The following is a 134,736-nucleotide window of genomic DNA, read 5'->3' as shown; positions in this document are numbered from 1 at the left end:
TAGAGGTGAAGTTACATGTTGCAGCTGAATGCTCCTCATTTCACCCTCCCCTTCCAAACATGAGAGAGAACCTGTAGTGAACTTCAGTTGTCATGAAAAGTCCAAAGGTTTCAGTTTGTCCAGTTTGGAAGACAGTAAAAAACACAGAGGACCCCCTCCATGTAAATATAAAGTTTTTAGATATAAGGAGCCATTATATGGTAAAGAAAACAACAATTCAGGTGAAACACACGGGTCACCTTAATCTTACAGACTGGACCTTTAAGTAAATGGTGAACAGTTCTTCAAAATGCCTCCATACTGCTCCTGTGGTGTCATCCAAGTGTCCGTAAGCCCCGACATTTAAATTCGACACAAACATGCATCATTTATACAGGGTTTCACACACCGCACAAGCTTGCACGTCGTGCCCACGGGGAACATGACGATATCAGCGATACTTGCGAGTTCTAGCTGATGTCATCACGTGCCCCTCAATCGTCCTCCCCTCCAACAGCTTAGTGATGATTAGGTTATAGGTGAATTTTCATTTTTGGGTGAACCATCCCTTTAAATAAAAAAAAGACTTTAACTTGTAACAGAGTATTTTACAGAGTGAGTATATCTGAGTACTTCCACATATGCAAAAACCAGTATGTTTATGCAATATGAAAAGTAAAAGTAGGCAATTAATAAAGTAACATAGCAGATGATGCAGAAGAGACGAGGGAAACATTTAAAGATTGTCATGCTGCTGCTTAAGCTGCTGAAATATCAAATTCATTCTCGATCCTTCAGTATTCTCTTGATACTCTGTAATAACCACTCACTGTGTTTCCCTTATTCAAAGTCTAAAAATAACTAATTAGACATGAGTTATATTTTAGTGAAGCCTACATACATGCTAACTATTAAGATGGTTACCGTGGTAAATACAATGATCATAGTGTAATCGATAATTTTAGCATATTAGCAAAGTGACACCAGCATTTAGCTTGAAGTGCTGCACTCTTAAAAATGTTTCTAAAATTTCCAAACATCTATCAATTACAAAATTAAGCACAACATGGAGGCTTGGAGGTTGTGTGTTCTTTCACTCAGTGTGTTTGTGATACTTTTCCTAATTGGACAAATCCCCTGACGCAGACATTAGATTGTACTGACTGTAAAGACTCTAACTACAAATACAGAACATCTAACATGCGTCAGTTCTCTTCTAGATCCTTTATGCTTCACTCACATTTAATACAGCAGCAAAAGTGTGCAGCTCACTTCAGGGGGAAAGAGCATGCAATGCAGGGTCTGTCTGAAAGAAGATCAATCAACTCCCCCTGGTGGTCACTGAGGGTGATTTAGCCTTCGTAGCCTCGTACTAACAACTCTCATAAACATGCAAGATGGCTACGACTAACAATAAACAACTTTTCTGGATTTCACCTCACTATGTCAGAATTCACTTTGTTGACTCACAGGCTTTGAGAGTGTTTTCTTCCTGTCTCTATAAACAGCACAGTCACATGACTAATATTCACACTGACAGGTTTTAGCTGCTGTAGTTTGGCCCCAGGAAGATTGATTCCTATAAGGAAGTTATGATGTTGGCCATAGAAGAAGTGGATGGGACATAATTGAAGTTCAACAAAGAGAATATGAGGCGTCAGCTGTCTGCGTTAGTCACGTCAATAAAGAAGGATTTATATCCCTCCACAGTGAGCAAATACTTCATGACTATAATATTGTAAGGTCTCAAGATTACTATGTAAAGTCCCTTTGGATGATGTATGTTGTGATTTGGTTGCTATATGAATCAAATTGAAATGAAATCTTTAATATCTCCAAAAGTCACAGCTTGTTTTATTTAGAACTCCCTTTTACCATTATAAATCAAGTTGAACATATTCACTGGGTTTCTTTAAAAACAGGCTGAATGGCTCTAGCTTCATATAGATTATTTAAATATAAAAAATATATTCTAGGGTAAAGAAAACAAATTCATACAATTTAGATGAAACATCACTAGGATTATTTTATGTACAATTTCTGCCGATTTCTGCCCTTTCACCTAAATCTTATACACTGGACCTTTGAGACTTGAAATCATGTGAAACCATCATTCAATCTAATGTCTTAGTGCGTTCTTGCAGGTTTAAGGTTGGATCAGGTCAAGTTTTTCTTTTTAAATTTGATGGAGGTCAGAGGTCACATTATTGATGATCTCCAGAGTATGTGAGATCTTGTTCACATGGTTAGAGTGTTTAAGAAGCGACCAATCATGCTTCAAACAAGGATATTCTACCTGGCAGCCTCTCACATCATATTTTGACCAGCTTACCAGATTAAGTAATAAATAAATGAGAAAATATTCAATATAAATACAAAAAAGATCAAATACATAAATAGAATAGAAACAATGTATAGAGTGTTAAAAGAATATATACAGTGAGAGCAGAATATCTTGTGTGTAACTCCTCTGCAGGCTCCTGAGCTGGCCAGCAGAGGGCATGAGAAGTACAGCTGGCAACATACAACCTGAGCTTTGGGGTGTTTTAAAATGTACAACTTTGTATTGTTGACCACTGTGTGAAACAAATGAGGACGCTCGAATGTTGAGGGAAGTAAGAAAAGACAACAAAGAGAAGATTTTCGTAAAGACAATGTGTCTTTTTCCTCCAGGCGACAAAGGCATCGGCTTGAGATCACAACAAAAAAAAATGTGGTGAAGAAAACAGTAAAAACAAAAGGGTGATTAATATCCCCCATGAATCATACAGCAACTGTTGGAGGCAAAGTTAGCGAGAATACAAATTTCACTATAGGAGACGATAATATAAATAAGACAAAGCAGCTGGGTGGTAAATCAAATCAACAATGAACAGGAAACAAAGCAATTTATTAAATATGGAACATTGGAAACAATGAAATGAACGTGTGGTATCAAATTGTCTTATATACATAAATGTGTAAAAGGATATTTCTGGAAGACAAAAAAAGATGCCTAATGCCCTCTCTCTTTCTGTTTACCAGGGAGCTGGATTTCATTCTTTCCTGCTTGCAAGATTGTGTGGCTTACCCTGTTATGACATAAGCAGGCCTTTGTTTCCCTAAATCTCAATCATGCATGGCTGAACTGAATCCGTCTTACTCACACGCACTCCCACGCGCACACACACACTCCCACACGGTGCAGACTGCTTATGTTCCACTTTGATGCATGAAGGAGGCTTTCACACTTGTTTGTGTGCGCATGTGTTGGTTCATACATGTATATGGGTGCACACATACATGAGGTCTAAGGTCATGAGGCTGTCGCATGCACTTGTGCATTAAAGAGCAGGTGTCAGTTTTCTCAATTCACCTGGTGGAGGGGAGAAGAAACATGGAACACGTATCTGTTCACGTATCCCATGTTGCCCCAAGGTAGCAGGTTTATTATGCTGCAATTGGCATAAATGCACATTTGTTTGGGAATAAGCAAAACTAAAGAACAATAAAAACAAAATATTAATCATAGAACGGTTTTATTTTTTATAATTTTTTGGGTAAGATTGCATTTAAGCATAGGAGTGCTGCTGTTTTGAATTCTTAAAGCAAAACATTATTATAGGAATATTTTTGTAGCCCTTGCCAAGGAACTTTACAAAAAGAGATTAATAGATAAATAAAGTGACCATGTGCAGCTGCTGGAGACATTATCATCGATGGGATATTTACAGCACACACAGCAGGAACTGGAGGAACAATACAGGGGCCAATAAGAACTTAAATCAGACCCTAAGTACTGTAACAGTTTCACTGCATGACACTTCATGTTTATCGAAATGAGAGGTGCAAACACCAGCTTTCTCATCTGGGATATTTTAGCTTCATTTCTGAATAGTGGCAGGAGGTGGAGACATGCCTTCTAACTTTATGTACAGTCTGCGATCAAAACCATTATAGCTAAAAAGCTGCGATGAGGTTGACTTTAATCTTTTGGAAAAGGTGATTTTTATTCTTGCGGCGTCAGAGATTTCAGACAGCCCTTTGCTGAAACATATCATTTCATTTCCATTGAATATTTATAAAATGGGTTTGGGTTCGATTCCCTTGCACCTATGTGACATGAACCTTAATTTTGAAGGGGAAAAGTGAGTTTTTTCCCCCAGACCAATAACCCTCTCTTATCCAACAATCAGACAGGACCTGTTGGCTGACTCCTTACGTCTCCCACACTTATATATTAGACTGAGCATCATCATGTATCGACAGGAGCCCATCAGTAAGGTGTGACACTTTATCACATGATAAGAAATGCAATTTTCTTTTAACTGAAAACATGGAGACACCTGGAAGACTGAAGCTTTAAGTTTCCATTCACATGTAATTTCCACAAAACGCGAGAGTTGTTTATCAGTGTCAGGGGGGAGCAGATACGAGGCAATATCTCAGTCCCAGTGTTTGGCTCACAACCCTGCCAGACAGCATGTTCAGGACTGATATCGACACGCGTGATGCTGCTATCTGTCGTCCGTGTATATTTGTTTCTATTCTTAAACAAACTTTTGACAACAAAGAATTTTCACCTGCAAAGAAACAGATAAATATTTCTCTTTTAGTCTGAAAAATATCTGATGGAAGACGTCAGAGAGAAATCAAGAAATGACACAAAGCTCATTTTTTATTCCCCCTTTAGTATCACAGGCAGGGGGCGGGTGACGTAACTGATGAATCAGTATTATCTGGGGCAAATGGTTAGTCCTTCACTTTGGCCCAGTCTGACAAAATTCAACAGTTGGATGAAGGGCAATTTAAATGTAGCAGAGACATTTGTGGTCCCCAGAGGATGAATCATCGCTTCTTACCTTCGGCAAAGAGGTTATGTGTTCGTTATTTGTTTGTTCGTCTCTTTCACAAAAACACAAATAGTTTTTTTCACAAAAACTATTGGACGGATTACGCAGGAAACTTGGTGGAAGGATGCGTCTAGTCTGGGGAAAGGAAGAACCCATTAAAATGTGATGCAGATCTGGATCAGGGGGTGGATCTAGAAATGTCTTCACCTTCTGAACATTGTGCTAAAGGGCGTTTGTACAAAGGTTTTTTTTTGCTTTCTTAGAGAATTAGTCATGGATCTTTAAGAAAAAGAGTTTAGTTGACTGATATTTATGAGTATGTGCATTTTGGTGTAGATCCAAATAAAATCCTGATCTGGTTTTTTAAATTTTGTTTCAGAAAGTGTCTGTTGTATGGCATGCACTTCCTTCTAGTTTCAGAAACAGTTATTTAAAATGCTCTAACTCCGATTGTTTCACCATTATCAGAGCAACTGTGCGGAGAGAGAAACAAGAGGTGGCAGTGTGTACTACACTGTGTACTATAATCAGAGAGTATACACCACAGACACTCCACAGTGAGGCATTTTCCCCCAAAAGCGTTTTTGAGAAATCACAGTTGCTGAAGTTTTGGCAAATTCTGCTCCACTAAAAGCTAATGCATGTAACATCCATGCAGGGAGGACACAATGAGGGGAAGCATCAGGTTTGTTGGAGCCTAATGAAGCTTCATCACCAGTACTTAATGGCTTCTGCTAGTCAGCTTGGCCTCTCAGGGCTAAATGCAAAGCAACAGGACCTCTGAAGTGGCCCGCACAGATGCAAATTCACCCAGAAGCTGAATAACCCCCCCCCATGCACATGCACATGCATCTAAGAGGCAGGATGTCGTTTTAATGAGCGTTCAATAAAAATGTAACTGCATATTGGCTCAATATAGGAAGCATAATGAAAAGTGGGTTTTGATTTGAAGTGTGTGTTAGTGATATTTGACCATGGTGCATAAAACTGCTCCAATCTGCTGTAATGGAAAACACTTTGGCCCTGGGAATAATAATGAGTACATTCACCAGGCACATATAGTAGGTGACTTGTGTGACATATGATTAATATATATTCCATCCAGGGAGCCTCAGAACCCGGTGAGTGGTTTCTACATCCTGTACTCCAGCGGATGTGCATTTATCCGCCCATCCAATGTCAGAATTCAACTTGAGGATAAAAGGTAATTTAGTCTGACATTCAAGTGTCTCTTAAGTGTCTCTCTTGTCCAGATTCTCAAAGTCAGATGTCAATTAAAGGTCAATCACGTGATTGAACAATCAATACAAGGTTTTGGGTTTTTTACCCACGAGTGTTTGTCCTTGATGACTTTTTGTCAAATCAAGGAATATGACTCACACACTCGCCACAGGCTTGAAAGGTAGCTCTGAAAAGTTTGTAGCTAGCGCTTTAATAGATGACTGGAAGCTGCAATCAGCTTGATACCACATCCAATGGCAACCCTGGGTTAAAACCAAACAAACAAACAAAATCAAAATGTCCTCGTTATATTTCAACCCTCTATCAGGGCATCGTGACTATTGACCTTAAGATGAAGAACTCTATAAAGAACTCTATAAAGCTTCTGGATAATTTTCTTTTTGCCTTCTACAAATACTCAAAATCATTTTCCATGCTCAGATTGTTCAAGTTTATATATAAACCAGGACACATAGCTTCTCTTAAAGACATTATTATTTCTGCACTTGAATGGACTGACCTTTTCAGCAGCCTGAGGCGTCTGCAGACCTCAGGGGCCAAGCTCCGGCGGGTGGAGGACGAGCGCTCCGCGTCCTTGACTCTCAGAAAAGTCTGCTGATGCATCTTCAAACTTTTCAACAATCAAGTAATTCATTCATTTCAATTGAATGTTAGTTAATTAGTTTTCCATACACATAAAACAAGCAAATTAGGCTTTATGGATGCGGAAATATAGTTTTTAAAAACAAGACGCAGTCGTAATTATAATTTCTATTTTGTGTGATGGGATAAATTATGCTTCACTGGCTTTATAACCAACAACTGATGTTCAATTTGTCATGATACTCATTTTGAGTATTATGGTCTAATTTAGATTTTGCAGTTTATCGTTCACATTCTCTATTAACCTCTGGATACAGAAAACACAATTTTTCATAAACTGCACAGGGATTATTTGGAGTTCTCCCTCTTAGCTGGTAGGCGTCCTACTTTAACCTCCCAAAAAAATCCTAACAAGCCACCGTGCCAAGCTGAAGGCTCCAGGGTTTGTTAGGACTACGTCACACGAGGCAGGTGTGGAAGCAGAACGCTGTATAAATCACTGCAGGTAGTAACATGAGTTCACTTCACAACATTTGTTATCAGGCATTCAGGCAGATACGATGGGAACATTGACCTAACCTAAACACACACACATCCACCACCATGTCTTTATAGACTCCACTCCTGTCATCTATATATTCTCCTCATAGATTCACTCCAGCTGCTCTGGTTTCTTCCCACAGGCTTTATCCTGCACTTGAACTGGAAACTCTCTCCCTATGACTGGAGGGTATAAAGTCTCTCCACTGCATCAGGCTCAGGTCTTATCTTGGTGGTGGCACCAGAAACTTTCTGGACATCGTCCATGCTTGCAAACAGTCGACCTCATATTACACCTCTCTCTCCAATGAATCTCTTCTGCTGTTATTTCTACCATCGATGATATTATCCCAGCTCTTAGGTGTCCTCCTTTTTTGCTTTGATAATGTTTGGGGATATTTTTTGTCTTATAACTAATTAGAGAGGATTTGTGTACCTGTGAATAGCTGTAAGGGAATTTTGGGAAAGTGTTCTGAAGCCTAAAAGCAATGCCATTACTGTAAGTAATGACATTAAAGTCTGCTTTGACCTTTGACCCCTGTACTTACTCTAATTGTAAATATGTGAAAGAGGAGCAAAAAATATTGTCATTCTTTTATCAGATTTTCTGTTTTCTAATGGCCCCACAACAAAGAGCCAGTGTTCCATTGAAAAAGTGATCAATGTAGTTGTTGCAATGAGCAGTTACAATTCCAGGTATTGACGATATCACATGATCATCATCCGATGAACTTTCCCCACATGTCTTTTACTTTCAGATATATACATTTGACATCAAAATATCATTGTGGTCTTTGTTATTTTAACATATTGAGCTTCAGTAAGTGTCTTTTTTCCTCAGACAGAAAATTAAGATTCAAGATAACACAGAAAAAGTCCTTCAATAAAAAATGCTCCACTGGTTTCAAACTATCGATATCTGCTTGTTTTTTCTTCTTCTTACAAATATGTTCACGTCATGGATCAGTTGTTTAATGATCAGCAGCATGTTGTCTGTGCAGCAGTTTTACCAGAGAGGGAAGATGACCTCTGATTTATGTTGCTTCAGCCTTTACTGGCATCAGCTGTGTGCGTGTGTGTGTGTGTGTGTGTGTGTGTATTGACTTGTCCATCCTTGCACTCGTCACAACCACGCAATTGGCCGGGTGAGGGAGGGGGGGGGGGGGGGGGGATGAGGAGGAGGATGGATGGAGGGTGGGGGTCCACGGTGGGTGACAGCAGCGACCATGTCAGCGGCTCCTCTCAGAAGTTGCTCCTATAAAAAGCGGCGCTGCGTCGCGGTGCAGCTCAGACTCTTCTCCGCTGCAGGTGCGCCACTTCCACACTGAGATGCGCGTCATGGAGCGCACTTTCCGAGAGCAGCTCTTCTTCCTGGTGCTGTGTCTGTCGGTGCTGACGGGAGACTCCCGGTACATCGAGGTAAGAGTGCGAGCACCGACACTCTGAAACATACTTTATCAAGTTTAAAGTTTGGTGTGTTTAAAGTTGCATCTTCAACTTTACGCACGCGCTTTTTCATTCTCGCCTGCAGAACAACGACATCTCCAAAGATGAATTATTTTCATTTTTCAACCCGGAACTCAAAAGAGAAACACCTGAGGAGTTACTGTATCGCCGACCTTTACGTAAGTCATATAAAACATTGTATACAGACTATACTGTAGTTGTTGTACAGTTATATAGTTATGTATTGTTTAGAGGGAGAAAAAGACAGATTTACATTATTCATCCCTCACAAACAAAGTCGTTTATCTAAATTTAATTATTCTATAAAAGATAACATTTAAAAATCAAAATAAAAAGACTCAACTCACTCTCAATCTTTAGTTTGTTACAATTTCAGGTGGCTTTACTGACATAACGTGAAAATCATTCATTGATAGCTGGACAGATAGATAGATAGGTAGATAGATGGATAGATGGATGGGTGGATGGGTGGATGGATCAATAGATGATAGATAGATAGATAGATAGGTAGATGGATGATAGATAGATAGATAGATAGATGGATAGATGGATGGGTGGATGGGTGGATGGATCAATAGATGATAGATAGATAGATAGATAGGTAGATGGATGATAGATAGATAGATAGATAGATAGATAGATAGATAGATAGATAGATAGATAGATAGATAGATAGATAGATAGATGGATGGATAGATGGATAGATACGAATATAGAATATGCTTAAAGTAAGATTTAAATTAAAACACGTAGTTTTCTTTAGGACATGTGTCCCCTACATTCACATGTGAACGTGTGTGTGTCTCAGGTTGTCTGGACATGATTGCAGTGGAGGGTCAGTTCACCTTCACAGCGGAGCACCCTCAGCTCAGCTGCGCTGCCTTCTTCATGGCAGAGCCCACCGAAGTGATCAGTGTGGATTATGACAATGTGGACATCGACTGCAGGGGGGGGGACTTCATCACGGTAAACCAGCAAAGCCTCTGCCACTGAGAAGCAGAAACAGAGTCTGTTTCACATATCTGCTCAGATGTTGTATGTTCGAGTTGTAAAATCCTTATCTCCTGTTGCATGGTAACTTCTTAGATCTATATAACTATAATGTGTGTTTATTTATACACATACAATATTGGTGATGGAATGTGAGTTTGTATTTTTATTTTTCTGGTACAGCCTGTGCTTATTAAGCTGCCTGCTTAGACAAAAGCCCTTTAAACATACAAGGCACTTACATAAACCTACTTACTTTAGGTGACCTGGCCTCTTCTGTGTTTTTACTGTTGCTCTCCACATACTGAACAAGACACAAACCTATAGTTCAGTGTCTCTCCCTCAGAGAAAGATCAACCTTGCTTCCACATACAGCTCATTGAACACTCGAAACAGCCATTGACTGAATCTGAAATCCTGCCTCTCCCTCTCACTGTGTCCCACGAAGGTGTTTGACGGCTGGGTGATGAAAGGAGAGAAGTTCCCCAGCTCCCAGGATCACCCGCTGCCTCTGCACGAGCGCTACGTGGATTACTGTGACTCGGGATCACTGAAGAGAAGCGTGCGCTCCTCTCAGAATGTGGCCATGGTCTTCTTCCGCATTCACAACGCCGGCAGCAGCTTCACCCTGACAGTCAGGAAACACATCAACCCCTTCCGTGAGTAGAAAGACTAAATTATAATTACATGTGTGTGCATTTGGTGACATCACAAGCCTGTGACGGGGGGTCAAAGTCATCAAGTGCACCGACAGGGGACAGTTTACCATCACTTAGTTTCTGGATCTGGAACATGACCTTTCTGAATGATGCTCTGCAGTAAGATGTGAGGGAGAAGCAAATCGAATCACCATCATGATCAGCAGATTGATTGTTCTTTCTAAAATTTACATAGATTCAATTCAAAATACCAGACTTGGATTCTGTAAATTAATTCCTGTCATGTTCTCCGACGCCAACACTAATTGGATTTTCACAAATCAAGATGAACAAAGAGAAGAGCTGCTTTTAAGTGGGTTTGATGTTCTTGACCTTATGTTGTTAAACTCTTTATATGTGTGTGACTGTGCCCACCCTCGTAACATCCCTCCTTGTCTCTTTGCAGCGTGTAATGTCATCTCCCAGTCACCAGAGGGCAGTTTCACAATGGTGATCCCGCAGCAGCACAGAAACTGCAGCTTCTCCATCATTTATCCAGTGGAGATCGACATCTCTGAGTTCAGCCTGGGACACAACGTCAACTTCCCCAAGGTGAACCAAAGCGTGCTGATTTAGTATCTGCTCAGGTATCAGCTCGTGATTCTTCTCCTCGGCATTTGGCGAAGGGTTTTTCTCACGGTTTTCGATAAACTCACCTGGTTTGTTCAGGATCATCAATGGAGAAAAAAATGACATGAGGAAAACACAACAACAAAATCAGTGATACAGGGAACAACTCCTCAGTTGCATACTAATATTCACAGACAGTAAAAAGTGATTTGTGGTTTGAGTGGACTGACCCTTTAAAACTCTGATTCTAAGTACAGTTGGTGGTTTGATCCCAGCCACCTCCAGTCTGATTGTGTCCAAGATATTGAACTCCAAATTGCCCCTTCATTTAGTGTATTCACTATTAATGTGGGAGAAGCACAATTTAATTACAGTTAATTCACCCTCAGCTCTGCCAGTAATCTAATTTTATGATATATTTTTTATTCATAGGTTTAACTAAATTATATAATTCTATTTATACATGGAATGTAAACCAAGCAGCAAAAACTTCTCATATCCGTCCTAAAATGGAGAATTCTATATTAACAATGGATTAAATGACCGTGTGAAATGAGCAGTAAACTATCACCAGTTCTCCTCAGCTCTCCGAAGCATTTGAGCTCATTGTTTTGGCTCATGAGTGTTGTTTCCAGGTGCAGCGGGCAGATTCTTTCAGTGAGATTTGTTCTGATAAACCCGCTGTACTCTACCTGCTCAGCACCAGACTGCAGACAGCTGGTGAACACAGCAGCTTATGAGACAGATGTTCGCTTCAGGAGCTGGTGAACAGCAAAAACCAGAGCAGAGAACATTTACATTCACTAGAGTAGGCTTTTTGTTATATCAATTTAAAATCTGATATGTCATTATTGTGTTTAAGATCTACAATCTCTGGTCCTCTCCTCCAGTACACTTTTCATGGTCTACCAAAACTTGAAGCTACATGTATGTGAAAATAAGTGTAGGTTATATCTCTTTCAACACATGACCACACAGGCTGTAATCTGGCGGTGCAAGCAGTGTAAAGAAGGGTTGTTGCAAAGGCTATGGATACAGACACACAGTTTCATTGACAGTGTTGTGAATATGTCAATAATTAGTATTTAGTTTTTTATTTGAGTTTATTTGTAAAGCACATTTCAACAAGGCAATTCAAGGTGCTTTACATAACATATAAAAGGCATTATGACAAATTGTAAAAGCAACACAAGAAAATACAAAAAATAAGCATCTTAATGATAAATAAAAAAGAGTTGCATCAAGTGTAATGAAATAAAATGTAATCAGATATAAAAGATGAAGGCATTCATCAGCATTTATTAAAAAGAACAGAGTTGCAGCAGTTGCTTCTCCATGTTTAGTTTTGAATCAGGGGACAGAGAGCAGACTCTCCAAGACAACCTGCGGGGTCTGGATGCTTAATCATAAAGTAATGGATCAAAAATGTATTTTGGCCGGATAATTATCATTAATGTTGTTATCATTATCATTATTATCTTTATTTTCCATGATTTAAAGAGCCATGTGTTGGTCTCCACAGAGATCCATGCCTAGATGTGCAGAAGCCGGAGATTTTGTGCAGTTACTCGGGGGAAGTGGCATTGACACATCGAAGCTTCTGCCCATCACAGACTTCTGCATCTCCTTCTCTGGTTCCAGTGAGTATAGTGCACGCTGATCTTCCTCCTTCATTTCCCATCAGACAAAGCTGCCTGTTGAACAGAGAGGTCACTGTTTCTTCTCCACTCTCCTGCAGCTCACATGAAGGTCGGCTGCGACAACACAGTGGTGAGGATGGTGTCCAGCGGCCAGTTTGTCAACCGCGTGTCTTTCAGTTACCGGCTTCTGGACAGCCAGGAGCTTCAGACCATCAAACTCAACAACGTGGAAGATTTCTGTTTCAACAACTGATCCCAGCAGGATTGGAAAGTGACAAATGTATCATTTGACTGCACATTTTTTTTAAACAATTTTATTTAACGCAACAGATCCGACTGGTCATCCCCTCTTTTTAGACAGCACTGACATAAACCAGTATGAAATATAGATATATGATATATTCAGTCACATTACTCAAATATTCAGTCACATTACTCAAATGCAACAATTCACTGGACTGCTTTTCTTTCTTTTTCCATCTTTTTATTTATTGTTGCTAAATAAATCTTGATGAAGTGTCCTTTTGTGTTCGGTGGATCTGCAGTTATTTATATCTTTGTCTCGTCTTCATTAAGATGATATTGTTTTTATGTTGTGTATGAATTAATGGTCAGCATTCTTGAAAAAGAATGGTGCTAAAATGAATGTTGCCTTCTGATTATTTTGCTGTATGATACACGGCGGGTAACCGTTCGGTTTATCAAATGCAAGTATTTATTGTCAGTATGCAGTTAAATTTGTATAAAGCCTTTTTTAATAAAAATTATACTGCATGACAAAGCACTCAACTGTGGTTTTGTTCTTGTTTTTTGTTTAACTTGTGAGAAATAAAAATGTGTACTGCAGCACTGCGCCTATATAAAAATAAGTACGTAAATAAGACTTCCTTTAATGATACTCTTATCTACCATCCTTGTCACAACAGACACAGACAAGGTAAAGCTGGTAAAGTACAAATATTACACAAAATTGTCTGCACTCTACAAAAGCTATATGTCCCTTTAACAGAGTTAAGTTTCATGCTGTAAATAATATTATATATAATTTATTTACTTTTATATTCATGGTCTTTTCTATTTGTCAAATAAAGACACCCTTTGTTTGTTAAATAAGTATTTTCTATAAATGTATATTTATATGTCAGATATTCACTGCCCTCCTCGCTCAGGAAATTCCTTTGTCTATTCCTGTCTCCTCTGTGCACAGCTCCATTAAATTACTTTCAATTCATTAGTTCCAGTGGAGGAACACATACAGGAGGTATTTACTGCTCCACCTTCACAGACAGCACTGTTCTGGTTTCTTCAATAGTGTAATGAAATGGGGCTGATGAAGAACTTTAAAAGGCGAATGGTTTGAAACGCAGCCACTGCCATTGTTTTTGTAACGTTTTAATATATTGGCAGTAAAAGGTGTCTTTCACCTTGTTATTCTGATCCTGATCCACAACATAGATGAAGCCCAGGTTAGTTCAGTATCTCCACCAGCTGCCCTCCTCTGATTCCTGTATTTTCAAACACACACCGTCACGACACTATAGGTATTATTCAAATGATCTGCAAAAACACTGTACATTAATAAGCATCCATTTACTAGTAAATGTTTATTAGATACATGTTCTCTACAATGAACCAGATGAATGCAGAACTCACAGGTTCCAGTGGGCTAAACAACCATGAAGCTATATTCAGAAGCACATGGCGCTTTATCATCCCTTTGGATGTGGAATGACGACTCTCTCTGGTATAAAACAGCCGTCACTGTCACTATGGGGAGAGCAGCAGGCGATATCTCTGCAAATTATGGTTTGAATGGCACAAACCAATGGGGCGACATGTGATTAAAGGCCTGCAGGTGTATTATCGTCAACAGACACCTGCAGCCATAGCTGGCGATGAACAAGGACATGGTGATGCGACACTGGTCTAAAGGGAGAAAAAAACTGGCATAATTACACCACACTTTTTTTTCTACCACCTTGAAATCCAAAACTAGCAATGTATCCTAATATATTTAAAATTCACCAGTTTGTGACTTTCTGCAAGTCTATTTATCCCCAAAATATATCCATTGATTTGTTTGTATGATTTGATTGTAGGGGTCTTTTTTTTAACAGCGGATTGATCCACAATCAGAGCGTGAGTGAGTATGAGCAGCAGCAGGACTCTGTGTCAGGTTGTGTCAAGCTCCAGTGCTGAAGTTAAACAGAAAGAACCAGCGTGTCCCCAGTGTGTCACCAGTCAGTCACAGTGTGTCACCAGTGAGTCACAGTGTGTCACCAGTGAGTCACAGCGTGTCACCAGTAAGTCACAGTGAGTCACAGTGTGTCACTAGTAAGTCACAGTGAGTCACAGTGTGTCACCAGTGTGTCACTGGTAAGTCACAGTGTGTCACCAGTGTGTCACTGGTAAGTCACAGTGTGTTACCAGTGTGTCACTAGTAAGTCACAGTGTGTCACCAGTGAGTCACAGCATGTCACTAGTAAGTCACAGTGTGTTACCAGTGTGTCACTAGTAAGTCACAGTGTGTCACCAGTAAGTCACAGTGAGTCACAGTGTGTCACCAGTAAGTCACAGTGAGTCACAGTGTGTCACCAGTGAGTCACAGTGTGTCACCAGTGTGGCCCACTTATATGTTTCACAGGTTTTTTACAGTAACAACAAGTGTTTGTCATAGTTATTTGGTGTTTATGGTCTTTACATTGTTTTTGACAATAAGAATAAATAATATCACCGACCTTGTTCTGTAGAAATTTAAAGAGAAAATGTCTTGAACAGTTAACCTGAACTAAGTCACATATTTTCATCTCAGTATGTTTTTATTCTAAATGTATTATATATTAATTTTACGATATTTACTTGTGTTTAAAAATCTGTTCCTCTGTTCCTCCCTCAGGTGGCGTCCTGTGATTCCACTGATGAAATGAATGGACCAGTCTAATGATGCATTCAAGTAAGCTAAGATAATATGACTAATAGTTGACCATTATATACAGTCTATTATACAGTCATCTTGTGTCTCTTGTTTCCAGCAGCAGCCTGGTCCCAGGCAGTCACAAACAGTTGATTCTTGTGGGAAGTGTACTTGATTGCAATGCTCTGTTGAACACTTCTATTACTCTACAGATTGAGGAAATCAAGCATGACATTTGAATGTGGCCTGTCAATAATTTGTCAATCACTCAGCAGGGGCTCAGAGCCAATAAAGACATTCAATATTTTGAATGCAGAGCTGAACCTGCCTCTCTAAACATCACACCCACACATTGATGAAACAGTTTATACTCAATGCTTTGATAATTTAAGGTTTTGTCTGTATGTTTAATAAAAGATGAATTGTTCATATGATTTACTGAAGGAAGAATATAATTATCATTACTTATATATTATTATTTCCATTTAACAGTTTTGTTTTTCACGAAATATTTTCTTTTCTTGTAGTTTAGCTGCTTGTTATGCTAGCAGCATAACTCTAAATTTACAAAAGTACAGGCAGTAGGTAGAAAATAAAGTAGCAGGTCAATACCGTATAGACCATATGTAGATAAAGATGGACGAAGCGTCTTCAATTCCTTCCACAATAGTGATTGCAGTTGGTCGAGGATGTGGATCGGCAGAATCTTGATTTTGAGTTTTGGTCCATACTGCAGCGGGACACCAGGAAGTAATCAAAATATATGACATTGACCTTTATATACGTTCTTTAGTCAATACAAAGGTACAGCTGACGTGAACAGGAAACAGGAGCAGGTTACAGGCAGGAGCTTCCTGATGAGCTTCATACATATGAAGTGTGGACGATCAGGCAGAAGATACAAGTGAGCTTGAATAAATATGTACAGGGCTAAAAGGAAAAGTTTACAGGTTTGTAAGAGATCAGGGGGCAGTTGTTGGACTCACATGACCGGAGAGTTCGGAGGGTAAGTGGGAAACGAGTGGATAGAGCAGCGCAATGACTGAGGGAAGAGACAGAGAGGCACAATAAACATAACAGGACTGAGGCAGTGTCTGTCTGGTCTAAATTCAATTAGATCCAGAAATATTGGATGGATTGTCATATTAAATGCTTTTTGCAGACATTTGTCTGATGTCAGTCAATGATGGATCCTACTGACTTATATCATCCCAACAGGCTTTCTTTGTGGCTACTATTACTTGTCAACAATGGAATATATCTCCATAAAATTTAATAATAATAATAATGGCCTCCTAATACTACTAATATTACTACTGCTATTACTATTACTACTACTGATAATAATAATAATAGAAACTTTTTTCAATCCACAAAATAAAACATACTAGTCATACATCGTATCAAATTATCTTTTTTTTTAAATGGAACATTTGATGCATTAAAACTAATATTAAGTATGTCAATAGTGAAATAATGAAATTAAAACCCCAAAGACTTTCAAATATAGGTATGTTTGAAGGAGGGACTAAAAATACATCACTCAGTTGACCTGCATCTCCTTGGGCAGGTTGTTCCAGAGCTGAAAATATTAAGTTTAGAGTTTGCTGCAGTGGTGTGAGTGTATAGGTATTCTGATCATCGACTGTATACAAAGATGGTCAATATTTCTGTTCCCCAAAAGTGAAGCCAAAGTGCTCTGATCGCCATCTGGTGGTTGATGCAGTACATGTCATATAAATCCCATCTCTTCCATGTTAGTGGATGGGATATGGACATAAAGTCAAAATACACATCAAATAGATTTTGATCAAAGATGGTCTCTGTTATTTTAGGTTTTTTTAGTCACATTTGTCGAGCTGCTCATTTCAAGTAAGTTTTTAAGTTTAAGTATTGAGATAGACAGTAGTGTGTAATGAAACTGGAGGGGGGAAGTGTCTTCAGACAGTAAAAAGAAAAAACAGGATGCAACACAAATACAGATTCAGACAGGTCAAACGCAGGAAGGGTGGAGGGCTCTGATTTCCGATGGGATAAAGAGGGTCAAATCAGGTAGGGAAAGACAGGAGAGGTCAATCAAGGTCGTTAACCAGGCCGGCTTGAAGTCGTCCCCATTTGCCATCCAATTGTCGTGTCTTCATTACCAAAGAATGTGGATTATCTTTCTCAGTGTGTCCTGCCTCACAGAGCTGCTGCCATGGCTGTAAGCCTCCTCATCACAACAAGGGCCCTTCATGTCTTTGGCTTGTCATGACTCAATTCTTATAAATAGATCTTTATATTTCCACTTGCATCAGGTTAAGTCTGATGGAATTATCCATGACAGTCATTTAAACTCCTGGTGATGCATTTTTTTTGTATGCTGTCAGTCAGTCTGTCTGTCTGTCCATTCATCTTATTGTTTTCATACTTAGAATGTGTATTTTTAAGAGCCTCACACAAAGTTCAATATTAATAGAAATGTATGAAACAGGCAACTGTCATTGGGGGCAGGGTCATCGTATAACCAACAGCAGCGGTCAGCAACTGGGTCAAACCTTGGGTCATTTTGTTGCTGCTATGCATTATATTGAGGTGAATTACAGAGCTTGGTGCCAACTTGGGTCTGAAGTTTGTGTCACTTGCTCGACAGAACTTTGAAAAGTATGAAAAAACAACAGCAAATAAGAAAATAATTCAATTTTATATATAAACCTAACAGGAAATTCAGTTAAATCTAAAAAAATCTAAAAAACAAACTATAAAATCTTCATTGCAGATATACCAGGTAGGATGAACACAGTTTTCTAACGTCACTCTGCACTGTAGACCGTTTATAAAAAGCTCGGCACACAACATCCAGAACACAAACAATAAAAAGTGTCAGTATATCATAGAACAGCTTAAGAAGGACTCACTATTGACAAGGAATCATTCTGAAGTAGCTCCAGAGCATTAGCACAGGAAACAGCTCATTCCAAACAGGCAGGTTTACAACAGACACAGCTCTAGTTTGACTTTAACTCTTAAATGTAACCCAATGAATAGATTTAAATTTACCATCAGCTTTCTGTTTGTTTGCAGAAAACCGTCTATCATACGTGTGCGGGTGGTGTAAATCACAGGAGACAAACCCACCTTACCGTTTTTCTTCCAGTGTGAGAGACTGATCGGGCCGTATATTCCCCAACAGGATGACATTCTTCACTGGTGTCATGTCATCATCCCCCGCGGGATGAGCACCCTGATTTCCTGGGAAAAGCGAGCTGCTGTGGAAAATCTGTCTTCCTCACGTGCTGTGCTTCATAATAGGATTGTGCCTCATCTGTTACTAAACAGCACTGAATGGGTCCAGAAACATAATGGTGATTTGTGTGACATCTCACACTTCATTATCAAATAGAAAATAAAAGGCAGAAGGGCAGAGGGGAAATGGAAAAATATCAGCATTCTATGTTTGTTCGTCAATGATTGGTTGCGTTCGTGTTTCTTTATGGGGGCTTGTGTTTTATTCTTGTTACTTTATTATAATATATCATACATACAGGAAATGAAGGTTGAGATGCTTGATGTGTTAAAATATTAGATTTTGATTGCACTCAAAAGTTTGCAAAGACTTCTACAAAGATTTTGTCGCATTAATGATATAAAAGTAACACGACTAAACACATTAACTATAAAGTAAATAGTTATCTCTATATATTAATAAGTATTTGTTTTATGATAAATGCGTATTAATGGTTTCAAAATATATAGCTAACTAAAGTCTGCATTAAGTCTGAGCAAAAACGTCCACACTTAGAACAACATTCACTCGACTGTAGCTTTATAACAATAACTAAATAATTATACATTTTACGATGACTAGGTTAAATACTGCACCCTTTACTTATATAACTCATAACTGTACTAATTATACTTTGTGCGACCATTTCCTGTCAGTGGGAAACTAGTGTTCTTACCTTTAATTCAATAAACCAAATAACACTGTCAATCTCTCAACATCTTTGTAATTACATCTGTGAGAATCCCCTAGTGTGCAAATCATTCATTTCTATTTTCAGCCACTTACAGAGCTACTAATGAGTAGTGAGTCTGTTTCCATGATAGTTTACCTGTTTCCACTGTTTGTGTTTCACTCCTGATACACGTATACCATCACACTCAGGTATTTGAACTTGAATCTGAAAAGAAATAAAAGTTAAATACTAAATATAGCATCTTTTCTGAATGTTTTGTATCAGCTTCTTCCCTGATCCATCAATTAATTTGCACTTTTCTAACTGGATCATATTTTACTACTTCCCACACGTATATAAAATATATAAAATGCTTATGTCTGTTTTATCTTGTCCAAGTCTTTATTTTATATCCTTTTTTATTACAGTAAATGATGGAGAAAGGTCCATATCACATTAGCTGAGGCATCACGTAAGCTAAGAAACTGCTCAAACCATCTCACCTAATGAGGAGTTATGACTCAAACTGTGACGCACACAAAATGACAAAACGAAGGAAAAGACAGCATGTGGTAGATAAGGGCTCGGGGCGCTCTTTATAGACATTTGTCACAGGCAGCAGCTACATTTGGATGAGTGACACTGAGTGAAAAGGAACTGTCCTGGAAGACTTAAAATGTTCAAAACAGATCTTGATTTTTGTCCAGTGTGTGTTTGTTTAATACAGAAAATCTCCAGATTGAGTTGTCCTGGCCGTGGCCCTCCCATCTGTCTTCTGTACTGTTTTCTATCAATGGTCAATTCTTTCTTAATTACTTGATGATGTTATAAACCTGTCCTCTGTCACAAGTGTTTTAGACATATTTCTTTGTAAATATATAAATCTTGAATCTGTTTTTTCTCTTTTTGTTATTTCAGTCATAGCTCCTCACATCCCGTCCTGTGACTCAACCTGTGATTCCTATAGATTTTACACAAAATAGGAGAAATTCATTAGATTTAATTTCTCATGAAGTAATAAAAGGATCTATCTAAGACTGTGTTTATGTCACACACAATCTCTAACTAACTGCACTCTCATCTCATCTAAACTAGATCTAAAGGTACAGTGTGTAGAATTTAGTGATATCTAGTGTTGAAGTTGCATGTTGCAGCTGAACACCCCTCACCTCACCCTCTCCTTCTAAACATGACAAAGAAACTGTGGTAGCTTCAGTTGTCATAAAAACTCAAAAGGTGTTTAGTTTGTCCAGTCTGGACTAATGTAAAAAACATGGCGGCCTCCTTAGAGAGGACCCCCTCCATGTAAATATAAAGTATTTAAATATAAAGGACCTTTTCTGCGGTAAAGAAAACTACAATTCATACAATTTAGATGAAACGAACTAGTGAAAACATCATGAGGATTATTCTACATTAAATTTCTTCCAATAGATCCCTTTCAACTAAATCTTACACACTGGACCTTTAACATCAGATACAACCATTCTTTTGTTGCTGTGTTTTTTAATTGCCAGTACATTTCTTCCAACAGGACGCCATGACTCCACTGAAACTGAAATCAGAGAAATGATGATTCAGACGATCTGCTGGAGAAGTGTTCTCTGCTAAGAGCCGGTTGCTCGCAGAAAATGAGGAGACAATAGAATGAACATTTTGAAGAGTTTGTGCAAAAGTGGATGGCAATCATAAGAGTGAGAGAATAAATACCCACATTAAAAAAAATTATCAAATGACACTGAGGATTGATTGCAACCTTTTAAAAATTGGACAAAAAAACATAATTACTGCATGGCATCTTCCTACGGGAGATTGTCTGGTGATTATCCCGCTCGATTACAGCCAATCACACACAAATTGCATTGTAACAGTGAAGGCCTGTGCAAGCACCATCTGTGCACATAAAAGCACCACAGTCGCCACTGAATTTAGTCTGATTTTCCTCCACGTCACAGCCGAGAATGTCACTGCAAATTAACCGTTTTTTTCATGCATATATTTAGGGATGGGGGGGGGGGGATGGGTACACACAGGAAAACCCTTAGAAAATACAGCTACAGTCTGCACTTCTGTCCTTCCCAAGGTGAGAGCATCAGCACTTGTGCTCGAGGGGCAGAGGACGCGTCCCTGTGATAGGCCGATGCTGCTATAGACGCAGGTGGCGGATGCATACTGAGGCCGTCATGCATCATTGAGACACAGTCATTTCCCGAAAGCACAGCCTCTCTCGCCTTCTGTGATGTCGGGTGAGGGAAAGCTGAATGAGACGTGCTTTCACACACGCTCACACATGCATGGCTTTGGAAGGTACATTTACTCGAGTGCTGTACTGTAAAATGTATCTTTTTGTATAGTTTTATTATGCTTTCGTGTTCCCCTTAAGATTTTCCATAAATACACTACACTGGTTTGTGTGTTTCTGATTCAATGAGCTTTTAGCAGTTCCCCCAATAACCTGACATTATATCACTCAGGTTATCAAATAAGACAAATTAAGACAGGCTTGTGCAGCAGAACTGAGTTTTTCCTTTTTCTACATCATCAATCGTCTCATAATCCCTCAGATTAAATGTGTGACAGTGCTACTGATGCATGTGACAATCTAATAATGTCATTTGTACAAATATATCAGGTTTGATTGTTTGATTGTTCTGCAGAAAAAATTTGCTGCGGTTCCTTTTTTACACTCAAAACTCTTGTACTTTTACATCGGTTGATTATTAGCTCAGTAAAGCGACCACGGCATGTGAACATATGTCCAAACATATACTATAAAACATATTATATTTTAATACTTGCACACAGTAAATGGTAAAGGAAGAAGTCACATGTTGAGCTTTTTATTTAATGCAGTGTCATTACATTTTTACATGATGTCTTATATAAGCTTATGTTTTATTAAGTCTTCATTTGACTGTGTGAGTGGCCATATTTAAAGAAAATGCTCAAATATTGTTCAAACTAATTGGATGAATTGATAAATGTTTCTAATTGTGTCTCGTGGAGTTCATTAAAAAATAATTAAACATTTCAGATGGTGTACATTTACGTTCTATTGTCCATAATAATTTTATTTACGCCAGCATGAGGAGAAAAACTAAAATACATCGTCATGGGCAAAAGAGGCTGACTGGAAAACTGCTGAGGGATGAGAATGTTTTACAATGAGGCTGCCTACAGAGTAAAATATTAGCTATTTAACATTTGACATTTAATATTGAACAGCGAGGGTCTCGGCTGGGACGTCTGCTGGGACAAAAGCTATCATGAAATGATGACAGAGGATTTGAGGACAGTTTCCTTCTTTAATGGTGAATGCCACAGAATTAATAGGCAGTTATGAAGAATCTTTTTTTCATAGACTAGACGAGACACAACTCCATTTACAGTGTAAAAAGATGAAAATCACACAACTATGGGAAAGGGTCTCTTTTGTATCTTCTATATACCTACATCACTTTACTATCAAATTAATATAAATTGGTTGAAAAAGAAATTCTCCAGATTTGTGACAACAGAACTGCCTGAGAGTGCTGATGTTCTTATATATTACATTAATCATCATGTACTGTGGGAAATACTACAAACAACTTATTCAACTGATGGACTTTACTGTTTTCATTGTGACGACTTTTTCAAACTGATGGATGGAGATTTACAGAACTTATACAGTTTTTCCTTCAGATGTTTACTTGCTTTTCTTTTTCTGCTCTTGGAAGAAGTCATTGCAGGCGACGGTCAGGGCGGCCACCAAAACCACAAACTCGTTGAAATCCACCTCGTTGTCTTTGTTCGAGTCCAGGTCGTTCATGATTTTCTCCACCAGCATTGGATCCTTCTGAGACTGAAAAAACAAAACAGACAAGTCACAATTAGCACAACAATCCAGCAATGTGATGGACAATTTTCAAATGTCTTTTAATGGGTTTCCTATCGGTTCTTTTTAACCCTGCTTGAGCAATGAAAGCCTCCTTTAATAAATTCCAGTTGTATATATCTGTCTGTCCGTGCAGGATGAGCGACACCAATGTGGTCGTTTGATTTCTATCGGATTGACTCAAGGCAAAAGCTTCCATCCGTGTCCAGTGGAGAGCAGGGTGATGTTACTGTTAAATGATCCATGAGCTTCAGCTGATTACACAGGACAGTTATTGCTTTGGTTGTTTCCAGCAGGATCGAGAAACAAGTCATGACTTGAAACAAGACAATCGGATCTTTATGTTGTCGCTTATTTAAGTCAAAGATAGGAATAACACTGGAGTCAAACCCGGATGGGATTCATTTCATTAGGCAAATAATGCAGCGCTGTTGAGTTTAATGTAGCTGGTTTTCTCAAATGGCTTCTGTTGGAGTGAAGGTGACAGCAAACAACAACGAGGAACAGAAAAGGAAAAACATTCATTGCCACAACTGCACCAGCATGAAGATAGAACTGACCTCTATGCTTTCAAAAAAATAGTAATAGGAACACGTGCAAAAGAAAAAATACACAAAAAGAAATATAAATAAAAATGTTATATAAAATGGATGTGTTGTCAATTTGAGCTAAAGCCTGTTTCACAAATGGTAGCATAAAATAAATAAATAATAAATAAATAGACACAAGAAGCAAAAGACTGAATAAACCTAAGTTTGATTTGAATAAAACTAACTCTAGAAGAAATAAAGCAAAACTTCACTGTCATCATTTTGTTTTTAACTTTGTGGTTATATATAAAAAAAAATTATATTCAATGGTTTGTGTAGATATGTGAGTAGGAGGATTTTTAAGCCACACTTTCTTTTGTCGATTTGGTCCATACTACAATTTCTTTCCTGAAATAAATGAATAAATAAATAAACAGACTGATAATAAATAATAAATCATGAGTAGTCTATCTCATCTCAAAAATAAGCTGTAAATATGCAGCGCTCTGTCATGTCTTGATTTCCAAGGGTCCAAGTTTTCAGTCAATGGAAACCAAGGCTGAGTGTTCATCTCAGTGGGGCTGCATCTATTGTCTGAGGTGACTATGGCCCAGGGGCATGTGATGACATCATGGGAGTGTCTATATTTGGAGGCGATATGGGCCACTGATGATGATGATGATGATGTGTGAACACCTGAGGCTTCCCATCGGCATGAGCGAGGACAAGAAGTGAAAATAATAAATATATCTGAAGGCATCAGAGGTCTTAGGCCTCGGCCGCTTTCTTTGACACGTTGGTCTCAATCATGTGAAATCGCGGGCTTGCACATGCTGCTATCACACAGACTCAGGGGATGGAGCTTATTGCAAACGCCCTTATCTATCTCCTTCTTTATTTCTCACAGTGCTATGGCCTGAGAGCCACCAGGAGTTACACTTTGATGCAGCAAATCAGCAGGATTGCAATCGATAAGAATGTTTTCCTCCCACAAGGTCAGAGTGCTATATTTGAAAAAAAATATAAGTCATTTTAACACAGGGTTATAGCCGGGGGGGGGGGCAGCAGAGCACCATCTAAACCAATGATTACCATGAATACTGCTGGTCATGTACAGGGAGATGTAAAGGTCACACTTTGGTGCACTAACATATTATGGGTAATTAAGAGGACTAAGAAGTTTCAGGACGACCCCCCCCCCACCTCCCCACCCTCCATACGTTCTGCCACATCATGAAAAAACACAATCATAATTTTGAAATATCTACTGTACCGTGAGGAAGTCGGTGAGCTCGCTGTTCAAAAGTTGTTTCAACTCGCCCTTGTTCAGCTTAAATTTGTCTCCGTCATTTCCAGAGTAGTTGTAGAAAACTGCTATCAGTGCGTCCATCGCACCCTCAAGCTGGCTCGGCATGTCTGCTGGGAGGATGAAAACCTTTGCTGTTCCTTAAGAGGAGAAAGTTTATTTCAGATTGAATCAAATGAACGGTATCCACATAAGAGTGAGAAACAGGCTGATTATTCGGTCAGTGGGAGAGGCGTTCTCACCTGGTTAGAGTCCTGCACGAGTGTGATGGGAAACACTGTGGCACAGCTTGTTTATTAGGAAATGAGGGTGCGCTAAAAAGGCCATCCTCTATCTTTGTGGAGATAATTAATTCCTCAGGTGAGACACCCATGGCAACTGTTTCCTTTCCAGGTGTTAATCAATTCTGTCGAGTGAAAAACAACACGTGCACCAGTGTAACCCCACAGGCCCCGCGGGTATTCATCAAGCCCGTTGTTTCGATGGCCCCACTGTGTGCTTGACATCATGACTTTTTTTGGAGGAAATTTATAACTGTGTCCCGCTGGTTAATGAGAGACAGCACAAGCGGAAATATGAATTGGCATCACTGTGATGTATTTTGCTCTGGGGACGATACAGGTTTCCATTTTTGTTTTCTTTTCCACTTGGTTGAACAGGGAAATTATTTATAAAACTTAAATATTTTCACATATATACTTTTACTTCATGACATTTCTCTGGGTAATAGTTTTTTTTTTTATTGAACAACAGTTTTAACATATGATGATCAGCAGTACAACCACACTTTAATTGAAATATATTACAACCCAAACTGTATCTCAGATAGAAGAAAACATGACTTACAATAGGGCTAAACAGAGTGAATAATATTGTGTTGTGTTGAAGTTACGTTTCTTCTAAAAAAAGTATTTAGTGCTTCAACGACATAAAGGTAGTTCTTATAATACACAGGTACCCATCCATCTCATTGTATTATCCCATGTACATTTACATAGAATGTAAAGCTGAAGATAAAAATCACCAATGTTATGGATTTGTCAACATGTTCCTGCCTCCCAAGCAGCTATTTGATTTAAAATGGACACACTGTGGGGTCTATGAGAATCTCTCATATACATGACCCCCCCCCTCCCGTCCAAATCACTGTGTCAGAAGCGACAGTGGAGAATAACACTGTTCAGCCTGTAGCCCCCAAAGACAACACCTGAGGGAACTTTTCTTCCACTAACAGCCACGGAGAGAGGAACTTTCCATTTATTAAGGTGACGAAACTGTTTCCCCTCACAGCCGCTATGTTGTGCAGGAAGGTGACATGAAACCCCCCAACACACGCAGACACCACGTCAAATACAGAAATAGATTTCTGTACAAAAGAATTCTATAATTGCTGAAGTGTATTATTGTTATGAATGGACACCAAACAGAAAATTAATTAATTCAACTTTATGTAACTACATTTATATTTAACTATATAACTACATTTATATTCAACTTTATATTAACTATATATAAAGAGAGAGAGAGATTTTGAATCCCTGCTTATTGTCTTGAAGGTGATGTAAACCGTGCCTTCCACCTGCCTGAGAATGAATCTTAAATATCTTTAACGAACCAAAAAGTAATTTCTATTTAATCACATCACAGTTCATCCTCTTCACTTCTGCCCTTCTATTGTAAGACACCATCTATATTGTGTCTGATGTAATGGCCATTGGATTATTACTCATAATTTGAAAAAAATACTGATAATAGAATGCCTTTGTTGTCATTGCACAATGAAATTGTACACACAATATATATTAAAGAACATGACTCTTCAAACTGATTCAGCACATACGTACATATGCATTGCATATTAAATTTACACACATATAGTATGGAAAAATAATAGGAATGGATATAAACAATAAATACACACATACACACACATACATATACTGTATATACATGAGGTAAAGTACTAACATTATATAATGCCTTGATGGACCTGTAGCGCCTTCCAGAGGGCAGTGGAGTGAAGAGGGGGGCCTGGGATGGGTCCTTGATGATGTTTGTGGTCCGCCATAAACATTGGGGTCTTTAATTGTCCTAAATGTAGCGCAGTGTTGGGGATTTTCTGGGCTGATTCGATGACTCTGTGGAGAGTCATAGAGATGCCATAAGTGAGTGTGCTCTCCACAGGCCTAGGACCTGGGAGATCTGTGTGCCTTGGAATTTGAAGCTGGTCTCACTCTCTCCATTGATGGGAGCAGGTTACTCTTTCTTTTTCCTAAAAGCAATGATCAACTCTTTCAGGGGAGTTGAGCACCAGGTTGTTGATGGCACACCATTCTGACAGTTTGCAGACTTCCTCCCTGGAGGCAGACCAACGATTTGAATCACTGAAGACAGTGAAGTCATATGTAAACTGGATGAAGCAGTCGAGGTATAGAGGGAATAGATGAGAGGGCTCAGGACGGAGCCCTGCGGAGCTCCAGTGCTGAGTGTCAGGGTCAGGGGGTGATGGATCCCCAGCCTAACAGTCTGTGGTCCATTTGTTAAAAAGTCCTTGATGGACTGATCCCCAGGTTGTGCAGTTTGTCACCATTCTGCTGGATGTTGTGCCCTAGACTTCAGCTCTACGTTCAACAAACCCAAAGAGCTATGTTGATGGTGTCCTCTGTTGATCTGTTGTTTCTGTCTGCACATTGGTGTCGATCATGGTGGGTGGAGGTGTCAGATGTTTACTATCTTACTTTGGTGCAGAATGAATTATCTCAACAACTGTTAAGTGGCTTGTCACGATATTTTGTGCAGATATTCATTTCCACTAAAGGATGAATCCTGCTGACTTTATACATCCTGTGACCTCTCCTCCTGTGCCACAGTGACTCCACTGAGTTTCCATCTTGGTCATAAGAATTATCAAGTGTCCACTTCTTTGGGTCACAAGTTAATCACATTGTGCTTTGTGTGGCTAATGATCAAATGTTAACACATTAAACTCGGAAGATAAACACAGTTAGCATTATCTCTGCTGACTATTGACATGTTAGTATTGTTATTGTGGTCATGTTAGTGTGCTGATATTAACTTTTAGCTTCTCAGTGAGTCTCAGGCCAGGCTGCTGACTCCTCCTTACTTTTACATCACTGACGCGTGGGATCACACCCGCTCTTATGTCCCATCACTGTCACTGAATTCTCAGATTTCTCCTCTCCTCTGTTCGGCACCCACGTCTCTGCAGGGCTCTGTCCTGCATTCACAGAGGCCATTTGAGCGGATGAGTCCAGCACCTGTTGATGGACCCTGGCGTGATTCTGTTCCTGAAGGTGTATTCCTGTCACACCTCCAGTACTGTTAACACTCGCTGTCACCAAGCCTGAAGCAGCAGAGAAAGAAACACACTTGGGATGAAGGAGTCGGGCTGAGTGTAAAGCCTGTTTTCACACTTCTGTGTCTCAGCCCTCAACGCACATGTTGCTTAGAAATGTGGTGGTGAAGTGACCATTCAGTCTCAATGTCAGAGGGCTTTTCATTATCATTCAATTAAAGTTTCTTACCTTCGTCAGCTTTATTATCTTTATATAGACTCCTTAAGGAAAAATCTGCTTCTGCTGTCTTGAGTTTAATCTAAACATACATTTTTTACACATACATTGACCCTGTATCTTAATGCTATGTTTATCGCTTTCTCAGGAGCTCTGTGACTTTTGAATTTCCCTCTAGGGATTAATAAAGTATTTCTGATTCTGATTCTGATATCTATTTAATCCTGCTTGTGCACTTCTTCTTTCCTGTTCAAATAGCATGCTGCAAAACAGGCAACATTCAGACATCAATACTTTCCCAGAAACCGTTTGATTTAGAAAAATGTTCAGCTCTTTTTGGCAAAGCTCCTGTGACATTTTATTTCAATCCCAATCACTCTCCCAAATGAGCACATAGAAGCAATATGTAATCAATTGTTTATTATCATCTTGCACTATGTATATTTAAATGTAAGGACAGTTTATCAATCTGCTTTTTGGACCTACAGCTTTCATTTGTTTTATTCATTCATTCATGTTTACTGTTTTGCTTATATTCGTATAGGAAATAAAGTTATAATATAAAACAATGTTGTAATCATATGATATGATATGCCATTATATTTTCATTAAACCATGAAATATAAAGTATTATTAATTATATTAATTACATTTACTTATCTATTATCTATTCATTTACAAATAGGTGTTTTCAAAATTGTTAAATTGTATATTCACTGGTAGGAAACTGGGCTTTGTTGCATTCATTAGTGAGTTCATTTAATTCGTCATTCTCCAAAACAAAAATCAATCCATCAATCAAACTCTAACAGCTTGCAGTTTATTTTACTTTTATGAATCCCCGGACTTTAAGATATAATTTTATTTATTTTCTTTTTTGTTTATATTTCTTTTTGAACAGTGGTGTTGTTTTAATCTCTGTTATGAGTAATAAAGTAAAAAAACAAAAATCTTATCTATGGTCAAGCTTATCTATAAACAGATTTAAACTACACCTTTGTATGGTTTGTACATGTGTACCATAGTCTCATCGCACATTGTAAGGATTTGATTTAATGTGCAATCTAGTAAAAACTATTAAACCTCAATTTACCTTGTATACATTATAAACACATTTAATGTCCTCAAACATTATATGTGGTTAGGACTACATTATTATAGTGTGTTGTAAAGCATTTACTAGGGGTGTAGTATTATGAAGCGAAAACATGGGGAAGTTAAAGTAAAGTGAAGGGACAAGCTTTGGTGTGAGGTGTTAACATCGCTGTGCTCACCCTGTCAGGGTCAGTGTAAATAGCCGCTGGACGATTTCTCAATGTACGTACTTCTGTGACTCGCTCTGACAAACTTTGTTGAACAAAGGTTTTATTTGGCATTTTGCTGAATCCTTGGTCCGATGATATAAATAGTGGGGATCCAATAAAGCACAAGCCGGTAAATAAACTACTGCACGTTTCAGCGAGAGTTTATTGTCCTGTCATTTATTCATTATACACCTGATTTCCTTGTTGTGCAGCATTAAACTTTATTTTCATCTGGTTCCCTCCAGAACCAGGGATGGTCTGGACAGTGTTCCTTGGCCGCTGTGGCAGCAGAGCTCAACGGACGAGCGCTGTCCCTATGTGAGTAAAGAGTCATTGTCTCCTCAGTGTGGTGAGCACCACATCTCATTTATGTTACACTTGTGAGTCAAGTGGTAATGCAAAGCAGAACCTGGTTTGCGATTGCCTGCATCTACCCAGAGAGCTGATTACTGAGGCACTGGAGCAGTTTCTTCTTATCATTTTTGACAATGTGCCAACAGCTGTTACTGGAATTCCTCGAGGGGGTCTCTTCTTTTGGGATCTGTTGAGTCAGACAGTGGCCAGATCTTCTGCCCTGAGCTATCAGTTATTTTTGGCTTCTGTGACTGTTTTTTTCCTCTGGGCTTGACTTGATATCAAACTTCCACAGGAAACAATAAGACATAGGCCATTTTTATAGGAGTCTATAGGACACAGTATTTAGTACCATATGTTGTCAGGGAACCATTGATGTCTCAAATGACTCCAGCTTTTTCTGTTTTTTAATCACTGTCTCTTCACGTATTTTAATGAATGTGCTTCACTTTTTGATGCCAATATAGTGGCTGCAAATTGCACAGATACTAATGTCGTTCGTGCAGTACAACCAGTTTTGACCATGGCCAGTGTTGGTGGTTTAAACACAAGTCTTCTCTACTGTACATAGTCTGCACCAACTATGTGGATTGCACAGGATAATGCTTCATCAGCTGTAGTGTTGACACAATACTCATTTCATGTAACTCAACACTGCCATTCTGCCTCCTGTGCATCACTCACGCCTTGGTTTAATGCGATGAGAATCACTGTCCTCTCTATTGAGCAGTTTTGAATATTTAAAAAAAGACAAAAATCAAAGAAAAGATTGCTCAGGTGCAGTGAGACTTATTTCAGTGGAGCGTAGGTTTGGTGAAGACTTGACTTTTGTTGCCCTCTATTGGCTGATCAGAGGTATCAGAAAGTGTGCTGATCATGGTTTAAACTGTCTCTAGACAGGATATGTGTGTTTTTATGCTCTACTTTGAGTGTTGCCTGCATGTCTTCACAGTCCATCTCTCCTGCTCTTTCTATTATATAATGTGTCACAATTCAGGGGCTGCATCCTTCAGAGGCTGCATTTGAAGACCAATTGTGTCACAGCTGTGCGACTAGGCCGTCCCATTTCGTGAGCTCCTTCAAATGTGTCAAGGGTCATTAAAACTGTCTTGTAGACTCCAACTTCAGTTCTGTTGCTAGGCGACAGTAATATGGGCAAAATGAGCAGTTGATGCTGATCATGGAAATCCTCTGTAGACCAGAATATTTCATTTCAGCTTGGCCTTCGCAACCTACCACAGACTGCCTCTTTTGTGGGCTGGATAGACCGCATCCTCTGAAAGACGAAGCCCCTGAATTGTGACACAGCGAAGAAGAAGAAGAAGAAGAAAAAGAAGAAAAAGAAGAAGAAGAAGAAGAGGAAGAAGAAGAAGAAGATTTGGATTATGATTACAACTAGATTGCTTGGATAAAAAATATGACCACTCACATATAGTACCATTATTAACAACACATTTATCATACGATTGTCATTCTGCTCCATTCATTTCTGTCTACTTTAAACACTGATACACCTCTCCATTTATGTTAGACACTCTTTTCTGTAAATTGATAAAAAACTGAAAACATATGAAAACAGCTATCCTGCCCTGTTTGATGATTCAAAATTGAGTTATTAGTTAAAATAACTCATATGTTACTGATATTATGTGTGAGAATATTTCAGGGGCTGTGACTATTATCTGCTCTGTGGGATGGCAGCCTCACTGTGACAGAACGTTTACTTCCCAAAATGTCAAACTATTCCTTTAATGCACGTAGGTTTCTCTTGCATTCTCATGGGTGGATTTATTCGGCCAACTTTTAATCAAACCCTGTGTAAGTCAGTGAGTCTCGTCTCTTAATCCTATCTGCTTGTAGAATAATTGTCTGGCCTTCTCTCGCTGGTTCTCTGTACGCCTGCATACTGTTGTTGATATATGTTGTCTTTGTCAAGATATCAGAGTTAAGAGCATCTTAAGTTGACATCTGAACATAGAGCGCACAGTATCACATGAGATATTATCCAAACCTCCGCTCTGCACAGAAATATTAGGTCACTCCATGGAAACAAGAGCTGTGCTTGCTGCTCCAGCTCAGTTTTTTTTAGAAATGAACTCTTTTCTGTAAACAAAGTCAAACTGAACGATAAGCCAACAGCAATCCAACATCAGAAAGGAAGTGCTTTTGAATGCATGTCTCATTTGACAGCTGGTGTATGATTAATTACTCCTCTAGGCTCAAATATGAGTGTGTGTGTGTGTGTGTGTGTCTTTCTGAGGGCCAATTCTGGTTCTATAATCATTTTTATGTTTTGAGGACATTTAGGTTGGTCCTCACAAATTGAAAAGGTCGTTTCAGGGTTAGAATTAAGAATTAAATAAAAAGTTCTGGTAAGGGACTAGAGAATGCTTTATGTCAACGAATGTCCTCATAACTATAGAGAGACAAGTGTGTGTGTGTGTCTGTGTGTGTTTGGGGTGTGTATGATAATCTGAGAGAAGAGGGACTGAATGACTTGTTGTAGTAAAGTTGATGTTTATTCTATAATTATAGAATGTTAACAACTTTAAGACTCTGTCTCTTGCGTTTTGTGACAAAGTCAAATTCACAAGGAAACGGAAGCTTTCTCTCCATGATTTGGGTCAAAAATGAGAGCTGTTGTGGCCTGGCTCCTGAGTCCTGGCTGTGTTCCTTGTGCCATGAAAAAGAGCCTTTACTAAGCGCCCGCTTTTGAAATTCAGAGGGGGTGGATGGGGTGGAGGTGGGGCTTGAATATACATAAGAGGCTAAGACAGCCCGCCAGTCCAATTTGGCAGAATCTCACAAGACAATTTGCTGTTGCTTAACCTATTCAGAGAAGCTGATTGGATCTCTCCATTCGTTTAGACTCTGTGTATCCTCTCCGAGAGCTTGTTAGAAAATAATCCTCTTGGATCGGCCCTCTTTTAGAAGAGAGACGCTGCGTTAGTGATGAGCACAGGCAGGTCACTCACAACTGAGGCTTTATCCTGGATGTCGAATGTGGACAACGTGACAGGGGGCCAGTCCCACGACTTGGTCCTGCAGCACATTTGGGACTACCTCCACCAGAACCACCACGACCTCCTGAGGAGCCCTCTCTTCCCCGTGTTCCTCTCCGTCACCACATACTTCCTCCTGGTTGGTCTTTACACCGTGTTGGACCTGCTGGCTCCCACCTGGCCCTGCATCAACCGCTACAGGCTCCATCCTAACAGACAGGTCACCAGGCCAAACATCTGGACGACCCTGGGCATCACCATCTACAACCACCTGCTTTACATCTTTCCTGCTGCAGTTGCCCAGTGGCTGTGGAGGCCGCCCACCCCACTGCCTCGTGAAGCGCCCACTCTCTGGAGCTTCCTCCTGGGCATCCTGGGATGTATGGTAGTCTTTGACTTCCAGTATTACCTGTGGCACCTGCTGCACCATCGGATTCCCTGGCTGTACCACACCTTCCACGCCGTGCACCACCAGTACAACCAGCCTTTCAGCCTGGTCACCCAGTACCTGTCTGGCTGGGAGCTGTTCAGCGTGGGGTTTTGGGCTACGGTGGACCCCATCCTGCTCCAGTGCCACTGCCTCACAACATGGGGCTTCATGGTGTTCAACGTCTACGTATCCACTGAGGACCACTGTGGCTACAACTTCCCGTGGGCCATGCATAACCTGGTGCCCTTTGGCCTCTGGGGTGGTGCACCCAAGCATGACACTCACCACCAGAGGCCCAGCACTAACTTTGCCCCATTCTTCTCTCACTGGGACTGGCTGGGGGGCACCCACACCGTGCCAACTGCCTCCAGCCACGCTGCCACTGGAGAGCCAGACGAGCTGAAGGGGAGAAAAGACTAAAGAGCTTGAATTAATCCCTCAGTGACTCCGTCTCTCTTTTACTATGTGTGTCTCTTTTGTACCTGCTCTTCTCCCACCAGTTTTTTTTCTCTCTCCTCTTCGGCAGAAAGCTTTCTCTCTTCCCCATCTCCCTGCCTTTCTTTCTCGTTGATATCGTTAAATTTACTATTCTGATATTCTCCTCTGCTCTCTAACAGAACATGGATATTCTTCACTGTTTAGGAACTGATTGTCACTCTTAACATTGCCTGGTAAGTTGTTGAGAAGAATTATCTTTAATGTTTATCATGCACTGTTGTAATTTGTACAATTATCCCTTATTCATAGAGATATTCCATTTATGTTAATATATTGTTGTTTTGTCTCTAGGGTATTCTCAGGTCCTGTTTTCAGTTACCATGAGAAATAAAAGTAAAAAATTAAACCACTTTTTGGAAATTTCTTCGGTTGCACTTGGTGAGTAGTTGAGAATGCGCTGATGGTAGATGGTGTGACCTGTCAGAGTGATTACACACACGTTAGCACAAACATTCTCCCTCCTCAGCACCGACTCTCTCACTCACACGCATGAATAGCGGTCTTTTAGCTGCATCCCAGTATGATGCGTGGGTGCAATACTAATCTATCATCTGTTCTCTCTGACAAAATGCTCTTACTGGAAGAGTTCTTCATTAAACTCTGCGTTAAAAAGAGAGAACGTGTTTGTGATTGTCGTATATTGGGGTTGCGATGATGTGAAGATGATGAAGTAATCTCCGATGACACCGTCTTAATTGTATAAAATGTTTATTACAAAAAAGTTCAGCATCAATACAAGCAATGCAATCTGCCTATTGAGAGATTCGGGGCCAATGTGAATCTCTTCTGAGGGGGCAACTTCAACTCCTCGTTTATATAGGAGTGTTGTTTGCGTGAATCTAAAGAAAATGCATCTGGCTTTCCTCCAGATTGTCTGGTGACAGGAAGGGAATAACACCAGCTCAAATTTAGGGTGACAGTTAGAGCCGTGGTCTAATGCCCTAATGTATACATTCAGTTTTTCTCAGACAACCTAAACTTCCTCCGATTTTCTCAGGAGCTGGGGGCCTCAAACCCAAGGATACACTTCCTTTAAAGGGAAGACAACACATAGCATTTCAGACACCACATGATGCAAAGTCTTCCATATGTGAAAATGAGAAACAAACACTTAAAGGATGTCACTGCAAGAGACTTTGCTATGTTCGGTATATCTCTGAACTTTCCTGTGAGCCAGGAGGCAGTCCAGGATCCTCTAGTATAGTGCTGTGCAGCTCAACTCCAATGTCTAGGTTAAAGAACCATATGAGACGGGGTGTTTGCTGTCAAGATCCAGAGGCTCAGAACGGCCTACCACAGGAAATCAGACCTTCAGAGACAGGTCCCTGTTTTAGTTCACTTTTTGAAATAAATTTGTATCTATTTTATTGATTTTTTGTGTGGTGATCACTGTTGTTACCTGTATTGAAAGGTACTGTACAAATAAAGTCGTTTTAGTATTAGTAATGTGGAGTAGCCTCATAGACATTAATGGGATTCGCCAGGTTTTTTTCAGCTTATTTCACTTTATTTTTATCCAAAACTAATTTGTTTGGCTGCGCCTACAATACTTATTTGCACAGATTCAGAACACCAACAAAGACTTTTTTGGATGTGTCATGTTTATTTATATCACATGGGACATGCAGTGAGTCAGCACCCTCATCTCAGCTTGGAGACAATTGCAGTCGGAAGAGTTGTGGCATGTTTCTGCCTCCCAAGGAAACAACTGGTTCACATGCCTCAAGCAAAATTGTCTGCATGTCTGTTAAATTTCTTTCAGTACTGGGACCTTATTTATGAATCAAATTAACAAACTTTAAACTCAAAGTTGATGATGTTGGGGATCTGTAATGTGTGTGTGTTTAGTGAGCGATTTCTTTTAATGTTTAATTTAGAAACATATGCTCAAAAGAAAGATTTCTGTTTGTTACGCAACCAGCACCCTCTGGAATAAATCATCTCACTTGTGCATAGGTAAAATAACTTCAACAATTGCATCTAGTCAGGTCAGTGCAAACTCTCAGTAGCTAATTTTTCTCATATTTCAATCCCTGACCACTTGTCAGTCTTGTGGTTACAGGATTGATGCAATACGCCAGTTCCTATAGAACATACCGTAAATATTGTGTCAAGGAAATATGCAATGCAAACCACCACTTGCACACTTACTTCTGTCCCTGATGAAACCACAACATGCTGTTTTCACGCTGAGTTTTGTAAAAGGATATGAGGTGCTGGTGGGGGTAGTTTTGTTATGTATTTAGACAGAGACAGACGATCTGTTCAACCTGTTTCCACTCTGCATACTAAGCTAACTGGCTCCCTGTGGTGTAGCGATATATTTAACAGGAGTGTGATATTGACCCCTGTCATTTAAGTCATGAAGGGGAATAAATGTTTTGTTTTTTTTAAAAAAGGTTTCCAAAAAATACTGTTTTTTTTCTCAGGAAAAAAAGTGATTTATAAACATTTGTTTGCCATCGCCACATAGTGTAGCCGACAAATGTAAATGTAACATGGCCCGGGAGTGGCCCTGTCCCCTACGTGAGAAAAGAAGATATTCTATACTCCACGGGCTGACAAAAGGTAACATGGCACCCATCGGCAATCATTTACCTCTTTAAACAGCCCAGAGCTCTACCTCAACCAGTCATTAAACAGGAAGCCGTCACCATTCACAATCTGTGAGTGTGTGTGTGTAAATGGGGGAGGTTGGTGACTCTTTGGGTGGGGTAGTTGCTTGAGACACATCAGCTCATTTACTCCTTATCTACAGATAAAAGACCAGGACCCTTCACTTTAGTTAAAAGTAGCCGCCTTTGTTGACACTCTATTGCCTTTAAGAAGACATGTGTCGTCTTAGACAAGAGATTTAAACTGAAAATGAAACGTGACGCAGATTGAACTGTGAAACCAGAGAGAGGCGGCTCCCAGTGAGAGAGAGTCACATAGGAGGGCATTATCTGAGGTGTATTGTAAACATACCTGAGCAGTTTTACTCTGTGCAGGTGAAACATGGTGCTGTAGTGAAACCAGTGGGAGGACAACCTGTTTTTGTAATCCTCTGAACATGCCTCATCATGTTCTCTAAAATTCTTCAACCCCCCTCTACCCTGACCCTCTTCTGTCTGACTTTTCCCTGAGAAAAAAACCCACAAACATGCAGTAAATGTTGTAAACATTATTATATCAAGTTTGGGCCGGACACCGTTCTGAGTGTGAAATCCACCAGAGCACATTCCACAAATACCTAACATGTCTGCAAGGCAGGCAGAGCGACACATGACAATGAGCCTCGTCGACATTCCTATTCAGCTGCACGACGAGAACTGTGAGTCACTCCGGAACAGGACTTTAATCAGTTACACAATCAAGTGAAGGAGTTTCACAGAAACTACATCCTGTTGTTTTATAATTTATTTAAGAAACTATACAACAATGACACCATTTTCTTTGGCGCATTAAAACTGAAAATTAGATCAACACTTCAGCAACATGTGGTTTAAAATAAAAACTTAAAATTTGCTGCAGGAATTGTGCTAAATGATTCGACCAAAGTCACACTGACATACAAAAAAAGTCATAACTGACCACTGCATACATCAGTTTAGTTTGGCTCTTAATTCAGACATTGTTTATAAGTGGTTAGTGCAGTGAAAATCTTAGAAAAACCCACATTTATCTGTCCCGCAAAGACGAATAAATGTCAGGCCTTAAGAAGGCCTTTTCTACCTTTACATATATGCGAAAAATATAAAAAATATGCATTCATGTTTCACATTTTAAAACCAAACATCAGTTCATAATGAAGTCACACACGTCTTAAAAGAACTTATGCTCTCATCCCGCAGCACAGTCATATTCACATCGGGATATGAGATACCTTGAGGTCACTTGTTGCAACTGACCGGCCTTATGTTTACAGGCCTATGGAATGTGTCCCAGTGCCACACAGCCTGTGTGATGCCTTGTTATTTGAAACCTAGAGTTCAAGAACAGACACAATGCACAATATCTCTGCTTTGTCTGGCTAACATGTGCTGCTCTGTGTGTTTCCTGTCTCTGACACGTATGACTTGCTCTTCCTGGAGTATTTCATGGAGCTGAATGAAACTCTCATCCTCTCCACAGTCCTGCTGCTGCGGCACAGCAAAGTGTTCTTCACGTGGTTCCTGAAGTCCTCGGACACAAAGTAGTAGATGAACGGGTCCAGGCAGCTGTTGAGACTGGCCAGGCATAAAGTGGATATGTAGAAGCCGTAACCGTTATTGATTTCTCCATTCTTCACTAGAACATAATGCACCACCAGCATGATGTTGCTGGGGATGAAACACACCAGGAATGTCACCAAAACGGTCACGATCAACACCACGGCTCTGTGTCGGTTCTTTGCTGCCGTACTTTCCTCCATGCTGTTCCCCAGAGCTCTGAGTAACAGAATATAGGCCACAACAATCACTACACAAGGGATGAGGAACACAACCACAGCCATGAAGATGAAGTAGTAGTACGGGAGCTGGACAGAGGGGAATGGATTTTCGGGATCTTTTATGAAGTTGACGTCATGGCAGGTGGTGATGTTGAGGTCTTTGAGCTCGGCAGTATGGTCATACAGGTACAGAGGGGTGGTGCTGAGCCAGATGAAAGCCCAGATGGCGACACACACGCCAATAGCCACTTTGTTGTTCTTGCTCTGCTGGGACAGAGGGTGAGCCACGACCCAGTACCTCTGCAGGCTGAGACACGTGATGAACAAAATGGAGCAGTACATGTTCCCGTAGAAGAAGCTCACAAGGACTTTGCACAGCGGCTCTCCATAGATCCAGTTGTTGCCGTTTAAGTGGTAGGCGATTTTTAGGGGCGTCCAAATGACGAAGAGAAGGTCAGCCAGTGCCAGGTTGGCCATGTAAATTGATGACGGGTGCTTCTTCTTGGTCCTGAAGAGGAAGACCCAGATGGCCATGCCGTTGGTGGGAAGTCCCACCAAAAATACGATAATGTAGACGATTGGGAGAAAGACTGTGGTGAGGTTACTCTTCAACGTCTCAGCTGTCGTATGGTCCACAATAACGAGTCCAGAGTCCTTAGGGTCCTTAAACCCGATGAACCCCCGTCCTTTAACTAAAAATAAACATAAAAACAGATCAGGTCTCTGATTCGTTGATGGAGACAATATTGATTGTAAGCAGTTTATATAATCAATTAATTCATCTTCCTATTAATTCCACAAAAAACTATAAAATCTTCATTGCGGATAAACCAGAACTTCACTCTGCACCATAGTGTTTATAAAAAGCTCTGCACACAAACAATAAAACGTGACTAATATATAATATAAATATTGTAGAACTGTTTGGGGAGGACTCATTAATGACAAGGACTAATTCTGAAGCAGCTCCAGAGCATTTATCACAGAGCAAGACAACAGCCCGTTCCAAACAGGCAGGTTTAGGTCAAACACTGCACTAGTTTACCAAACAAAAACTATAAGACAGGTTTGGACTCCAGCTTCTCAAATGTGAGTATTTGCAGTTTTTTCTCTGTGTAAAATGATTGTACAGTGAGCAGCTTTAGGTTTAGGACAGGTACTCGAACAGAACAAGTTATTGGAAGAAGTCACCTTGGACTTTGTGATCAACATTTTTCTTGTTTCTATTCTATTCTGACAGGCTACAAGAAAATATACGTACTTTTTATTTTAAATAGTAAAAAGTGACAAATGTCCATGGCCTCTTCGTCAAGTCAAAAGTGACATTATCCAGTGTCTTGTCTTTTCTGAGCAACAGACCAAAACCCAGTTATTTAGACGTGTGTAGCTCGAAAGGCCTACATTTCCTGACACCCCCGTCTCCTTGGAAGTGAACAACAACCCAGTGATAGAAACAATGCCCCCGTCAAAACATTCTATACCTGTCCGTGTATAATAAACATCGAGTTTGAAATAATCCAAGATAACATTTTGCTATTTCTTCCTGAGATATCGAGTCAGGTCCGAAAAAGACTGAATGCGTGTGCATGGAATGTGGACGAACTAGTTCCTACGAGAGAGAAGTTGCAGCTCTTACTTGAGGTGACAGAGACACAGCAGCAGAACATGAGCAGCAGACACAACCACCGAGTTAAATCCATGATGTCCTGTGGACGATCTCTCTTCTCCTTCACTGCACCTCTGCTCGGGGACTGACTCTTAAATGTCGGACAAAACCTGAAGGCCACACCCTGATCTACCTGTCTGAGCGCTGACGTCACCGCCTACCCGCTGACGTCAGGTCTGAGCCAGTTTCTTTCCCAGTGAACTGTAATCCGATCATATCTTTTAAATGCTGTATACCTTTATTTAATTCGGTTCACTTCTCTGGTTGGCTGAATCTTGCAGCAGCAGACAGAACCATGTTGAACTGTTTCACAATTTCCTGCAGCAATATTCTTTTGGTCCTCTAAACAGTGTAAAGAGTAAAAAACAACAACACAAAGGGGCTCACTGTATATAAATACTGCAGAACAGAAACATTATATCAAAATCATCCCTTTAAAAGAAACTATTTGGGCTGAAGAGAATTTATTTCTGTGTTCTAAAAGATACATATACGTCTGTGTCCATAAACCTACTGTCATTTCCCTGAGTAATACTTAAGAACCATGAGAAAATAGTGACAAATGTCCATCGCTTTTCAAGTCAAAAGTAAAATCATCCAATATCTTGTCTTCTCTGAGCAACAGACCAAACACCGAGATATTTTCAGTTAAGCAAATATAATGTGGGACAGGGAAAATAATCATTTGATGTGGTCAATCGTTGTGTATTTTTGGTGTAAAAACTAGACTGCCACTTTGTATAGAGCACATACCTCTACCAGGGCCAAACAATTCAACATATGATTATCTAGTTCTTAAAGTAGACACACAGTATTAAACAACCCGCCCATTAATGTTACTTAAAATCAAAACGCATTGTAATTCTGTGGCCCAGGTCCCATCCCTCCACTATGTTTGGCATTAATCAGATGACGCAGTTTAATAATAAACCAACAACAAAAGCAACACACACACACACACACACACACACACACACACACACACACACACACACACACACACACACACACACACACACACACACACACACACACACAAAGACACATGAATGAAAGCCCAACCTACTAGACAGGTAATGACTGAAACAACATATAACTCATCGTGGAAGGTTGGTTCTCTGCTGACTCACTCATCAGATTAATTCTTCTGCTGGTTATTCAACATTTTTATTGCAGAACCCACACAGTGAAACAACAAATGTTCAAAATAAAATATATCTAAAAAGCTTGAATAAAAGTTATCCGATTACATTTCATCGGATCTGCACTAACTGACAGGGTTAGTGATAGTACAGTATCAAATAATATTTGACTCCTGTGGCATGGATATAGATTCTATGAAAAAACACCTTACTCTGTTTTTGTAAGGCCCAGTGCTCTGAAATCAATGTAGCTTTAACAGTGATGTGACCAGTTCCAGTCCTGAGGTAGCAATACAGACTTAGCAGGACCAAAATGAATCAAAGAATGAAAGAACATAAAAACATTAAAAAAAAAACATAAAAAAAAAAATTCAACAACAGTACGCTTAACCTATTTTATCAAAGTGTTAAAATATACACACATAGGTTGGAACAACAGTAAATGAGGCATTTCAGACATTTCTACTAGGCACCAAAAAGCTGCAGATGAAAACAAAGCAGCAGACGGTTTTGAAAACAAGAAACACTCAGCGTGACCTTTCCTACTGCCTGCCTGGCTCACAATACTGTCAGATGTTGTGACTGGGGGGAAGATACATATGCTGGGCAGGTACTTTTATAGGCAGACTTAAAAGTTAATAAAGTTACTTAAAAAACAACAACATGTAAAGATTATATCATATATTCAACATATTACATTTTTGGCAATTTTAGGTCTGAATATGAAAGTTAAGAGTTTGTCTCAATACAAATACAGCACTGACTAAAAGATACGACACAATAAAAATGAATGAACAAATAAATGAATTAATAAAACTGTCAAGCAAAAGTGCATTCAAATCTGAAGTTGTCAAAAGTATTAAAAAAAACTAAATTTTTATTTGAAGAAACAGAACCTAAGACAGCTCAATGCTTCGATGAGCTCATTACATCTCAGGAGACTCTCCTGAACATGCACGAAGACATATCATTTCTCGTAAAATAAAAAAAGAAAGAAAGAAAGAAATCAATTTTATTCTAACCTTAAAACCAAAAGCATCGGTTCATTAACAATCAGAGCTCTGCGTGTTGCGTGAGTCGGACGTGTACGTTTTGCTCTTCCTTGAGTATTTCAGAGCGCTGAAGGAGACCCTCATCCTCTCCACTGTCCTCTCACTCCTGCACAGGAACGTGTTCTTCACATGGCTCCTGAAGTCCTCTGAGATGAAGTAGTACACAAAGGGGTCTAAGCAGCTGTTGAGGCTCGCCAAGCACAGGGTGGTGATGTAGAATCCGTACAGGTTGTTGGTCGCCTCGCCCAGCAGCAGGATGTAGTGCACCAGCAGCATGATGTTACTGGGGGTGAAGCACACTAAGAACATAACCAACACCGTGATGATCAGGATTATGGCCTTCCGTCGCTTCTTGGCGACACTCTCGTCCATCATTTTGTTCCTGCTGAGCGCCTTGAGCGTGAGGATGTAGGAGATGATGCACACGACAGTGGGAGCTACAAACCCCACTGTTCCCATTGTCAGGAAGTAGCCTGCTGCCATTTTCTTCTGACTGGGCTTGGTGACGTCGTGGCAGGTGAAGATGTCGAGGTTTTCGATATGGACCTCTTGGTCGTATAGGTAGAGAGGGATGGTGAGAAGCCAGACTACCACCCACACTGCAACGGAGACGCACACAGCTATACGGTTGCTCCTCTGATGCACGGACAGCGGGTTGACCACGGCCCAGTAACGCTGAACACTTATGCAGGTGATAAAGCTGATGGAGCAGTACATGTTGCCGTAGAAAAACCCCACCAGCACTTTGCACAGACCCTCTCCGTAGATCCAGTTGTTGCCGTTGAAGTGGTAGGCGATTTTTAGGGGGACCCAGATGACGAAGAGCAGGTCGGACAGGGCCAGATTGGCCATGAAGATGGATGACGGGTGCTTCTCCTTGGTGCGGAAGAGGAATACCCAGATCGCCATGGCGTTGGTGGGCAGCCCCACAGCAAACACGATGATGTAGATAATCGGGAGGAAGACGGTCGTGAGGCGACTGCTCAGGACTTCTTTGGCTTGGGAGCTGACCCACACCCCATTATTGGTCTCTGTACCGGTGAAGCCTCTATCTTCTGCACAGACACAAAATGATAAAAAAAATGAAAAGCAGAAGCGCAACAGGTTTTTGTACTAAACTCTGACTGAACCTGAAGCTAAGCTCCTTTCAGCTGCCTGCCTTTTGACCTTTCTCCTCTCTGTATAGACCTCTGAGCTTGTCCTGTCACAACCATCCATTTAACATTCAGCTAATTGACTCGTGATCAAAGGACTTCGGACTCTTACAATCCAGCCTGTGACGACAGCCGGGATTCAAAATAACACGTCAAACAAACAGGGGCCATCAGCGCATGTAAACTCAGTATCTGGATTCTATCTGAGCTGGATATTGTGCAGAGGCGAGGAATGAACAGGAACACGTTACCTTTCTGCGACAGGACCGTCTGCAGGCAACACAGGAGCAGGAGCAGCTGGAGCCATCGAGTCCCAGAGGACATTACTGCACAGGGAGACATGCTACTGCCAGTGTGCGTCCGCGGGCGCGGTCATACCTCACTTCCTCAATAAAAACAGACAGGTTTTACACCTTTGTGATGTCACCAGGTCATGTGATCACACACAAACAACACGCAGACCCACACCCACACACTGGTGCGTCTTCCTTCCGCCTGGTTCATGCTGCATGAATGACACCAGCACACTTGTATCCTTTATTTACTCATTTATTTTTGTTCTGTGTTTTCATTAACACTTACATATTGTTTATTATGGAAATGCATCATTAAAGTCAGTACATGAATAATTCTGTGTAATTAAAGAAAATATCTTCCTTCCGCCACATTTGTCTTATCTACATCCGATCATATTTCATGTGGGTGTTATCAGAGGACATTATTATTCCACTTTAGTTTTTAAAGCTTGAAGTTTCTATTTAAAGATGAAGTGTGTTGTTGGTGGTCCTTCTATTGGATTCACACAAATGCTCAAATGATCTATTCCAACCTCCTGCAAACTGTGAACACTTATTCAAGCCCTTATTTTAAAATGGCATTTGAAATTTCATTTTTCAAATAACGTTTTATCTAAAAAATTGTTTTTATGAAATTTAAATTACTGGCGGAGTAATGATGATGAAAAGACCTGGTGTTCGCACAAGTTACAGAATACAACTAATTAATCATAACGAATTAGTTAGCTCTTTCTCCGTAAACACCAATGCTTGTGTGTGTGTGTGGTCACACGTTCAGTATTTTTAATTCTTTTAGTGTTGCGCCATCTGCTGGAGTAAACGACCCTGACAGTGGAGTAAAAATGACAGCTTTAATTGGTCACACATTCAGTACTGCATATTTATCACCAGCAGGGGGGAACATAGGTCTAACTTTATCAAGATGGGTCGTATAACCCAGTGCCTGGGCTGTCTTGATATGACCAAATCAAAGTCAGTCAGTTGCATGTATTTAACACTTCAATTGCAATGTAAAACATAAAACACTTTTTAGAGAAAAATGTCATAATATAGACAAAAGTAGCAAGTAGTTTCCTTCCATTAAATGTAACACCTATGGTCTTAGGTTATAAATGTATAGCTGGTTCGGACATTTTCTTAACTGTGGATAATCTCCTGACATTCTCTGGAGGGGCTGTATGTGAGAACGCAAATGTCCAAGTGACAGCCTCCAGATTTTCTGTGGAGTTTCTTCAGCCAGCCCCCTAGGAAAAAGTCAGCCAATGTTAAAACACGGCAAGAGATCCTCCACAGGATTCACTGCAAGCAAGTGGGTTGATGATGTTTCTGAAGCGCAACAGACGCATATCAAAAATAAAAGGAATACAAATATCTCTGAATAAAAAAGTGTTGCCACACATGAAGAGGACAATAACAAAGACGTCAAGTAAACTGTGGTTGATAACGGCAGACGACTGTGTCCATGTGATCTGCACCAGTCCTCACCTGAATGCTGTTAGAAAGTTTGCATCCAATTCTGTGGACATCCTGTGGAGTCATTGTCTGAAAACAGCCATTAACACTTTGAGTGCAAAGAAAGAAAAGCATTTCATATAATGAGAAAACATTCTCAGCTTAATCTCTACTATCTTGTCATCATCAGAGAAGAATAAATACTGCAGACTAAACCCTACAGATTAGCTTTGTGCTCTGTTGGCTTTTAATTGACCTTCATAATAAAGACAATGGTCGACTACAGGTAAGAGTTAGTTAAGTCACTCAGTCAAATCTTCTCAGTAAAAGTCTCTCAGACCAGCAGTTTATTGTACTGGCTGTTGAGGTTGGCCTGGAATGAGTTCATCTTGGCGACTGGAGTGTGTATTTTGGAGCTTTCTGTGCGACTCGATTTCAGAATTGTTCTAGAGCTGGATCGGTTGGAATCAGATGACGAGAACCGAATGCTGCTGCCCACCGAAATGCTCTGACACCTCAGCGTGCTGGATAGTTGTTTCTGGCACTGGGATGAGCCAAAGTAGTAGACCAGGGGATCCAGGAGGCAGTTCAGACTCCCCAAACACATAAACACTAGATAAGCTACGTAAGAGCCATCAGTGCTGTCTGGGATCTTCTCAGCACCTCCGTTAAACTGCAGATAGTGTGCCATCAGTAGACAGTTTGTGGGCGTGAAACACAGCACAAATATCACCAGCACTGTTCCAGCCATCACCACTGCTCTTGTTCTCCTGCGTGAACGTCCTACAACGCCGCACGGGACTCTGCTCAGTGCCCAGATCACACGGGTGTAGGACACCACTGTGATGAGCAGAGGCAGGAAGAAGAAGGCGCAGCACAGGGCGATGAAGTAGAACTTGTAGTACCAGATTACCTTGTCAACAGACTGGACGTCGTGGCAGGTGGTGATGTTCAGCTGACTGAGGTGAAAAGTCTGGTCGTGGAGGACAAGGGGCACAGTGCCAGCGAAGGATAATATCCACATGGCTACGCAGGCCATGATTGCGTTCCTTGGCCTCCTCCAAGACAGAGAGTCAATAGGATAGACTACAGCAAGGAGACGGTCCACACTGATGCAGGCTATGAGCAGAACAGAGCAATACATGTTCCAGTAGAAGGCTGCGGTGACCACGCGGCACATGAGCGGGCCGAATATCCAGTTGTTGCCGCCAAAGTGGTAGGAGATCTTGAAGGGCAGCAGCACGGCGAAGAGCAGATCGGCACAGGCCAGATTCAACATGTAGATGGCTGCCGGCTTCTTGGGTTTGATCTTCAGAGTGAAGGCCACCACTGCACAGATGTTGATCGGCACGCTGATGAGGCAGACCAGTGTGTAGAAGGAAGGGATGAGGATGGTGGACACAGAGCCTCTGAGAAACAACTGCGCTTCTTCTGAGAGTTTCACCGTCTTGATTCTGGTTATATTACGCACCAGATCACTTTTAGAACGATTAGATCCGGTGAGCTCATCAAGTGAATTCATATAGTCCGAGTCTATTGGTTCATATGTTCCAGAAGGGACAACAAATGTCCGCACTTGAAAGGTGTCTGGAAAGAGAGGGAGAGAAAAAAAACAGGTGAGGGGAGAGAGAGAAAGATCGTTAAATCAGAGTGTTAACAAGTTTTTTGATTCACATGATTTATATTCTAAAACTCACTTTTATATATATATATATATATATATATATATATATATATATATATATATTAAAATCCAAGCTTCTATAATAAGAAGAATAAGCACGTGGCAACTAAATGTACTTGACTAAAGGATTAATTAAATTAGAAAATTGTGAAGTAACCGATGATGAAGCAAAATAGTTTGTAGCTTATTTTCATTTTTGCTTACTTTGCTTATTTTCCCAATTAAAATGTGTCTGTCCATAAAATGCCCGAATCAAAGATGCAATCAAATGGCTTGTTTTATTCAACCAAAAGTCTAAAAGACAAAAACAGTCAGGTCACAAGGATATAAAGGTAAGAAAAACAACACATCATATTGAGAAGAGTTCATTGTTGGGCCACTTCAGATTCAGTGCTTATTGGTATTGATTCTACAAATCTCTGAACTCCACTGCAGGGAGGGAAAACTTATTTTCCAAAATATATTCCGCCATTTAATTTTTTATTGATGGTGGTGAACACGCTGACAAACATGTCAATCTGAAATCTCCCATTTCTCTGGTAACTGTTAAGACTATATGATTCACATCATTTCCATAAAAAACATTCAGTTAGCCCCTCTTGTTGAGGGGATGGGGGCTTTTTCTAGACAGAAATGTTTTGTCACAGGATGATGTCATCGAACGACTCATCACTGTGGACCAGTGGCTGTGGTCTTTGCACCACTCATATCTCCTGCTGTGCCTCCATAGAAACACATGTTCACCTATTCACAATATGATCGGTTAGGTCTCGTTTTTTCCCATCCATCCCTCATACATCTCCATCCATCCATCTGAAACAATTGAGCCGTCTCTGTGACTGCAGCTCCTGCCATCCATACCCCAACGGTGAACCCCTGTCAAAGTCACTCAGATCTATTCCTCTTCCCTTTAACCCATTCAACATATAGACATATATCATAAATACATATAACTGTACCATGCAGGTACATGTGCTGTACACTCTGTTCATTCAGCTCTTTCCCTTTGATTTGTCTGCAGTTGATCATTATTCATTAACCAACTCCCCTTTACAGTTTCAACAAAATAACACAGTAAAACAAATCAAACATTATATACCATGATACATTCATGTAGAATAAGATAGATATTGAACTGTATCTTAATGGTGTTATTTTTACTAAGAAAAGTGACTGAAGTCTTCTTACCGTTGTTGTTCACAGCTGAGGAAGCACATGCACACACCAGAACCAGCAATGTTGGAAACACTGGAAACATCCTGCTGGTTAAAAATGAAGCAAAAACAACAAAATTAAAAACTACTATATTAAATAATGTTGATCCACGTCGGTTGTCTGCGTGTCTCGTCTCTCTCGCGGACTCTTTCTGCTGCTGATCATGGCCAGTGAGTTGGTTTCCGCCCAAATACCAAAGGAAAAAACACAAAACCCCGAACAGCCAATCAACCACAGCATCTGCACACACAGAGACATTCCTGTCCACTGAGGTCACACCGACACCACACACATCCACTTCTATACTGACTGCACCACAACTGGACCTCAAGTTGTATTAACGGTTAAAGGAGGCAGTGTCGATTCTTGGCTGCAGAATAAATTATCAATCCTCATTCCACTGCTGTCAGACTCTACAACAACAATATGAACTTAATACTGCACAGTTTGTCCACATTACAGCTACTCATCCTTACTTTTGCACGTATATACACACACACACACTTGCATTTATACTATATAATATAGTGCTATCATGGTGGATTTATACCTGTTTATATATACATATGTATTTTTTATATTCATATTTGTTTTGTATACCATTGGTGCCTATATATGTATACAAGCCTATAAATGCATATATATGGATATATCTATTTCAATATCTCCTTATGATAATGCACAAATACAGCTTACATCTTTATGCAATAATCCTGTGCCACTGCACTTTACTCAACAGCATTTCTCTATCAACAATATTTCTGTCTGTTGTGAAAGGTCTATATTTTGTACATATTCTTATTTCTTTATTTTTTCATTCTATTGTCTTTTTTATCATCTGCCCTGTTCTGACTTTTCTGCTGCTGTAACATGTGAATTTTCCTGGTGTGGAATCAATAAAGTTTTATATTTAAATCAAACAGAAAAGTAGTAACCATCTGAGGGCAAATTATATGATTCAGGTTTACAATTTCAGACATGTTTTGGTTAAACAGTTATCTATGTTTACTTGTTGTTAAAGCTATAACATATAGTGTCATGGCTACAGTCTTTTCAGCAATACACCAAATCATTATTTTAATCTTTCATTTGCCCAATTTTATCAAAAGTCAGTGTTGAACTAAAATAAAAGTCATTTTTTAAGATTTATTTATACATTATTGTTTTCAAAAATAAATGTTATGCAACATGTGAGCAGAACTCACATTTTAACTGAGCGATCAGAGGATCTCACAGCAAAACACTGAGAAAACTTTCATTCACACTAAGACAGAAACATTCAGAAATGTACTCAGGGGCTTCACTTGCATAGTGCCTTATGGGTAATAGCTTAAATTCTATATTAAAATCTAAACTCAGCTAAAGCAGGATTAGAATGAATCACAATATTCTCAGAGTTTAGACTAAAAAACATTTATTATCAGAACTGTCAAAAGACACACAAGGGGATATTTCTTGATTTGAAAAAGCATGACTGCACAACTTCTTTACATTTGGTGATTTGTACAAATCAAGTGATGAAGTAGGACTGGGACTCATTTCAGAATATTTATGGGGTCACTGTCAGTGTTACTTCTGAATGTTAGTGGATTTAAGTAAAAGGTTTTGTGCTATTTTTCAAACGTCTGGAAAACTTTCCACTGCAACATTTCAGGGGACATAGAGTACAGAATGTGTTACATAAACATACCATACTTGAAGAAATATCCCTGGAGATGCCTAAGTGTTTCCTGTTTGTAACAGTCAAATAACCTCATCAGATTAATTTAGCTACTAAAATGACATATCTTAGTACAAATTAGTCTCTTTGTTTACCCGGTAATTTAAATCTAATGGTTCTAATGGCGTCTTGTTCCAGGCAATCAGATGGTGAGTATTTTCTGCTTTTATTAACCTCTAACCCTAACTCTATAGCCTGACAGTTCTCTCACAGATTTTAAACTCAAACAAGCTGAAGTCACTGGAGCTTTTACCTTAAAGTGTCTGATTCTGGGAGCTCTGCAGTTATGAAACACAGGATATTGAGGATGGGAGTCAGTACAAAGAAAAATGTGAGTTAAGAAAGTGTTTTTATAAAGAAGGAGAAATGCGAAAAAGCATGACTGCACAACTTCTTTACATTTGGTGATTTGTACTAATGATGTGATGAAGTAGGCCTGGGACTCATTCTATGGTCTCACTGGCAGTGTTACTTCTGAATGTTAGTGGATTTAAGTAAAAGGTTTTGTGCAATTTTTTAAACGTCTGAAAAAACTTTCCACCGCGACATTTCAGGGGACATAGAGTACAGAATGTGTTACATAAACATACCATACTTGGAGAAGTATCCCTAAAGATGCCTAAGTGTTTCCTGTTTGTAACAGTCAAATTACCTCATCAGAAATGTGCTGGTTGCTTTCTCTTTGTGAGAGTTTGGAAGGTGAAGAGGCCAGGATGGGGTGGGAGTCGTCTGACTCATCCATCCTCTGCTCTACAGCACTCCACAGGGAGTTGACATCTGAGCTCACAGACAGACAGACTAAACCTATACTTCCTCACAAACATATCTGTCACCATGATCTGTTTCTCATTAATGCTCAAAAAATGCTTTTGAGATATGGGATTTTTTCATTCTTAAAAGGCCTTGTGTTTCAGTCAGGCGTTAATATGTTCAGTGTAAAAAACATTGTAGGCTTTATGTTTAGCTTGTGCTCTACTTTTGATATGTGGTACAGCAGCTGGGGAGGTCATTGTAGAAAGTAGACCTCAGTATCTTGTCTGTTATGGTTCAAATCGAAGCAGACAGAAACTGGCACACACATTGAGAATTCATGTGTGTGCCAGTTTCTGTCTGCTGGAAAGATCAAAGTGCAAAAAACAGTAATTGAAGGTGTTGTTGCTCTTTGATGCACAGATATGAGAGTGCTGTCAGTCTCCTCATCTAACTCTAAAATGTCAAACTATATTTCTGAAACAGTCTAAAATACAAAACATATATTTGCTGTGAGTATGTGAACTGACATACAATTCACTTTAGTGCAATATTAGCATTTACTCTTACTTGCGCAGTGTCACTTCTACACATGTCAAATTGGTCTGTGGTGATGCTGGTTGCTGCCTTCTTTCTGAAACCTGCAGTAACTGAGCGGTGGCAAAATAGACTGGCTGCAGGACTCAGTCCACAAAAACCCTGAAGCTGCACCACAGCTGTTGCACAAAGAGTTGTTCACAAAGTTCTGTGAAGCTCGTCTCAGTATGCAGAATCCCACACTGGAGAATCTGTTGTCATTGCTGCTGTCCTCAACGTGCCTGTTGTTGAGGATGTACTGTTATTCAAAGACAAATTGGACACTGCGTTCCCTCAAGGCTTCATCAATACACATGCCAAATGTGAAGCCAATATATGTGAGATAAGCTTTTTACAGACAGATATACGGACTGATGAATAGAAATTAGTAATTTCTGGAACAGATTCATGTTTCTGTATCCCCCTGATTTTTGGTTTTCCTCACCTCCAGAGGGAAATAATTGGCTCTTTGATTGTTAAATGTTCCACTATGTTCACCAGCTCATTACTAAATTTGCCTATTTGCTGCTGCAGGAAGTGCATTGTGGGTTTAAAGAGCATTTTCCCTTAATAAAGTGAAACAATAAACCCAAACAGGGTGGAACCAAAACAACATAATTGTGACATAACATAAAAGCAAAAACATTGCTGACAGAAATGCCATAAATGGACCGCATTGCCAGGTGTGGATCTTTATCACTGAATCACCATGATTGATCCTTTAGCAACCAACTAGTCATGTGATCCTTTGTAAATATAAAAACACAGATTATTGCTGGTACAATTTTTGTCATGGTATTTCCACTGCTGAGGTCATGTTGCTCTTGCAGCCTGCTGAGTTTGGGCGTTCCGTAACTAACAGAAGCTCATTCCTGCTCAGAAAAAGAGGCAGGATACAGACTGTGGGAGATTATGTCCACAGCGAAGTTACTGGCACATTTCCAGGCAAGTTTAGTTCCTGTTTTGGGGTTTTCTGCGTTCACTTCAGCACATTTTATCATTCCCTGGGCATCGGCCTTGCTGAAAGGAACAGAGCAAAACAAAGAGCCGAACAATGAGAATATCAAAGAGGATATTATGCTCAGTTAGAAATGTCTTATGGAGACAGTGTCGCAGCTGGTCCACAAAATGTTTGGTTATATGAAGTAACTGATCAGTGATGTACAAACATGCTCTTTTAAAAAGAAAAGAAAAACAGAATTATGATTTAAGTGACTAGCTTTGTCAGTTTGTGTATGAGCAAGAGAGAGAGAGAGAGAGAGAGAGAGAGAGAGAGGGGCAGACTGACCAGCCTCCCACACAGAATTTTAGATTTTATCAGCTTGTGTGAACCAGATGTTCAGATGTGAAAACCAAACCCAGCTGTATATGGATGCAACAGTGCAAAGAGTATGTGTCTACAACAGAATAAAATGATTACTCACAAGAATAACAAAGCACATACCTCTGCCAAGGCCCAACACTCCCTTAAAAGTAACACAATGTAAGAACTGCTCTTGGCTACAGTCAGAGTCCCCCTACAGATGGGAGGTGTAAGTCAACTCTGTCGTAAATTCAAGTCTTGGTTTGAGCCTCCCCATCGACAGAAGTACACACCAATGTTATTATAGTTTTGAAATTTTCATTGGTTTTTATTTTTATTTAGGTTTTCAGTTTGCTTTTTTATTTCAGTTAGCTTAATTATTTTTTCATTGCTAGTTTTAGTCTTAGTTTTCGTTAACTATAATAACCCTGGTACACACGTACATTTGTTGATGTGTGGATGGAAAACGATCTAACAACTTCAGGAGTCAGATGATTTACCAGGTCAGTGTCCTTTTGCCTCCTTCAGCTCTCCTCAAGGATTAAAAGCCGGCCCGATAAACATTTTCATTCTTACATGGTCACTTTCCCTTTACTATTTTTCGATGACTTCGACCATGTCCTCTTTGTTTTCAGTGCTTGCACTCCTATGATGTCTGTACTGAGAGCACTGAGTTAGGTAAAAAAAAAAGACAGATATGGGGCTTCTTTAATTTCAAGCTGCATCATATTGCACACACTCAGATATTAGATTCCTAAATATGCCTGTATTCCATATAGATCTAAATTCTAAATCGGGAATGCAGAGCCCACTGTGTGGTCTTTAGAGGGATTATGCAGCAGTCAGTGGATGAATGTTCACTGAAAGCTCCTCTGGAGTTTGTGAGGATTCTGGCATTGAGAGAAATATGCAACACGTGTTTGTAACAATGCTCAATTACATGTAAAAGTAAGTACAGAATTACTTGCACCGGCACTAAAGCTATGTGCAGTGCTTCAAAGAAAACCTGTGGGGTGAGGGTGTGTCTCCACTGGTGTTTCTTCTGTGTTGGTGACTTTTTGCAGAATGGAATGAAGTCATGGAGGAAATATCAATCAATCAAATGTATTTATATAGCAACAACCAGTTGTCTCAGGGCGCTGCACAAAAGACCAAGATCTTAAGAAACACAAAATCCAACTTGTTCCACACCGAGCAAGCATGAGCAACAGCTGAGAGGAAAAACTCCCAGGTGGAAGAAACCTCCGTCAGAACCGGGCTCAGTGTGGACGGCCTCTGCCAGGACCGGTTGGGGTGATGGAGACAGAACAAGTAATATAGGGCAAAAAAAAGGAAATACAGGGGGGGGGGGGGGGGGGTCCCAGTCTCCGGTCATGGGCTTGAATTCAGACCGGGAATCTCCACGTGGACGTTGGCATTGTCTTCAAAGGGTGCGTTGGTCTCCCCGGGCACTCCTGCCTCCCTCATCATCCAACATGCACAGTAGTAGGACCCATGGCTCCAAAGGTGAGAGGTCCTCAGGTGAGAGTGCTGGTGGTTGCGTGACCCTCCATGTCAGCCCTGTGACAGACCGGCGACCTCCAGTAGGTCGGTGCCTCATCAGGACCCAAGCCAGGACGGGCTCCGGAGAGCTGCACAGTATGGACCAAGGAGGGGAGGAGAAGACCCAAGGAATTAGAGATATGTAATAAGATACAACAAAATAAACAAGGCAGGGAGTGAAGAAGAGAGAAGGTGCTGGTTTCTGGTGCCTGATTTGTGATCCCCCAGCAGTGAAGGCCTATAGCAGCATAACTATGGATGACTGCAGAGCTATGGGGAACGGCTCACTGAGGCTGGTCCTAGGCCCACATATAGCAGCCTCACTACGTAGTATGTTCCCCTACGGCTGCTAAGCTAAGGGGGGAACGGCTCAGTAAGGCTGGTCCCAGGCCCACATGGCAGCTTCACTACGTAGTATGTTCCCCTACGGCTGTATAGCTATGGGGAACACTTCATGGAGGCTGGTCTCAGGCCCACATATAGCAGCTTCACTACGTAGTGTGTTCCCCTACGGCTGCTAAGCTAAGGGGGGAACGGCGCAGTAAGGCTGGTCCCAGGCCCACACATAGAAGCTTCACTACGTAGTATGTTCCCCTACGGCCGCGGAGCTTTGGGGAACGGCTCACTGAGGCTGGTACCAGGTCCACACATTATAGACGTACTAGGTATTAGGTTATATATTCTCCTGCAGAACGCTCTCCTGTCCTGGAGCTCACTGGATCCATTCAGCACTGGGTTAAGCTGGATTTAAAACAAAGTAGGTGACAGTTCAACTACTTCCTGTCTCTCAACATCACAAAAAACTCGGTACAATTTTTTTCTTTTTTAAAGAAATGGACGACTTACTAAGATCAGGTCATCCAGGCTTCTAATGTCACTGGCCCACTCCTAGACTTGGATGCCAGTCCCACGTTTGTACTCACTTGGGGTCAAAAGGGACAAAACATGTTGGTCAGATACTTTAAAATGTGTTAAACATTGGAAAGAGCTATTGTCCGTGTGGGAAAAAAATATTTTAAAATGGGTTAAAATAACTTTATCGACCACCCTGGGTCGCACCAGTGTTTCTCCTCCATGAAGAATTGGTGGCTGTATATTCCAGCATTGAGGAAGTCATCATCTGGCTGGCCCAGTATGTCTACAATTCTTTTCACCTGGACAGAGAATAAAAAAAATCACATCAGCCAAAATCAAGTCTCCTGTTGGTCGGAACATGTTTTTGTGGCCGAATGTAACAGTCTTTGCATTTAAATCTACACATATTTGAATACTTACTCCCTGGTACTCGCAGTCCACTGAAAACGGGTGGTTGTCGAGGTAGAGGAAAAGGAGCATGCAGAGCCAAGACCCCACATATCAATGGCCTCTGAGACAGGGAGGCCCAGGGTGACTTCAGGTGACCTGTGTGTGAAAACAAGAACCAACATAAATACATTGTGAAATGCATCATGTTTGCTGAAGACAATTTCTGCTGGATTATTTACAACACAAACAGACAAGTACACACAATGAAGTTGGCTCATTGATCCTACCTGTATCCTATGGGCTGTGCCAGGACCGGTTGGGGTGAGTGGAGAAAGAAAAATAATATAGGGCAAAAAAAAAGGAAATACAGGGAGGGGGTCCCAGTCTCAGGTCATGGGCTTGAATTCAGCCCGGGAATCTCCACGTGGACGTTGGCATGGTCTTCCAAGGGCGCGTTGGTCCCCCCGGGCACTCCTGCCTCCCTCATCATCCAACATTCACAGTAGGTGGACCCATGGCTCCAAAGGTGAGAGGTCCTCAGGTGAGAGTGCTGGTGGTTGCGTGACCCTCCATGCCAGCCCTGTGACAGACCAGCGACCTCCAGTAGGTCCATGCCTCATCAGGACCAGAGCCAGGACGGGCTCCGGAGAGCTGCACAGTATGGACCAAGGAGGGGAGGAGAAGACCCAAGGAATTAGAGATATGTAATAAGATACAACAAAATAAACAAGGCAGGGAGTGAAGAAGAGAGAAGGTGCTGGTTTCTGGTGCCTGATTTGTGATCCCCCAGCAGTGAAGGCCTATAGCAGCATAACTATGGATGTCTGCAGAGCTATGGGGAACACCTTACTGAGGCTGGTCCTAGGCCCACACATAGCAGCTTCGCTACGTAGTATGTTCCTCTACAGCTGCTATGCTAAGGGGGGAACGGCTCAGTAAGGCTGGTCCCAGGCCCGCATCGCAGCTTCATGATGTAGTATGTATAATAAATACAAAGTCAAATTCATCATTTTTGCTGAAGACAATTTCTGCTGGATCATTTACAACACAAACAGACAAGTGCACATAATGAGGTTGGCACACCTGAATCCTTCGGGCTGGGTTTTCTTGCCACGCGTGTTCTCTGAGGTCATGAAGGACCCACCAAAATCGATGAGTTTCACCCCGAACGGCTCACTCTCTGGTTCACCAGCAACACATTGTCTAGTTTGAGGTCTGTGTGCCCCCCCCCCGGCTCTTCAGTGCGTCAGAAGCTGTCAGCAACTGCAGAAACAATGTCAAATGTTAGTTACAGATCTAAAGATATGCTCCATGAAGTTGACCACGTTGTTATTGACAGGGTCAAGTGTGCTCACTGCCTTATGCATCCTCATCTGTGGAGGTATGAGGAAACAGGATATAGGAGGTGTAGGTGACACAGCAGGGTCTCAGTGTTTTTTTAATAAACAAGTTAGGAGTAAGACAATGTGAAACAAAACTTCAAAATTAACAAGCTTACATACCTCTTTTGGAGAAGCACGCTCAAGTTTGAGGATCTTGAGGGCCACTTCTTGGGATGTGTCCATGTTTACAGCCTTGACAACTTTGCCAAAGGCCCCCTCTCTGCACACTTCAGTGATGAGGTAGCAGTTGGTGCCGCTGCACACTATGTTGCTCTGTGGCGCCTCAGAATCCCCTGACAGCATTTGTTCATCTATGACCAAGAAGAAGAACATATGAAGGTTACAACATGGAGTCAGCAGGGGCAGAGTGAAAGCTGGTGCCACTACCCCAATATTCAGTGCTTCATATTCCCCTCCCTCACCCAGCTTCATGCAACCCTGAACACTCAAATCATCAACCCTGTTGTTCCCTGAACTTCAAACAACACATTCTGTTTCTTCATCTCTTTCCTACTAAACACCTTTTTCTTCAAATTGTGGATTATACATCGTTGTTCAATAAAAGTCTGCTCCTTTGACATATTTACCTGGAGATATAAAGCAGAAAAAATCTTAGATACTTATTGTTTAATCATTCTCAGTAGTGTATTTGAGTAATTGTACTTAATTACTCCCCTCACTGTGTGTCGAGATATACATACCAACTTTATCTGCTGTCAAACAGCTGTCTGAAACTTGATTTTCTGCCATTTCTTACACTGAACACAATTTACATAGTAAAACAAATGAATTAAACATAAATGAGTAGTAGTTACTTTACACCCTCACATGACTCTCACCTCTGCACAACACCAATCTATGTGTATATGTGTCTGGTGTCATATAATTCATTATTTCCAATTATGTGCCATCTGCTGTAGAAAACTACCTTTACAGTGGTGTCAAATTACAGCTTTACTAGAACACATTCAGTGTAGCACATTTATCATCAGTAGGAGGCAGCATGGATCTTACTATACCAAGGTGGATGTATAACCCAGAGCCTGAGCTGTTTCCTGGTTGTCTCTAAAATACTGACACAATAAAAGTCAGACTACAAAGATAAAACATTAAAAACAAGGGCTTTTGTATGCAAATGTAATCAGAAAGATTAACGAGTATTGGTATACCTCTGCCAAGACCCAACCGTCTCCTTAAATTCAGTCAAGCTGTCCTAAATAGCACACACTTACATTTCACTCCCCTAAACCTGCAGATTTTTTTCACTAACATCCAGAAACTTAAATCATGTAAATCCATCCAGTTGTTTTTGTGTAATCTTATTCACAACAAACAAACACAGACAGACCTCTGATGTGTTGTTCCTATAAACTTTACTCAACAACTCCAGCAAAGCCGCTAATGCATTGTATTTGTGTCACTTTGAAATGATTCCTGATTGTGCTACAGGCATTAGCACCCATGAGGTTTTAGACTCTCTTTGCTAACACACCAATGCCTGAAGTTACGAGATTCTGAGTCAGGTGCAGAACTGAGCTTGTCCACACAACACAGGTTACAGAGAGAATGGACCAAATGATAACTCGAGAAATAAAAGTGGCAAGGGACAGGCCGATTAATGACCCATTGGAGTCATGAGCTGATATATTTCAAGTGATACGCTCAAAACCTTTTAAAGGTTCAGTGTGTAGAATTTAGTGATATCTAGTGTTGAAATTGCATGTTGCAGCTGAACACCCCTCACCTCACCCTGCCCTTCCAAAAGTGAAAGAGAACCTGTGGTGAACTTCAGTTGTCATAAAAACTCAAAAGGTGTTCAGTTTTTCCAGTCTAGACTAATGTAAAAATGGTGGCCTCAGTAGAGAGGACCCCCTCAATGTAAAATATATTTAAATTCATACAATTTAGATGAAACGAATTAGTGAAAACATCATGAGGATTAGTCTACATTAAACTTCTGCCAATAGATCCCTTTCACCTGAATCTTACACACTGGACCTTTAAAGCAAATAGGAAGAAAAGGGACTGAGCAGCAAATGTAAAGATGAAGCATCACTTGTTTCAGATCTTTGTCTTTGAGTTCCTTAAATCCTACATGGGGTATCACATCACTGAGAGTGTATGGAAAAGACTGTCTGTGACTTTTAGGAAACAACACTGATCTGAAAATAGTTGTCCAGTTTGGTTGTACATGATGTGAAGAAACAAACAGTGAGTCAGTCAAGGATCAAAACACTTCCTGCATTTGTGCATAGACAATATGTGTAATAATGTTTTTGTGTGCGACAGTTCGACACAGGAGTGTTTCTCTCCTGGAAGCTGTAGTTTTTTCTGATGACACAAACAAGTTTGCCCCTCTTCTTTCTTTTCTTCAACTTTTATTTGTTTTAATGTTGTATCAATGTTGTGGAAGCGTGATGTGCAATAAGCAGTCAGCAGATTATGATGCTTTAAAAGAATACAAATGATGATGTCATTATCATGTCACCATGGGACAAAAGCAAAGGTGATAACAATGGAAGGTTTATTAAAGTGTTTGACACTACACACACACATACACACATACACACACACAAACACAGATGCATGTGTATGCACATCAGAAACCTGAAACTTTTCTTCTGAAGCAGATATTATCTGGCTCCGCTTTTTCCAGTACACACCAATGACATTGTTCAGATTATTTAGTTTATCATTCTCATCAATCAGGCCTGATCAGATCCTTACTTTAAGCAGACCACACCCCTATGGGAGGGGTCTGTGTTTAGGTTTCTGTTATTTTTTATATTCCTTTTACAAGTTTACAATGAATGTTCAAGTTTAAGAGAAGCGTGTTGAAGAAATATACAAAAGCAAATGCTCAGTAATCTTTGTATTTTTATTGATCAGCAAGCACTCATACTCAAAACACCATTTGTTTATCACTTTTACAATCACCATAATTGCAATATGACTTTTTCACCAAATCGTGTAGCTCTACTAATATGGCAAGGTTATATTCTGTTATATATAAATGTGTGTAAAGCAGAAGGTGTATCACACAAATGTAGATTATAACAAAATTATAAGAGTTAAATACAGGATAACATTACTACTTGCAGTATAGTCTGCAGTGTTGGTCATATATCATCTCTCTTTTTTCTGATTGAAAGCATGTGGTTTGGAAGAAACCCTGGTTTTTGTTTCGACTCCGAAATTGAGTTTTTATGGTATGAAGACTGAGTGGAAGTCAACCTGCAGGTCACATGATCTGCTTGTTCTTATACCAGTTCAGTGACTACTGAAGCCAGAAAAGGAATGTCCACTACAGCCCTCCAAAATCTTCTCACACCTCAGCGTGCTGGATAGTTGTTTCTGGCACTGGGATGAGCCAAAGTAGTAGACCAGGGGATCCAGGAGGCAGTTCAGACTCCCCAAACACATAAACACTAGATAAGCTACGTAGGAGCCATCAGTGCTGTCTGGGATCTTCTCAGCACCTCCATTAAACTGCAGATAGTGTGCCATCAGTAGACAGTTTGTGGGCGTGAAACACAGCACAAATATCACCAGCACTGTTCCAGCCATCACCACTGCTCTTGCTCTCCTGCGTGAACTTCCTACAACGCCGCACGGGACTCTGCTCAGTGCCCAGATCACACGGGTGTAGGACACCACTGTGATGAGCAGAGGCAGGAAGAAGAAGGCGCAGCACAGGGCGATGAAGTAGAACTTGTAGTACCAGATTAACTTGTCCAGAGGCTGGATGTCGTGGCAGGTGGTGATGTTCAGCTGACTGAGGTGAAAAGTCTGGTCGGGGAGGACAAGGGGCACAGTGCCAGCGAAGGATAATATCCACATGGCTACGCAGGCCATGATTGCCTTTCCTGGCGTCCTCCAAGACAGAGAGTCAATAGGATAGACTACAGCAAGGAGACGGTCCACACTGATGCAGGCTATGAGCAGAACAGAGCAATACATGTTCCAGTAGAAGGCTGCGGTGACCATGCGGCACATGAGCGGGCCGAATATCCAGTTGTTGCCGCCAAAGTGGTAGGAGATCTTGAAGGGCAGCAGCACGGCGAAGAGCAGATCGGCACAGGCCAGATTCAACATGTAGATGGCTGCCGGCTTCTTGGGTTTGATCTTCAGAGTGAAGGCCACCACTGCACAGATGTTGATCGGCACGCTGATGAGGCAGACCAGTGTGTAGAAGGAAGGGATGAGGATGGTGGACACAGAGCCTCTGAGAAACAACTGCGCTTCTTCTGAGAGTTTCACCGTCTTGTTTCTGGTTATATTACCCAGCTCTAGACTGTTGATGCTGGTTCCAGGATAATAATCAGTATATTCAATCAATAATGTCTTTGGTTTATATTCAGTTCCTGTAAATATATATGTTTTTACTAAAACATCTGTCGCTGGAGAGAGAGAGAGAGAAAGAGAAAAAGAGTCAGGGAATCCAAGATGTAGAGAAATTTTGTTTCATCAAGGAAGATGAAAAAGATCTTTTTCATGCATATCACTTTTCTAGAACTGAAACTATTGGTTATTTACTTTGTCAATTGATAATCAGCTTTGGCAACTAGTTTGATTTCGATTCAATTCATTGATTATATTTTTTTTAAATGCCGAGAATTTACTGTACTGTAATCTGAATAACCGACAAAGACATTTCACGTCATGTCAATTTGGGACATTGAAAATTTTGTTTGGCATTTTTTTAAACATTTAATAACAAGTTGTTGCTACTTGATTGTATTTAATTGATAAAATGAAAATAATGAGCAATTACTTCACTATTTTCTAAATTTAAAATGTGTTGGTCCATGAAATGCTCAAATAATTAGTCTAAAAGCTTTGCTTAGAAAGCAAATAAAAACTAAAAATTGTTGTTCTGGCTCATTGTGGATCGTCATATAATCATTTCTTCATCCAATGAGGAAATGTTTCAATCAAAGATCAAAACATTCTCTTCAGGTTTTTCTGGCAGATGCCACTTTAATCATTGTTCCTATTGAAACAGTTGAGCTGTCTCTGTGACTTCAGCTCCTGATATCCATGTCCCATCAGTGAACCCTCTGTCAAAGTCGCTCACATCTTTTCCTCCTGCCTTGAACCCATCAGCATTTTCAAACACCTCACATATCCTTTGTACCATACAGTGGAAACACTCTCCATCATTGATTCATTCATTGATTCATTCATGTTGACTTAAATGTGTATCAACTAATCGGTTCTGCTCTTTTATTTTTACACAATATAATATGTCATAAATCATATCCCATCATATATTCACACAGAATGATCATACATATTAAAAGTGTGTTTTTTTCATTAGAAAATGACTTAAGGTTTCTTACCGTTCATCAGATTTGAGTCGGCACACGCACACACCAGAACCATCAGCAAGGCTTGTTGAGACACCGAAAACATTGTGCTGGTGGAACTGAAGCAATGAAGACACAAAAAAGGAAATGTTCATCTTAAATACGGTTGAAACTTGTTTTGTAACGACTACACACAGAACTGAACCCAAGAGCACAACAACAGATTTTTAGTGTAGTCAATATGGTTTATTCTCTGAAAGAGCAGAAAAAGGACAGGCAGGGGTCAAAACAATAAATGTGAAGAGTTTATACTACACCTAAAATGAGTGCTAGATATCTTAAAACGATTGAAGCAACAGGTACAACAGTGATAGAGAAATACACGGTACCATTGTCATGATGAGGGAGAAGGGAAATTTTAAACATTCATCTTTGTTGTCACCACGCTTGCCTGATGAATGTTATTGGTAGAAATTTGATGTATTCATTGGATATTATGCTAGTTTTAACATCACAAGGCATGGTAGTAACTAGGGTCCCAAGAAAATCAGCGTTTGTTCAATATTGAGAGGAGGATTTGATATATGCATATCAATGGAAGAGTCCAAACTCTTCCCTCCCCTCTCTTAATAACACCCTCCTGCGAGATGCAGAGGCACTCACATCAGATGTAATCATTGATGTTATCATAACACAAAGAATGGTAGAGGTCACAGAAAAGACATACTTAGGTTAAGAATGTTACAGAGAAGGTTAGAGTAAAGACAGGTAAAGGATAGCTTAGGTTGGTTATACTGTAAAGTAATCATTATGTTGTCTCAGTAGCTTTGATTGACTCACTGGCTCAACATTTGTTTAGGGTATCAAATTCCCAATATTCATTTTAAACAGGTTTAAAGGGAAATCACAAAAGTTTTTTTGCAGTGATAAATGCGATTAAGAATGTTGAACTCATTCCTGATATAGACTTTATCAGTGTCAGACATACACCGGAAGTTGGGAAATATTTAGATATGTTCCATGAACAATTCACTTTTGTTGTGAACATCAATGACGTTCCTGAGTTGAAAACAGGTACTGTCATGTTTGTGGACTGAGCACAAATATGATGTGGGTCTGATCAGAGGAACAGACCCAGTAGTGATAACATCTAAATCTTCGTTTTTTTAATATCTTTCAAAACCTGGAGAGATAATTCCGTGTGAAACATCAACATTTTTCCTGTAAGGAAAATGAGGGGAGCAGCACTTCCAACCTGTTTCAGAGCACGTGATGTTGTGAGTCATGATAACTTGACTGTGCTGGTGTCACTTGCTGTTTCAGTGATTTTGCTTGAGCAAAGGACCTCCCACCCTTCAACAGCCAGGTGGCTCAGATACAATAGCACTGATAAATGCAGACATGGAGCTGTTCAGCATCAAAAGATCCAACAACTGGTAGAAATCAAGTGGCTGAACCACTCCCAACACATTCTGCAGAGGCTGCAGAATTGGTTGCATTGACTGAAGAATGCAAATATGCTAGTGACAAGGGTGTCAACATCTACACTGATAATAGGTATGCATTGGGGTTGGTACATGATCTTACCAGATTTTGGACTATTCATAAACCCATTACCTATATTATCATATATTGGTTACTGCTCTGCTTGATGCTGTGTTGTTATCCAAACTGATTGCTATCCACAAATGTGGAGCACATGCTAAAGATCTTGACTCAGTCTCACAGGGGAATGTGAGGGCAGATGCTGCTTTTTAAAAAACTGCAGCAAAGCACAACCTGCCTGTCAAAGGCCTTTCTCTAACTGATGTGTCATTAACACCTAATGCTGATGTACAGGAACTGTAGACAAGGGCCACTAAAAGAGAAGCTCTTTGAAGGAAAGCAGGTTGTTTGGTGTCTGTGAGAATTTTGGTGTGGACCAAATGCAAAATATTGTTTACCAAGATATCTGTTTCCTCATTATGCTAAGTTGACACATGGTCTGAACCAAGTCTCAAAGAGAGGCATACCATATGCAGAATTCTGACAGAATTCTATCATGGTTTACACCATATTTGATTTGCACTATGGGGTTTGCACTATTACTCAAACCTGTAAGGAGCTGTGGGGTTACCATGGTAACAAGGCCACCAGGAGGGGTTAAAGGCGGATGTTTTGCCGACACTCAGAAGAGCTCTGTAATTGAAAAAGTTTGTAAATAAACGCACATCAGGAGTTGCAGAAAACAAGAAATCTCCCGACTTCTTTATCCCATCAAGTCCTACACCAGAAAACATACATAGAGGAATCCAGATTCTACAAAGTGCACATTCAACACCAAACAAACTGATCATTCATAGATGGATTTTATTCAAGTGACAAAGTGAAGGAAAGAAATACTGTCTTGATTTTGTTGACATGTTTTCGAATTGAGTAGAAGCTTTCCCCACATCTGAACAGGACTCGTCAGCAATGGCGAAGGCACTTTACAAACAGGTGAAGGAAGCCCTACCAAAATCCATAGACGGCAGTGAAGGCAGCAGAAAGATCAACCTGGATACATTGCAAGCCGTTAGCCAGGAGTGGATTCTTCAGAACAGAGCGTGCATTGATGTCAGTGAGTGAGCCTTCAGCCTTTAACTGCTCTCAAGGGCCACACGTCTCTAAACTCATGAAAAGGCAGCACATTGATTAGGGCTAACGGCTCTTTACTATCAAAAGAGCCGTTTGGCCCCCTCTTCCCCCAAATAAAATGTCTGGAGCTGCAAAACATATTTGATAACACAGCTTATAAAGTTTTATATATAGTTATCATATATGTTTATTGCATTTAGTTTTAAAAAAATAACACAGTAAAACAAATCAAACATTATATACCATGATACATTCATGTAGAATAAGATAGATATTGAACTGTATCTTAATGGTGTTATTTAAAAAAAGAAAGTGACTGAAGTCTTCTTACCGTTGTTGTTCACAGCTGAGGAAGCACATGCACACACCAGAACCAGCAATGTTTGAAACACTGGAAAAATCCTGCTGTCTGAGAAACTCTTTATTTCACATCTCAGGATACATCTCCACCACAATATCACACTTGAAGAAATATCCCTGGAGATGCCTAAGTGTTTCCTGTTTGTAACAGTCAAATAATCTCATCAGATGAATTTAGCCACTAAAATGACATCTTAGTACAAATTAGACTCTTTGTTCACCCACTAATGTAAATCTAATGGTTCAAATGGCCTCTTGTTCCAGGCAATCAGATGATTATTTTCAGTTTTTATAATTCAAACAAGCTGAAGTCACAGGAGCTTTAACCTTAATGCGTCTGATTTTTGGTTTTCCTCACCTCCCCAGCGAAATATTTGGCTCTTTGATTGTTAAATGTTCCACTATGTTCACCAGCTCATTACTAAATTGTCCTGTTTGCTGCTGCAGTAAGTGCATTGTGGGTTTAAAGAGCATTTTCCCATGATACAGTGAAACAATAAACCAAAACAGGGTGGAACCAAAACAACATAATTGTGACATAACATAAAAGCAAAAACATTGCTGACAGAAAGGCCATAAATGGACTGCATTGCTAGCTGTGGATCTTTATCAATGAATCACCATGATTGATCCTTTAGCAACCAACTAGTCATGTGATCCTTTGCAAATGTGGCCAGACACAGTATTCAAGACAAATGAAATGGCTATATAACCATGGGTCGTTCTAGGCCTCAACCTCATACATGTGGACACAATACAACATTTAGAATTCAAGGAGAGCAGGCAACGTGCATTCAGTTCACAATTAGAATATTTATTTAAAAGTAGGATTGCTGTTGGAATTCCTGAGAGAAAAAGAAAACAATAAGTTTAATAAATAGCTAAGACAATTAACAGCTAAAAATACAAGCTACAATATCAAATGGCATTTGATAGTAGCTAGTAAGTATGCAGGGTACTCCCCTAGGGGAGATTCTATCATAGACCCCAATAGTTACCAGGTGAACACACTGATCACCAACACTACAATTTACTCTGCAAGGGGAAACAAATCTACAAGCCACTCAAGTGATCGCCACCATTACCACACTGCATGCAAGTAGGTGGATCTCACATGTACTCCCCACAGCTTGTCCCACTGCCTATAAAGAAATAAAAACAATTAATTTCAATGGGTTCAGTTTCACAGAAGTGAGAAAGACATGAATGAATCTAACGATGAACAGTAGAACAGTTAGTTGTCGAACAATCTACAAATCCTGGACTATTCACACAAGAACTATGATTAAGCCCAGTTCAGCATAGATCGAGTAAGCCCGACGATGTAGGTGAACTGGTTCAGGCAAAGCAGCAGTCTGGCACTAAGTCTGCAATAAGGGAAAACATGGTCAACATAATTTGTATCAACTGGCAAAAATACTTATGCGGGATTAACCCCTCTACATGACTACACCAGTTTAGATTACCTTGCTCACTCTGGGGCCCTGATTAAAAGAGACGCCGGGAAGGTTGGTCAGCAGACTACTCTAGCTCAAATGAGGGGGAGACAAGAGCTGAGTTTCCTAAAGGATTCAATTATTATGTTATCAGTGATAGGCCTACAGTTAACCAAACAAAGACTGTTATCCATGGCCTACCTCTTCACCATGGGGCTACACAGCAGATGATGAGTCAGGATCAATCAGGACACAGCTTTACTACAACTAGATATACAAGAAACCTCATTAGATTTCAACTCAAACCATACAAGCAGTGTTTCTCCCCAGATCTCTGTTACCTGCACACACCAAGCAGACCTCCCCCACATCTACCAGGATTCAGGCAAAGAGACAATGATTGTCCACACCTGTCCTTATAAAGGCAGGGACAACTCCATCTAACCTTACCTACAGAGGGCAGTGTTCTCACCCTACATGTCAGCCCTCACATAAATATAAAAACACAGATAACTGCAGGTTTAATGTTTGTCAATGGAGAAAGCGCAGCTGGTCAATGTATATCCACTGAAAAAAAACCCCATTAAAAACAAGACCCAACCGTCTCCTTAAATTCAGTCAAGCTGTCCTAGATAGCACACACTTACATTTCACTCCCTTAAACCTGCAGATTTTTTTCACTAACATCCAGAAACTTAAATCATGTAAATCCATCCAGTTGTTTTTGTGTAATCTGATTCACAACAATCAAACACAGACAGACCTCTGATGTCCATTTTAGGATCAATTGATAACTCGAAAAATAAAAGTGGCAAGGGACAGGCCGATTAATGACCCACTGGAGTCATGAGCTGATATTTCAAGTGATAAGCTCAAAACCTTTTAAAGGTTCAGTGTGTAGAATTTTGGGATATCTTGTGTTGAAATTGCATGTTGCAGCTGAACACCCCTTGTTAGGGGTGTAACGATTAGTTTTAACAATGATTCGATTCGTATCATGATTCGTGGTTGTCAATACGATTCAAGGACGAAATTGGTTCATTAAGAACGATACGATCTGAAACGATTCAGTGACTTGAAATCGATTCAGTAACTTTTCAGCCAAAAATTCAACCAGTGTGACTGAAATAAATACCTTGATACTGGACAGTGCAGGTGAAGTTTCTTAGATTCCTGTTGTTTCTTGTAAGGGAATCAGGTATATATAATGGATATAAACATGTTTATATCCATTATATTTATATATTTAGCAGGAACGCTGCAATAGGTGCCTGGACCGTCGGTCTTGTGTGATGAAATCCCATGGCACTTGAGGCGTTGCCGTGGTACTTTACTTGACCTTTACATATCCTACAAACAGCGAGCGACTTATTTAGAACATCTCATCATCGTCTTTGCAAAAGCCAAAGTGTTTCCACACACTGGACCGCAATGGTGGCTTGACAATATCTCGCTCGCCGCCATCATACTATGTTTTGATATTTGCGCTGCTGCCGGTGCATTGCGATGAGGTCACAGACAGGCATATTGAATCGAGTAACGTTTAACGCCTTTATCATTAAAAGTGCTAAAAAAACACATCAATATAAAGTCTGACTTGCTTAAATCCAATGCATTATTTCCTAGTGTCGTCCAGAAGGCCAACTTGCCGAGCACAGATCGATGTAGTTCGATCGCAGGAATATAAATCGATACATCGATGTAGTAGATTAATCATTACACCCCTACCCCTCAGCTCACCCTCCCCTTCCAAACATGAAAAAGAACCTGTGGTAGTATTCAGTAACTGAAGACTGAAGTTCAGTTGTCATAAAAACTCAAAAGGTGTTCAGTTTTTCCAGTCTGGCTAATGCAAAAAACATGGTGGCCCCAGTAGAGAGGACCCCCTCAATGTAAAATATATTTAAATTCATACACTTAAGATGAAACGAATTAGTGAAAACATCATGAGGATTATTCTACATTAAACTTCTGCCAATAGATCCCTTTCACCTGAATCTTACACACTGGACCTTTAAAGCAAATAGGAAGAAAAGGGACTGAGCAGCAAATGTAAAGATGAAGCATCACTTGTTTTAGATCTTTGTCTTTGAGTTCCTTAAATCCTACATGGGGTATCACATCACTGAGACTGTATGGAAGGGACTGTCTGTCACTATGGGAGAGGTCTGTCTTTGTTTCTGATATTTTTTATATTTCTTTTACAAGTTTACAATGAATGTTCAAGTTTAAGAGAAGCGTGTTGAAGAAATATACAAAAGCAAATGCTCAGTAATCTTTGTATTTTTATTGATCAGCAAGCACTCATACTCAAAACACCATTTGTTTATTACATCACTTTTACAATCACCATAATTGCAATATGACTTTTTCACCAAATCGTGTAGCTCTACTAATATGGCAAGGTTATATTCTGTTATATATAAATGTGTGTAAAGCAGAAGGTGTATCACACAAATGTAGATTATAACAAAATTATAAGAGTTAAATACAGGATAACATTACTACTTGCAGTATAGTCTGCAGTGTTGGTCATATATCATATCTCTTTTTTCTGATTGAAAGCATGTGGTTTGGAAGAAACCCTGGTTTTTGTTTCGACTCCGAAATTGAGTTTTTATGGTATGAAGACTGAGTGGAAGTCAACCTACAGGTCACATGATCTGCTTGTTCTGGTACCAGTTCTAGAACTACTGAGGCCAGAAAAGGAATGTCCACTACAGCCCTCCAAAATCTTCTCACACCTCAGCGTGCTGGATAGTTGTTTCTGGCACTGGGATGAGCCAAAGTAGTAGACCAGGGGATCCAGGAGGCAGTTCAGACTCCCCAAACACATAAACACGAGATAGGCTGCGTAGGAGCTGGTCTCTTGGATCTTCTCAGCACCTCCGTTAACCTGCAGATAGTGTGCCATCAGTAGACAGTTTGTGGGCGTGAAACACAGCACAAATATCACCAGCACTGTTCCAGCCATCACCACTGCTCTTGCTCTCCTGCGTGAACTTCCTACAACGCCGCACGGGACTCTGCTCAGTGCCCAGATCACACGGGTGTAGGACACCACTGTGATGAGCAGAGGCAGGAAGAAGAAGGCGCAGCACAGGGCGATGAAGTAGAACTTGTAGTACCAGATTACCTTGTCCAGAGGCTGGACGTCGTGGCAGGTGGTGATGTTCAGCTGACTGAGGTGAAAAGTCTGGTCGGGGAGGACAAGGGGCACAGTGCCAGCGAAGGATAATATCCACATGGCTACGCAGGCCATGATTGCCTTTCCTGGTGTCCTCCAAGACAGAGAGTCAATAGGATAGACTACAGCAAGGAGACGGTCCACACTGATGCAGGCTATGAGCAGAACAGAGCAATACATGTTCCAGTAGAAGGCTGCGGTGACCATGCGGCACATGAGCGGGCCGAATATCCAGTTGTTGCCGCCAAAGTGGTAGGAGATCTTGAAGGGCAGCAGCACGGCGAAGAGCAGATCGGCACAGGCCAGATTCAACATGTAGATGGCTGCCGGCTTCTTGGGTTTGATCTTCAGAGTGAAGGCCACCACTGCACAGATGTTGATCGGCACGCTGATGAGGCAGACCAGTGTGTAGAAGGAAGGGATGAGGATGGTGGACACAGAGCCTCTGAGAAACAACTGCGCTTCTTGTGAGATTTTAACCGCCTTGATTCTGGTTATATTACCCATCTCCATCCTGTTGATGCTGGTTTCATTATCAGCATTGTTGCTGGTTATATTCACATTATCATTATCAAGATATTCATTAGATGTGTCTAAATAAATTTGAGTTTGTTCTATATTTGCTATCAACATATATGAAAATTCTGAATCATGTTGAAGCGTGTCCTGTGTAGCTGGAGAGAGAAAGAGAAAAAGAGTCAGGGAATCCAAGATGTAGAGAAAGTTTGTTTCATCAAGGTGTTAATAGATCTTTTTCATGCATATCACTTTTCTAGAACTGAAACTATTGGTTATTTACTTTGTCAACTGATAATCAGCTTTGGCAACTAGTTTGATTTGGAGTCAATTCATTGATTATATTTTTAAAAAATGCCAATAATTTACTGTACTGTAATCTGAATAACAGACAGAGACATTTTACGTCATGTCAATTTGGGACATTAAAAATTTTAATTTGCATTTTTTTAAACATTTAATAACAAGTTGTAGTTCAAACTATTATTCCAGAATATAATCTTTTATTTGATTTTTACTTTTCAGCCTCTCAAATATGGATTTGCTGCTTTTCTCATTTTTTGATGTAAACTCAAAGCTCTGGGTTGCAAAGATGTTGCTACCTGTTTGTATTTAATTGATAAAAGGAAAATAATGAACAATCACTTCACTATTTTCTAAATTTAAAATGTGGTGGTCCATGAAATGCCCAAATAAATAGTCTAAAAGCTTTGCTTAGAAAGATATAAAGCAAAGAAAAACTACAAATTGTTGTTCTGGTTGATTGTCCCATGATCATTTCTTCATCCTATGAGGAAAGATCGAAACATTCTCCTCTTAGGATGAAGGTGATCCCCACAATTGTATTCATTTGCAATGACCCTGACCCCACATTCTCTCTGAGGAAGATTTACTCTTCAGGTTTTTCTGGCAGATGCCACTTTAATCATTGTTCCTATTGAAACAGTTGAGCTGTCTCTTTCATTCATTCATTCTTTAATTCATGTTGACTTAAATGTGTATCAACTAATCGTTTCTGCTCTTTTACTTTTACACAATAAAATATGTCATAAATCATATCCCATCATATATTCACACAGAATGATCATACATATTAAAAGTGTGTTTTTTTCATTAGAAAATGACTTAAGGTTTCTTACCGTTCATCAGGTTTGAGTCGGCACACGCACACACCAGAACCATCAGCAAGGCTTGTTGAGACACCGAAAACATTGTGCTGGTGGAACTGAAGCAATGAAGACACAAAAAAGGAAATGTTCATCTTAAATACGGTTGAAACTTGTTTTGTAACGACTACACACAGAACTGAACCCAAGAGCACAACAACAGATTTTTAGTGTAGTCAATATGGTTTATTCTCTGAAAGAGCAGAAAAAGGACAGGCAGGGGTCAAAACAATAAATGTGAAGAGTTGATTGAACTCACTGGCTCAACATTTGTTTAGGGTATGAAATTCCCAATATTCATTTTAAACAGGTTTAAAGGGAAATCACAAAAGTTTTTTTGCAGTGACAAATGCAATTAAGAATGTTGAACTCATTCCTGATATAGACTTTATCAGTGTCAGACATACACCGGAAGTTGGGAAATATTTAGATATGATCCATGAACAATTCACTTTTGTTGTGAACATCAATGACGTTCCTGAGTTGAAAACAGGTACTGTCATGTTTGTGGACTGAGCACAAATATGATGTGGGTCTGATCAGAGGAACAGACCCAGTAGTGATAACATCTAAATCTTCGTTTTTTTAATATCTTTCAAAACCTGGAGAGATAATTCCGTGTGAAACATCAACATTTTTCCTGTAAGGAAAATGAGGGGAGCAGCACCTCCAACCTGTTTCAGAGCACGTGATGTTGTGAGTCATGATAACTTGACTGTGCTGGTGCCACTTGCTGTTTCAGTGATTTTGCTTGAGCAAAGGACCTCCCACCCTTCAACAGCCAGGTGGCTCAGATACAATAGCACTGATAAATGCAGACATGGAGCTGTTCAGCATCAAAAGATCCAACAACTGGTAGAAATCAAGTGGGTTTTGCAGGTACAACTTTGTATGACACAATTATGGCTGAACCACTCCCAACACATTCTGCAGAGGCTGCAGAATTGGTTGCATTGACTGAAGAATGCAAATATGCTAGTGACAAGGGTATCAACATCTACACTGATAACAGGTATGCATTGGGGTTGGTACATGATCTTACCAGATTTTGGACTATTCATAAACCCATTACCTATATTATCATATATTGGTTACTGCTCTGCTTGATGCTGTGTTGTTATCCAAACTGATTGCTATCCACAAATGTGGAGCACATGCTAAATATCTTGACTCAGTCTCACAGGGGAATGTGAGGGCAGATGCTGCTTTTTAAAAAACTGCAGCAAAGCGCAACCTGCCTGTCAAAGGCCTTTCTGTAACTGATGTGTCATTAACACCTAATGCTGATGTACAGGAACTGTAGACAAGGGCCACTAAAAGAGAAGCTGTTTGAAGGAAAGCAGGTTGTTTGGTGTCTGAGAGAATTTTGGTGTGGACCAAATGCAAAATATTGTTTACCAAGATATCTGTTTCCTCATTATGCTAAGTTGACACATGGTCTGAACCAAGTCTCAAAGAGAGGCATACCATATGCAGAATTCTGACAGAATTCTATCATGGTTTACACCATATTTGATTTGCACTATGGGGTTTGCACTATTACTCAAACCTGTAAGGAGCTGTGGTGTTACCATGGTAACAAGGCCACCAGGAGGGGTTAAAAGCGGATGTTTTGCCGACACTCAGAAGAGCTCTGTAATTGAAAAAGTTTGTAAATAAACGCACATCGGGAGTTGCAGAAAACGAGAAATCTCCCGACTTCTTTATCCCATCAAGTCCTACACCAGAAAACATACATAGAGGAATCCAGATTCTACAAAGTGCACATTCAACACCAAACAAACTGATCATTCATAGATGGATTTTATTCAAGTGACAAAGTGAAGGAAAGAAATACTGTCTTGATTTTGTTGACATGTTTTCAAATTGAGTAGAAGCTTTCCCCACATCTGAACAGGACTCGTCAGCAATGGCGAAGGCACTTTACAAACAGGTGAAGGAAGCCCTACCAAAATCCATAGACGGCAGTGAAGGCAGCAGAAAGATCAACCTGGATATATTGCAAGCCATTGCAGGAAGGTTCCTGAGCCAGGAGTGGATTCTTCAGAACAGAGCGTGCATTGATGTCAGTGAGTGAGCCTTCAGCCTTTAACTGCTCTCAAGGGCCACACGTCTCTAAACTCATGAAAAGGCAGCACATTGATTAGGGCAGGGGTATACCTTTACTATCAAAAGAGCCCTTTGGCCCCCTCTTCCCCCAAATAAAATGTCTGGAGCTGCAAAACATATTTGATAACACAGCTTATATATATATATCATATGTTTGTTGCATTTATGAAATTATAGAGCAACAACAAAGGAAAACACCAAACTAACTGTTAAGACTATATGATTCACATCATTTCAATAAAAAACATTCAGTTAGCCCCTCTTGTTGAGGGGATGGGGGCTTTTTCTAGACAGAAATGTTTTGTCACAGGATGATGTCATCAAATGACTCATCACTGTAGACCAGTGGCTGTGGTCTTTGCACCACTCATATCTCCTGCTGTGCCTCCATAGAAACACATTTACCTATTCACAATATGATCGGTGAGGTGTCGTTTTTCCCCTGTCCATCCATCTCCATCCATCCATCTGAAACAATTGAGCCATCTCTGTGACTTCAGCTCCTGATATCCATGTCCCATCAGTGAACCCCTTTCAAAGTCACTCAGATCTATTCCTCTTGCCTTTAACCCATTCAACATATAGACATATATCATAAATACAAATAACTGTACCATGCAGGTACATGTGCTGTACACTCTGTTCATTCAGCTCTTTCCCTTTGATTTGTCTGCAGTTGATCATTATTCATTAACCAACTCCCCTTTACAGTTTCAACAAAATAACACAGTAAAACATACCATACCATGATACATTCATGTAGAATAAGATAGATATTGAACTGCAGCTTAATGGTGTTTTTTTTTTAATAAGAAAGTGACTGAAGTCTTCTTACCGTTGTTGTTCACAGCTGAGGAAGCACATGCACACACCAGAACCAGCAATGTTGGAAACACTGAAAAATCCTGCTGTCTGAGAAACTCTTTATTTCACATCTCAGGATACATCTCCACCACAATACCACACTTGAAGAAATATCCCTGGAGATGCCTAAGTGTTTCCTGTTTGTAAACGTCAAATAATCTCATCAGATGAATTTAGCCACTAGACTCTTTGTTCACCCACTAATGTAAATCTAATGGTTCAAATGGCCTCTTGTTCCAGGCAATCAGATGATTATTTTCAGTTTTTATAATTCAAACAAGCTGAAGTCACAGGAGCTTTAACCTTAATGCGTCTGATTTTTGGTTTTCCTCACCTCCCCAGCGAAATATTTGGCTCTTTGATTGTTAAATGTTCCACTATGTTCACCAGCTCATTACTAAATTGTCCTGTTTGCTGCTGCAGTAAGTGCATTGTGGGTTTAAAGAGCATTTTCCCATGATACAGTGAAACAATAAACCAAAACAGGGTGGAACCAAAACAACATAATTGTGACATAAAAGCAAAAACATTGCTGACAGAAATGCCATAAATGGACTGCATTGCTAGCTGTGGATCTTTATCAATGAATCACCATGATTGATCCTTTAGCAACCAACTAGTCATGTGATCCTTTGCAAATGTGGCCAGACACAGTATTCAAGACAAATGAAATGGCTAAATAACCATGGGTCGTTCTAGGCCTCAACCTCATACATGTGGACACAATACAACATTTAGAATTCAAGGAGAGCAGGCAACGTGCATTCAGTTCACAATTAGAATATTTATTTAAAAGTAGGATTGTTGTTGGAATTCCTGAGAGAAAAAGAAAACAATAAGTTTAATAAATAGCTAAGACAATTAACAGCTAAAAATACAAGCTACAATATCAAATGGCATTTGATAGTAGCTAGTAAGTATGCAGGGTACTCCCCGCGGGGAGATTCTATCGTAGACCCCAATAGTTACCATGTGAACACACTGATCACTAACACTACAACTTACTCAGCAAGGGGAAACAAATCTACAAGCCACTCAAGTGATCGCCACCATTACCACACTGCATGCAAGTAGGTGGATCTCACATGTACTCCCCACAGCTTGTCCCACTGCCTATAAAGAAATAAAAACAATTAATTTCAATGGGTTCAGTTTCACAGAAGTGAGAAAGACATGAATGAATCTAACGATGAACAGTAGAACAGTTAGTTGTCGAACAATCTACAAATCCTGGACTATTCACACAAGAACTATGATTAAGCCCAGTTCAGCATAGATCGAGTAAGCCCGACAATGTAGGTGAAGTGGTTCAGCCAAAGCAGCAGTCTGGCACTAAGTCTGCAATGAGGGAAAACATGGTCAACATAATTTGTATCAACTGGCAAAAATACTTATGCGGGATTAACCCCCTCTACACGACCACACCAGTTTAGATTACCTTGCTCACTCTGGGGTCCTGATTAAAAGAGACGCCGGGAAGGTTGGTCAGCAGACTACTCTAGCTCAAATGAGGGGGAGACAAGAGCTGAGTTTCCTAAAGGATTCAATTATTATGTTATCAGTTATAGGCCTACAGTTAACCAAACAAAGACTGTTATCCATGGCCTACCTCTTCACCATGGGGCTACACAGCAGATGATGAGTCAGGATCAATCAGGACACAGCTTTACTACAACTAGATATACAAGAAACCTCATTAGATTTCAACTCAAACCATACAAGCAGTGTTTCTCCCCAGATCTCCGTTACCTGCACACACCAAGCAGACCTCCCCCACATCTACCAGGATTCAGGCAAAGAGACAATGATTGCCCACACCTGTCCTTATAAAGGCAGGGACAACTCCATCTAACCTTACCTACAGAGGGCAGTGTTCTCACCCTACATGTCAGCCCTCACATAAATATAAAAACACAGATAACTGCAGGTTTAATGTTTGTCAATGGAGAAAGCGCAGCTGGTCAATGTATATCCACTGAAAAAAAAACCCATTAAAAACAAGACCCAACCGTCTCCTTAAATTCAGTCAAGGTGTCCTAGATAGCACACACTTACATTTCACTCCCTTAAACCTGCAGATTTTTTTCACTAACATCCAGAAACTTAAATCATGTAAATCCATCCAGTTGTTTTTGTGTAATCTGATTCACAACAAACAAACACAGACAGACCTCTGATGTCCATTTTAGGATCAATTGATAACTCGAAAAATAAAAGTGGCATGGGACAGGCCGATTAATGACCCACTGGAGTCATGAGCTGATATTTCAAGTGATAAGCTCAAAACCTTTTAAAGGTTCAGTGTGTAGAATTTTGTGATATCTTGTGTTGAAATTGCATGTTGCAGCTGAACACCCCTTGTTAGGGGTGTAACGATTCGTTTTAACAATGATTCGATTCGTATCATGATTCGTGGTTGTCAATACGATTCAAGGACGAAATTGGTTCATTAAAAACGATACGATCCGAAACGATTCAGTGACTTGAAATCGATTCAGTAACTTTTTAGCCAGAGATTCAACCAGTGTGACTGAAATAAATACCTGGATACTGGACAGTGCAGGTGAAGTTTCTTAGATTCCTGTTGTTTCTTGTAAGGGAATCAGGTATATATTATGGATATAAACATGTTTATATCCATTATATTTATATATTTAGCGGGAACGCTGCAATAGGTGCCTGGACCGTCGGTCTTGTGTGATGAAATCCCATGGCACTTGAGGCGTTGCCGTGGTACTTTACTTGACCTTTACATATCCTACAAACAGCGAGCGACTTATTTAGAACATCTCATCATCGTCTTTGCAAAAGCCAAAGTGTTTCCACACACTGGACCGCAATGGTGGCTTGATAATATCTCGCTCGCCGCCATCATACTATGTTTTGATATTTGCGCTGCTGCCGGTGCGTTGCGATGAGGTCACAGACAGGCAGACTGAATCGAGTAACGTTTAACGCCTTTATCATTAAAAGTGCTAAAAAAACACATCAATATAAAGTCTGACTTGCTTAAATCCAATGCGTTATTTCCTAGTGTCGTCCAGAAGGCCAACTTGCCGAGCACAGATCGATGTAGTTCGATCGCAGGAATATAAATCGATACATTGATGTAGTAGATTAATCATTACACCCCTACCCCTCAGCTCACCCTCCCCTTCCAAACATGAAAAAGAACCTGTGGTAGTATTCAGTAACTGAAGACTGAAGTTCAGTTGTCATAAAAACTCAAAAGGTGTTCAGTTTTTCCAGTCTGGCTAATGTAAAAAACATGGTGGCCCCGGTAGAGAGGACCCCCTCAATGTAAAATATATTTAAATTCATACACTTAAGATGAAACGAATTAGTGAAAACATCATGAGGATTATTCTACATTAAACTTCTGCCAATAGATCCCTTTCACCTGAATCTTACACACTGGACCTTTAAAGCAAATAGGAAGAAAAGGGACTGAGCAGCAAATGTAAAGATGAAGCATCACTTGTTTTAGATCTTTGTCTTTGAGTTCCTTAAATCCTACATGGGGTATCACATCACTGAGAGTGTATGGAAGGGACTGTCTGTCACTATGGGAGGGGTCTGTGTTTAGGTTTCTGTTATTTTTTATATTCCTTTTACAAGTTTACAATGAATATTCAAGTTTAAGAGAAGCGTGTTGAAGAAATATACAAAAGAAAATGCTCAGTAATCTTTGTATTTTTATTGATCAGCAAGCACTCATACTCAAAACACCATTTGTTTATTACATCATAATATCAATATGACTTTTTCACCAAATCGTGTAGCTCTACTAATATGGCAAGGTTATATTCTGTTATATATAAATGTGTGTAAAGCAGAAGGTGTATCACACAAATGTAGATTATAACAAAATTATAAGAGTTAAATACAGGATAACATTACTACTTGCAGTATAGTCTGCAGTGTTGGTCATATATCATATCTCTTTTTTCTGATTGAAAGCATGTGGTTTGGAAGAAACCCTGGTTTTTGTTTCGACTCCGAAATTGAGTTTTTATGGTATGAAGACTGAGTGGAAGTCAACCTACAGGTCACATGATCTGCTTGTTCTGGTACCAGTTCTAGAACTACTGAGGCCAGAAAAGGAATGTCCACTACAGCCCTCCAAAATCTTCTCACACCTCAGCGTGCTGGATAGTTGTTTCTGGCACTGGGATGAGCCAAAGTAGTAGACCAGGGGATCCAGGAGGCAGTTCAGACTCCCCAAACACATAAACACGAGATAGGCTGCGTAGGAGCTGGTCTCTTGGATCGTTTCAACACCTCCGTTAAACTGCAGATAGTGTGCCATCAGTAGACAGTTTGTGGGCGTGAAACACAGCACAAATATCACCAGCACTGTTCCAGCCATCACCACTGCTCTTGTTCTCCTGCGTGAACTTCCTACAACGCTGCACGGGACTCTGCTCAGTGCCCAGATCACACGGGTGTAGGACACCACTGTGATGAGCAGAGGCAGGAAGAAGAAGGCACAGCACAGGGCGATGAAGTAGAACTTGTAGTACCAGATTACCTTGTCCAGAGGCTGGACGTCGTGGCAGGTGGTGATGTTCAGCTGACTGAGGTGAAAAGTCTGGTCGGGGAGGACAAGGGGCACAGTGCCAGCGAAGGATAATATCCACATGGCTACGCAGGCCATGATTGCCTTTCCTGGCGTCCTCCAAGACAGAGAGTCAAGAGGATAGACTATAGCAAGGAGACGGTCCACACTGATGCAGGCTATGAGCAGAACAGAGCAATACATGTTCCAGTAGAAGGCTGCGGTGACCACGCGGCACATGAGCGGGCCGAATATCCAGTTGTTGCCGCCAAAGTGGTAGGAGATCTTGAAGGGCAGCAGCACGGCGAAGAGCAGATCGGCACAGGCCAGATTCAACATGTAGATGGCTGCCGGCTTCTTGGGTTTGATCTTCAGAGTGAAGGCCACCACTGCACAGATGTTGATCGGCACGCTGATGAGGCAGACCAGTGTGTAGAAGGAAGGGATGAGGATGGTGGACACAGAGCCTCTGAGAAACAACCGCGCTTCTTCGGAGGTTTTCACCATCTTGATTCTGGTTATATTACCCACCTCCATCCTGTTGATGCTGGTTTCATGATAATAATCAGGATATCCAGTAGATGTGTAATATGGCTTCTGATAAATTTCAGTTTCTATATCTGCTGTAAACATATATGTTTCTACTGAACCAGGAGGTTTGTCCTTTGTCGCTGGAGAGAGAGAGAAAGAGAAAAAGAGTCAGGGAATCCAAGATGTAGAGAATATTTTGTTTCATCAAGGTGTTAAAAGATCTTTTTCATGCATATCACTTTTCTAGAACTGAAACTATTGGTTATTTACTTTGTCAATTGATAATCAGCTTTGGCAACTAGTTTGATTTCGAGTCAATTCATTGATTATATTTTTTTAAAATGCCGAGAATTTACTGTACTGTAATCTGAATAACCGACAAAGACATTTTACGTCATTTCAATTTGGGACATTGAAAATTTTGTTTGGCATTTTTTTAAACATTTAATAACAAGTTGTTGCTACTTGATTGTATTTAATTGATAAAAGGAAAATAATGAGCAATTACTTCACTATTTTCTAAATTTAAAATGTGTTGGTCCATGAAATGCTCAAATAATTAGTCTTAAAAGCTTTGCTTAGAAAGATATAAAGCAAAGAAAAACTAAAAATTGTTGTTCTGGCTCATCGTGGTTCGTCCTATGATCATTTCTTCATCCAATGAGGAAATGTTTCAATCAAAGATCCAAACATTCTCTTCAGGTTTTTCTGGCAGATGCCACTTTAATCTTTGTTCCTATTGAAACAGTTGAGCTGTCTCTGTGACTTCAGCTCCTGATATCCATGTCCCATCAGTGAACCCTCTGTCAAAGTCGCTCACATCTTTTCCTCCTGCCTTGAACTCATCAGCATTTTCAAACACCTCACATATCCTTTGTACCATACAGTGGAAACACTCTCCATCATTCATTCATTCATGTTGACTTAAATGTGTATCAACTAATCGTTTCTGTTCTTTTATTTTTACACAATAATATGTCATAAATCATATCCCATCATATATTCACACAGAATGATCATACATATTAAAAGTGTGTTTTTTTCATTAGAAAATGACTTAAGTTTTCTTACCGTTCATCAGATTTGAGTCGGCACACGCACACACCAGAACCATCAGCAAGGCTTGTTGAGACACCGAAAACATTGTGCTGGTGGAACTGAAGCAATGAAGACACAAAAAAGAAATGTTCATCTTTCTCTTGCAGCCTGTTTTTACAGGAGATCGTGACCAATAAAGTTTGGTTGTGCCAAAGGTTTGCTGGCTCCCTAAAAAAGGAAAACATTCCTATCCACTGATGTCCCATCACATAACAAAAACAGTTCCAGTGTAACAGTTAACGGTCCAAATCTGGACAGCTCACTGATTCACATGTTTTCAGACAAGCAGCCTCTAAACAAAGTACCTGCCTGTGATATTTTGGCCTTTCTGCATTGGTAGCACCACACAGATGACCACACATTTGAAGGCACAGAAACGTGTCATTATTATGTCTCATGCATTTGGTCATATGAAGTAAAGCAACCAAGAGAGCCACAGTAGAATTGGTAATCACAGAAGGGAGTGATCTAAAATGTACAGCTATGTCCTTTAATGGTTATTTATAGTGTAACTTGTTCTGGGTCTGAGAAGATTGAAGTGGAATTTTTTTAACTTTAGGAACTTTCACCAACTTTTTAACTTCAAGAACTATCAGTCAAATAACCACATCAGAAGGAAAATGTATTGGGATGAATAAAGCCAGTAAAATGACCTATCCTTGAACAAATGAGTCTCTTCACCTTGTTATGTAAATCTAATGGTTCCAATGGCGTCTTGTTCCAGGCAATCAGATAATGTACATTTTCTTTTTATTAAAACAAAATAATCTACAAGCTGAAGTCACAGGAGCTTTAACCCTGTGAGAAATGTGCTGGTTGCTTTCTCTTTGTGAGAGTTTGGAAGATGATGAGGCCAGGATGGGATGGGAGTCGTCTGACTCACCTGAGCTTTATATCCTCAGGGAGTCAATATCTAATCTCACGGACAGACAGACAAACCTACTTCTTCACAAATATATCTGCTTGTTATTTGTAAAATGAGTGTTTTTAAGATATGCGATCATTTCATGGTTATGGCCTCCTATATATACATATATATATATATATATATATATATGAGGCCATAATCACTGCTTAAAAAAATTAAGGGAACACTTAACATCACAGTATAACAGCAGGTGAGTTAAATTTCAGCAACATCAATCTGTCCATCTGTGCTTCATATTCCCCTCCCTCACCCAGCTTCATCAACACTGAACACGCAAATCATCAACCCTGTTGTTCTCTGAACTTTAAACAACACATTCTGTTTCTTCATCTCTTTCCTACTAAACACCTTTTTCTTCACATTGTGGATTATGCATCATTTTTAACATTGTTCAATAAAAGACTGCTCCTTTGACATATTTACCTGGAGATATAAAGCAGAATAAATCTTAGATACTTATAGTTAAATCATTCTCAGTAGTGTATTTGAGTAAATGTACTTAATTACTCCCCTCACTGTGTGTCGAGATATACATGCCAACTTTATCTGCTGTCAAACAGCTGTCTGAAACTCGATTTTCTGCCATTTCTATGAGAGTAATGTCAATGTTGACATATATATATATATATATATATATATATATATATATACTGTATATCACTACCTTTCTGCATATTTTTTAAATCATCATGCACTACAGTATCATCAGCATTGTTTTGTACCCACCTTTGTCTTTGTTGGAGTAGTTTTACAGGAAAACTAAGACCACAGTTTTTTCCTCCACAGCTGCTGCTCAAGTCTCCCAACTCTACCAGATCCATGTAGCTCAGGGCGGGGCAGGACGAAGAAAATGGAAGGGGGAGGTGTGTGTGTTCCCACGTTACACAGTGCTGATTCTCCTCAAATGTAGCTTGGATAAAACCTTGCTTTTCACACAGCGTGTGACACGTCTCAATGTTGTGGAAGCGTGATGTGCAATAAGCAGTCACCAGATTATGATGCTTTAAAAGAATACAAATGATGATGTCATTATCATGTCACCATGGGACAAAAGCAAAGGTGATAACAATGGAAGGTTTATTAAAGTGTTTGACACTACACACACACATACACACATACACACACACACAAACACAGATGCATGTGTATGCACATCAGAAACCTGAAACTTTTCTTCTGAAGCAGATATTATCTGGCTCCGCTTTTTCCAGTACACACCAATGACATTGTTCAGATTATTTAGTTTATCATTCTCATCAATCAGGCCTGATCAGATCCTTACTTTAAGCAGACCACACCCCTATGGGAGGGGTCTGTGTTTAGGTTTCTGTTATTTTTTATATTTCTTTCACAAGTTTACAATGAATGTTCAAGTTTAAGAGAAGCGTGTTGAAGAAATATACAAAAGCAAATGCTCAGTAATCTTTGTATTTTTATTGATCAGCAAGCACTCATACTCAAAACACCATTTGTTTATCACTTTTACAATCACCATAATTGCAATATGACTTTTTCACCAAATCATGTAGCTCTACTAATATGGCAAGGTTATATTCTGTTATATATAAATGTGTGTAAAGCAGAAGGTGTATCACACAAATGTAGATTAAAACAAAATTATAAGAGTTAAATACAGGATAACATTACTACTTGCAGTATAGTCTGCAGTGTTGGTCATATATCATCTCTCTTTTTTCTGATTGAAAGCATGTGGTTTGGAAGAAACCCTGGTTTTTGTTACGAAATTGAGTTTTTATGGTATGAAGACTGAGTGGAAGTCAACCTACAGGTCACATGATCTGCTTGTTCTGGTACCAGTTCTATAACTACTGAAGCCAGAAAAGGAATGTCCACTACAGCCCTCCAAAATCTTCTCACACCTCAGCGTGCTGGATAGTTGTTTCTGGCACTGGGATGAGCCAAAGTAGTAGACCAGGGGATCCAGGAGGCAGTTCAGACTCCCCAAACACATAAACACGAGATAGGCTGCGTAGGAGCTGGTCTCTTGGATCGTTTCAACACCTCCATTAAACTGCAGATAGTGTGCCATCAGTAGACAGTTTGTGGGCGTGAAACACAGCACAAATATCACCAGCACTGTTCCAGCCATCACCACTGCTCTTGTTCTCCTGCTTGAACGTCCTACAACGCTGCACGGGACTCTGCTCAGTGCCCAGATCACACGGGTGTAGGACACCACTGTGATGAGCAGAGGCAGGAAGAAGAAGGCGCAGCACAGGGCGATGAAGTAGAACTTGTAGTACCAGATTACCTTGTCCAGAGGCTGGACGTCGTGGCAGGTGGTGATGTTCAGCTGACTGAGGTGAAAAGTCTGGTCGTGGAGGACAAGGGGCACAGTGCCAGCGAAGGATAATATCCACATGGCTACGCAGGCCATGATTGCCTTTCCTGGCGTCCTCCAAGGCAGAGAGTCAAGAGGATAGACTATAGCAAGGAGACGGTCCACACTGATGCAGGCTATGAGCAGAACAGAGCAATACATGTTCCAGTAGAAGGCTGCGGTGACCACGCGGCACATGAGCGGGCCGAATATCCAGTTGTTGCCGCCAAAGTGGTAGGAGATCTTGAAGGGCAGCAGCACGGCGAAGAGCAGATCGGCACAGGCCAGATTCAACATGTAGATGGCTGCCGGCTTCTTGGGTTTGATCTTCAGAGTGAAGGCCACCACTGCACAGATGTTGATCGGCACGCTGATGAGGCAGACCAGTGTGTAGAAGGAAGGGATGAGGATGGTGGACACAGAGCCTCTGAGAAACAACTGCACTTCTTCTGAGAGTTTCACCGTCTTGTGATCAGTTTCAGTTACTGGAAACATATATGTTTCTACTGAACCAGGAGGTTTGTCCTTTGTCGCTGGAGAGAGAGAAAGAGAAAAAGAGTCAGGGAATCCAAGATGTAGAGAAAGTTTGTTTCATCAAGGTGTTAATAGATCTTTTTCATGCATATCACTTTTCTAGAACTGAAACTATTGGTTATTTACTTTGTCAACTGATAATCAGCTTTGGCAACTAGTTTGATTTCGAGTCAATTCATTGATTATATTTTTTAAAAATGCCGATAATTTACTGTACTGTAATCTGAATAACAGACAAAGACATTTTACGTCATGTCAATTTGGGACAGTAAAAATGTTAATTGGCATTTTTTTAAACATTTAATAACAAGTTGTAGTCCAAACTATTATTCCAGAATATAATCTTTTATTTGTTTTTTACTTTTCAGCCTCTCAAATATGGATTTGCTGCTTTTCTCATTTTTTGATGGAAACTCAAAGCTCTGGGTTGCAAAGATGTTGCTACTTGTTTGTATTTAATTGATAAAAGGAATAATTGAAATATGCAAATCAACCAATGAGGAAAACAATCAGTTCACTATTTTCTAAATTTGAAATGTGTTGGTCCATGAAATGCTCAAATAATTAGTCTAAAAGCTTTGCTTAGAAAGATATAAAGCAAAGAAAAACTAAAAATTGTTGTTCTGGCTGATTGTGGATCGTCCTATGACGTTAAAAAGAAAGTAAATTGAAGCCACGCATGTTTTTGAAAGTGGGAAAGATGTCATGTTTGCATTTTTCCTGCTCATCCTCACTCGGGGAGGTGTTTTCTAAGGCAGCAGACGGGGGTGAAACTGAGCAGCATTGAAATGTGGAGCTGAGGAAACAACAAACACCAGAGAGAAGAGATCTTTGTGACATTTGAGCTGAGCGCTGTTCCACAACAAGAAAAGATGAGGAAGCTTTTATTTCTGCTCATTTTTGTTCTGTTCATAAGTGGCACACTTCAAAAAAGGGGTAAGTGGTGCTTATATAAGTTACGTTTTTATGAAAATACCTTTTTACTGGTTATAATTATTCTATTTCACATATATTTTTGGTGGTGGTGGAAGTGAAACTGAGTTGATCTTTGAGCTGATGTGGAAACTTAACAAACAAGCTGCAACTTGTGGAATGGTTCCTCAGTAATTCACACTAAATAGCCTATTATCACGACACAAGGTTAGAGCTGAATAAACAGATAAATTGATTAGTAAAAAAGCAGGAAAAAGATACTTTGATAATCAATCAACCTTTTAAATTCCTTGGTTTCAACAGTTTAAAAAAAATATCAGATGATTATAGTTGCAGCACTAATCAGGAACTTGTCTGTGTTTTCAGCACATTGTTTGGTGATGACAACACAGTCGAATTTGATTTTGATAAGGGGATCACCTTATCCTATGAGGACATTTTTCAATCAAAGATCGAAACATTCTCCTCATAGGATGAAGGTGATCCCCACAATTGTATTCATTTGCAATGACCCTGACCCCACATTCTCTCTGAGGAAGATTTACTCTTCAGGTTTTTCTGGCAGATGCCACTTTAATCTTTGTTCCTATTGAAACAGTTGAGCTGTCTCTTTCATTCATTCATTCTTTAATTCATGTTTACTTAAATGTGTATTAACTAATCGTTTCTGTTCTTTTACTTTTACACAATAAAATATGTCATAAATCATATCCCATCATATATTCACACAGAATGATCATACATATTAAAAGTGTGTTTTTTTCATTAGAAAATGACTTAAGTTTTCTTACCGTTCATCAGATTTGAGTCGGCACACGCACACACCAGAACCATCAGCAAGGCTTGTTGAGACACCGAAAACATTGTGCTGGTGGAACTGAAGCAATGAAGACACAAAAAAGAAATGCTCATCTTAAATACGGTTGAAACTTGTTTTTACAGCAGATCGTGACATGTTTGTTTCTACCTAGGTCTACTGGCTCCAAAAAAAGAGAAAACATTCCTATCCACTGATATTGCATCACATAACAGTTCCAGTGTAGTGGTTAACTGTCCAAATCTGATCAACTCACTGACTCACCTGAGCTTTATATCCACAGGGAGTCGATATCTAATCTCACAGAAAGACAGACAAACCTGCTTCTTCACAAATATATCTGTTTGTTATTTGTAAAATAACAAACAGATATATATCAAATATCTGTTTCTTATTTTGTAAAATGAATATTAAGATATGGTCATGGCCTCCTATATATATATATATAGGAGGCCATAATCACTCAATAATCAATCAAAACAATTAAGGGAACACTTGACATCACAGTATAACAGCAAGTGAGTTCAAATTCAAATTTCAATCAAATATATTAATATAGCACGGTATCACAACAAACAGTTGTCTCAGGGTGCTGCACAAAAGTCCAAGATCTTAATCCGACTTGTTCCACACCGAGCAAGCATGAGCAACAGCGGGGAGGAAAAACTGCCAGGTGGAAGAAACCTCCGGCAGAACCAAGCTCGGTGTGGACGGCCTCTGCCAGGACCGGTTGGGGTGAGTGGAGAAAGAACAAATAATATAGGGGAACAAAAGGAAATAAAGGGGGGGGGTTAAGTCACAGTGTCAGGTCAAGGGCTTGAATCCAGCCCGGGGAATCTCCACATGGACGTTGGCATGGTCTTCCAAGGGTGCGTTGGTCTCCCCGGGCACTCCTGCCTCCCTCATCATCCAACATGCGCAGTAGTAGGACCCATGGCTCCAGAGGTGGGAGGTCCTCAGGTGAGAGTGCTGGTGGTTGCGTGACCCTCCATGCCATTTAGGAAGCACAAGTGATGATTCAGTTTCACTCAATACAACCCCAAAAAGGTGCTGGCCACAGACAGTTGCTCTCTCCTTCCTGACTAATTCTTCTTTAGTTGTGTGCTTTGTTAGTGTCCTCGTCACTACTGGTTGCATGAGGCTGTGTCTGCAGCCTGATCAGGTTGAACAGGTATTCCAGCTCCTGCGGGAAGGCACATCCATACTTGCAGTCACAAGTTTTGCTGCATCTCCCATGCACAATATCAAGGGCATGAAGGAGATACCAGGAGACCGGCAGTTACACGAAGAGATTTGAACAGGCCCGTAGAAGGGCATCAACCGAGCAGCAGGACTGGTCTCTCTTCCTTTGCGAGAGGAGGAACTGGAGGAGCACTGCCAGAGCTCTACAAAATGAACTCCAGCAGGGTAATACACACTGAGTAACATTACAAGTTGCTGTGATAAAAGTCATGCAAGTTGGATCACCCTGTGATTTCAGGTTTTTTCTTTGATTTTCAGTATTATTTTCAATCCAGCCCTCAATGGGTTAATGATTTTGGTGTCCATTGACCGTTGCGTCATTTTGTCCTCAACAAATTACAGAATGTGCATCATTTAAGATTTTCACCAGGAAAAATGAGTTTGCAGTGAAATTTGGCCGCTGACAGTGGGAAATGTGCCCAGTCACTTTCTGGAAGATAAGAACATGATGGAAGAAAAAACTTAAGAAGATATTGTTGAACGGTACGTATACTTTTATCATTTCTTCCACATGTCAGTCTAAACACAACAAGAATATGACAGAAACTGTGGGCGTACTCTTGGCGACACTGAGCTAAAATAAGTCAATGATGTCAGCATTAAGTGACTTGAATGTCTGATAAGCAGTTGAATGATATAATCCCCTTCAAATAAGATAAATATCGCCCTCATGTGGGAAAATCACTTATTTCTTTATTTTGTAGCATTTTTCAGTTATCAAAGTTTTAAAACCAGTACAAATGTATGTTTAAAAGCTTTTTAAATAAACCTGAAAAGGTTATTTGAATCATTACAGAGACACTGTCTCTGCCAAAGTCTGGGTATAAATCTAACACTTCTTTTTTAATGGACACATGGGGGAGAAAACAAACTGGATTGTTACTATAATCTTTCATATCATTTATCCCAGTATTCGCATCAAAATAATCCTCCTCAGTTTATCTGATTGTCAGTGATTCCATTCTGAATTAATGATTAACTTATTGAAGAAGAATTAAAAACAGAAAGCAGTGTGCTGTTGTAGGGGATGAATTAAGTGTATTATAACTATAGGAAACAGATGTTTGCTGTAGATGTGTTGCTGTTATTTGAGAGAGTTGAACAGAAAGGAAGTAGATGCATCATGGCTCTTATAAAAAAGACCTCCAATACTGAATCATTTATCATAAAGGCAAGTTGCTCTCATTTGTGGCTTGTGCATACAATCTTCAATCAACGTTGCATCAAAGCTTTAAAAATGATATTCTAGCAAAAGCACCTTTTAATCGCTAACATTGTATTTGTGTTTATTATTTGTGTTTATTTATTTAACAGGGACAGTGCACAACAGTGTTGTAGAGTTGTCACAGTTTGCCACTTTTAGACAGTTGATACAAAGTAAGTCGTAGAAAGTAGAAATTACAGTTATTCCTTAATTTTTAGTAATCACAAAAAAGAGAATATTCCTGTTAGTGGACTTGAATGGACATGTGACTCATGCAGGACGACCCTGACTATGTTTTTATGTGACAGTAAACATAACCTCTCTGACTTTTTGCTGCAAGTATGAAAACAACATGTTTATGTTTCGTTTGTGACGATTATAAGCTCAACTGCATTGCAGAGCAGATGCTTCGCCCAGTTCTCCATTTTAGTCACGCGGGATGTTTTTAGTTGTACGTCAGCGGCAACGTCAAAGACAGGAAATAGATACCGCACATCTGCGAGGTGTCTGCATGTGGTGCATACTGAGGTCGAAAACATGCTGTCAGACAATGCATCTCTCTGGCTGATAAACAGATTCAGGGGGAACAGGACACAGGTCACATCTGCAATCAGCTGGGTGTTAAGGACTCGAATAATAAAATAAAAATCAAGAAAGTACTTCAGAGTATGTGTCCCAAAGAATATGAAACATTCAAGCTGATGAAGTTTCCTGTAAATGTAAAAATGAGCTTAAAAGGAAAACACAGAAGAAATCATTGAAGACACATTCCCCGTAGGAATACAGATGCATTTAGAAATATAGACTGCACATATACGTATATATTTGACTTTTCTCATCTCTCAACATGTTTTGGCAGTACACAACTTCTCAAAGGGTTTATAATGTAACCAAAGTATGGTAAGGCTTCCATAAGATGTTTCAGGAAGAATGAGAGTGAAGACGAAACAAAAACGCTCATATCCGGACAAGCTTATCATCTTCAGACAGACATTTCCTTGCTTTTCCAGGGAGCATAATGCAGAGCTCCCAGATGTCCAGATGTCCCGTTTACTCTCACCCTGGGGGTTGAATGGGGGCCCATCAAGAGCCGAGTGAAAAATCCATACAGAATAGTAATTGTAAATACATTTCCTTCAGATGTATCCCTGCTGAGGTGATGCAAGAGGGAAAAAAGTGGAAAAAGAAAAGAGAATAGTCAGAGGGTTGAGACAGATGCACATAAACTAGAGCGGGGATCAGTATTGTTACCTTCAAAGCTCATAAAACAGTATGATAGTGTGACAAAGTTCTTATGCAAGTTAAAAAGAAAGTAAATTGAACCCACACATGTTTCTGAAAGTGGGAAAGACGTCATGTTTGTTTCCTGCTCATCCTCACTCGGGGAGGGGTTTTCTAACTTGAATACACCCATAGAGAGGCAGCAGACGGGGGTGAAACTGAGCAGCATTGACATGTGGAGCTGAGGAAACAACAAACACCGGAGAGAAGAGATCTTTGTGACATTTGAGCTGAGCGCCGTTCCACAACAAGAAAAGATGAGGAAGCTTTTATTTCTGCTCATTTTTGTTCTGTTCACAAGTGGCACACTTCAAAAAAGGGGTAAGTGGTGCTTATATAATTTAAGTTTTTATGAAAATACCTTTTTACATATTATATTTATTCTATTTCACATATATTTTTAGTGGTGGTGGAAGTGAAACTTGATCTGTGAGCTGATGTTGAAACTTAACAAACAAGCTGCAACTTGTGGAATGGTTCCTCAGTGATTCACTCTAAATAGCCTATTTTCACGACACAAGGTTAGAGCTGAATAAACAGATACATTGATTAGTAAAATAGCAGGAAGAAGATACTTTGATAATCAATCAACCTTTTAAATTCCTTGTTTTCAACAGTTTTTTGTTTTTAGAAGTAAATATTTGTAGGTTTTGGACAAAACGTGATTTGAATTTGTTATCTTGTCTGCAACAAAAACTTCAATTATTTCCCCACTATTTTCTGATATTTAACCACATTTGACTAAAGGATACATTTATTAATCTAATAAAAAAATGAAAACAGATGATTATAGTAGTATGATTATAATAGCAGCACTAATCAGGAACTTGTCTGCGTTTTCTGCATATTGTTTGGTGATTACAACATAGTTGAATTTGATGTTGATAAAATACATTTAAGTACAAAGAATAAACAAGTTCTCACTAACTTTTGTGTGTTCTTGTTTGGTTGCAGGGAAACCGAGGATGAAAAGGCATAACAGGACTGACTCTGCCGTCCCTAATCCCAGAACATTCAGTGGGGACCCTTTAAACCAATATAAGACTCAGGCTCCTGAAACATCTCATTCTCATCCAGCACTGACGTTACGAAGCAACAGCACAGCAGGGTACCTCGACAGCCCTCTCAGCACCCGGGTCATCCCCATTATTTATATCCTGGTGCTTGTTGTCGGGATCCCGGCCAACGCTGCCATCTTGTGTACATTGTACTCTAAAATTAGGAAGGTGTCCTGTGCCATCTTGTACTGCAGCCTGGCTGTCTCCGACCTCTTCCTCCTCCTCTCCCTCATCTTCAAGGCTCACTACCATTTCTATGGAAACCACTGGGTTCTCGGAGAAGCTGCCTGTCGGGTGGTCACGGCCTGTTTCTATGGCAACCTCTACTGCTCGGCCCAGACGCTGGCCTGCATCAGCATCAAGCGCTACCTGGCTGTAGTGCACCCGTTCAAGTACAAATCCCTGCCCAAGAGGACGTGCACTGCCTGGGTCACGTTGGCCGTGTGGATGGTGTTTGGAGCCGCCGTTGTCCCTGAACTCCTCATCCAGCAGAGCTACTGGCTCCCTGAGCTGGGACGCACCACCTGCCATGACGTATTGCCTCTGGATTATGACTCCCATATGTTCCTGCTCTACTACAACCTGATCCTGGCCGTCTTCGGCCTCCTCCTGCCGCTGGTGACCACTGTTCTGTGCTTCACACGAATCGTCTGTGAGCTCAAAAAGTCACAGAACGACTGGTCTTTATACATCAAGGCCAGCTCACTCGTGTTTGTCATCTTCCTGCTGTGTTTTACCCCTGCTGTGGTCTTGCACTTCCTCCACTACGTGCAGCTGTTTGTGGACAGAAATGAAACTCTGTATGTGTATTTTAATGTGGCGGTGTGTTTGTGCTGCCTCCATGCCTGTCTGGACCCTTTCCTCTTTCTCTTGATGTCCAAATCTTCAGGCTCGAGCAGATACTTCAGGGCCTTTAAAGGCAAGACCCTGAGCATATCTGTTTAAAGAGACACATCATGCCAAAATCTGGTTTTCATTTATTTTGTAGTTGATGTGGGGGAAAATGTTCTCTGGGGCTGGAATCCCAAAAGATAGTTAAAGGACCGCCACTGTAATGCTTAACAATAGTTGGACTTGTTTCGTGTTGCGTCATTTAGATAACTTCTTCTTGTACATAGGTCTATCGTTAAGTGTTTGACTGTCTGTCACAGAGGGAATGAGCAGACTAATGCTAAATATGCTTTGAAAGACCAAAACATATATATATGTATATATATATCTTTTGACGGGTATAATTTTGTGGGCCTATTGCTTTCCCTTTGTAGAATTCTGAGGAATATAACTACAAAAAAACTTTTTATTTCTTGGCAGAAGGCCTCCTGTGCGGAGTATTTACAATAAACTATGACTGACCATAAACGATGTGAAACAGACTGACATTAAAAAAAAGTCTCCCAAACGTTTGTTTATCCCTGTAATCATAAACAGTGCTCTCCGTTTGTTAAAATGTAAACTTTTTTAAGAATAGTTTACTGAAGAGCAGTTTCAGATATAATCTAAGCAATTCCGGGTCTAGAACTTTGTTCATCTTCTATTCCTGTCAACTCATGTAGAGAATTAACCACAATCACGCTAACTGCGTTGGCATTTCCTGACGAGCAAGTGACACACATGCAAGTTCAGGGTGACACGCATGCCCAGACTTCCCATTCGCTTTGCATTACATCATTTACTATATTGGTATCAAAGTCTAAACTGTGTAAAGAAAACACCATCACACCACCAGCAGCAGCAGCCTGGAATGTTGACACATACAGGTTGGCTCCATGGATTCATGCAGTTCCAATCCACATTCACCAGGCTGAATGTTTCAATCTGCATGGTTTAAGACTGTGAACAGGACAGAAGTTCCTTATTCTGGTAGTGGAATCTGGGAGAGTCAGGGTTGGGTTTGGTCTGAATCCAAGTGCACATGTGGGCCAAGTGCAAGTTCTAACAGTTTGGGGAGGTTGTCATGGAAGCTTGAAATTTCTAACTCCACAACAGCAGAGGCCTTTTCTAGACTTTGAGTAACTCATGCCACTAGACTGAAGCCGGTCCAGTTCAGTTTTACTTATAAAATAACAGCAACTCACCAGTTTTCCCCTAATATTTGTTATATTTAGCTTTTTCATAAAAAAAATCAATTGATGATAATATCAATGTTAAATCTAAATATTGAATTTAAATCTACATGTTGTAATGTAGAAAAAGACTCAATAGTCAGGTTTAGAATTATAAATTAAGATTTAGGTTTATATATCTGATATTAGTATTTAGTTACTTTTTCACCTTAAAATAAGAACTAATCACCACAGTTATCTCATGAGTTTTAAACACCTTTTAGTTCAAACATTTATTCAATGATTTTATCTGCGGTATTTTCTTAATCTGATCGTTCATGCTGGTTCACCCAGACTCCTTCGTCTATACAATTTTTACGTCAAAGATATACACCTGAAATAAATGATAGTGTACTGCGTTGTCGTTGATACTTTTTACAGTTGCGTGTGACTTAAAATCGAACCACTTCATCTTTGTCAGCTGGTGTTTGATGTCTGCTCCTTGCAATCTTTCCTGATGGTTTAACATCTCTGTGGACTAATAAAGTTGTTGGCCGGAACTCTGAAGCTGTCTACACTGAGATTTATGTCTGTTTTTGTTTTTCTATTCATCACTGATATAATATAAATATAATATACTAATATAAATATTTGAATTTACAAGAAATTAAACAGATGCCTGTGCTTATTAAATTACCTCAGGAGTTTTATTGGAACATCCTTACTTGGTCTTATCTGGCCAGGAAGCTTATATTGTAAATGGTGCCATCTGCTGGTGCAAGTGGATGAAAGCCCGATGTGAACACTGAACACAATGAAGGAAGCCCCACAGCTGTTCAAATGAAACTGTTTATTCAATATGGAGACACCAGAGGAATCCACCTTAACATCGCATTCTCTTGCACCTTTTCTTATCAAAATAAATCATATCAAGGACAGGTAATTCTTTTTTACACACACCTCCACATTTTGTTTGACAGCAGAGGTTTTCAAATCTGAAAGTCACAGCGTCTGTAACGATGAATCCAACTGGAAACGGATTTGACCACCCCTGCTATATCATCTCACCACTGGCACGCCCCTTTCACCTCATATTCAACTTGATTATAATGAACGCCTGTCCACAACAAATCTGACAACACGCACCAATGATACATTCACCTTTGACCCCGGGAATCGCACGTCTGCTTCCTCCAGCGGAGGAACAGTGAAGACAACGAAACAGAAAGAGCACACACAACAGGGGGGACTTCAGTAACAAACATGCAGGATTTCTTGGTGGAAACAGTGAAGTATAGTGAGTTTGTTCAGCACAGCTGGTGGTGTTCGGAGGAGGGCACAGTGCAGACCAGCAGACGGATAAAGCATCAGACATACTCATCAGGAAACCAGATTTACTTTCCATAGAGTGGCATTTCAGTCAGAAACTAATGGAATGTTAAATGTAAAGAGTAAGAAATCTGATATAGGAACAGAACATACAGTATATTGACAGTAATCCTCATCATCAAAAAACCCATCTGAATGAAACAGTACTCTTGTATTAACCAATCCTTTGTACGCTTGAACGAACCTAGAAGAGATATTACAGGAATTTATTTTACAAATGATGTATTTTAAAATTAATGCACTCACACTGTAGCAGATAGAGTACCAGTCACAAGAGGTTTTAAAAGGCCTGTTCACCCAAATCACAAAAAAAAACATATATACAGATATCTAGCCATGCAGATACATTTCATTTTATGTGCACTGATATCCCTCTTGAGGATTTCTACCTGAATGGGCCATTATGTGGTGCGCTCACAATAACAGGTCTCTCCAGAAACATTTTTAAACCAACAAAATAGTCCTTAAAACTGCTGTTTTCAAAGTTGGGTGAATTATCCAGAGAAAATAATATCTCAATAACTGGTTTGCCATGAAAGACATTCTTGGTAAGAACATATTTTAATTTTTTTAAATATAACACCATTATTTAGTCAAAATTTGAATTTGTCCAGTACATTGATTTATGATGAAACACATCTGTCTCAGCTGTAATGTTAAACCTGTTTTCATGGCCACTGCGAGTGTGTGAGCGTGCTGTTAGCATTTAGCTCTGCAATGATCCATTCAAGTGAAATTGATTTATGCAGGACAGAGCTCGGCCTGAACTCGGCCTTCGTCTTCTTTACAGGTCGTTTTTCAATGTTAAAAGCAGAACAAACATTTGTATTCACCGTCATTGCACTGATTGCTAAAACCTCAGCACAAATCCAACAAATCCTGCATAGGTAGTGCATTTTTATTTTTTTTTTCAATTTGGGTGAACCGACCCTTTATGCATGGCTTTTAATTTCGCTTGATTATGTTAACAAACTCATTTATTTGGTAAATAAAAAGCCACGAAAAACTTTTTCAACATATGCAATGCTCACAGCGTCTAATAACGGTTCGTCTGAAAACACTCATACACACACTCACAAATTGCAGTATCAATAAATGAGGGACCGTAAAAGCAGGGCAGAGCAGCAAAGCTTCCAGCAAGGTTTGGAAGGAGAGACGAGCTCAATGGAGAAAGAGAGAGGCACGACATTTGAGAAAGGCCTTCGAGTTTTGGAGGGAGCAGCAGCAGCAAGGCAGAAGGAGGTAAAGAGAGAGGACAGGAAGACGGGACGGGTCCAGAGACACAATGAAGAAACCATGACAGTGAGACGCATTAAGAGGAAGAAAACACAAGGAGAAGAGCAGGTTTTTATAACAGCAGAGGTTTCCTATGGTATAAATTCTTCTTGACAGATCAGATTACAACGGAGAGCAAAGCCCTTCATGGTGAGCTCAGCGCCACGAGACGAACACAACACAGACACGAGAGAAGGAGAGAGGAAGCATTCAGACAAAAGGTTTCCAATCCCAAAAGTCTCTTACTGTAAAAAGCAGAAAATGTAAACTTCTTTTCACTTTAGAAATGTAGCTGCAGAAGGTTCCGACTAAATTACTACATCATTACTGTATTTTTTTTTCTATGGCCTTTTCATTCTTGCACATTGCGGCAAAAGGCTTGAACATCATCAACTGTTCGTGGAATACTGATCGCAGTTTCAAAAACTGGTAAAGCAATAAATAACACACGTAAAATACTACAGGAATATCTATGGAAATAAATAACCATAATCATAAATACTCGGGTGCTTCACAATGATTTGTACTTGAAGGTATTGTTCAGCATTTTGTTGAACTGTACACAGTTACTCACTTTCGTGCTGAGCTAGAAGTGAAGAATGATACCATTGTCAAACATTATCCAGTTAGCTTAGCTTAGCATAAAGACTGGGAGCAAAGGGAAACAAGTAGCCTGGACCTATCCAAAGAAAACCAAATCCACCCATCAGCACCTCTGAGGCTCACGAAGTGTAAAAACATACGTGTCGTGTTTTTGGGATGTAAGGATTATGGGGCAGTAGTGGGAGGTAGAGCGGGTCGTACACTAAGTATCCCAGTCTCAGCCATTTTGAATGCCGAAGTGTCTTGGGCAAGATACTTGCCCCTGATGACTGTGCCAGTGCTTTGTGTGACTGATGTGTGGTAGAGATGCACTGTGTGTGTGTGAATATAGGTGAAAACTGTATCATAAGGTCACACATATGAGGAAGCAGCTGCAAACCTTCGTCTCCAGTTCACTGAGAGGGAAAAATAAAATCAGCCTCCAGTGGCGAGGCAAATGGCTTTGGGCTTTGAATGGAGTTCCACTTTGGTGAACTTTGACCTACGACATTCGCTTACATTTGCATATGTGTGACCGTGCCCTAAAGCAGAAAAGTGCTACATAAATAACAGAACATATACCATGAATGTGTTAAAGGTTGAGCTTTGGGTGTGTTTTCTCCAGACAGAGCCAGACTAGCTGTTACCTTTATCTCCAATCTTTGTGCTACTCTAGTTTTCAAAATGCATATTTCCCAAAATGTCAAACTATTCCTTTAATCTGAGTAAAGTGGGATTTGAAAGAGGGTCTGTGTTAGAGGTCCAAGCCCTTTGCCGCTTAGACACATGTGTTTGTTGGTTGCGAGTGTGAAGCAGCCCATGGTGGATACAGAGCTGCTGATATGCAGAGTTTTAAGAGACACTAATTATTCTAGCCGGTTTCCTCAGATTAACTCTTTCATCCAGAATCTCTGGAAGAAACCACGGGGCTTTGGTAACCAGCCTCTGACACCACACAGATTTTTGACTAGTGTCTTCAATCTCTTCATATCCACAGCTCTCTGTAAAGATAAACTGCATCTGATTATCCCAGTCGACCAGGTGTTTCACTCAGAAATAGTTGAGATTGTGAACAGAGTAACATTATTTGTCAAATGATAACTACAAAGATGATCACAGCTACTCTTGTTTTACTGAAATTCAAATCAAACTTTACTGCAGAGCGTTAACAAATGATTCAGTACACCGAGTGAAAAACCTGGTAAACAACATATTGTTCTGCGTTGAGGTTTACATGAGGACATTGGCGCGTGTGTCTGGCAGTCGCAGCCCCACCAGGCCGCCGCCAACCAACACGGACGATGCCAGCAGGATGGGGATCGCCTTGGTGATGCCAACCAGTGAGCCAAAGATCAGGTTGCCCAGCACTGCTGCCAGCTTACACATGGCATTACAGAAGCCGAAGCCTGTGCCCCTGGAATAAAAACACAAGGACACAAGGAAGATATAGAGGAGAGCGACACATGTGTAGCAGTGTGTTTGTGTCATTTCATTTTTAGACAGACTTTGTTATTCAAATTTGTATCTTTTGTTTTCTGCGATGAAACAGTGCAGCACATAGCAGATAGAGCGCAGATGATTTAAACAGAGAGGGTGACCCCACCATTAACACAGTAATCAGCAGACAGGTTGTCTGTTGATTAGAAAATTACACAAAAACAAATGAATGGATTTTCAGGAAACTAGGTGGAAAGATGGGACGTAAGCTAAGAAAGAATAATTTAATTTTGGTGTGGATTTGAATAAAGGGGCATTAATATATATTAGAGATAGGAACTATAGTGAATGTGGTTTCATTAGGGGACTGTTGGGCCTTGATAGAGGCATGTCCTCTTCTGAGTTCTATTCTAGTTTTATATTAATTCTCTCCTCGCTCTGAAGAATGTTTTAATGGCCAGTCCTAATTCAAACCTGCGGAATGTAACCCTGTTCTACAACTGGATCAGTGACTGAATAAATATGAGCAATGTAGTGGCAGAATCTTGCTTCTTCATATTTGTTGTAAATAAAGTCAGGATTTGTAGTTTCTCACCACAACTGAACCAATGAGATGTGGTCTGGCCTTTTCAGAGGATAATAATGTGAAATGAGCTATAATGATGATAATAATAATAATAATAATGAGAATATATCTGGGCTGAGAACAATCTGTCAGTGGGTCAAATGAGGGATGTGAATGACCTGAAGCTTCACCAAATATTCATCAGAGCTTTTCAGATATTGACAGGGAATGAAACCATTTATGAGTCACACAACTAGATGTGTTTTGGATGCAGTGACTTTATTTTAAAGAAAGGACAAAGAGCAAGTTCATGTCATCAGGAAAAGGTTGATGTCCAGAGGCCTCTTGTGTGGGCGTGCCACAAAAAGCAGACTAAAATACTGTTGCTTTTGCTATTCTGATATTGTTCTGACATTTTTTGGAAATCAGAAGATATAAGAAGTCTAATTCTTCTTGTATCTTTCACTGAGTTTTGTGTGCAGCACTCACCTCCTGTCTGTTGGGTACAGCTCGGCGGTGACCACATCCAGGGAGTTCCAGGCAGAGATGCTGAGGCCGTTGTACAGACAGAGCATGAAGATCATCATCGACTCGCTGGTTCCGAACCACAGGAAGAAGCAGCTGATGCCTGACAGCACCATGGAGCCTCCTGCAGGGGGCAACACAGCACACCTTTTACACCTCAGACCCAAAATGGCCTCATTTACGTCACTAGAGGTCACTGCAGGTGCAGCACAAAGGCCAACGTCACAAGGAGTCGGGACATTTTGCAAGAGAAACGGCTGCTATCCATAAGGTCAAACAGAATGTCTGAGCAGCCCTCACAGACCAGGGAGGATGTTATGTCATACCTAACATGCTGAGGCGCCCTATTTTATCCATGAGGAGAGCAGAGACGATGTTTCCAGGCAGCACAGCCAGAGTTCCCAGGAAGTTGACGAAGTAGACCCAGTAGGCGCTGTAATCGTCCTCAAAGGTCATCTGACACCCTGTCTTGTTGTGGTGGAAGGAGCTGTTGATCACCCGTGAGTTTGTTAGTTTGGCATCGTCAATATCTGTAAATGTGAGAGGAGAGAATTCAGTCTTCACACTGCGTTGAAATAAAATGAATAGAAGGCTTTTGTCTGCCGGGCACCGTCTCCAGTTAAAGAAAAACCCCACCAAGAACTACATTTTCTGTCTCCAGGTTGAGGATTTTAGTTTATGGTAGAAAATTGATGTTTTCATTTATTGTTTCATGGTTTTTAATTTATCTTATTTGATGGTATTGGTCAGAGGCAGCTGCCCAAGGGGCCCCAGACGTGTCAGGTCCACTGTAAGTCAAATAATTTTAATTCTTTGATTAATTCACAATGACAACTAATGCAGCCCCATCATATCTTGCCTTGTTGTCATTGCTATCAGTACTACCATGGTGTCTGTTCCCATATAAAGTTGTGTTTGATTAAAAAACTAAGGAGAAACTGTTTAGAAACACATGTTGTTGTCATGAAGTTTAATGAAGCTGTCAAACATTGTAATAATCCAGCCATGTTGGAGAGCCTTCTCAAAGGATATGAGTTTCAGGATATTTATTGACAGTTTATCTTATTGTGTCTTATTTTGTCCTGGTCCTGAGTATAAAAACTGTTGATTTATGCGTCATTGCAGAAAACAATATATACTGTAGGTATAAAGGTTTTTTAAATAATTGAATGAAGTACATCATTGTCCAGATTGATTCTATATAGTGATTTTTTTAAGTCTTGATGACCACTCAAAGTGCTTTACAGTCATTCACACTTTCATTTTTGTGCAGCACTTCCTCAATCACTCTTCACTCACGCAATCTGGGGTTCAGTGTCTTGCCCAAGGACACCTCTGCACGTGGAGCAGGGGAAACTGTCATTGAACCAATGAACTTCTGGTTAATGGATGACCCGCTCTTTATCCTGAGTCAAAGCAGCCCGAGACAGCTTGATGTGTTTTCACCAGTGTCTGTTATTAGTGTGAATAATTAGCTACAGACCAAGGCAGTGTTGTATGATTTGAGTTTGGTCAAGACTGGAACTGACGTCTGTCTCAAATCTCAGTTTTCAGGACCTGTAACTTGGACTTGGGCTCGGACATTGACTGTATTGAGACAATAATTAAGTCCTTCAGGATAGGTTGAATAGAATGTTGCACTGTATTTTTGAATGTGGTTCATAAACATAAAGCCTTTCCACTGTAAATAGAGGAAAGTCATATATAATGCTGTCATTCTGTAAAGTTTATAAAGGGCTCTCTCCTTAAATAGTATCATTCAGAGCAATGAGAACACTCAACAACATTCTGCTCTGATCACTCCTCTCTACTCTCATTTCTCTTGATCCTTTGCTCTGAAGGGACACATTGCTGTGGGCAGACTTCATTTCCCATGGGGCATTACCAGAAACCTAACGGTGCCCTTACTGTTTCCATGTTCAGCGCTTTCCCAGAGTGCTGGAGGGAACTGTTTTTCTCCCCTCCGCTCCCACAAGGTCTGACTCAGCTCCAGTTCTCTCAGAACATTTAAAATGCCTCTGCTACCTTTTCCTGTACTTCCTGGTTGTGTTGTTGATGGATTGCACTTTAATATCATAGCTTTGGATTTGGCAAGGGACGCTTCAATGTTTCAGATGCAGCTATAGCTGCCCTGGTTCTGACGTTTGTTTTATCAAAACCACAACAAAACATGCTGTGATGAATTATTCAGGTGAGCAAGGAAATCTCCCTTTAGGATGTTGTTGCCTTACTGTCTTGAATTTATGCAAACATCTTAGACATCAGCTACAAATCATGCATCATGCGTTAACTACAGTCACCTGAGTTCAGAGAGGCAATCTGTGCAGGGGCAGAGAGGTTAAGCAGTAATTTAGTGACATAAAGCAAAGCCATAAACGCTCAAACCCATTCCTTGTTCCCGAAGCCAGAAGCTTGGACATTAGACCTAAAATGAACTGTCTGAAAAAGATAGAGAGGCTGATTGAGACTTATGTGTAAGGCACCGACGGCATAATGGGATTTTGTGGAGTGGAAGGAAACACCTCGGCTGTGGGAGCCGTGTGCAGGGGAGGAGTACTCACCCGTGTTGTAAAAGAAGGAGTCGATAAAGGTGCAGTTCTTGAAGAAGGATCCTACAGAGGAGACATCCTCAAAATAGCAGTTGAGGAAAGATGAGTCGATGAATGTGACCGCCTTGAACTTCATACTGATAAACCTGGGAAGAGGTGAAGACGACAGGGAAGGAAACAAATGTAAGAAACAAATAAAGCAGGATCAGCAGGGATTGGTCACATCCTTCCCACAGGAGATGATACTGAACTATCCTTTCCTTTAATGAGTGAAATTTAGAGGAACTATATTTGATACTATTTATGAGGAAATATCGCATTTGATTCCACGACATTTATTTGACAGTAATTGATTTGCAGAAGGTTTTAGAAAAAGAATGAATACAATCTTCCCAGTCATGATGCAGCTTTTACACGACATAAAACAATCAGCTATTGTACAACAAGTAAAACTCTGAAGGAAACATTAAATGGTTATATTAGGTTGATAACTTTAATCTGTGTTACTACTTCAAAAAGCTTCACATGCTCTGATGATCACTTTCCTCACTGTGGTCATTGCTGCAGCTCCTCTTTTCAGCCTCTGTCTGAAACACTTGGTTTTAGCTCCTGTCTCTTCAAGCCCCCTGGCTTTGTTCGGGAGCTCGTCATGTTAGTCAGATTAAAGGAACTCGCTTCACGCTTCAGACACTTTTGGCTTTTTAACTTTGCAGACCACATGTATAAAAACTGTACAACACACTCGAGAAAACAACAAAAACATCATGTGTCCTTTAAATTCAGGGCTTTTACTTGTAACTGAGTAGTTTTACAGACGTCTTCTTCATCACCCCATGTCCGTCCTTTAGCATGTCTAATATAAGAGGGCTGCTGTGCACGCTTTTCATGATATTGGCCTTGATTTAATCTCTTAATAAACATGCATTCTGGTCTCCAGTGGGTATTGGGAAGAAACAAATACAGCATATCGACGCATCTCCTCTGTGGCCTTTGTGTAAGTGAGAACTATAACCAGGAGGAGAAGGAACAGAGGACTGTGTATGTGTGTATGGACGAGAGAGAGAGAGAGAGAGCGCAAGAGAGAAGGAAAGAGAGAGACAAGCCATTTAATTTCCTGGTGCTGAGGGAGATAAAGGAGGCAGGATTAATATTTCCAGCAGTGCTGTGTTGTTTGTGGGAATGACCAACAGTATGGCTATCCCACAACGGGACAGGCAGCTATGGGGAGGCTTTTTTAAAATCGAATCAGAAGTCAGTTTGCACCCGCACTGTTTCTTTTACCTGTCATTTAGAAAAACAGAGTTCCTTTGGATCTGGTTTTCCAGTGTGAAGTTGAAGGTGAAGTCTTCAATGCGTTCGTTGTTGTGAACCTTCACTCTGGAGGCGTACTCATCGGCCTGAAGGTGCTTGATGACATCCGGGAACCACACAGACAGCCCGTAGTACCTGGACACAACGACAGCCCTCTGGAGTGAACACATGGTCATGGTCCTCCAGCTCATTCTGCTTACCCTGGATTCATCACCATGATGGTAGATGCAGTGACTGTGTTGTGCTTGACTGCTTTTCTGTTATTGAATTTGATTTGAATTTAATTATTAAGACACAATATCAATTTTACAAACTGATAATCTCCCAGTCTGAGACTTTAGTAAAATATCTGACTGCTTGTATGTGTCTGTGACTTGTAAGTACATCACAAAACCAGTAAAGCATTTACTCATAATTACATGATGGTAAGTACACATATTATTTATACATTATATATTACAATAATGTGTAGAAGTACAGTCACAGAAGTACAGTTTCAAAAGGTTTATTGCACCATTGTATATATTAATGTTCTGCTAAAAGTACAGGTAAATGTGTGTGTGCTTGTCTACATAAAATCAAAGTGTAATTGTGCTGTGGTGTAGGCCTACATCTGCACAGGAGAAAGGGGAAAGGTGGTGTCAGAGGTGCAGGTTGTTTATATCTATTTTCAGGCTATAGAAATCCAGCAAAAAGATGTGGTTTACCAGAATATGAGGGAATAACTGTGCACAACAGCATGTCTCTTTTTAGTTAAAGAAAACTAAAAAACTTTGCTTCCAAACAGCACCGCCTATCTTTCTAATCTCACTTCTCAGCAGTCATGTGTCATAAGTGAGAGAGCATCTGAGACTCTGACTCAGTCCCACCCACAGAAGCATAGAATAATACCAATGAGAAGTGTAGCAGTAGAGCTGGAGGTGATGCTGAAGACTCTGCAGAGGGTTTCTTACCCAAAAGACAGAGTGAACCAGACTGCAGCCAGTTTAATGGTGTTGTCTCTCACTGGGTAGTTGAAGCATCTCATAAAAGTCAACCAGATCTAATTTTAGAGGGAAAAAACATAATAACCATATTTACTTCCATAACAGCTCATTATAAAACCTGGGTTTCCTAACTAGGGCAAAGACAAAACAGCATCATACCCCTCTGAGCTCGGCCTTGATCTTGAAGAGGACCTTGAACACAGGGTTGGCTGACTCATTCTGCATCTCCACCAGCTCGTCCAACTGTTTGGGGATTTTTATCCTGTTCACCTGCAGGGGGAGACACGAGTATGTCACCTGCTGATGGCACTGCAGCAGGAGGGAGGGTCGCAGAGTGCTGGGAGGCCAGTGTGTACTTACAGTGAAGACTCTCTCTGGTTCTCCGCGGGCACGCATGTTGGTGTCATGGATGTGTTTGAGCACCATCCAGGCCTCGTCATGTTTACCCATCTAGGAGACAGTCAAGTTAAACATGTGGAGCTCACATATATGCACATTACATACATTAGGATTTCCCCTTCCATCCTCAAGTTACTTTACAGTGACGTGTTTACAGACAAATATAGAAAACAGCACTCCCCAAATCAACTCTGAGGATGTGACACCACTGAAAATTTGCCGAATTAGGTAATCGCATTTTCTGTTTGCAATGTACTAAGTAATATCTTTATTTGTAGAGCACATTTCAACACAGAGTACAAAGTGCTACAGAACGAGAAAACAAATTACCAAAGTAAAGAAGGGATATGCATTCTGAAAAAAGTATGTTTTAGCTCAGACACCATCTCACTCAGACACCCTTATTTCCTCAGGCATTTCATTCCCTGGCTTTGGGGCTCTGATGTATCAACAACAATCACAGATTCACTTTGACTCTTAAGAAAACTTAAAAACAACTTTTCTAAGTTCTGGGGTTACAGGAAGGAAGAAAGTTCTTATAAGCAAATGGACACCAAAAGATAATTATGTCCTCAGGAAGAATCATAACTCTGAGGAGGAAACTAAGGGTTTTAAAGTCCCTCAAGCAGCTCAGCTCTGTGTACAGTGTTGTTAATCAGGCCAAGTCAGCAGGCAACTGCACAGTTACTAAACTCCCATTGTTTTAAACACCAGTGTTTTTATTGTCTTACATCTCTTTATGTTCTTTTACATCTCTTTCCCACCCCACCCTGGGCATTTGAACACAGGTTAACACTTAAGTGTCGCCACTTAATGCAATGATGCAGTAAATAAATATACAACACACTACATCACATAGAGGAAAAGCATCGTCTGACATAAAGAAATAAAATGCTATGACAAAAACTCTGCTGGCATTAAAGTTTCCAAAAGGTTTAAAAAAATTTCTGATCACCAAAAGATTTATTACCTTGAGCAAGGAGGTACTGTTTTCACCCGTGTCTGTTTGTTGGTGTATTTGTATTTCTTTAACATAGGTCATTTTGTTTTTTCTAATGCACAAATCTTGACTATAAAAATCCAGACTATTGAATCAAATCATATTTATGTGAGGGTACAATTTGGAGCTCAAATAAATAAATTCTGAATCTATCAGATTTTAATATTCTGATAGGAGGATATACTTTTTTTCAGCCACTGTATTTTCAAATTATGGCTAGAAACCTGCAGCTACCTCTTACGTGTAGCGAGATATTGTGGATTCAGATTCAGCTGAGGTATGCGCTCTACTGAGTGCCATTCTAGTTATAACTGTCATTAAGAGAAATGTTGGTGCCACCACAATAAACTGTCTTTCTCTTTCTCTTACCTCCAGGAAGAAGCGGGGGCTCTCAGGCATAAAAGTAAGAGCGACCACTGCAGAGACACACGGTAGTGCACACACCACCACAAACACTCTCCAGCTGTGGAACTGGTAGGCTGAACCCATGCTGAAGCTCCAGCCTGCACAATGAAACAGTCACAAAGAAGAACATAAATCATCAGGCATAATGACGGTGGAGGCTCTATGTAGATGTCGTCAGGTTGCTGCTTGATGTTTGCTAGTGGTGCCAGTGCAGAGGAGGTTACTTGGTTGGCATGACTGATTTATTCAGGAGGCAGCTTGTGTGTTCTGTGAAGTTGGTTTTGAGTACAGTGGTCTGAATGGGATTAAAGGGGTAGTTTACCCAAAAATGAAAATTCACTCATTATCTACTCACCACTAAAACGATGGAGGGGTGGGTGAAGTGTTTGAGTCCGCAAAACACTTTTGGAGGGATAGTTCACCCGAAATTGAAAATCCAATAATTTTTTGAGTCCATAAAATGTTTTTGGAGTTTCAGGGGTAATCAACATTGCAGCCAAATCAATTTGAAGTAAATGGTGATTTCTTCTTCAAATGTAAAAAACAACAGAACAAAAACATAGAATGCCTAAATGCTGCTCCTGTGGTGTTTTTTCTTTTTACTTTTGAAGAAGTGATCACCATTGAATTCAATTGTATTGGATTTGGAAATTCTATGTAGAGTGAGTAGAAAATGAGTGGACTTTCAATTGTGGGTGAACTTTCCCTTCAAGCCTAAATTTGAGCCTTTTAGCACCATGGAGAGCGACACAGAGAGAGAAGTGCCGTTGCATTCGGGAGTTAAATCCTGAAATGTTTGTGTTCAAAAGTTCACAGATGATCCGTCCAAAAAGAACCCTCACAGAAAAAAGTGCTGCCCAGAGGTGCACTGCATGAATGTGTGTGTGAACGTGTGAATGGCAGTAAACTGAACTGTGAAGTGCTTTGAGTGGTCATCAAAACTAGAGAAAGTGTTATACAAATACAGACTGTTTACCATTTATCTGCATTTTTATGTTTTCATCAGTTGCAAGTAAATATGTGACTTTATTTGACAATCCCGCTACACTATATGCATCAGTTGTTGTTAAGTTAAACATCAGAATTCAAATCATCAATGCATGCCTTATCTACACCACTGCGGATATTTTTTAAACAGATATTTTCCCCTCTGTTTTAAAAATAATTCTCCCTCCACATGAAAATATCTCCATTCACACAATGGATGACTCACAAACGATCACACAAGATACCTGTGAATGTCAGTAATGTGGTGCAGTAATGCTAAATTTAGCTGCTAACTTGTAATTTGACCTGGCAGTGCTAACCAAACAGACAGAAACCAGGATATAGCACTAATTGTTGTTGTTGTTTCTGGCACATGTTTATTTCACAAGGCAACAGCTGGGTTGCATGAATGTGAGGTAAGCTGTGACATCTTTGTTTTACACTCGGATACACATAAACCAGTGTCTTTTAAAATCTGCACTTTGAAGGGCGTTTGTAAAAATCGCCATCTTGTGACAACACTGTTTGTGTGTGGATGAGAGGCTCAGACGCAGAGAAAATAAAATTTGTTATGCAAAAGATCCACATTAATGTAGACAAGGCAAAAGTTTATGGGTGCGATTTGCTGATCATTTGAAATTTCATCTGCATTTCCTTTTTTTCGGACAATTAATAAAGAGAGGTAGTGATCTAGGAATTAATCTGTGTGTGTGTGTGTGTGTGTGTGTGTGTGTGTGTGTGTGTGTGTGTGTGTGTACTTTTGTGGGGGGGGGTTGCCTCAAGCCTGTACTAGTACAAACCTCATTAGGGGGATTATAGCTGTAATGGACTGGAGGGGACGGCTGACTGATTGAGATACGCAACAAGATTTATGTCCCTTCTCTACAGTAAGTGAGAACAACTGAGACACACTTGCACATAACACAAAAACATACTGTCCTTGGCCATCGGTCAATGCTGTGGGAGGCTCAAATATTAAAGCGATATGCCTGCATGAATACTGTACATACAAACACACATGCACACACACACACACACACACACACACACACACACACACACATGCTCCTTCTCCTCTACTCCTCTTCCTGCTCCCTTAATCTTACATTGTGACAGTGTCAGATTCTCTGCAAAATTTCTCAGTTCTTTATCTGAATCACCAGCTTAACACTTTCAAAAAGACAAAATGACACACATGTAGACATACAGTTTCACTCACACTCACACTCACACACACACACACACACACAGTTATCTGGCCTTTGTCCACCAGTCAATGCAGAGAGCACTGCGGCGGAACCTATTACCCACACACCACTGCATCTTGGAGAAAAAAATGTGTTAAAACAGTGGCATCTAATCAATTGACCTCAATTATGAGCCTGTGTCAGCACCCTCACAAAAAAATGAAGTGTGTGAAGACACACACAAAGCATGCAGATGGAAACTTCTTTAGTAAATCTCTTGTACATCAGAAACACAAATGCGCTTGTGAACGTCTGCACACACATTTTTTCCTTCCCCATGAGACGATACCTCTTCATGCTTCGGTTTGTCCAGTTTCAATTGAAGGTAAATATTCCAAAAAAGGGGACATTCTAATTTAGTTCAACACTGTTTGGTATCACACTGGAAGTCAAGAAAAGTTCTTGCTGAAACTACGGTGAGGTCTGTGGATTACCCAGAGGAATCGGTTTCTAAAAACTACTGCTTTTAAAGATCTTAAATTTGATTTGATTCCATCCACTGTTGCTTTTATACTGAGAGGATGAGATAACAGTCAGCTACAGAGATGAAGATGTCAAAACCATCACAAGCACATTAGTTCACAACATGACATATAAATACTTTGTTTTCATGATACATGAAATGCAGCCTGTGTTACTAGAATTTTCAAGATATACTTTGTGAAACCTCTCTCAGAAGTTCATTGTAAGAAGGATTAATTGGCATTCCTGCATCGGATTCAAATTGCCTACACATGAGGGACAACGGAATAGATTGTAAAAATGAGCACCCACTTTTAGAACGGTTCTGGTTCCGTAACTGAACTTCCCATTCATTTTCTCCACTGACGTTTCAGAGTTCTAAGCCTGAAACAGGTCCGACCAGGAACAAGATGAGTTGCGACTATGCAACATTTGATTCAGAGCAAAGAAAATATTGGGAAACTGAAAAAATAGACTGTGTACGTAATTGTTTTAAGAGTGAGGGAACTTGGCATCCCATAAACCATTGCGAAAGATCCCATTCCAATGATTTCCAGCACTTCCTCTTGACTTCTCCTTGACATCGTTAATGAAATGTGTTTTTCTTATAACCCAGTTGATATCATATGGACTTGTGGCTACTACAGGAGCATGGGACATTGTTTCACAATCTCGTGGCTTGTGGTAAGTCTACCTTGTATCGTTATAATTATTCCAATTACAGCTGATAATGAAAGTCTGAATGGGACTTTTACTTCCAGAAACATTCGGCTGAGCTCAACATAATCTCAATTACTGTAAATCAACTCAAATAAAGCCACTGAAACCGATTCTCTCTTCGATCACATTACGTCTTGTTTCCTGCACAGTGTGTGATCTTCTCTTCAAGGGTCTTTATTTGTGGCCTGACTTTAGAGGGTCACACGTCCTCGGCTAGTTTCCTTTACGTGGTGTGGTGAAGTTTACTGTTGGTCTTGTGACTTTACCTGAGATGAGAAAAACACTTGACACTCTTCAACCTGTAGTCGAAACATCACTTTAGAGTCCCACTCTCAGAGAAATGTCCAAGAGCAAACATCATCACACAGCATCAGATCAACATGGCTCATCCTCTTCTCGTTTCCGTCCCTTCGATACTGTTTCCCTTTTTTGTTTTCTCTCTCCGCCTCCCTTTAACCCTCTGCTGTCTCCCTTCACCTTTCGATTATCCCTGACTCAAGCCACATAAATCAAGCACACTCCCCACCGACCTCCCGATCTCTCTCTCTTTCACTCTCTCTCTCTGCTCCTCTCCTCCTCATCCACTCCCCTCTCCGCGGCAGATTGATTTCATTTCATTCATTTTGTTCTTATCCTCTGACACACACCTCCTCCGCTGCCTGCTATCCTCCAGCCCTGCCACACGATGGTTCATGAGATTTGTTATATCAGCCACCTTTTCACTTTCTTTACTGCCTCAGACCTTGTCACTAAAACTCCAAGAAATTAACACAAATACTGATTATGCAAGATTACAGTACACTTCTGCTGTAAGGTTTTGGTGGTGGTTTAAAATCATCGATACAGCGGAACATTTCATCCTTTCATCCTTCACTCCTGCTTCAGCAAACGTCTCTCCGATCGGTGACTTTGTGACCAGTTTACTTTTAAAGGCCGTCACACTCACATTCACCACGAAGGCTGACATTCTGTTTGCTTTGCTGCTTTTATGCTGCTGCTATTGTCAGAGCTCGCTTTGTGTTTGAGTGCCCCCCCCCCAAGGGTCTCGATTGCTAAATTTAGATTTTTTTCTTGTTTCTTTCTTTTCCTCCTGCATTTTATGTATCACGTAGAGATATTTATGTGCCTCAGTACAGCAGGGAGCACCATCAAAAGTAGAACCACACTGTACAGTCAAACTTTATCGCCATCTCTATTTGTAGAAATGTTCAAACTAGTGATGCAAATGATTCCGGGCGGTGAGGAACTCGCCCAGTGTGGAACCTGGGTTTACCGGAGCTGAGAGCAAATGTACATTCAGTTATTTTGCTCTTATTTTACACTACTGCCGCAGAGCCCTCTGGAAACCTGCCTGTTTGGAATGGGCTGTTTGCTTGGCTGAAGCTTCAGTGACCTGTGATCTACCACATGATTTTATCATCAGTTTTTCAAGAAATGAATTTGCTTTATTATTGTTTATGTGTGTGGCTCATATGTATAAAGTAGGTGTTATTGTTTCATACATTGCATGTTGGTTATTTCAGAGGTCTGTTAAGCAACCAACGCAATCTTCACTCCCCGTCCCAATTCTGCTTGGTTTACAGCACTGCAGCAAAACAGTGAACAGTCTGCATTTAGTCCTGTTGTGGACATTGCTTCTCACCACTGTATCACGGGGCCAACATACAGAGACACAATTCAATCGCACTCACATTCACAGTCGGTCTCCTGTGAACCTAACCCCAATCTGCATGTCTTTGGACTGTGGAGGACGGAGTACCTGGATTAAACCCAAGCAGACATGAGGAGAAGATGCAAACTTAAGACAGAAAGACCCTGGGTGAACCAGGATTCAAACCACTTGTTGTGAGGTGACAGTGCGAACCACTGTACCACCATGCCGCCCTTTCATTTAATATTTTATTCATAAATAGAGCAACTCAGGCGAGTTTTAGAGGCTGCAAGGGGCTTCAGGCAAAAAGTTTAACTGGCTCAACTGTTGATTTAACTGGACATTCTGCAGGTTTTATATTTCACTTCACTTTCTCTTCATTGTTCTGTTCCTATTATTGAGAGAATTTGTTGATCCTGGTTGACACTCACATCAGTGTTGTTATGACTGGTCAGAGCTGTCACTCACCATAGTGTGGGATGATGGCCCAGGCCATGGCTGAGGCATAAATTCCTCCGATCATCCAGAACATGCAGAGCCAGCTCAGATGCTCTCCTCTCTTCTCCCGAGCCAACACCTCCGCAAAGTACGAGAATACTATTGGAACAGCACCACCGATCCTGCAAAAATAGTTTCTCATAATGAGCTATTTATGCTTCTGTTGCCATGGTTCCTTTTAAACATGCAACACAAAATGGTTACATGAAATCATCAAAAGTCAAGGATGAAGAAGATGATGAAGATGAAGCAGGATTTACCGATTAGAAATGAATTAACTGTAAATAATACAAACACATTGTCCCACGTGACTGTCAAATATATAACTTATGATTATGCAAATAGTCTTTGGGGATGTTAGAGTTAAACTAAGTTTTTACTACCTGTGAGAAACAGGATCTTACTATTCTTTTCTTCTGATGATTCCAGGTTTAATATCGTTTTGGTTTAACTTTAAATATTAAACAGCAGTCTGTGAAATAAAGTGGTCTGAAGAAAATCAGTTATAAGAAAGATTCCGACACAAACCTTATAAACCAGGTCTGTTTTCAAACCTGTATCATCAGGAAGTAACAACAACCCAAAACTACTTTAGGGAAGACATGTTGTCGCCCACTCACCAAAGAAATAAAACAGCACAGAGGACGGTGAAAGTGTGTTTTGGAAACTTTGATGCAACCTCACTTTTTGTGTTTTTTTCTCAAATGAGTCAGAGGCTGTTGAAAAAGTGTTTTCATCAGACAGAAAATCTAACATTGCACACAACATTGACTCATACTAATGAAATCTTATAACGTCACGTCGTTGTGTTCATGTGTATCTGCACTGAACTGGAGCATCAGCGAGGTGTCAGCGGAGACAGCAGCGTCTCTCTGCGATTTGGTTCGCAGCTCAAGCTTTTAAGGAAAAAACACAAAACAAACAGCAAACTATTTGAAGAGGGAGTGAATTCAGCTAAAAGAGATCAGAGTCAAGGTGGAAAAATGTTAAGTGGCAAATTACATCCATTTGACTCGAGTATAACTGAGGCGATACCCTGACTTTGGGGATATTTATAACGTTACTGTCATTACACATTTGTTTCTTTTCTGGGTAAATGTATTTAAAGTAAAACACAGTTTTTTGCCAAATTTATCTCAGCAACTGCATCTGGATACATTTTTCTGTTAAGAGTGAAGGATGTTATGTTGAAACATTGATAACACTGTCTTTCTGAAGGTTAAGTAGAATGTCTGTAAACTAGAGAGATTAACCAGTTAGCTCAGCTTAACATCTTGTTCAATACAAACTTAAGCCTCAGAATGAACTCATGTGCAATTTAGTCTAAAAATGTCATATCTCTATATACTAGTTCAGTGCCCATTGTAAACCTGCCTGGGCTGTTTTCTCCCTGTTATTTTCTCCAGATCTACTTGAGAATGATTCGTTGACATTAGTGAGTGAGCATGTGTATGTTTAATGATTTACTGCTCTTATTTTTTCATGACATTATATTGAAGGTTGGTTATTTCAGAGATCCAAGTTCACATCTTTTCAAAATAAATTCTCTGTGATTCCGCTCATTATAAAGCATTACAGCAACAAAACAAACGTTGTGTTTCTTATGAATGTTGCTGCTATGACAGAGTTCAGTCAAATATCGTAAAATAAACATAAATACATTTTCAAAATGATCTGGCGGCGAGTTTTACGCAGTTGCCGACCACTGAGGTTCACCTGAAGATGCAGAAGAAGACGATCAGCAGCCTAAAACTAAATGTACCACGTGTCCCAATCGCACCAAAACCTGCATCACATTTCCATTGGCAATTTACAATACACACGCCAAGTGTGAAGTCGATAAGATGAATGGTTCTCGAGATATGCGCTGCACATACTGACGTGTGTGATGTGTTCTCGTAAACGTATCCTCTTAGGACATTAAGAACTCCACTGAATGTGTGATTTGACAGAGAGGCACTTTGGGTCTCTCTTTTTGTCCCCTTCGCTGATTGTTGAGACAGCTCATGGTTGCAAAGTTAATGAGGTAAGGAAACGTTAATGAATCAAGCAGAATCTCAGAGAAAACACTCAATGCTGGATCGTATTTCTCTTCGACTGAGGCTGTAAAAAAAAATGGAGACCCTGGCCTTTCCTTAGAAATCTGTTACTCTGTCACAAAGACCACCACAGCTCCCAACAGTATAGACCTGTTTGTTCAGGCACATTTTCTTAAAGGAATATGCACAATCATAAATCTCTTTCACCCACTCCCATAAACCTGCATCTGCATACAGATTGAGAATGAAGTGATGAAATAAAAGCTTAAGCTACCAATGAAAAAATATAAATCAAAGCCACAATGGTACAGGTGTGTTTTTTTTAGACGATAAGGTACAACGAGAGTCTTACTGGTTTCTTATACAAGTGTAATTAAACACAAATGAGCATGAGTGCAAATCGGGTAACTACTGCCAGGAATAAGTCGATTTAACTAAGTGTATTGGAAACCGACTGGACTGTAGGTCTGTAATTAAATGTACATTTAACACACACAAATAATTGTATGAGTCTCCAGCACAGCAGCAGGAAAATAGTATTTTCTTACTTGTTCTTGGTTTCGACAGCTCTCCCCAGCGGAGGTTTTAAACCACTCACACAAATGCCCTCAGGCCGACAACAGCGCCCTCTGACTTTAATTCACATTTAGATCTTATTACTGTTATCCCAGCTTCATCCGAGACCGACATCAGCTTAAGTAATCACCGTGTGGTCACATTAGAACAAAGTGTGTCCCATAATTATTTTTGTTCCATGTAATTGACTTTACATTTACCTCAGTAGCCTGACCTCTGCTCTAGAGGTGAACTTTATAGGTCATAAATGAGCAGGGATGTCAGATCACTAAGATTGGAGCGTGTGTCATTTATCAAGGATGTGGGCAGCCAAGCAGACCAGAGCAACGTTCGGCACCAGATGTTCATTTACTGTGCTCAGCTCATTTCTGCAAATGTTCCTGTTTCACTTTGTTCCTTCTCCCCTCACTCAGGGGATGAGGATGTGCTGGTGCCAGGCAGTCAGTGAAGCCTCTAGTCATGTGCTTTGACTTTTGAGGGGGTGAGACAGCAGAGAAACCGTAGGATCAGGTCAGTAAGTCCTCTGAGAGGCTACAGTCTCTGGATGAAGGGGGAGGAGGACGATGGGAGGAGGACGATGGGATGTAAAGAGGGGAAAAAAAGGATAATGTAAAGTGGACTCACCCAAAGCCAGAGACCATGCGGCAGAGGAGGAACATGCTGTAGCCTTGAACGAAGGACGAGAGGAAGGCGAAGAAGCCGTTGACGGACAGGGATATCAGCAGGCACTGTTTACGGCCCACCTTGTCCGACAGGCCGCCCCAAAAAAAGGCTCCAAACATCATCCCCAGATACACAATGCTACCTGGAGAAAGAGAGGCAGGGAGAAGGAGAGAGAGATGATCACAACCATTTGGAGTCAAACTTTGCAATCACGCTCATTTGTGCATTCCTCATATAACAAATGTGAGACGACTTGACTCTGCACCAAACCTGAGTTATTGTGCTTTCAGAGGCTGACTGGGGCCTGTAAATATGATAATGTGTAAACACAATAGCAGGCTTCATCGCTAAAATACGCAAACTAATTTTGAGAATGACCCCTTAAATTTAGATATTAAAGTTAGGGTTGGTAAGTTGTTTCTGAAATGCTTTTTGTTATACTTGAAATCCTCTTCACCTCCTGGAAAGCCATCAATAAATAAAGTCACCTGGGTAAAAAAGGTCTGTTACTTGGACCGAATTAAATATTTAACTGTCGTATCTGTCTGACACTAACCGACCTGCACTGTATCTACATTATTTCAAAATTTCAGCATTTGCAGATGGATATATATTTTTTGGTGTTTTTTTTGGACATGTGCACTTACCCTTATAAACCTGTGTTTAGCTACAGCTGATACATATTTGAGCAGTGGGGGTGGTGTACTCTGTTACACTAGATGTGAAATGACCATGTACAGTATTGACCACAATTTGGTAGCACAAGCAAAATTATTTGTCAGTTCAAATTTTTAAAACCTGCGTTAACCACATTTATTATAATAGGAATAAGCTGCAATCACAACACTGTGATACCATAACCGTCATGGGGTTACCCCATCCCCTGTAAGATAAAAGGTGGCAAATACTTAATATACACCATTAGTTGCAGCACATCAGTAGCATTAGCATGCCTGTATCATTAAGCAGCATGGCAGCTTGTTAAGCTCGTACTCACAAACCATTTAATGTTTCTAAACTGTACTGATACACAGAGTCCACAACCAATCGTCAGAAATAACCTCAACCACACACAGTTTTGTTTCACAAACATTTATTGTTATTAAATGTTTTGGGTACATGTGTTTGCCATGTTATATCCACCCTCCCTCACCTGCATGCAGTGTCCTGGTCCCACTGCCAAACAGGAAGAGGGAGATTCCAACTCCATTTATGGAGAGGGGAATCTGGAGTGTACCACATAAAAGCCAGTCCAGAGGGGTGTTTTAAATGATATCACAGAAATGCTCTTTTAAATGCCCATCTTATATAATAGTGTGATATTTATGTGACAGGCTAGGTCGGGTGAAATGCTGATGGGTATATATATATATATGTATTTTTCAATGTCATATCTAATGGAGATTTGTTAATTGATATTTGTCTCTATGGTTTGTCTGGTAGGAGGGGCTTCCACTATAAAGCCAGTGGGTAGATGCTCCTCAAGGGAGTTAAGCTTGGGCCTGGAGGCCGTGTGCACGAGAGCCCACGAGTCAGTGCCTTAGTAACGGGTATTTGACTTCAGTTTGAAGACTTTTTGTTTATTTGTTTAGTATCTTTTCAATTTTTTTAAACTCTGCACATCCTCACATTGTACCTGCACGGGACTAATAACTAAAATGAATTGAAGCACCAGGTGAAGATCTCGAATCATGTCTCCTTCTTCCACCATGGGGCACAATATTACAATAACATTATAAGTTGATTCGTCAAACTCCCCAGAAAACATTTCCCCTTTTACACATCCAGTAGATATAGGATATAGATAGATAAAGACATAGATATCCTTTTAGCTCCGTTTTGGTCTCAACCAATGACTGAGAGAAACATCTTGAATTTATATGTTTGAAATACATTCCTACAGTGTAAAGCTAATGTAGCACAGACCCCAATTGTACATTATAGAAAACTAACCATTCACACAAAGACATCAGACACTGTTATGCATGAGATTTTTTGTTGTTCTGGTGACACTGCAGATATCAGTGGTCCATTATTGCAGTGGTGTTAGACACAAACACATAATTGCTGAACATCAGCTGAAACATTCATTGGTGCTTACAACCGCATCGCTGAGTTCGGTTGTGTTATTTCCCGGCTATCGACAGAACACTGAGAGGTCACATAAAAACTATGTCTCTATAAATAGCGGAGTTGGGATCGATGCGTTGAGTTTGGCTTGGAGCGGTACAACATGCAACTCTGTGAGGCCACAACACTGCAGATTAACTCAAACGTGTTTTGACTGCAATGAGGGTGCAGCCTTTTCATTTTTTCACTAATTATGAAAATCGTTACGTCTGAGTTTGGATGAACTACGCGGAGAGGATCAATATCTGATCGCAAACATTTTGGTTCCATATTAAATGATAGAAACTGAAGAGTAGAGGGATTGAGTTACAACAGCTGCTGTTAGATCTCTTCAGGTGCACAATGGGCTTCAATAGATGTGTTTGCGTTTCATGTATCTATTGACTGATCACCTGCTGTCGGTAAAGCAAACATCTCTTGTGGAATAATCAAGATTTGACTCCAATTGAGTTCTTTCTGAATGAAAAGAGTGGGTTTGGTAACTGAGGTTTCTTTATGTGACCACGGGGGGGGGGGGGGGGGGGGACCGGAGCAGCGGCTGACCTTGCAGTGCTGCTTTTAACGTCCAGGCATTTGTCTCATGCTGCTGCTTGTCCACAGGAAGTCGGGGGTCATATCTCTTCCTGTCCCCAGGAACATGCAGCATAAAGGGAGGGGGAGGTGGGAGGATGGAGAGAGGTGGGGGTTGTCAGGCCAGCAAATGATCCACTTTACTCTCAACATCCTAATAAAAATGCTAATGTGTGTGGAAGGGGAGATGCGTCTGTTTGACGAGGTGGCAGCGCAAAAAGAAGGCCGGTGGAGGAGGAGAAGGAGAAGCCTTTACATTTTCTTTTTTTTTCCCTTCTCTCTTTTTTTTTCCTCCCTTGCTCTGTTTGAGGTGATGGGACCGATACACTGAAAGTAGAGGCTCTTATCGAGCTGCACAGACATAATACAGAGAGCTAGTGATTCATTACGGGTGACAGCCACTGCTACTGCAGAGAAGGCGCTCCTATATGGGCAGAGGCTGGCTACACCAGCGCTAGCTTCCAAATATCAAACTGAATATCAAAACTGCTGCATTCTGCGCAAACTGGTGACATCTTTTGATTGGTGTAGCGACAAACCAACGCTGAATCTGACCGCATGTACCAGACGCTATCTGGGAACATCAGCTCATTTGTTTTATGGCTTTCCTCACACTGGGTTTGTATGTGTAATAAAGGGGGAGGGTGGTGGTGATGCGGCACAAGATGAATCTTTACGGGACTGGATTTGCGCTCTTCTGCAGGGTTCATACTCAGGTCAAATGTTATAACCTCCACTTGTCTTCAGATTGCATGACTTCTATGTAAATTGGCAAAGACTGAAAGCAGTGGGCGCAGGGTCTTCAGTGTTTGACCTCATGTAAGAAGCAGGTTAGCAGATGAATATCCACCAACAAGACAACCTGCTATAACTCTAAAATGCCCGTGTATTAGAGCTTTATCTTTCACAATACGGTACGGAGAGACGTCTTTTAACACTGCCTCATGAAGATATCAATAATCTGAAAGAATAAGATAATTACATCCTCGACAAAAAGCTCCTACTTAATTACCAGTGTCACACTATGTCTTCAGGCTGAGGAGTGAAAGTAGCACAGCAGCGGCAGCACAGACACTTCTCCATCAATGTCTGTATAGGACACATTCAGCCTCAGCGCTGCTCTGTGCCGATCCATCAGCAACCAGTTACCATATTTTACAGGCAGAAGACAAAATGTCATGCGGCATCAGCGGGTTTAATCCTCCGTGGATCGTGAACGTCCGTGTGGAATGTCATGACAATCCATCCAGTAGATGTTGAGCAATTTCAGTCAGGAGCAAAGTGAGAAACCATAATGCCATCTCCAGTAAAAACTGATTTTACATTTAGCCCTGGTTTTATCTAGGCAGGCAAAAGGTGTTTGTTTTATTACAGAACTAGTGCAGTGCCAGTTCTGAATCTGTTTTAAATGGCCTGTTCTCTTTTCGTGTGTTGATGCTCCAGAGCTACTTCAGATTTATTCCTTGTCATTCTTGAGTCCTCCTCAAACAGTTCAACAATAGACTGTCACTTTTTATTTATTGTGTGCTGGAGGTTGTGTGCAGAGCTTATTATACAGTCAGACTAAGTTAGAAAACTTTGTGTTCATCCTACTGGGTTTATCTGCGTTGAAGCCATTGTGCATCCACGATCAACCGGACTCCCCACCATTTTTTTTTGTTCATCATAAAATTAAACTGAATTTACTTTATTACTGTTCACGTCTCTGGCCTATATATAACTTTGAATGATATCTGAGGATCAGTTAAGCAATCAACACTTATTCCGATACCGAAGTTCCCAACTTTTCAAAATAAAGGCTCTATAATTCACCTCAATGCAAACATTGAAGCAACAAAAATAGGAAACAATTCAATCGATGGTGTTGCCATGACAGAGATCAGCACCAGTGACACCTATTTCACCATATTGGACCAGATCAGTCCAATATGGTGAAATAAAAAAAATTAAATTAACAAAATTATGTGGTGGGTCAGGTTGCAGCTACTGCTGATGGTTGACTGGGATTGTGAAATAGGACATGTCCACAGACTTTCTGTTAAGGCACACTGCCTACCTGTTCATTCAAATCTTATTATTGCTGGCTCCAAATTGGACACTGCACTTCCTTGTGCAGTTCTGAGTTCTTTGGAAGGTGTCTGCCTGTCTGTGTGTCTGTCTGCATGATATAGCCACAAAACGTCAGAGTACAGGAGAGCAAAACTAATGACAGCTTTGATGATGGATATGGTCAATGCTGAGTGCTCAGTGCTCAATGTAGAAATAATTACAGAGTACTCATGTGTTGGAACACGTTGACGGATTGTGCTGCTGGTATGATCCCATTTGCCCCATGGTCTCTAGTTTGCTCACATTTTGATATTATCTGTCTCTATTCAGTAGAAAGTGGTAACTATCTGTGGATTGTCCAGAGTAACTGGGTCACTGCTTCATTTTGCAAATTCCAGTCACTGCCATTATATTTCAATTGAACGTTTTTTGTTTTTTTTGCTTGATTAAATATAGATAGTCCTTTAAACACATGTATAAAATCCAACAGAAACACTGCTTTGATGCCACAGCATCAATAGTGATCCACCTCAACTGTACTGTTCATATTTTATCTCTCTCCTTGCGGAATGTCTTTGCTGATTTTACAGGTACACTGTGCTGCTTTTCTCTGAATCTACAGGGATTATTTCTGCTCACTCTTAAATTGTCTCCATGAAGTAATTAGCTCTTATGTGCTCAGTGTAATTCTCTCTTGACACCTTTCTTTTTTTCCTCTCCTCATCACCATGCAGCGTCCTGGCATGGATGAGAGGAGAGCGCAGGCACACAGACAGCAGTCAGTCCAACCAAGCGCTAATTTCCTCAGTGGGAACATTTAGGACATTAAGTGAGGGCTTCAGGATTTCAGCAGATGAGGGTATTCCCAGAGGGGCCGTCTGTGATTGACAGCAGGGAGCGAGAGGGGGAGTAAGGGAGGGAGGGAAGAGCAGACCCCCGGAAACAAAGCACATTCTGTGGATATTAATTATATCAACACCTGCTGATTTGTTTTCTCAATGGTGGAATTCACTGAAAATACTCAGCACTTTGGTCTCATTTCAGTTCATCTATTGTATATGTCTTACGCACTAATGACTGGAAAATAACAATTAAAAAAATCTATTTCAGACCAACAGTTAAACAATCCACTTCTACTGTCACTGAGGTTATTAATTGTTTTACATTTTCAGCATGTGTTCAGGATCAGTAGGGATTTAGTGTTTGACTGTAAAGTGATGACCACACACTCCTTTTGATTTGGAAGGAACAGAAAAATAATTTATTCTAATTTTAGAGTGAGACAATCTGGAATAGAAAATATATTGTATATATAACATATATATAAAGGATTATTAATCCATTCACTCTCACGTTCGGTTACCATATTGTATTCAACAAGTATTACTCACCATGGCCTGTCTCAAATGTTTCAACTAAAGCCAACCATGGAATTATATTGAATTATATATAGAATATATTGAATTATATATAGAATATATTGAATTATATATATAGAATATATTGAATTATATATAGAATATATTGAAACTCTTTTTAACTTTTAACGTCTCCTTCTTTTCATCAACATTTCCACTATAGCTGCTTTCAGACATGCACTCTGGAGATTCCCATGACTTACTCTGCAGAGGCTGCATGTGTGAATGCAAATGTCCGAGATAGAGTCTCGGCCTCTGGAGTTTCTGCGGACTGGCCATCTATAACAAACAGTCCGGAGAGGTCTATGTGAGAACACAACAGGAGGTGTCACCAGGAGTGAGTGGGGGTGTTGATGAGTTTCGAACGGGCAACAATTGCAAAGACGAAAAAACCCAAAAAGAAAACAAATACCTCAAAAGCAGTAGTGCCATACAAGTAGAAGACACTGATGACGATGTTAAGAGAGTTCTATGTGATAAGGAGCGATGCCTGTAAATAAAAACACATGATCTCCACAGCTGAGAGGATTTGCTGTTGTTGTGAATGCGTCTCAGCGGAGAATCTCCTGCTTGTTTTGTCAGGACCCAGAAAATGACCATGGTGAAGCATTCAAGCAGCTTTTTACTGCTTTTTGCAGTTTTTCTGTTATATAGGTCCGTTGCGTACAGTTAAAAAGTCCAAAGTCTGCAGTAAATAAAAAACACTGCTCCTGAAACAACCTGTCAGTAGTTTGGCCAATACTTCCAGATAATCATAATTTGCATATTGTGCATCCAGTTGCTAGTCTGACACGCCCCCTTACAAACCCAGGTACAGCAGGGGCAGAGGACATACCTGCACGGAAAGCAGCTGACCAATTACAACAGAGTGGGCCAGTCAGTCAATCAGGGCAAATTGGTAAAGAATCTAGTCAGAAATCATCACAGTTACAAAGGTTTGTGTTTTTGTATTATCCTCTATAATTTTCTAAAAGAGTTTTTTTTTCCGAAACATGAATCCGGCTCCTCCTCATGTTGCCCACTCAGATCAATACTCCACACCACAACAAATAGCTCAATCACTCAGGTTTTAGAGGAAATACCAAAGTGAATTGTGAACTCTCTGCCTGGGCAGTGAGGAGGGGAATAGAGCCTGCGCTGGTGCTTTGTTGTGAATAAGAAAGCGAGAAAGACGGGGGAATGAAGAGATAGAAGCAAATGTTGCTGTCCCTGGACTTTTTAATTAACTCACCTCAGGCTGCAGCGGAGCCTATTTATCACTGCATTGTGTTGATTTACTTCAGCTGTCGATGGTGTTTGTGATCACACACATAAAGCAACCACACCGCTCCGAGCAGAAACTAAAGACAATAAGCATCAGTTGCACAAAGGTCCTCTGACCAGACCCTGCAGGTGTACTCATGAGGTCTTGACCCCATGCTATGCAACGGGGCTTCATGCGAGCTGGCACGCATTTTACCGAACATCCTTAAAATGCTTACAGTGGTGCAGGAAAACACCCGCAGACAAATTAAAGCCATATGTGGTGGAAGGGAAGAGGGAGGCATTGAGGCATTGATAGGAAGTGTATATGAGCGGCGCTCTCCCTTTCTTTCTCAGGGGAGGTACGTGAGCCAGTCTACCATAGCTAAACTGCAGAGAAGCACAATGCTGCAGAGATTAACTCCAGCCCATATCTTCAGATCTCCTGCACGGTTGCAAGACACACAGAGGCTGTAAGAGAAGGATTACAGCAGGAGGGTAACAGAGAGGACAGACAAGAGCAGGGAGAAGAAAAATGGAACAACTTATATCTGGATAGCATCTTACCTTTTATATGATATTAAAGTGAAAACCATTGTGCCTAAAAGATCCTGTATTTCTGTAAAATCGAAAGAGCTAATGAATGAATGAATGGGTTTGTCAGGAGGAAAATGAAAGGATGAATTCAGAGATAAAATGTAAAGAGGGCTTAAATAAACTTCAAAAGGGGATTAGCCACAATGGGAAGTATCTGAATTTAAAAAAAACTATGACTGGATTTGGATATTTAAACTTTTGTAATGTGATGATTAGAAAACAACAAATGAGAATGGAGGATACTGGGCTGTGGATAAAAATCTGCTGCTCATCAAAAGGTACATTTCCATTTCCAGTTTTATTTTCACCATTGTGAAATATCCACCACTCCATCAAACATTTTCAGACTAAAGCTGTCAGGATGCTTCAAAGTGTCAGATGGTCCAACAGCATCTGAAATTGAAGTAAAGTTTTTTGTAACTTTGTGAAGTTGACGGTCTGACGGGGTAAACCACCTCATCTAATGCCAGACATCACTACTTCCCATTTCTTGCATGTACTATGAAAAGCCATGACTGGATGAAGGTGAGACTCCCTGAACGTTTGCATTGAGTTTGCTTTATTATTCCCTTATGAGCACCTTCTGTTCCAACCATCTATTTTCTACTATTCTTATCCAAGTAACCTGACCTCCATGTCCCTGATGTACCTATACCTACCTACATGAAAACTGCAAGGCTAGAACTGGTTGAGTCAGATGACCGCCCACAATCAGCCTCTTTCTGTTGGAGGCAGTTGGGCCCTCCGCTCCAGTGTGCCAGAATTGTGCAAAATGTAAACCATAACAATGCCCAATTTTTTTGTGCTCTTTGGGTCATATTTAGTATTTAGAATATGGGCTTTTGGTTTACACCTTGCTTAGATCACCTCACGTTTGCCAAAAAAGGCCCACTGTTTATTACTGTTGATATTTGGGACACACTTGCAATTTTACAAGTGAGCCACTTTAGGCTTACATTCATTTTCTGAACATAGGCCAGCAATAACACTGTCACTGAACATGAGTTGTATAACAGTTAAATAGTAAATGACTGTCATTTCTAGGAGACAGGATTGGTTATAAATACCTGTGTCTTTAGACAAAGTCTAACAATATTTTATATGAACTCATTTGTTTCAAGAACACTCCTCCAGCATTAGCTTAATATGCAGGCTGGGGAATCCTGTCAGACAAACTTTGACATTGATGAGTATCATTAAAACACTACTTCCCAATATAATCCAAATCATTTATGTGCTTCTGTCTTTTCTCATCTGTAAATTGTGCTGTATATGTTTTTCATATAAATGGTTAGAAAAACCTTTTCCTCTCAATCAATATCTATTATTGTAGATGGTAGATACAGAGTTGATAGTAACATAGCGTGCATGAGTCAGCCAGAGCAAACCTCAGTCTGCAACTTCAAGTCAGGATAGCTGTTACTATAATTTCTTCCTGACATTTAATTCTGCTGTTTGTGTTTCCTGTGCACATATAATGTACTTTAATTATTTGTAAGAAATGAAATGATGATAATAAATCGCCTAATGCTCAAAGAGATGGCATGGAAGAACATTTGACTGTGCGGCGTGATCTTGGTATTATTTTCTTTTATTCATTCTTGTTTGTTTTTAGTCTCTCCTTCCAGACAGATGTCCACAGAGGACTGATCACTCACAGAGACAGTGACCTTCACAGGGAATCTCTGTGGTTTAAAAAAACGATCAGTTCTGTTGTGTGTGGCTTACATCCACGAGTGAGTCTTTACACACCTCCTGTATGCATGCAGTGTGTGAGCAAGTTGGTAAAATGAGTCATTCTTTCTATTTTCTCGCTCCTGTCTCCCACTGAGAGATCACTGAGAGTCACAAAACAGGTGAATAATAGAATAAACTATACTGCTCCCAATTATAAATACGATCAGAAACCATGCAAACATAATGTGAGAAGAAAAGACAATTAACATCAACACGCTGTATTTGGGTGTTTAGATGATGAGAAACTAGCCAGAGCCACGCAGCTATTTTTGATATTAGTGAGAGAAATAATGAAGCCAAATCCCACACAACACACTCCAACATACAGACACATGATCGTCAGACTAACACAACTTTTCTCTGGGTTGGGAGAGTTCCATTAACACACCTCCTACTCATGTATCCAAATACCTGGTGCCATGACAACGTGCTCGCTGCTCCTATAGCAATGAGATTACAGCGGAAGGTGTCACCCACCACTGCTCCCCATGCACAGCCCTGCATTTTATAAACAGCACAGGTCATTAGCAGGTTGTCAGCAGGGGCACAAATTTCATTAACGCCCCAAAATGTTTTTATAAGTCATACATGTTTCACTCCTGCCTGTCTGCATCAGTCAGGATCCATTTCAATCAGTTTGAGCTGAATAAGTTGCTCCTCAAGACAGTGCCATGTGAATTTCAAATGTCAGACTGCTCCTTTACAAAGTCAGGATCTATACTGTCACTACTACATCAGATATTCAGGATCTGTGTGACAATCGCACTATATATACCATCTATTATATACAATCTAAACCTCGCTTGCACTCGTGTGACACAGTAAAGCACTTTGAGCTTACACTCAGTAAATCAAATATACAAACTCTAACTACACTGTAATCCAAGTAGGTGGGTGTTTGGTGCTTTCTTAAAAGTGCTCCAATATAGAATTACACTTTTGTAGCACTGTCGGGACACAGGATGGACATTGTAAAAGAAAACGCATCAAGGTCAATGTGGCAGAACCAAAAATATTTTAAAACAATTATACATTTCTACAGCGATGTCAACCTGGCAGTTATATTACCCACAATGCAACATTATCCCCAAACAGGTATGCCGGAGATAGGACTGTGTTATGTTAGTGTTCTTTCAAACATTGACGGATTTTTTGGGCTTCACATTCGACCACATCCAACATTGTGTATGCTCCAACATTACTGCAGCGAAGCTTAAACAAATATAAGATTATAAAGGGTTGTTGATTTGCTCTTGAGTCTCATCTCTTTATCTTATGGTCATATATGTTGTTCTCTGGGTAAGAACTGGGTCCTGACAGGTAAGACAAAGCAGTGTTTGTAATGTTCTATTAGAGGAAGAATACAACTAATTTGGCAAAGTGTGGATTCTTAATAACTAAACTGCATTGCAGATCCTTACCAAGCCATCCGGCACCAGAGTTGGGGACACACATGTCTGTCTCAGCACTAGGCAGGACGAAGCCCACTACGAACACCTCCACGCCGTCTGACATTAGCGCCAGCCCGAGTACGAAGAACAGCTGCCACTGGAATCTCCCATGGCCACACTCCTGCATGATTAGCTCGTACTGCTGGGCCAGCTCCTCCTCATCTGCCTGTCTCTCGTTTTCCAGCTCCTTACGGCTCTTTTGGCTGTCGGAAACCGGCTGGCCGAGAGCCACCTGACCCTCCCGTGGCTTGCCATTATTGTAGGCGGGCACACCTTGGTACTCCCCCTCATAGATCTCATCTTCATCGTCGTGTCCCTCCGTGGCATCACTAGAGGCTCCGTCCTCATCATTGGCTGCATTGTCAGCATATTGACCGTCTTGCTGAGTGTAAGTATTGTAGTTGTTCTCTTCTTCATCCTCGTTCTGGAAACGATTGTAGCTGCGATGAGCTGAATATTCATCCGAGGCACGATCGACAGCTTTGCTGAAATTTTTGGCAGCATGCCTCTTGGTTTCTTTAGCGATGTCCTTGGCACCTTTGACCAAGGAAGTCCTGTTGTTGTGCGTTTCATCCATCTTGGCACGGGGATTGCTGGCACTAAAATCTCTTAATTCAACTCTAATGAGCTTTTACTCCAACAAGTGTCAGTTACTGTTTTTTATCTTTCTTCTGGTCTTCTATCCCCAGACAGAGAAGGACTTAGGGCAGTTTAATAGATCTGCCAGGATACTAATGATTAAGTAATGATGTCTGATTCCATTGGGTGGGGGTAGCCAGACAGTGCTGAAATGGAGACAGTTGATCTCAAATGGGGAGAGATGCTCAGTCCTGTCAGAGCTCAGTAGAGGAGAGCATCAGCCTGTGGGGACAGAAAGAGAAAAGCACATTTAGCTTGATTAAAGGCGTCTGTCACACATACTTGACGGCAGTGTTTCCTGGCACCGAGAAGAACTTCAAAAAGAGCATTTCAACACAGAGAGAGACGAAGTTCACACTGAAGATGACACAAACTGCAGTTGATTGATGAACTGAAATGCATGGCTATGAGAGGAATAACAAAAGAAAAAGATGAATTGATATGTTATCATACTTCATTATTGTATTATGAAAAGTAAATCTGTACCCTGCGAGAACGATACATCTGCGTAATACCATCATACTGGCAACAAAAGCCGAGATTGACAAGCTTGACAAATCTTAGATATATGTGAGATGGATAGCAGCTAGATGCACATAATACATTTCAAGTCTTGTTGTTTTTTGGTGTAGAGATAAATCTCCTTGAACTTCAGTGAAAAGCTGGATAAGGCACCATTTGTGAACAAAGCAATTACACTTGCAGTTTGGCTGAACTACGTGTGCCCAGTCTTGGTTTGAATTATATAGAGGGACATCTGTGAACAAGCCAATCAATAACCCAACTGGAACAAAAATTTGGAAAAGTACAAAAGATGTGATGGATTGCAAAAGTGGTTGGGGGGTTATAGTGACAAGTGTGTTAGCTGGAAGCCAAGTTCCATTAAACTGCAACTGATGACTTTGAAGTATTTTGCTGGAGTCCCTCCAGTACTATGTCTCTCAGAACACTGAGCTTCTCTGGCGAACTGTACACACTCCACTCTATTATTTGCAATAATTATTGTTATTACAATCATTATTATACAATTGCGTGTAGACATAATTCAGTTAGTGCATCATTAATGTACAGGGCCACACAGGAGACTGAACAGCTTCACTGATGACCTTGTAGGGCCTGAAACATCTCTGCTGTGCAGAAAAAGACATGGTGATCCCCACCCCCCCTCCACCATCCTCCACAACACTGCTTTGGACTCCATCTTCTCTGACTGCACTGCCTTGCAAAAGGTGATCCAGAAAAGGCTAAAATAACACGCCCGTTGCTCCATATCTGCAGGATTTGGATTGGTTTGCAAGTGTTTGCTGATGAATTGATGATGATCTCGATGTAGAGTTCATACCTTCTTTCCATCTGCCATAAAAGCGATGTGACATAGATGAGAAAAAATACATTCTTGGAAATTTGGCCGGCCATGTTTTCTGTCAGAGCCTGTCATAGCTCTGCTTCATGTTTCTAGCCTCAGAATACATGTCAGCCTGTATGACTGACTCCCCTTGGGGCTCTCTCGACTGTGACACTGGCGTGGTGTCTCAGAAGAACTGTCAACACGTCAGGCTCGAGTCTGTCTGCCACACTGCGACCGGCAGCCACCAGGCCTGTGCACTGCAGGGGCAACACCAGTGAGCTTTGGGCCCTCACATTACAAAGCCCTTCAGCAACACTGTTATTGACGGACCAATTACAAAGGTCAAACTGATCTATACAGCACATGCAAACCACATGTGAAGTACCATTTCCATGGCTTGTCATTTGAGGGGGAAGCATTGAGCTAATTCACTTTGCTTTTTTTTTTGGCTTAATAGCATGCATTCATTTTATCTAATATTAATTAGTATAATATTAATTTAAAATTAATTGTAATAAATTGTTTATGAGATGATGTTGTAGTAACAATGCTCTACAAATGCTATATTATGTATTGAGAATTAAATGCATCTTGTTAAATTCAGCGTTGATCTAAAACAGCAGTGATTGGCATCTGCTAGCGAAAAAAAAAAAACACTGCAAGACAACCTGAAGCAGCTGAACTGATTCATACACAGAATACTCAGCATAGTTCTCCGTGGTTTCAATTAACCAACACTGAAAAATATCTGTAAACTGGCCTTGAAATACAAGAATTCCAATAACACCCATTATGTGTCTTCGTGTCAAGATTGCGAGTTGATACACAGACTGTCGCTGTCTCTCTACAAGTAAATTAAAAGACCAATTCACATTTTATCATCAGGTTCAACATGCTAACATGCTCTATTTGTGTCTGCAGTGTCAGGAGTGGAAAGCCTGCACTGAGGTGTTGAGACTGGGTTAGTGCCCAAATAGAGCGTGGCAGGTTGATGTATGGTGTTTCTGCTCACCTTTGCTCTGCGAGATAAGATAAAACATGAGCTGGGATCTGAATTTGAACATTAGAGCCCGCGGCTCCACAGCGACGTAAAGCAGCCCAAGAGATTTTTTTGGTGCAATGCAGCAATGAAGTGAAGTAGGAAATGTGTTCTAACTAACTTTGTGCTCGGCGGACAGATGATGGGACAGTAACTCCCTCTGGCTGAGGATCCGTCAAAGCGGCAGGCTGAACAGCGAAATCTCACCATCCTGTGGCTTCAGGACAAAAAGTCACGTTTCTGCAGCTACTGGGGTTTTTACACTACAACAGGTTCTACGATAAAGCTTTGACAGTTGCAAATGTTTTAAAGGTAAGTATTAGTTAAATTGTGCTGCTTGAGAGTTTCGATGTGTTAAAATGTATTTCACTTACATAACCCATTAGCTGTTCTTAAAATTTAAACAACTGTACTGAAACTGCCAGCAGTGCTTGATATATGAGGAGCGTATATATACAACACAAAGAGAATATCATTCATCAAAATGACTTTGGGGGATATGCTTTCTTTTTCTTTCTTGCCAAGAGTGAAATGAGAAGATCGATACCACTCTCATACCTGCACATTATGTATGGAGTCAGAGCTGGAAGAAATTTAACTTAGCTTCATTATTTGAAGGGGGGGTTAAAAGTAGTTAGACTTAAACTAACTCCCAACAGGACTATAAAGTTTTTTAATTCGTGTGAAACAAGATAACTTTGGAGTGAGCCTGGTGAGTTGTTTCCCCTCACTTCTAATCTTTATGCTAAGCTCCGCGAATTGAACACTCACACTCACAGCATCCAAATCCAAGTGACACTGTCTTATTTCCAAAGATGTTATATTTAAAGGCAGGATTGGTCCTTTGTTTCTGAAACACTTTTTTATCTGTTGGAATCCTCTTCATGTCCATAGCCATCAAAAAACAACACTCTCTAAAAAAGTCGGTGTCTCTATCCCTCACAGGAGTGAGTAATAATCACTACCAATCATTTCTATCATGTAACTTTGTCTAACTTTTTCAGGATTTCCAAACTTGGCTTTAATAAATTGCTGAAAACTGTTTTTCTATCGATGACTTCTACTCCTCTTTGCAAATTTCCACAAACTCCTTTCCAGCAAAGCAGCTCCTCCAGCTTTACTTCAGCAACTAAAGGTCAAACTCTGTGATAGAACTCATGATATGCTCTGAGAGTTTCTGCACCAAATGGCCACAAATAAAACAGACCAATGAACTGACTGGTCTTCAACACTTTTGATGATGGAGGGAAAATGAGTGCACAACAGAGAGCCAGGTCTGTGCCTAATCCCTGGTCTTAATTCACCTCCTATACGTGCCGATGCATAGTTTCCCCTCTTTCTACGACTGTCAGCGTCTCTTCACTTCTACCTTCTGTGTTTCTTTATGCACACTCTCTTTCTCCACCCCCTCCTCTCTCTCAGCCGAGTGCCGCAAGAATTTCAAAGTCTTCGCCTCCATGGCAAAGCAGAACATGAAAGATATCCCTCTTCTGTTGACATTTCATTATTCATGATGGGATAACCGGTCTCCTCCTTATGCAAATGGTCATTAATACTGACATTTAGAAGTCTTTCACTGCAGTTTGAGCTGCAGAGATAATTCTTTCAAGTCTAATCCAAATGTCCAGTCCTTTTTTTGAAGCTACCCATATGGCGTTTTCACACACCATATACTGCTGATGTAGGCAATCGCATATATATACAAGAAGTCACTGCATTTCAACCACCAGCTTTGGCCTTTCCCCCCCGTACACAGGGAGGCTAATATCATTTATGGACTTTTTTATTTCCTTTGTGATGGCGACTCCCCTCGCCCTCTGCTGTGATGCTGTGATTGGGGTTATTATAACAGCACCCTTATGATGTGGTTTTAGCAATCAGCAAAATTCCTACCAGCTCTGAATCAGCAGTCCACGGAGAGGGAAGAAATGATTTCCTTGCAGTCGTGCTGTCATGGCTCGCTGACACCATCCAGCTACGTTCATTAATCACTCACATATATACGCACGCACACACAGACACATGAATACACTCTGCAGGTGCATACTCATTGAATATAGTGTGCAGGGGGAAATAGAGAAAATGTCTGCAGGTCATTGTTCTCTCACAAAACTTAGTCAGAACAAAATTGAGACAAACTGTGCATTTGAGAGAGGGAAAAGCGAAATGAACAATGCGGAACATGCAAGTCGGACAAGATCCTCAATCAGCATGCGACATACTGGTTGACAATATGTGAATGCAAGTGGTGAGTGCAGAGCCCTACAGGCTTCCTGCGGTGGCCACAGATGGCTGCAGTGAGCATTTGTGAATGCACATTGTGTGAATAAAACTACACGCTAAGATCTGCTGATAAGTGAGTTTAGGTCGTGACAGAAATAAAGCAGCATTTCCCGTACAGAGATGCAGCTAGGTATGCAATTTTCTCTTCCGACTTTTGACTTTTTTAAATGTGGCCACAAATGGAGCATTGTTCATCAAAAAACTGAACCTGGCCCAATTTTTGTTGGCGCACTATGCAGACGTCACTAACCAAAGCATTGTGTTCACTGTTCTGATGTAATGAAGTGCACATTCCTGGCAGTTTACCTTTATTTCTACTGTGCAGCTCATGATTGTCGCAGTGAATGTTAAGATAATGATCTCCCAGATCTGTTACTCAAACTGGACTTCCTGGATCACTGGCGCCTGAACATACAAAATTCACCTGCAGAGAGCTGCTGCACTGACTACATGTAACTGCAGTGTTATGCATTGGTTAAAATATTGCAAATGAGTAAAGGACATTTTAAATAGAGACCATTTCACAACAATGTTGCCACTGTAATGTAATATACATCAGATACAGTAAACCTTTGAAATCATGAGTAAAACTTGAGGTTGAAACCACTGCTGGAAAATGGTGTACTGTAGGTGAAGGTGACAGTATTATCCCTGTACCTCTGGCATAGTGCCGGGTACTTGCAGCCGGATCCACACATTTCCAAAAAAAGGTTTTGGAGCAAATGCCAAAAATTTGCCACCTGGACGGCTCTAAAAGTTGGAACCCTTGCCATCAGGGACTGTGAGAGGTGCTACAAGAAATTCTTCACCATTTGTAGCTCATTTCCAAATTGTTCAATGCAACATGTATTTACTTTAAAAGTAAATGTATACGAAGCAAACAAAGTAGCTGCAATCTATCAACCAGGATTTCTTACCAATGGAAATCAAAATATGTTTTCTGTCTTGTTTTGTCAGTTTACAACATATTGGTGCATTACAGCGGCCGACTGGTGTCGAGTGTGGATTATGTAACATCCAGTTCTCAAAGGTCACAGATGGGGATTTTAGGGGCAACCGTACTTTCCAGAAAAGCTTGATTGATCAGATTTGCAAACATGAAAATACTTTTTAAAGGTGCTGGAACCATGTGCTCTGCTTTCGGAAAGGGAGAAACCGGCTGATGAACAGGCACTTTGAACACGCAGCCTCAAGGGGATGTCGCAGTTGCATGAATGTTGCATGAATGGGAAGCAGTGGGGAGGAGATTTAGATTTAAAGTAACAAGCATTATTATTAACTACATTATACAACAGTATAGTACCTTAGTACTACTGCACAAGCTCTACAAAGCACTGAAATTCATAACTTCACACAAACTTACACACACACACACAGCTGCCTGATTGCTTGTGTATAATGATGGCTGTCATGGTTTACTGACTGCTGGAGCTTAGCCAGCTCCTGTGGGGGTCCCTCTGTGGAAGCCCAAATCAGGATTTGATAGAAACTTCGCTATGGAGGCAGTTAGCTTAGGTTAGCAGAAAGACTAGAAAAAAGGGATAATAGCAGGCTAATATGCTCTGCACCTCTGGAGGAAGTCTGCATCCTGACTCTCAGCCCTGACCCTCATCATGACATGCAGACCCATTCAAGCCAAACCCTCCTTTGTGTTCCGATTAGTTTTCTATCAAATGGATGAAGCTGAGATAACACGCAATATGGTAACAGCAGAGGGAAAGCAAACACTGATATACCTGCATAAGGCAAACATTAATCTACTGACTGTGTTTGACAAGTGCCTATTCAAACTGCACATTTATCCAGTCACAGGACAGCCCTGGAGCAAACCACCTGCCTGCTCACGGTTTCTACACGTTTGATCCAATCAAACTCGCCATTCAGCCTCCTGGGAAACCTCTATGCAAAACTCATCTGTCACTTCTCCTCCTCTTTTGTTCCACCCGCACCGTGCACCATGAGGCTCCACAGGCTGCACGAGCACGGCCCACACACCACATCCAGGAAGGAACATCAATCACCGCGCACTGTGTTGACGCAAGTCGCGTCCCATAATTAGATTTCGGGGCTGTCCCGCCCGGGAATCAATCCTGCGCCATGTGCAGTTATAGACGACTGTCCGCGCACCGCATCGAGATACGGTGACCATACTGAGTAATGGAGGTGCTCCCTCTCTGCTCAGCTCCACTGCAGATTCAGTCTGGATGCATGTGCGCGGGAAAGCTCGGGGTTGCCTGCGTACGTGCGTGCGTGTATGCCTGCATGCGTGTGTGTGCGCACTAACTCATCTTTACACCGACCATTGATCACGACGGGATGGTTCAACATCCCCGCAGCCTCAGCACCATCACACACGGGAGAGATGAAAAGTAGCAGCTTGACTGCAGACATGTGCACACACTCCTTCAATCTGCTCTGAATTGTGGAAACTTCGTCAAATGGACAAATTAACAGATGCACAGAACTGATTTAACAGATGCAGAAACACATTCTGATCCAATAGGTTGCATTGGTGTGCATTTGCCATTCTGGGCACATCTAAGCGATGCTGCACAACTTATAAAGTTCCTCAACTTTTCTGTCAATCATGCGCACAGAGGCTTTATTCTATGTTAAATGAGCATTTTGTGCATCTGGGATCTCCTGTTTCCGTTCTGCATCATGTCAATATTACTGTGGTCCAAACAGGTGGAGAGTGATGCGATCTGAGTGCGGAGGAAGATGAAGTTACAGTTTGGCACATAAAGTGTTATACAGAGATGAAGAGAGAAAATGAAATACTCACAGTCTGTAGGAGAGGAGCAGATCCGTCATGCTGAGCTCGGTGAGTCTGAAGGCTCCTTCCCCCGGTGTCCTCCTCTACACAGCGGCAGAAGCAGCGGACATCGCGCCAAGGTTCCTTCTTGTCCCTTGTCTTCTTGTCGATGCAGCGGTTCTCTCTGTCTGCTGCAGTCCGGGGAAGACGAGGCGAGAGGCGGGGAGGCTGAGGGGGAGGTGGGAAGCGTGAGCGTGTGCCGTGGGATGGAGAGGGGTGGGTGGGGGTGCAGGGGAGGGAGCTGGAGTATCACGGGCAGACTGAAATCAGAGAGTGCAGGCCTGGATCCCGCGCGGACAGTATGGTGAGTGTGCGCTGTGATGGTGCAACATGCATGTGGGGAAGGCTCAGCGATGCAGGAGGAGAACAAAGAGGAGCTGAGATGTGGCTCCTGCAGGGACCAAGTTTACTGAGGGATGACGGACTGATGCTGGATCTGCAACGTCAATGCAAAAACCACTGGAGGACTGATACACAGCCAAAACACAGAGTTCAATTTCATCCAATCCAATCATCCAGGCTGGAGGTATTTTATATATCATACATAATCTTAATCCATCACCAACTGGATGATGATCAAAATGTATGGTTTAAAATATCTTATTCATTAACAAGAATATACTAACTTAATTACTCTATCTATCTATCTATCTATCTAGATATCTATCTATCCGTCCACCCATCCCTCCATCTATCCATCTAACCTTCCACCAACCCCCTCTCTCTTCTCTATCCACCTCTCTTTTCTCATGCTCATCAACCCATTGAGGCAGATGGCCACCCACAGTGAGTCTGGTTTTGAATTGTCCTGTTAAAAGTAAGAGCTACAGTTGTCAAAGTTTTTGCTCATTAACTGTTGGGTTTCAACCTCACTGTGTAAAGTGCATGTTGCGATTTGCTGCTATACAAATCAATTTGAATTGAAATTGATTTGAATCAACCATTTCACTATCAATTAATGAGGCAGTATCTTTTGACTTTCTAGGGTTGTTGGCTATTTTATAAAGGGTGCCAGTCAAAAGTTAGAGGCTAGAAGAATTCATTGCGGAGGTCTGGGCACAGAGAATATGAGCAGTCACCCAAAAAAGTCATCCTACTCTGCATGGCTACAAAAAGGGCCATGAACCCCCGTGAATGTGCCCTCGTCTCCTCTGCTCTCAGAAATAACCATCACGGGAAAGATTTCGAGGAGCGAGGAAGGAAGCC

The 134,736-nt window shown here is 40.5% G+C and overlaps 12 protein-coding genes and 1 long non-coding RNA gene across 28 annotated transcripts; 3 read left to right on the top strand and 10 right to left on the bottom strand.

The window, feature by feature from the left end:
• The first annotated feature begins 8,393 nt into the window (after positions 1-8,393).
• Positions 8,394-13,324, top strand: crhbp (corticotropin releasing hormone binding protein). Its single transcript, XM_020081828.2, has 7 exons — positions 8,394-8,594; positions 8,707-8,800; positions 9,451-9,608; positions 10,081-10,291; positions 10,737-10,882; positions 12,423-12,540; positions 12,639-13,324. Exons 1-7 carry the CDS (start codon positions 8,505-8,507, stop codon positions 12,791-12,793), a joined length of 972 nt encoding a protein of 323 aa, XP_019937387.1. The 5' UTR covers positions 8,394-8,504; the 3' UTR covers positions 12,794-13,324.
• Positions 13,325-22,223: 8,899 nt separating this feature from the next.
• s100z (S100 calcium binding protein Z) lies at positions 22,224-25,430 on the bottom strand. The gene is made up of 3 exons (XM_020081839.2): positions 25,348-25,430; positions 25,073-25,245; positions 22,224-23,236 (listed from the first exon to the last, which is right to left on the bottom strand). The coding sequence occupies exons 2-3, from the start codon at positions 25,211-25,213 to the stop codon at positions 23,081-23,083; spliced, it is 297 nt and encodes a 98-aa protein (XP_019937398.2). The 5' UTR covers positions 25,214-25,245; positions 25,348-25,430; the 3' UTR covers positions 22,224-23,080.
• Positions 25,431-32,955: 7,525 nt separating this feature from the next.
• On the top strand, positions 32,956-34,824 carry ch25hl2 (cholesterol 25-hydroxylase like 2). The gene has a single exon (XM_020081916.2). The coding sequence runs from the start codon at positions 33,249-33,251 to the stop codon at positions 34,146-34,148; it is 900 nt and encodes a 299-aa protein (XP_019937475.1). The 5' UTR covers positions 32,956-33,248; the 3' UTR covers positions 34,149-34,824.
• A 2,786-nt stretch (positions 34,825-37,610) lies between these two features.
• Positions 37,611-40,432, bottom strand: f2rl1.2 (coagulation factor II (thrombin) receptor-like 1, tandem duplicate 2). The gene is made up of 2 exons (XM_020082645.2): positions 40,274-40,432; positions 37,611-39,329 (listed from the first exon to the last, which is right to left on the bottom strand). The coding sequence occupies exons 1-2, from the start codon at positions 40,335-40,337 to the stop codon at positions 38,239-38,241; spliced, it is 1,155 nt and encodes a 384-aa protein (XP_019938204.1). The 5' UTR covers positions 40,338-40,432; the 3' UTR covers positions 37,611-38,238.
• A 1,013-nt stretch (positions 40,433-41,445) lies between these two features.
• Positions 41,446-44,144, bottom strand: f2rl1.1 (coagulation factor II (thrombin) receptor-like 1, tandem duplicate 1). Its single transcript, XM_020081592.2, has 2 exons — positions 43,903-44,144; positions 41,446-43,552 (listed from the first exon to the last, which is right to left on the bottom strand). The coding sequence occupies exons 1-2, from the start codon at positions 43,991-43,993 to the stop codon at positions 42,492-42,494; spliced, it is 1,152 nt and encodes a 383-aa protein (XP_019937151.2). The 5' UTR covers positions 43,994-44,144; the 3' UTR covers positions 41,446-42,491.
• Positions 44,145-44,784: 640 nt separating this feature from the next.
• On the bottom strand, positions 44,785-48,577 carry LOC138405431 (proteinase-activated receptor 1-like). The gene is made up of 2 exons (XM_069513907.1): positions 48,272-48,577; positions 44,785-46,986 (listed from the first exon to the last, which is right to left on the bottom strand). Exons 1-2 carry the CDS (start codon positions 48,339-48,341, stop codon positions 45,734-45,736), a joined length of 1,323 nt encoding a protein of 440 aa, XP_069370008.1. The 5' UTR covers positions 48,342-48,577; the 3' UTR covers positions 44,785-45,733.
• A 2,597-nt stretch (positions 48,578-51,174) lies between these two features.
• LOC138405405 (uncharacterized) lies at positions 51,175-56,688 on the bottom strand. The gene is made up of 3 exons (XR_011239154.1): positions 55,465-56,688; positions 55,036-55,343; positions 51,175-54,278 (listed from the first exon to the last, which is right to left on the bottom strand). It is a non-coding gene; the product is annotated as an uncharacterized lncRNA (long non-coding RNA).
• A 2,595-nt stretch (positions 56,689-59,283) lies between these two features.
• LOC138405463 (proteinase-activated receptor 1-like) lies at positions 59,284-67,008 on the bottom strand. Of its 2 annotated transcripts, XM_069514174.1 has the most exons (7): positions 66,879-67,008; positions 66,739-66,804; positions 66,568-66,663; positions 66,374-66,468; positions 65,073-66,243; positions 62,159-62,244; positions 59,284-61,216 (listed from the first exon to the last, which is right to left on the bottom strand). In XM_069514174.1, exons 5-7 carry the CDS (start codon positions 65,099-65,101, stop codon positions 60,087-60,089), a joined length of 1,245 nt encoding a protein of 414 aa, XP_069370275.1. In that variant the 5' UTR covers positions 65,102-66,243; positions 66,374-66,468; positions 66,568-66,663; positions 66,739-66,804; positions 66,879-67,008; the 3' UTR covers positions 59,284-60,086. The 2 variants fall into 2 exon arrangements, 1 of the variants encoding a protein (XP_069370275.1); XR_011239199.1 differs by lacking the exons at positions 59,284-61,216; positions 62,159-62,244 and having other exon boundaries at positions 65,895-66,468; positions 66,879-66,977.
• Positions 67,009-68,804: 1,796 nt separating this feature from the next.
• On the bottom strand, positions 68,805-76,244 carry LOC138405461 (proteinase-activated receptor 1-like). 11 transcript variants are annotated; one of them, XM_069514169.1, is made up of 7 exons: positions 76,129-76,244; positions 75,989-76,054; positions 75,623-75,913; positions 75,385-75,492; positions 74,351-75,195; positions 71,380-71,465; positions 68,805-70,398 (listed from the first exon to the last, which is right to left on the bottom strand). In XM_069514169.1, exons 5-7 carry the CDS (start codon positions 74,377-74,379, stop codon positions 69,185-69,187), a joined length of 1,329 nt encoding a protein of 442 aa, XP_069370270.1. In that variant the 5' UTR covers positions 74,380-75,195; positions 75,385-75,492; positions 75,623-75,913; positions 75,989-76,054; positions 76,129-76,244; the 3' UTR covers positions 68,805-69,184. The 11 variants fall into 11 exon arrangements, with proteins under 11 accessions (XP_069370270.1, XP_069370268.1, XP_069370262.1 ...); XM_069514167.1 differs by having other exon boundaries at positions 74,351-75,492; positions 75,623-75,717; positions 75,818-75,913; XM_069514161.1 differs by having other exon boundaries at positions 75,385-75,913.
• A 1,822-nt stretch (positions 76,245-78,066) lies between these two features.
• Positions 78,067-82,364, bottom strand: LOC138405462 (proteinase-activated receptor 1-like). Its single transcript, XM_069514173.1, has 3 exons — positions 82,221-82,364; positions 80,540-80,625; positions 78,067-79,608 (listed from the first exon to the last, which is right to left on the bottom strand). Exons 1-3 carry the CDS (start codon positions 82,313-82,315, stop codon positions 78,422-78,424), a joined length of 1,368 nt encoding a protein of 455 aa, XP_069370274.1. The 5' UTR covers positions 82,316-82,364; the 3' UTR covers positions 78,067-78,421.
• A 545-nt stretch (positions 82,365-82,909) lies between these two features.
• LOC109626040 (proteinase-activated receptor 1-like) lies at positions 82,910-87,261 on the bottom strand. Of its 5 annotated transcripts, none has more exons than XM_069514271.1 (3): positions 86,384-87,261; positions 86,094-86,179; positions 82,910-84,368 (listed from the first exon to the last, which is right to left on the bottom strand). In XM_069514271.1, exons 2-3 carry the CDS (start codon positions 86,164-86,166, stop codon positions 83,278-83,280), a joined length of 1,164 nt encoding a protein of 387 aa, XP_069370372.1. In that variant the 5' UTR covers positions 86,167-86,179; positions 86,384-87,261; the 3' UTR covers positions 82,910-83,277. The 5 variants fall into 5 exon arrangements, 4 of the variants coding, with proteins under 4 accessions (XP_069370372.1, XP_069370373.1, XP_069370371.1 ...); XM_069514272.1 differs by having other exon boundaries at positions 86,697-87,261; XM_069514270.1 differs by having other exon boundaries at positions 86,753-87,261.
• Positions 87,262-87,395: 134 nt separating this feature from the next.
• Positions 87,396-93,513, top strand: LOC109625920 (proteinase-activated receptor 3). The gene is made up of 4 exons (XM_020081518.2): positions 87,396-87,526; positions 87,704-87,844; positions 89,982-90,167; positions 90,801-93,513. Exons 3-4 carry the CDS (start codon positions 90,104-90,106, stop codon positions 91,847-91,849), a joined length of 1,113 nt encoding a protein of 370 aa, XP_019937077.1. The 5' UTR covers positions 87,396-87,526; positions 87,704-87,844; positions 89,982-90,103; the 3' UTR covers positions 91,850-93,513.
• Positions 93,514-93,781: 268 nt separating this feature from the next.
• Positions 93,782-133,747, bottom strand: LOC109626507 (synaptic vesicle glycoprotein 2C-like). The gene is made up of 13 exons (XM_020082524.2): positions 133,501-133,747; positions 125,377-126,267; positions 114,174-114,354; positions 110,905-111,056; positions 105,334-105,467; positions 103,926-104,015; positions 103,725-103,835; positions 103,533-103,621; positions 102,550-102,714; positions 101,281-101,414; positions 99,046-99,249; positions 98,684-98,843; positions 93,782-97,606 (listed from the first exon to the last, which is right to left on the bottom strand). Exons 2-13 carry the CDS (start codon positions 125,981-125,983, stop codon positions 97,423-97,425), a joined length of 2,211 nt encoding a protein of 736 aa, XP_019938083.1. The 5' UTR covers positions 125,984-126,267; positions 133,501-133,747; the 3' UTR covers positions 93,782-97,422.
• Between the last annotated feature and the right edge of the window lie 989 nt (positions 133,748-134,736).

The sequence above is a fragment of the Paralichthys olivaceus genome, chromosome 18, assembly GCF_024713975.1.
Source record: "Paralichthys olivaceus isolate ysfri-2021 chromosome 18, ASM2471397v2, whole genome shotgun sequence".
Classification (NCBI taxonomy): domain Eukaryota; kingdom Metazoa; phylum Chordata; class Actinopteri; order Pleuronectiformes; family Paralichthyidae; genus Paralichthys; species Paralichthys olivaceus.
This window is presented reverse-complemented; position numbering and strand designations above follow the sequence as displayed.

Coding starts and splice junctions, on each gene's coding strand:
- crhbp (XM_020081828.2), top strand. CDS start 8,505: ATGCGCGTCATGGAGCGCACTTTCCGAGAGCAGCTCTTCTTCCTGGTG. Junction 8,595..8,706: donor GAGACTCCCGGTACATCGAG/GTAAGAGTGCGA, acceptor TCTCGCCTGCAG/AACAACGACATCTCCAAAGA. Junction 9,609..10,080: donor GGGGGGGGGACTTCATCACG/GTAAACCAGCAA, acceptor TGTCCCACGAAG/GTGTTTGACGGCTGGGTGAT.
- LOC109625920 (XM_020081518.2), top strand. CDS start 90,104: ATGAGGAAGCTTTTATTTCTGCTCATTTTTGTTCTGTTCACAAGTGGC. Junction 90,168..90,800: donor TGGCACACTTCAAAAAAGGG/GTAAGTGGTGCT, acceptor GTTTGGTTGCAG/GGAAACCGAGGATGAAAAGG.
- LOC109626040 (XM_069514269.1), bottom strand. CDS start 86,214: ATGAGCATTTCTTTTTTGTGTCTTCATTGCTTCAGTTCCACCAGCACA. Junction 84,369..86,093: donor CGACTCAAATCTGATGAACG/GTAAGAAAACTT, acceptor CTCTCTCTCCAG/CGACAAAGGACAAACCTCCT.
- f2rl1.2 (XM_020082645.2), bottom strand. CDS start 40,337: ATGGATTTAACTCGGTGGTTGTGTCTGCTGCTCATGTTCTGCTGCTGT. Junction 39,330..40,273: donor CTGTGTCTCTGTCACCTCAA/GTAAGAGCTGCA, acceptor GTTTATTTTTAG/TTAAAGGACGGGGGTTCATC.
- LOC138405461 (XM_069514160.1), bottom strand. CDS start 74,379: ATGTGCTTCCTCAGCTGTGAACAACAACG. Junction 71,466..74,350: donor CTCAGCTGTGAACAACAACG/GTAAGAAGACTT, acceptor TCATTGCTTCAG/TTCCACCAGCACAATGTTTT. Junction 70,399..71,379: donor CGACTCAAACCTGATGAACG/GTAAGAAACCTT, acceptor TTCTCTCTCCAG/CTACACAGGACACGCTTCAA.
- LOC138405463 (XM_069514174.1), bottom strand. CDS start 65,101: ATGTGCTTCCTCAGCTGTGAACAACAACG. Junction 62,245..65,072: donor CTCAGCTGTGAACAACAACG/GTAAGAAGACTT, acceptor TCATTGCTTCAG/TTCCACCAGCACAATGTTTT. Junction 61,217..62,158: donor CGACTCAAATCTGATGAACG/GTAAGAAACCTT, acceptor CTCTCTCTCCAG/CGACAGATGTTTTAGTAAAA.
- ch25hl2 (XM_020081916.2), top strand. CDS start 33,249: ATGAGCACAGGCAGGTCACTCACAACTGAGGCTTTATCCTGGATGTCG.
- LOC109626507 (XM_020082524.2), bottom strand. CDS start 125,983: ATGGATGAAACGCACAACAACAGGACTTCCTTGGTCAAAGGTGCCAAG. Junction 111,057..114,173: donor CGCATGGTCTCTGGCTTTGG/GTGAGTCCACTT, acceptor CTATTTTTGCAG/GATCGGTGGTGCTGTTCCAA. Junction 103,836..103,925: donor AACCAGAGAGAGTCTTCACT/GTAAGTACACAC, acceptor CTCCCCCTGCAG/GTGAACAGGATAAAAATCCC.
- s100z (XM_020081839.2), bottom strand. CDS start 25,213: ATGCCGAGCCAGCTTGAGGGTGCGATGGACGCACTGATAGCAGTTTTC. Junction 23,237..25,072: donor AGCTCACCGACTTCCTCACG/GTACAGTAGATA, acceptor TTGTTTTTTCAG/TCTCAGAAGGATCCAATGCT.
- LOC138405431 (XM_069513907.1), bottom strand. CDS start 48,341: ATGTTTCCAGTGTTTCCAACATTGCTGGTTCTGGTGTGTGCATGTGCT. Junction 46,987..48,271: donor CTCAGCTGTGAACAACAACG/GTAAGAAGACTT, acceptor CTCTCTTTCCAG/ACACCTTTCAAGTGCGGACA.
- f2rl1.1 (XM_020081592.2), bottom strand. CDS start 43,993: ATGTCTCCCTGTGCAGTAATGTCCTCTGGGACTCGATGGCTCCAGCTG. Junction 43,553..43,902: donor GACGGTCCTGTCGCAGAAAG/GTAACGTGTTCC, acceptor GTGTCTGTGCAG/AAGATAGAGGCTTCACCGGT.
- LOC138405462 (XM_069514173.1), bottom strand. CDS start 82,315: ATGGATCTGGTAGAGTTGGGAGACTTGAGCAGCAGCTGTGGAGGAAAA. Junction 80,626..82,220: donor CTACTCCAACAAAGACAAAG/GTGGGTACAAAA, acceptor TCATTGCTTCAG/TTCCACCAGCACAATGTTTT. Junction 79,609..80,539: donor CGACTCAAATCTGATGAACG/GTAAGAAAACTT, acceptor CTCTCTCTCCAG/CGACAAAGGACAAACCTCCT.